The sequence below is a fragment of the Schistocerca americana genome, chromosome 11 (genome assembly GCF_021461395.2).
Source record: "Schistocerca americana isolate TAMUIC-IGC-003095 chromosome 11, iqSchAmer2.1, whole genome shotgun sequence".
Lineage (NCBI taxonomy): Eukaryota > Metazoa > Arthropoda > Insecta > Orthoptera > Acrididae > Schistocerca > Schistocerca americana.
This window is the reverse complement of record NC_060129.1, coordinates 163,382,561-163,526,739: the sequence shown is the minus strand read 5'-3', so window position 1 is coordinate 163,526,739 and position 144,179 is coordinate 163,382,561. Positions and strand designations below refer to the sequence as shown.

At 40.4% G+C, this 144,179-nt stretch overlaps 1 protein-coding gene across 1 annotated transcript; it reads left to right on the top strand.

Annotated features, from left to right (window-relative positions):
* The first annotated feature begins 29,551 nt into the window (after nucleotides 1-29,551).
* LOC124553432 lies at nucleotides 29,552-130,706 on the top strand. Its single transcript, XM_047127294.1, has 6 exons — nucleotides 29,552-29,615; nucleotides 31,542-31,620; nucleotides 38,402-38,464; nucleotides 47,519-47,611; nucleotides 119,982-120,053; nucleotides 130,635-130,706. The coding sequence occupies exons 1-6, from the start codon at nucleotides 29,611-29,613 to the stop codon at nucleotides 130,704-130,706; spliced, it is 384 nt and encodes a 127-aa protein (XP_046983250.1). The 5' UTR covers nucleotides 29,552-29,610.
* The last annotated feature ends 13,473 nt before the right edge of the window (nucleotides 130,707-144,179 follow it).

Below are 144,179 nucleotides of genomic sequence, written 5' to 3'. Positions count from 1 at the left end.
CCTCTATATACTCCTTCCACCTTTCTGCTTTCTTCTTTGCTTAGAACTGGGTTTCCATCTGAGCTCTTGATATTCATACAAGTGGTTCTCTTTTCTCCAAAGGTCTCTCTAATTTTCCTGTAGGCAGTATCTATCTTACCCCTAGTGAGACAAGCCTCTACATTCTTACATTTGTCCTCTAGCCATCCTTGCTTAGCCATTTTGCACTTCCTATCGATCTCATTTTTGAGACGTTTGTATTCATTTGTGCCTGCTTCATTTATTGCGTTTTTATATTTTCTCCTTTCATCAATTAAATTCAATATTTCCTCTGTTACCCAAGGATTTCTACTAGCCCTCGTCTTTTTACCTACTTGATCCTCTTCTGCCTTCACTACTTCATCCCTCAAAGCTGCCCATTCTTCTTCTACTGTATTTCTTTCCCCCAGTCCTACCATTTGTTCCCTTACGCTCTCCCTGAAACCCTGTACAACCTCTGGTTTAGTCAGTTTATCCAGGTCCCATCTCCTTAAATTCCCACCTGTTTGCAGTTTCTTCAGTTTTAATCTACAGTTCATAACCAATAGATTGTGGTCAGAGTCCACATCTGCCCCTGGAAATGTCTTACAATTTAAAACCTGGTTCCTAAATCTCTGTCTTACCATTATATAATCTATCTGAACCCTGTCAGTATCTCCAGGCTTCTTCCGTGTATACAATCTTCTTTTATGATTCTTGAACCAAGTGTTAGCTATGATTAAGTTGTGCTCTGTGCAAAATTCTACTAGGCGGCTTCCTCTTTCGTTTCTTACCCCCAATCCATATTCACCTACTACGTTTCCTTCTCTCCCTTTTTCTACTGACGAATTCCAGTCACCCATGACTATTAAATTTTCGTCTCTCTTCACTATCTGAATAATTTCTTTTGTTTCATCATACATTTCTTCAATTTCTTCGTCATCTGCAGAACTAGTAGGCATGTAAACTTGTACTACTGTGGTAGGCGTGGGCTTCGTATCTATCTTGGCCACAATAATGCGTGCACTATGCTGTTTGTAGTAGCTTACCCGTATTCCTATTTTCCTATTCATTATTAAACCTACTCCTGCATTACCCCTATTTGATTTTGATCTGTTTTTTTATGGAAGCGAAATTCAAACTCAGTACGAGAGAACCTGTTTTACTTCGGTGCAATGGATCTAACTGTTCACGTCCTGTTTCTACAAATTGCATTCGTTAAACGGTAACAGATAAAAACGATCTGTTAATTCACTGAAAAGGCGATGACAAGGAAAAAGCTCGTGTCTTAGATATTGTTGTGTCGTGTCGCTGGGCAGCGCCGATCGGCAGAACGCAGACCACCAACGCTTTAATTTACGGTGCCTGACTGGTTATACGCCGCTGGTTGGCGCATGTGAAACTGTGGACATACACCACCTATCATGTGTTCGACCGTAGAGATACACGGAGCATGCATCCATTCTTGCCGTGTTTAGGCTCGAAACCAAATTGATTAGACAGTTACATTGTCTATACATGGTATCAAGTACTGATTTCAACAACTGACTTTGTTGTATTAGTGTCACACATGTAGTAATTGAATTAACCTACTTTCCCCAAGAGTCGCAATGTTAATTCGATAACTATCCTTGTTACGTTTGGCCAGGTGGAACGCCAGCAAACTTTTCAAACAGTGCCTTGACAATTTTTTTTTTTCATAAACGACAGAATTGCAGCAATTCGATGGATACCTGTCGCTGTTGGACTGTGGCTCATTTAGCTGGCCGCTTCCGCAGAATAGGTTTGGCGGGAAGCACGTAGCCTTCTGGCCATTTCCTCAGGAGTGCGTGTCACGTGTGGCATTATGCTTTAAGAAGTGACATCCGCCATGTGCGATGTTTACACGGAATAAAGAGCTATGACTTGTGCTTAAGCCAGCACAGATACCGACAGAATATCGAGATAAGAAGCGTGATGTACCAGAAAACGCTACTTGGCTTTTCTTTCACGTGTGTTTGTGGCGGTCGGCAAGCACTTCCGTCATAAGACACAGCGGCAGCTCATCGCTGTCAGCCCAGCCCTGGAAACGCAGATGCAGATGTGGAGACCTGCTCTGGAAAATCTGCGTATGTTCTATACACATCGCGTTCCCTGACACACAACGGTGATGTTATAACATCTGCACTCGCGTCCTCTTTACTACGATGACTCTCAAACGTCACATGTGCAGCCCCTACCTTACGCTCTTATCACAGTATGATACGTTTAGTGTTCCAAAATATTCCTGTATTATCAAGTTTAAGCGTTTAAAAGGGGTACTCTTTGTTGAGCGAAGATTTCATGCACGTTTTTGAGATATTAATGCGGTATAAGTAAGACGTCGTTTTCAACATTGCGGGCTACAAGTGCCAAACGTACAAATTTGCATCGGTTCGATTTCTGTCTCGGCAATCGAATCGCGCAACTTCTCTCGACAAAGTGTTGCATCCTCCCCCGCAAAGCACTTCTGCAACATCTTACACATTCCAGCCACGTATCAAATCAGTATCAAAGTTGCCTTGATGACGACACAGAATATATTTGTCATCAATATCTGCCTCTACCAAATGCGTTGTGCGCTCTCCGTCGTGTTTGAAGAGTACTGACTGGAAAACTGTTGTAGAAACTGGCGCCAAACGTACACGTGCGTAATCTTTGAAAACCGTGACGCAGTTTCGGGAAACACTGTTGCTGTACTACAATCAATGTGTACTACTAGAATTTTTAATTTGTCATTGATACACCGACTTTTACGTAACATAGCGTCTATTGTACTCAGAAGATTTCCATGAATAATGCATAGAACGTCTCTTTTGCTTTGTTCACACAGATGCTTCGAAGTACACATCGAAACTTTCAGCCACTATTAAAGTTTTGGAGCCAGTACAGATATGGTTCTGGAGGCAGTATTTAGCTGCTTTCAGTTTAGTCAGAATTGGTAACATATTGGTAGTATACGAAGGTATGTACATAAACTGATGATGGTTTATGTGATCGCTGTAAGCTTATTGACACCAGTGCTTACCAATTTAAGTTATATATTACAGCACTGAAGATGGTCACTATGTGACCGAAAATCGATTTTACGGTAATAAAACAAAAATATACGACCAATGCTGTCTCTCCTTCCAAGTATACTCAATAAAGTATCTTCGAACGCTTTAACGGACGTGGATAAACCTTTTTGTGCAATGTCCTCCTCCTGCATATATTTTCACTGCCCCCCGTAACAAATCCGTACCCTCCACCATTTGCTAATGTCTCCTCTCGATATTAGCAAAGCACCGACAGGTTCGCTGTATCAAGGACAGTTGCACTGCAGACACCATACGCCTAAAAATTATGAAGCTCGCAACACGGAGGCTCCTTCAGACTAGCAGAACCTATTAAGGCTCAATTTGTGACGATGACTTGAAAAAAGCGATTTCCGAAATTTCCGTCTTCTGAATGTTGTGTCCCGTGTAAACGTCGTATCTGTCGTGCCGTTCACCTTGGCTGCTCAGTAAACAGGCCACATGGAAATACGCAGCAAGTACTAAATTCTGGTCTACGGCTGCGTGGTTCCATAGATCATTCATTGCCCATATATTGTAGGTACATACTGAGGTACAAAGAGAAGTTAATGTCACCGTATTCAACAGTTACCGAATCACAGACGATATAAAAGAGTACCGTCATTACTCACGGTGATACGAAGAATGTGACCAACGCAGCTAAAAATTTTGTTTCGTTTTCAATGCTATGACAATTGACCAACGGTGCATAATCTTTGCTTTCTGTAATACCGATTCTGTGGGGTCTCATGAGTTGCCCCATAATAACATGACTGACACTCTTGTCACGACACTTATACATTTACTACTTTACTAGAGGACTTTTTGTAACCAAGTAACGTATTTTACATCTATTTCCTTAGCGCCTTTTTTAAATGTATCACAGTTATCGTCTAATGAATTTTAAAGTTACAGGTCACTACCAACGCGTTCCGCCATTTTGCCTTTTTCATCACTTTCTGCCAGATATTAAGTGCACTGGACTCCTGAGAATTCGACCTACATTTCGTCACGCCTCGTCTGGCAAGTGCAGGGTGCGGATACACAATTTGACCAAAAGTGTAGGGCACAAAGACAGCATCAAATGAAGGAATCTCAGTATAGAACCTAGAGGTCGCAATTGAATACCTAACGCGCTACGCCAGCATGAAAACGGTGGTCAGTTTCAACATTTGTTACACATTATTTTGTGAATTAAGTGGAGGGTCATATTCCATTTACTTTGATCCTTTTAAGGAATATTCAAAAATGAAACGTGAACATGTTTTGTGTTGGCTGCTGAGGAAGTACTTTTTTGTGGTGCGTCAGCTCAGTCAGATATGCGTGTAAGTGATACTTGAAATTTATCTTGTTCTCATCGTGACGATTGGTCCCGTTTACGTATACACATTCTGTATATTACGCATCATGTTGAGTAAAGCCATCTGTATGTCAGATTTGAGTTATGTTCCTGAAGCGCTGCAAGTATGCAGTTGTTTGAAACCAAATGGATTAGACAGTCACAGTACCTGTAGCTGGAATCGAGCACTTATTTTTACAATTGAAGTCCTCGTTGTGCCAGTATCACACATGTTGTAATTCAGTTAACCTAACTTCCTCAAGACTCACATTGTTAATGCCATGACTACCCCCGTTCATTTGGCAAGGTGGAATGACAGCAAACGTTTCAAACACTGTCCCGAAAATTCCATATTTTGAAGAACGACAGAATTACAGTCATTCCCCTATATTCTATAAACGTCACGGCAGGCCTCGTTTCGTGACACACAAACACTGTCGTGACATGGACAATCGCGTCTCACTATTCAACGCCACATCATGCAGCTCCTACAATCTACAGAGCTTGGCCTTACGTACAGTATTCCAAAAGACTGGTTCTATTATCTAGTTTATCTTTTTAAGGGAGTGCCTTTTTGCTCTGCTACAGCTTTAAACACTCTTAAAACATCACTGGCGCAAAACTAACCAATCGTTTGGCACACAGCGGGTTCAAGTGCTAAACGCACAAATTTCCATCGCTTCATTTTCTGACCCCACAATCAAATTGTGCAACCTCTGTTGCCAACCTCTGTTGTGGTTCCATCCTCCTGCAGGAAGTAATGCTGTGATTTCTTACACATTCCGGCCAAGTATCAAGTCGGCATCATAGTTGCATGGATAATGAAAGAGAAGAAATTTATCATTAGTAGGTGCTAGTGCGACATTTGGTGTCCGCCCTCCGACGTGTCTGAATAGTCCATAATAGAAACCTGTATTTGAAATATGCGGAAATCGTTTATGCAGCTAATCTTTGAAAACCAGGTCCCAATTAGGGCAAAAAAAGTTGCTAAGCTAAAATTACTGCGTACTACTGGCGTCTTTAACTTGTCTTTGGTAGACTGACTTTACGTAGGAAAGCCTCTCCGGTACTCAGAACATTTCTGTGAACGACGCATACTACTTTTGTTTCGTTCAGACCTATCCTTCGATGTAAATATCGAATCTTGTAGCTGCTGTTTTAGAGATTATTCACATACGGTTCTGGAGGCAATATTTAGCAACTTTCAGTTTACTCAATATTGGTAACAAATGAACCTACGTTGTTGTCATGCCGTAAGGAACTGATAGCACCCATTTTTTCCGACACATTATGTTTAACCACTTCTCCACGTACACCACAACGTCATAGAGATTACGTTAGTCTTCTGCACTAGATATACACTGGGACCAGAAGAAAAATGACAGAATCACTGTAGTAACTTAGTCATATTTATTTTTGTGTTTATTATTCAGCTCTCGATGTGAGCACTGCTGTGTCTGGGAAGTAGGAGCGCGCCTCTAGTTAAGCAACGGCCGCAAACTTTTGCCCACGGCTGAATCTTTCTCTCCAAACCAGAGACGCTATCATACCGGGTCGCCCTTACTAACGAGGCGATGAAGTGATTGGACCAACTCGTCAAATGTTCTGCCTTTTACTTTCATTTCCTATGGGAACAGACTGAAAGTGCATAGTGATGTCTCCCTTAATCCACAGAAAGTTACGTTCTTCCGAATAAAATGGTTCAAATGGCACTGAGCACTATGGTACTCAACTTCTGAGGTCATCAGTCCCCTAAACTTAGAACTACTTAAACCTAACTCGTCGTCGTCGGCTGATACTCGTATCCGAGTTTTCATTTCTCTCCTGAGATTTCCTTTGTCACGGTTCACGCGTGGAAGTGTCGTTGACGGCTCAGCAATCCAACCGTAGCGTGGAACAGGCGGCCACAGACATTACAGCTGATGGAAGGTGGAGGACGTGGCTGAGCCTGGAGGAGTTTACGTCTCCGGCGTTTGTCATCCTCCATTCTTCGACGTTCCAGCTCACAGTTTTGAAGAGCATGTCCGACCCATCTGAGTTGATGCCCAATGATAAGAGCTTCCATGCTATACATATTTGGTTTCCCAAGAACAGCCATGTTGGATATGAAATCCCATTTCATGTTCATGATATATCTTAGCTTCTGTTGGTTGAAACATTCTAGTTTCTTCAGATCACAGCAATATAACGCCCAGGTTTCGCAACCATATAGCAGGGTGGAAATGACTACAGCTTTGTACACCATCAGTTTGGCGTACAGTGTTCCGTCTTTATTCAGGAAGACAAGCTTTGTAAGACGTCCAAATGCTACATGGGCAGCACGTAATCCATTCTCCACATCTTTTCCAGATGAGCAGTTAGATGACAGTACGTTTCCTAGGTAGAGGAAATGATCCACTTGTTCCAAGGGTGTATCATAAATGTATATGCTGAAATCAGGAACGGAGGAGCCAGGAGTTGGCTGCGCCATCACCTTTGTCTTTGGATTATTGATGGAGAGGCCAAATCGTTCTTATGCCCTGCTGAACGAATCAACTAACCTAAGGACATCACACACATCCATATTCGAACCTGCGACCGATGCGGTCGCGCGGTTCCAGACTGAAGCGCCTAGAACCGCTCGGTCAGAGCGGCTGGCTCTTCCGAATAAACTACAGGTAAGAAATGGCCTCCATCTCATCATCGTAATCACGTTTCTTTCCACTTCACCGCTCTGTAATTCGTTAGCATCAGATAGAGAGACAATTATAATGACACGGTGTTTATAAATTGCCGCTAAAAAAGCTGTAGGCCGAAAGTTCCGTTACAACCGGGAACGGAGTTGTTCGCGACGGCTTTCTTGCGTCAGACATTATCCGTATTCTTGCCCCCAGACTTGAGTAACAAATCAAGATAATTTCGAAAATGATCATCGCCTTTTTTTCCGGGACCCTATTAGTGGTGCCGTGCTACCACATAAGGTGTCGATGTCTGCGACGCTGTTTCCCCACATGGATACCTAATAAATTCTGCCAATTGCTCTGTGGTCACTCGACGTTAAGACAATAGCCGCTGTCCAGGTTGAATTTATTGTTGCGAAATATGATCCGTGAGGACTCTCAGATGACAGAAAATGTAAAGCCTTTTTACGATATAAAAAAATATCTGTATCCCTCGGTTTTGCGTTGATAACAGTACTGTAAATATTTTCGCCTAAAACACTAGTTTGAAATATTATAATTAGATAAAACAAGTAGAAAACGACGGAAAATGTTGGAAATATGGCGCGCCTCCCAGGATTAACTGTTCCCTTCGCTTCATTTCCGTTACGTATATTCTGGTCTCGGGGGACGCCTCTTGCTGATTCACTATGGTGACGTCATAACATCGACACTCGCGACTCATTCATTATTAACGATCCTGCACTGCCGCATAAGCTACCCATGTAATCGAGTGTGTCTGCCCTGACATTCTGCTCCTTAAAGTAATACAATAATTACTCTGAAAGTTCCGTGCGTTTATGGAAAAACTTTTTTTTTTAATTTTACTTTCCAGTGTGTCTCATTTTTGTTCTAATGTGGGCCCCGATACATCTTGAAAAAGCAAACGGCGGAAATGTTTCCGATCGGTTTTGTTAAAAAATGTTCAAATGTGTGTGAAAATTACCGGACTTAACTGCTAAGGCCATCAGTCCCTAAGCTCCCACACTACTTAACCTAAATTATCCTAAGGACGACCACACACATCCATGCCCGAGGGAGGACTCGAACCTCCGCCGGGGCCAGCCGCCCAGTCCATGACTACAGCTCCTGAGACCGCTCGGCTAATCCCGCGCGGCCCGATCGGTTTTAACTCTCCTGGTTACGGCTGCCAACTATACAGTTATCAATCGCTCTGTCTTCTGATTCAGCAAAAGGATCACGCGAGCCCTGTAGGCGACGTGTTTACACTGCTGTGACATTTATATTTCCTGTACGGAAATTGTGCCGCGATCTCATCAACAGTCCTGTCGTATGTAGCAACGGACCCAGACACGTCTTGTTGACATTCGGAAACAAGTAAAGTTATCATTTTTATAACCTCTTGTCAAGTATAATGTCGATACTCCATCGTGTTTGACAGTCGGTAGCACAAAACCGTAACAGAAAGAGGTCCGCAGCCTGTATCTGCAATTATTTCAAAACCATGTCCCAGTAAGAGCCAAACAAGTGTCTTATGCTAGAATTATTTGTTATCATTTGAATCCTTAACTTCTCAGGAAGACACTCACGTACCTAAGTCTATGTAATGCAGAAATCGTTTCTGTGAATGACGCACAGTACGGTTTGTTTAGTGCGTCCTACGAAGGGTCATCAAAGGCGGATCTATCTCACAAAACAGCTTCTCGTTGGTCATGTTGACACTGTTATATCGATTCTGGAAATGCGGTTACCGATAAAAGAGTTCCAGCTCCACAGTCGATATTTGCTCCCACGGAGACGCTCAACCGTTTTAAGAAATGCTCACATTGTCACATTCCCTCTTGCTTCCAAAAATGTTGGTTAATGTGGACAAAGTTATTTGATGCGGTGTGAAGATGTATGACTACGGCAACAGGCGAGAAGTTACGAGGGTTTGAAGTTAAATAGTGGCAACTGGTTATTCACAACCGATACAAAAGAGTTACATGTTTGCACCTGTTATTGTCCTTCAAAGTAGTCAGCACCGTTGTGTAGAAGCCGTTGCCAGCGATGTGGAAGGCGTAGTATACCGTTAGCAGAGCCTGCTCTGTTGATGGTGCGAATGGAGCGGTCTACTGCCTGTCGAATCTCTGGAACAGTTCTGAAGCGAATGCCACGAAGTGGTTCCTTCACCTTCGGAATCAAATCAAAGTCACAAGGAGTACGGTGGATGGTACAGTACTTCCCAGTCTCATGGACGGAACAGAGCAGCCGCAGCTTGCGCTGTATGCACCCGCGCATTGTCGTGCAAAGTGGTGGGTGGGTTGCGCAGAAAGTGTCGCCGCTTTTTTCGCAAAGCTGGTCGCAGGTGATGCTCCAAAAGCAAACAGTAATACCGTGCGTTGACGGTCTGCCGTGGAGGAACGTAATGCGTTAGGATAACACCGTCACAGTCGAACACGAGAATCACCATATCTTCAGTCCGCTCCATTTATACCATCAACAGAACAGGCTCTGCTACGCCTTGCACATTGCTGGCAACGGGTTCTACACAAGGCTGGTGACTATTTTGAAGGACAGTAACAGGTGAAAACATGTAACTCTTTTGTATCGGTTGTGAATAAATAGTTGCCTCAATTTGAGTTCAAACTCTCGTATTTATTGCATTTAACTGAAAATATTGCACTTAATTTTTATTTATTTGGAAGATACTGAAATTATATTTTTGCTGCACCACAGAAATCGTTCTGACACGTAGCAGTCCTGAGTCGTCCACCGCTGGATAATTTCTAACCTGCCGCGACCACAGCCAACGCCTCACTCAGTGGCGGAGGCTCTCGTACGGATCTGGTGGCTGGCGACATCGCAGATGCCAGCTGAACGTACAGGAGTGTTTATGTGCCTCTCCTCAGTCGGAGGTTTTGCAACGAGTCGTGGACTCGGAAACCTTGCGTCGAATAATCTTCCACCAGCGACCAGTTCATTTATTTACAGAACGGTCGTAATCAGGGTGCGGTGGTGCTGTGGGGGTTAATAAGGCGGCTTAGAATGCATAGACTGATGTATTTTTGAGTTTTGGACACCCCTCTTGTGCCGTATGCTCCACCTCCGTAAGATTCCACTGTTGTTCTACTCTCAAAAAAATTATTATGACATTACTGCAAAGTTCGATTCAACCAGGGTAAATGTCATTCAGAGACAAAGGGTGTAAAAGTAACACCAATATAAAAAAATCCATGCGTGTCTAACAAGTTTATAAAAATTTTCATCTTGCTAGTTTTGTGGATCATTTAAACGTTGTGTTTGTTTTATTGTTCACACTGGTGTCTAGTATGAACATGGAAATTTTCAGCAGGTACCTTATTAAATTCTTGTAGTTGACCTACGTTGAGACGTGAGGCAGTGTAGTTAAAACTGTAAATATATGTCATAAAGTTAGACTCTGGCCAGGAGAAATAGATGACGTGTGTTTGTTTCCGTATAGTATTATTCTTGTGCCGTAGGTATGTAAGAGGATAGCAAGAGGACTTCATGTCTCCGTAATTTTGTCTCTCTGACTCAAGATTCATCTACAGGGGCGTGCTGTAAAGTAATGCCTGCGATTTTTTTTTATGGAAGTTGTTAAAAGCCTGTAAATGAAACAAACGTTATTGATATTGCACGTCTGTATTCTTCGAGTCCACGCGGTGTGTGAGAAACTGTTCAGGAAACCGGAAGCTACGACCACAGCCACCCACCCACTCGGCGGCAGAGGCTGCCGCAAGCCAGCAGTGGCCGGCGACACGGCGTCCCACGACTCTGGGCACAGCGGTTTGGATGGGGCCTTACTCGATCAGATGTATTCTGGCCATCCCTAAACGCCTAAAGTCTTTGTTCTTACACCAGCGATCGCCACACTCTTCTTACCACAAAGAGCGTAAATTCGGTCGCTCAATAAAGCAGCTACCAACGCTTTAACGCACGTGGACAATACTTTTGTACATCCCCTTACTTGGAACCTCATCATCATCATCATCATTAGTACCAGGGCAAGGTTCGTTGCAGCCCACTCTCCATTGTTGCCACATTTATTCAAGATGGCGGCGCAGACGTCATCCAAGATGGTGGCATGTAGACTTGGCAACAGCCCATGACGTCATCCAAGATGGCGGATTTTGGTGGGAAAATAGGCCAATTGTGCTATGTCCACTAACCTAACCTCCAGAAAAAATGGCGGGAATTTTGAATTTTGGCGGGAAAATAGACCAATTGTGCTATGTCCACTAACCTAAGCCTCCAGAAGAAAAAAAACTGGCGGCAAGTTTGAATTCCAACAGGATAATGCATGCAAAACCGTACTTGTCTTTATTATTATTATTGATTATTATTTATTAACATTCATTATCATTTATTGTCATTTAAATAGACCAATTGTGCTACATCCACTAACCTAAGCCCCCCGAAAAAATAGGCCCCAAATTCAAATTCCAATAGGAAAATGCACGCAAAACTGTATTTGTCTTTATTATTATTCATTATTATTGATTGTCGTTCATTATCATTTATTATAACTCATTATCATTTATTATCATTCATTGTCATTTATTATCATTTATTGTCATTTATTACTATTTATTATTATTGACCTGCCTCCACTAGAAAATTCCCTCCAAATTCAAATTCCAACACGATAATGGCTGCAAAACCTTACTTTTGTTTATTACTATTCATTATTATTCATTATCATTTATTAACATTCATTATCATTCATTGTCATTGTTGTGGGTTGGCAGTAGAGCCAACACCGTGTTACTAGAGGAAGCCGAAAGGCACGCGTTTTAGCTCACGCAGGCTGGCGTGAGGTCTCGAACAGGACCAGGAAATTAGAATTTAGAAAAAACGGACATAGGTGGTGGAATACTTAACTTTAATCCATTAATGGTGAACGCCACTCTTGACGGTACATGATTCACAGTATCAATAATAACTGGTAATGGCGCCTTGCTAGGTCGTAGCAAATGACGTAGCTGAAGGCTATGCTAACTATCGTCTCGGCAAATGAGGGCGTATTTTGTCAGTGAACCACCGCTAGCAAAGTCGGTTGTACAACTGGGGCGAGTGCTAGGAAGTCTCTCTAGACCTGCCGTGTGGCGGCGCTCGGTCTGCAATCACTGATAGTGGCGACACGCGGGTCCGACGTATATCAACGGACCGCGGCCGATTTAAAGGCTACCACCCAGCAAGTGTGGTGTCTGGCGGTGACACCACAGTCATTTATTACCATTCATTATCATTTATCATCATTTATTATTATTATTATTATTTATTATTACAGGACTACCTCCACTAGAAAATTGCGCCAAATTCAAATTCCAACACGATAATGTAGAAACGGAACTTGTTGTACCGTTCCAATGTTTTATTAAATTGCTAGCATGCAGAAATTATTAGCAAGAGTTTCTTCTCTTGCAGGTAATATCTCAACTGGTGTTCAAAAGGAGAGAATGGACTAAACAGGGTTATTTATTTAAATTTTTCTGTTGTGTACCACGTTTCCAATTTTCCTTTCCCTTGTGCGATCTGGATGGTATAAATGAGTGAGTGGGTGAACTAGCAGAATGCTTTAGCCACAGATTGTAACACTGCATGAATGGTCGTCCTGCGGTAGGGTAGTACCAACCATCCAAAACGTGAACAAGTTTATCAGAGACCAAGTTTGCAGGTCAGGGCAAAGATGACACGCAGGCGCGCGTATTGGTTGTCAGGTTGGCGCGCCACCCCCACCACGTTTGTAAGCAGAACGGTTAGGCAAATTCGGTTGGAAGAGAACTTGTTCCTGGGTCGAGGTGCGGGACAGACATGGAGACGCAGCTCCCGTTTTGGTAATGTTAACATAGGTATTAGATTGTCTCAAATCTGCTGTGTAATGAAGTCCAGATGTTGAAATCGGGTGCGAGATTACCACCGAACACCATAAGGGAATTGATTTTCTTAATTTACTCGAATTTCAGTAGGCCTTGCGTTAGTGCCTTGTTCAGGCAACGCAGCATGTGCGTTAATCTCACGGTCACGTTACTGCTCTATGCTTAACGGAAATTCACTCATTCAATGAATTTTAATCTGCTCTTCCATTTACAGTAATATTTTTGGGGATTTTTATTTATTTTCCATATGTTTTCTTTGTGAACTGCTTTCGCGCCACGTGGTCGGTTGGAGCAACAGCAGCATTGATAAATTGTAGTTTCGGTCTGAGAATATATTGTACACAATGAATAATCATACGGTAGTGAGCGAGTGTAAAATAGGGAAGGAGTAATCGTGTGGGTCCATATTTTTCTGGGTTTCTGTTGGTTACTGAAACTTGGTCATGTGGGTTGAACAGTATTGAAGTAATGTTTCTTGTGCACCCCCATAACGAGTTGATTTGTTGGCGATGTCGTGCGTCAAGTAAAATACACGTGCCACTAGGAAAAGTATCGGATTTTAATGCCCACTGATTTGATAAAGATTTGCAAAATACTCTTCCACCCTGACCTAGTTCTGCTTGTATTGTCTTTGCGGAACTTGTTCTGAGTAATCTATAGTAACTGAATGTAATAACCGAGGGTATAGGTATGATTGAGCGGTTGTATAGAATTACATTGGAGGCAGGTCTGTGCTCCTCTGTCCCATTCCATAATTACGTGGCGAAACTGAACCATGTTAGCTAGAGACCGGTTATGACGATGCACATTGCAAGAGAAACACGACTAGTTGTTGAAATACCATCGGTACTTAATAAATATCAATTAATCTCTACCCTCGACTGATTATTTACTCCGTACATCATAAAGAATAGGTGGCAGTCAGTACCACAGTCGAATTCTGTGTCATGAAAGCAAATAAAAGCTATATAATGACTATTACGCCCTGTATAGGTGCCTTCTGTAGTGGTTCAAAAAATGCGTTATCCGTTGCGTTCAAATTTCTACCGGTTTGTTAAAACCTTCCGCTAGAAATTATTAATACCCAGCAATAATTCGCAGGGGCCTGTAATTTCGTGGACCACACGAATTTAAGAAACCATTTACTACAGACGGTAGCTTGCAGGAGTGGTAGGACATGTCAAAGCGACGGTAATCTACCTACTTAGGTGGACTTATACAACCACCAGTGCTGGAAGGTTACGTTGCAATTTGTACATACTTGTGTATTACTCGTACATAAACTCATACTGGCCATTACTATGTACTTGGTTTTCATTTTAGCAATCCACTATCACCAATAAAGCGATGCATAAAAATGAATAAAAATACACACGAATGAAGAAACATGAAAAGATGTACATAGAAACACATATGTGCTCATTAGAGAGCCGTCTTCCCACTGGAAATTCATTTTATTGAATAACTTTGCTTGTAAAAAGAAAAATAAATACCTTTGGTTTCAATAGTATGAACAATTTATAGTGCCTAAAACTGAAAAACTGTATGCTTTCGTAACATGAAATTTCATGTTCTACGACTTTGATTACGTTTTCAATTTGGAGTAGGTATTTTTGAGTTACAGGAGTTGAAGACGATTTTTTAGACAAGTTGCTAAAAATGAACGAACTTTGACAACTTATTGCACCCAGATGGCTACACCGATATTGGCATTTACGTAATAATTCGATGCAAAATTTAATGCTCCTTCATTTTGCTAGTAGTGAAATTCGGAGTAGGATGCATTGTGACAGAGTAATAGGTGAAAACCCGAGAAAAGTACCCAAATTTTGTGGTTTTCTGTCCACAAAAATTGTCCTGAGGGTTTTGGATTCTACATGCTCTCAACTATATGCAAAAGATGAAAAAAAATTAAATATTCTATCTCAGCTTTTGCAAGCAAACAAACCCCGTTACAGACTAATACAGTTAAAATTGCAGCAGAATAATGAACAATTGGATTATTCAACTAACAACTAAGTGCAAGTCAGGTCAATAGTTTGTGAAACAGCCGAGTCTCAGTATAGAAATAAACTTGTAAATACTTTACATGTACTGTTACAAAACCTACAGCAGTTCTCATTTCACAAGACATCTATGGTTCTCAATAATTACATTATTTCATTCAAAAAGCCTAGAGTCGCTTGAATGTGGAGGCAGACATTGAATTTTATATATTAATCATATGCCAAAACACTCTCGTGCTATCATTTGCCAAAATCTTGTTTCGATATCTCAGACCATTAATGACGTACGAGGAAATTTTGAATATGTCGTTCTAGTTTTTCACTGACACACGAGTTCGTGATGGAGCGCTTTACATACATTCTATTATCTCGAGATTGGAAACAGACACCGATATACTTCCAAGTTTAAAGAATGACTCAATATACACTCCTGGAAATTGAAATAAGAACACCGTGAATTCATTGTCCCAGGAAGGGGAAACTTTATTGACACATTTCTGGGGTCAGATACATCACATGATCACACTGACAGAACCACAGGCACATAGACACAGGCAACAGAGCATGCACAATGTCGGCACTAGTACAGTGTATATCCACCTTTCGCAGCAATGCAGGCTGCTATTCTCCCATGGAGACGATCGTAGAGATACTGGATGTAGTCCTGTGGAACGGCTTGCCATGCCATTTCCACCTGGCGCCTCAGTTGGACCAGCGTTCGTGCTGGACGTGCAGACCGCGTGAGACGACGCTTCATCCAGTCCCAAAAATGCTCAATGGGGGACAGATCCGGAGATCTTGCTGGCCAGGGTAGTTGACTTACACCTTCTAGAGCACGTTGGGTGGCACGGGATACATGCGGACGTGCATTGTCCTGTTGGAACAGCAAGTTCCCTTGCCGGTCTAGGAATGGTAGAACGATGGGTTCGATGACGGTTTGGATGTACCGTGCACTATTCAGTGTCCCCTCGACGATCACCAGTGGTGTACGGCCAGTGTAGGAGATCGCTCCCCACACCATGATGCCGGGTGTTGGCCCTGTGTGCCTCGGTCGTATGCAGTCCTGATTGTGGCGCTCACCTGCACGGCGCCAAACACGCATACGACCATCATTGGCACCAAGGCAGAAGCGACTCTCATCGCTGAAGACGACACGTCTCCATTCGTCCCTCCATTCACGCCTGTCGCGACACCACTGGAGGCGGGCTGCACGATGTTGGGGCGTGAGCGGAAGACGGCCTAACGGTGTGCGGGACCGTAGCCCAGCTTCATGGAGACGGTTGCGAATGGTCCTCGCCGATACCCCAGGAGCAACAGTGTCCCTAATTTGCTGGGAAGTGGCGGTGCGGTCCCCTACGGCACTGCGTAGGATCCTACGGTCTTGGCGTGCATCCGTGCGTCGCTGCGGTCCGGTCCCAGGTCGACGGGCACGTGCACCTTCCGCCGACCACTGGCGACAACATCGATGTACTGAGGAGACCTCACGCCCCACGTGTTGAGCAATTCGGCGGTACGTCCACCCGGCCTCCCGCATGCCCACTATACGCCCTCGCTCAAAGTCCGTCAACTGCACATACGGGTCACGTCCACGCTGTCGCGGCATGCTACCAGTGTTAAAGACTGCGATGGAGCTCCGTATGCCACGGCAAACTGGCTGACACTGACGGCGGCGGTGCACAAATGCTGCGCAGCTAGCGCCATTCGACGGCCAACACCGCGGTTCCTGGTGTGTCCGCTGTGCCATGCGTGTGATCGTTGCTTGTACAGCCCTCTCGCAGTGTCTGGAGCAAGTATGGTGGGTCTGACACACCGGTGTCAATGTGTTCCTTTTTCCATTTCCAGGAGTGTATTATCTACATTTAATACACAGCAACATGTAATCTGACATGAACCAAACACAGATTCATAGCGGTACCTATTTTTCACTGTAAACTAGGAATTTCTTGAATAGTTTACCTACTAGCGAAATATCACAATAAATATAACCATTAACGAAATGCTAGATGGTTCATCATGAAGCTGGCGAATTAAGCTATAAGATGCGCGAGAATGAGCATTTACTACCGAATAGTTTCTTTAAAATCGTTTCAGAAAGATCGCAGATTGGCCGGCTTGAGCGGCAGTTAAGCGAGCCTGACTGGTTCTGCGCTGAGTAGGTCTGTACTGGCATTACACTGTGGTCACCTGCCCACCCACCCAGCACACACTGGTAGACTGCACTTCCCTCCACTCGCTCTGTAGTGAAGTGTCGAGAGTCGACACTTATTTTAAACGCACTTAAACTTCAGGTTTCCATAGTGTAAATTTACCATAGTTTTCAGTGATTAAATTTTCATAAATGTAATAATTAAACAAAAGCGATATTTTGCCAACAAACTTTCTTTTAGACAAATTGTTACAGGACCTCAACTTTGTACTGATTGTTTCGTATCCTACAAATAGAAAGAAATAAACAAGCATTTAGCGGTATAAATCATGTGTTTGATGAAGAATCGTGTCTGTATGGTCATCACAACCCACTGTATCATATTAAAGTCGTCGGCAAACGTTTAGTTATGAGTAATTAAGTGTATAACATTATATCTGTACTTTAGATTTCTATATGTAGTGCCATAATTGCTGAAAGGTCACGTTTGATTTGATTTCATCTTTTGGTATATTTCAACATGCCAGGAAGGAGAAACTGCCAAGAGTAGGTGAGAGTGCTCGATTACAAAATGGGTAAAAAATTATTTACTGGTTTAAGTCTTACTTATGTCTAGATGAAAGAGTCCCTAACATTACTGTATCAGTTGAGTGAATTACTTCCTTCATCGACAGCCGCTTGTTGAAATAAGCCACCCCATTCTCACGAAATTCCAGAATTCCTGCAGATGTGCGTCAGTTCCTTCATCAATATGGAATACATGCCATCACCTTCCTCCCTTCTACCCAGCCTGGTTTGAACCCAAAAATATCTGGTTTGTGCTCTTCATTATACTCCCCTAATCCTAAGAGTGACAAACACTGCCTGTCCAGTAGCTCGAAAAACAACTGCATCCTCCATGTGCATAATGCTGTAACAGTGCAGTTCATACAAACATATTCTTGTGATTCCATATGTCATAATTTGAAACAAACAGTTAAGCCGATAATTCAGAACAGAAATAATATAGTTCGATGATAGTTACACAAGAGAACAACAATTACTTAATAAATAATAATAACAAGAAATGCAAACAATTACTTAATAAATAGAAACTTCGAGTTCTCAGACATTTTTAATTTGAATGAACACCTTTACAAGAAATCAGAGAGCCCACCTCAAGATTTGCACATAATTACCATCTAGTGTGAGTGCCTGGACTTACACTAGGACTATTCTGTCTGCATCATGTAATTAAGTGACGTTAACCAATGTGCAGTTCCAAACATGTACGCTTGGGGCTCTGCTGCATAGGGTTAGTACTACATGTTAGGTACATCATGTAATACAGGCTTAAAACCATACCACCTACAAGCGACGACTTCAAGTGATTACAAGTGGAAGACAGTTTCTGACAATGTTTATTTTCAGTGATGAAGCCAAGCTTTGTGTGTCTCAAAAGGTGAATCATCCAAATGACATTATAGAAGAATTTCGTGGTTCACCTAACATTAACGTCTTTTGAGCCATGTCCTCTTCAAAAGTTTACAGACTACTTTTCTTCCTGGAGAAAACTGTGGTTTCGTGTACCTACACACACTGCAGCTGTGGCTTATGCCAGAAGTACAGCAAGCAAGTGAAGAGTTCATTTTGCAACTAGACAACGCTCCACCTTACTTTCTTTCAGACATTTATGATTATCTCAATGCCAAACTGCCTCAGTGTCGAAATGCACATGGTTCCCATTGTGACCCTCTTCTCCAGTGGCCCCCCCACAGTCACGTGTCTTAGCTTCATATGATTTCTTCTTACGGGGTTAATTCAAAGATCACCACATTCCTGCTTCCATTGCCACTTAATTTGGAAGAGTTGAAAGGAAGGACTAATATGGTCGCTGACAATGTAATTGGTAATATACACTCCTGGAAATGGAAAAAAGAACACATTGACACCGGTGTGTCAGACCCACCATACTTGCTCCGGACACTGCGAGAGGGCTGTACAAGAAATGATCACACGCACGGCACAGCGGACACACCAGGAACCGCGGTGTTGGCCGTCGAATGGCGCTAGCTGCGCAGCATTTGTGCACCGCCGCCGTCGGTGTCAGCCAGTTTGCCGTGGCATACGGAGCTCCATCGCAGTCTTTAACACTGGTAGCATGCCGCGACAGCGTGGACGTGAACCGTATGTGCAGTTGACGGACTTTGAGCGAGGGCGTATAGTGGGCATGCGGGAGGCCGGGTGGACGTACCGCCGAATTGCTCAACACGTGGCGCGTGAGGTCTCCACAGTACATCGATGTTGTCGCCAGTGGTCGGCGGAAGGTGCACGTGCCCGTCGACCTGGGACCGGACCGCAGCGACGCACAGATGCACGCCAAGACCGTAGGATCCTACGCAGTGCCGTAGGGGACCGCACCGCCACTTCCCAGCAAATTAGGGACACTGTTGCTCCTGGGGTATCGGCGAGGACCATTCGCAACCGTCTCCATGAAGCTGGGCTACGGTCCCGCACACCGTTAGGCCGTCTTCCGCTCACGCCCCAACATCGTGCAGCCCGCGACAGGCGTGAATGGAGGGACGAATGGAGTCGTGTCGTCTTCAGCGATGAGAGTCGCTTCTGCCTTGGTGCCAATGATGGTCGTATGCGTGTTTGGCGCCGTGCAGGTGAGCGCCACAATCAGGACTGCATATGACCGAGGCACATAGGGCCAACACCCGGCATCATGGTGTGGGGAGCGATCTCCTACACTGGCCGTACACCACTGGTGATCGTCGAGGGGACACTGAATAGTGCACGGTACATCCAAACCGTCATCGAACCCATCGTTCTACCATTCCTAGACCGGCAAAGGAACTTGCTGTTCCAACAGGACAATGCACGTCCGCATGTATCCCGTGCCACCCAACGTGCTCTAGAAGGTGTAAGTCAACTACCCTGGCCAGCAAGATCTCCGGATCTGTCCCCCATTGAGCATTTTTGGGACTGGATGAAGCGTCGTCTCACGCGGTCTGCACGTCCAGCACGAACGCTGGTCCAACTGAGGCGCCAGGTGGAAATGGCATGGCAAGCCGTTCCACAGGACTACATCCAGCATCTCTACGATCGTCTCCATGGGAGAATAGCAGCCTGCATTGCTGCGAAAGGTGGATATACACTGTACTAGTGCCGACATTGTGCATGCTCTGTTGCCTGTGTCTATGTGCCTGTGGTTCTGTCAGTGTGATCATGTGATGTATCTGACCCCAGGAATGAGTCAATAAAGTTTCCCCTTCCTGGGACAATGAATTCACGGTGTTCTTATTTCAATTTCCAGGAGTGTAGATAGAAACTGCCTTGGACAGATTTAAAAGCACAGAGAACATAACATTGTGGCATAAAACAGAAAATTCAGTTTCCAGTTCTTCAGAAGGATGAGAAATGCACTGAACTCTTCCTGGGACTGACATGTAACAACACAAAAAACCGATTTAAAAAAAATGGTTTGGGCTTGTATGCCACACAGTGATAAAATTTCTCTGTATTCCTATCTGATAGTAAATACATAGCAGATGATATGTATATCTGACGCTGAAAAATTTCACATGAGTAATAGTCATGAGCAGCATGACACCAGTAAATGATGTACTTTAGAACTAGACAACCTTAGGGTACTGCTAATTATTTTGAGTAGCTTGAGCTAATATGAAGAGACTAACACATTTTTATTCTTTCATTTTTCTACAGTGCGTTTGTGGAGAAAGACGTGTTGCCCTGAATGGCATGTGACAGAGACCAAGTGAACTAATTGTGACATGTTTACCACAAGAAGCCAGAGATGCTATAACAGCACTATGAATTTTGAGTCAAAAGGTTCCAACATGTCCTTCACTCCTTATGTAAATGTAAACAGTGATATAAATGTGCACTCTTGCTATACATTGTGAATTTTAACAACTGAAAAGCATCAAAAGAGTGCTGTGTAGACAATTTTCACAAGGTGCATTTTAGCTGTGTATGTTTTTACTTGCGACAATTCTATTTGTAATGAACTTTTTGTCAAACCTGTGTGGAATGTGCAATCCGATCTCCACTCAAATGTGAACATCACATGAGTGATGAATGCACAATGGAACATGATGTAGACCCGAACAAGTTTTTAAAGATCTGAAGGTGACAATCTTAGCTGTTGAAACCAGTCAATAAGAAACTGTTTGGATCGAAATCATCTAGCCTATAGACTATTTCTTTAAAGTACATAGACATCGCTGATTCTCATTTCTCATTATAAAAAAAATCAGAGAAGTTATATGCCAGTTTGAGCTTAGGGAACAGATGGATAATGAGCAGGCTGGTGGAAATATGGGGTGAAATATCACAAAGGTGCCATTAGAAAACAAATTTTGTGAACAAACAAAACAAAAATTTTGTACAGCTGCTGGATGTGTATTTATGTAGTAATCTATAACTGGCTGTAGTACCTTTCCAATATAAGGAAACTTTTGAAAGTGGAGTCTTTTTAATTGACATTAGCAAATTAGAATAAAAAGTGATTGATGAACTTTTGTTATTGACTTTCTTCTACCAGTATGAAGCTTACAGTAGACGCTCAAGTTAACTAAACACACAGACTTGGAGAGGAACAAAGCACAAACTGAGTGTGACTTAACCTTCTGGATTCTTTTCTCGACTTTATTTCTAACATAATTTTTAGTAAAAATAGTTAAATATTCGTCTAATGCACTTCGCACATTTCTTTAACACAATTATTTTCTTACAACATTATAATGTTTTCTCTCATTGTTAGCACTTTTTTAAAGAGGACATTTAAGCTTCATTTGTCTTCTTATTTTTTTCCTGAGGATCGGAGTTCCATGTGACTTTTCAATATAAATACTACATTACTTGTAACAATTATTAACAAAAGGTTTGCATGAAGTAATTGTATTTTGAATGCTATTAATCGCTTCCTGAAGCAAAATAAAATCAATCCAAGAATAACAATAATTACCAACTGATGAAACTGTTTCTGTTATGCCACTTGCTGTGGCGTCACTTTGGTTGCAAGTCACTCCTGCACCCAACATCAGTTAAATAAGAGCAAATATTGAAGTTACTCTATAACGAATTAGGAATTATGCTTCGTGCAAGTGCACTTAAAGACATTCTAATACAATTCATTTGCATTATTAAAAACTACACTTAATCTCTGTAATCTTGTTCATTTCCTATATTAAAGAGTATACTTAATTTGAAGATATACTGTCACCAGAAACCTCCTTACTTCCTTCCTCAAATCCACTAGGTCAGTGTCTAACGCTTTGTACTCTGTAATGGTGACATAGGGCATCTGTGTACACTCATATTTAAATGACCACCACCTGGTGGCTAGCGTACCACAGGGAATTACACAAGCCTCTTTGTGGAAACAATAAGATCACTGACCAACAATTAGGATATACATTAAAACAAGAACTGCACTTCCATGCAAGCATATTTATATAACCATTACAAACCAAAACTTTTCATTGTTTGATATTTTTTGAATCTCTTCAGGGTGGTCTGTTCCCGCTGTCATTTTACTCGAATTGTTTACAAATGAATCACTGTCATTATAAAGACTATTGTCATGGAAATCGTTGTTGTTCTAGTTTTCACTTTAAGATTTCTGTACAACCTCTACACTGTCTACCTCAGAAAGGAATGTATATGAAGAATTAGCCATTTCACACCAATTTACTTGAACTTTTCTCTCAACATTATGGCTATAGTTCAACACTGAGTTAACACAGACTTCCCTAAATGGGAAGCAGTCAGGTTCGAGAATGGGGCATGTAAGAGCTACAAAAAGCAATATTTGGAATATCGATCGCCACTGGCCATTGGAGTGGGAAGGATTGAGAGCATTGAAGCTGCCAACCCTAAAATCCGAATATACTGCCAATACTGTATTTAGTTTCACCATTTGTAGAAATGAGTGAGCTAATGTGAAACTAGAAATCACCTTCCATTAACTATCCAATAATACTTGCTTACTCAGACAGAAATCTGAACTGTGCATCATATAATGGGACAGCATAAACAATATAAATTAACAATGATGTGCCCAAAACTGCAGTGGCCAAACGTTTCATTGCTTGCAACCCTAAATGTAGAAATTTAATATTATATTCCTGTTAATATACACATCATATAGTCACAGTCAGGGCACATGCTGTTGGAATAAAAACACACATGATGTTGTCAAAGTTACTTGGTGCTTACCAATAATGAAATCATGCTCCTCATCTTTTTCTTTTTTTTTGGCTTAAGTACGGTAACATTATTATTGTGATCAGACTTTCACAACTGTCTCTCTGCATTTCAAAGAATATATAGGATATTTTTCAACATGCACACAAAATTAACTAATAATTTCTTTTAGTAGGCTATAATATAACTTATTTACAACCATACAGTTGCAACATAATTTTTAGAAATAAGTCTGTATGGGTGCCAGTTGGATTGGCGACACACCACTTCCTGTGGCTGTAGCACAACAAACAGTACCAAAACCGACACTTTTTGTAGAGATCTTTGATATAGTCTAAAACTGAATCTGCATATTATCCTAATATACAGATATAAATATCAAAGCTACCAATACTGTATACTAGCTTCAGAAGCACTGAAACCACATTGGCAATTGCTCGATTTACTTCTGACACTAATTAGTGAGGGTGAATGAACGTGGTACCAAATAGTTAAAACGACTTTATCTTTTATGACATAACTAAAAGTGACTTCACTTGAGTGATGCCACAGTAATCGGGGTGCTGCAATTTCTGCATAGTTACACAGTTTTCTATATGGTGTCTGTGTCAACTGAAATTATTGAGGCAGGTATTATGTAGTAGTATAGAGCGTGGCATTCGAATAATTAATTACACATGAAAGAAAATGCGAAGGATACCAAAACGGATTTCAGGCAGGAATAAAATGGAAATCACACATTCATCTTTAAAAGAATTACCATTCAAACCTGAAAATTGTTTTATAAAACATTTCTGAATTACAAAAACAAATTTAGAGTACTTCTTGAATCATGTATCAAGCTCCATTTAAAGATGAGGAACACAAATTTTGCATGCAAACCCAGTTTGCCTGAAACTGCAGGTGATAGATACTGGCATGTCAGCGTTTTGGGGTACTTATATTCTGTCTGTAAACTCAAGAGCGAGCAGCGCTTTTGGTGGGGGAAGTGGTCTTTCCCGGAAGAACCCTGCCACCGGCCTACAGGGCAACCCAAAATCAGTTGCCCATTACCTATCTTGCGGTGTAGTTCCGCGTGCAGTGATATACGTTGTTTCTGTTCGTGGGATCTTAGTTGCCAATCTCAGTCAGTTGACTTTATGTACTCACCGATATACTTCAGTATCCGGAAGTGATGGGTAATCGCCCTGCATTACAAGAAACTGTGCAGAATACGAAGAAGATATATGCGCAGAACGAGCCTTCGATCGTCTCTAACGTTATTACATCTTGTGTTAAAGAGGCTACACAAAAAGAACTGTTGGCTAATATTACCAGTCCCAATCAAAGGGCTGCAGTTTATGTAAACGTCAGCCTCACCAAAATAGGACGCATAAGGAAGGAACACGAAAACAAGGCGCATGGTTTACTGGAATCGTCGCGAAGGAAAACTAATAATTTAGGGAGGAAACCCATCGTTATTAACAGTTTCACAAAATCGGTCATTCGACAAATGATGGAGGACTTTTACATAAACCAAAAAAATAATGCCCACATTACGGAAATTACTCACTGGCGTGAAACAAAAAATACATTTTCGTTGCAGAAAGATATTTTACACAAGACATTGAGTGAAATGGGATTTACCTGGAAATATTTTCAGACATGTTTACGAAGACAATGACAAAAAAAGCAGTGCGAATCGAACTAATACAACACACGTAATTATAATTATCTGGTTACTTTTTGAACACTCTTCGTGTTGCAAGAATTGTTAAGTTTTAATGCAGCCTTTCAAAGAAAACTTCTACCTTTTAGTAGAAATACAAAGTAAGAGCAAGCCTTACATTCTTCAGACTGATTGCACTAAATCTGGTTCGTCTTACGAATAGAGGAACATACATTCATATGAATAGGCATTCGGTTCTATGTTTGTAATAGAATCCTGATTTCCGTTCTTATGTTAATATTATTTACTCTATAATGTTTTGTTTCGAAGAAGCTATCCTCTTTTGTTTTCCTTATACTCTTAACGCATTTGTTTAAAAATAAACGCGGACGGGACGTATCTGAACACAGAGTCGCCACAGATTTAAAGCGCGCGCCGCGGCAGGGCCGGTACTACGTTGTGGAACAGCCTGTAGAAGCGCCCTGTGACGTAGCAGGGTAGGCAGAGTGGGGACTCGCGCCCTCGCTCATCAGTTTACCGACAGACTATACATGAGATGCTGGATGATGTTTACAGACGTAGCAATCATAATAAAATTTCTATCTGTGGACCACTTTCAAATAACAAGAACAAATGTTGCATAGTTGTAGAGCTGCATATTGGACACCATTTAAAAATCCGATACTCATATTAAAGATGCATTAGAAGTTCGAGTGAAACTGCAAATGACACTTCGATATCTGACATGTGGCATTTACCTGTCATCTCTCCAATATTTATATCATGTCCCCAAATACAAATTTTTAAATTCTGGCATGTTCTGTTCCATGTTGTGTACTATGACCAGAAGATACAATTGAGAGCTAATATTTTTTCATCCTTGCACCCAATGTCAGTTAAAAATGACAAAACAATAATGTTACTCTATAATACATTTTGTAGTTATGCTTTGTTCAAGTGCAATATAATATAATTGAACATTGAATATCCATGTTCCTGTATTAAAAGCTAGAGTCAAGTTGAAAGTATATTGCCAACAGTAACCTTCTTTACTTCCTTTCTGAAATTCACTGGATAGATGCTCAAATGTATGTCACCAGTACTATGATCTGAATACATTAGCCAATATTGTGTTGACGTTCCACATTTGTAGAATTCAGTGAGCTGCAGTAAAACTACAAATCCCCTTCCACTAATTACACAATGACACATGCTTACACACAACCAGAACCTACCCATGTGCCTGATAGCACAGATATGATACATTTCCACCACATAGATTAACCATTTTTACTCATATCTGCAATCTCAAAAAACTTAAGCTATGAACAACTTCGAAAGTAGGAAGTTGATATATGCTCCTACTGAAATAATTTAACTAAAAACATACATATCATGTTGTAAGAATTGCTTGATACTCACCTTGTACACAACCTACTGAATGATACCACACTTTATATCTTCTTGTTGTCTCACTGGCTAAGCAGTGTAATAACAGTATTTCCACCCAACTTTCTCAGATTATCACAACATATTTTAAAGAAAATACAGATTGTTTTTCGAACAAAAAAAAAAACAAAACAAGCAAACACCATCCAAACAGGCCTTGAAGGTTCAATAGTACTGACTGGCCGCCATGTCATCCTCAATCTTTAGGCATCATCAGAAGGGGATATGGAGGGGCACATGGTGAGTACACCACTCTCCCAGCCATTGTCAATTTCCGTGAGCAGCTTTTGTAGACACATAAAATAAAATAACAGGTTTCTAGAGTACAATTTTTTCATGTAGTGCCAAACATTTTCAGCAAACAATCTTTTTAGGTGCCAGATAAATCTGTACACACGCCACTCTTCGAAGATTTTAACAATTTGTTATGTTCATTGATTAGACATAGTGATTAATTCTTATTTTGGCTTTTGGCACAAATAGATGACAACTGTAGACAATTTCCCGTGTACCTACATCAACATCTATACTCTGTAGGTCAGCCTGAAGTCAATGGCACAGGGTATGTCCAAATACCAGTTATTAGTGTTTCTTCCCATTTCATTCCCTTGGAACATGGGAAGCATGACTGTTTGAACGCCTCTGCATGTGCTGAAATTATTCTAATCTTTCCCTCACTATACCTATGTTATTGCTACATAAGGGGCTATAATATATTCGCATAGTCATCATTCAAAGTCGGTTCTCGATACTTTGTTAGTAATCTTTCTTAGGATAGTTTATGTCTGTCTTCAAATTCTGCAGTTCAGCTTCTTCAGCATCTTTGTGACACTTTCACAAAGCTCAAACAAACCTGTGTCCATTTGTGCTGCCCTTCTCTGTATGCTTTCAATATCCCCTGTTAGCCCTTTCTGGGACAGGTCACACACACTTGAACAATATGCTAGAACCAATCACATTACTGATTTGTAAGCAATTTCCTTTGTAGACTGGTTGCACTTCCCCAGTATTCTACCAATAAACTGGAGTCTACCCTCTGCTTTTGCACCGACTGAGCCACCTCATATCCCTACAAAGGGTTATACCCAGGTATTTGTATAGCTCGCCTCATTGGTATTATAGTCATAGGATACTACACTTTTTCGTGTTGAAGTGCACAGTGTTATGTTTCTGATCATTTAAAGCAAGTTGTCAGTAATTACATGCCTTTGAAATCTTATCACGATCTGGATGAAAATTTACACAGCTTCTTTCAGACAGTACTTCATTATGGATGACTGCTTCATCTGCAAAAAGTCTGAAGTTACTGTTAATATTGTATGCAAGGCCATTAATATACGCTATGAACAGCAAGAGCCTAACACACTTCCCTGGGGCACATCTGAAGTTATTACTACATGTAACGACGACTCTCCATCCAAAATAACATGCTGCATCCTCCCTACCAAAATTCCTCAATCCAGTCGCAAGGTTCAATTAATACTCCATATGAATGTACTTTTGATAACAAGCACAGGTGTGGAACTGAGTCAGATGCTTTTCGAAAATCAATAAATACTGCATCTACCTGACTGCCTTGATCCAAAGATTTTAGTATGTCATGTGAGAAAAGAATGAGTTGGGTTTCACATGACTGATATTTTTGGAATCCTTGCTGGCTGGCATGGAGGAGGTAATTCTGTTCGAGATACCTCATCATGTTTGGGCTCAGAGTATGTTCTAAGATCCTAAAACAAATGGATGTCAATGATGCTGGACTGTAACTTTGTGGATTACTTCTACTACCATCTTATAGATGGACGCGACCTGTGCTTTCTTCAAACTGCTGGGCACCTTGTTTTGTTTTAGGCATCTGTGACAGATTTTCGTTAGAGGGGGGGCTAACTTACCGCAAATTCGGTGTAGAATCTGACAGGGATTTCATTGGGCCCTCGAGCTTTACTCAAGTATAACGATTTCAGTGGTTTATCAGCACCACTGACACTAGTACTTAGTTCCCTCATCTTTTCAGTGTTATGAGGACTAAATTGGGACATTTCTCCTGGGTTTTTCTTTGAAATGGAAAATCTGAAAACAGAGTTAAGCATTTTAGATTTTGCTTCACTACCCTCAGTTTCAGTTCCTGTTTCCTTCGCTAGGGACTGGACAGTAACTTTTGTGCCACTAACAGCCTTTACATACAACCAGAATTGCTTTGGGGTTCGTGAAATATCATTTGACAACAATGCCCGGCAATTCCTGCCCATCAGTACGTGAGGTCTGCCTGGTCTCGGTTTATCTATGTTTATTCCTTCATAGCTCCACGTCAGAGTCACAGCATCGATATTGGACGTGGGCAGCTGACAGAACATTTGACAATATTCTGCTGCGGCAGTCATTGAAAGCCTCACACATTGATCTCTTGACAGACAAATGCGTTTTATTCAGCAATTCTCTAGCTACAGCTCTATGCTTTGTTTTACATCTATGACACAGTACTCTATTTCTTTAGCTGTTTCTTTACAGTAACTGTATACTGTAGAGATTGCCTCCCATTATGAACTGTTCTACAGGGTACATATCTGTTCAGTGCATGCTCAACTATTCTTTTAAACTTGAGCCAGCATTCCTCTACATACTGCTGCCCTGTGCTTAAACTTTCAGTTCCTCATTGAGATACGACACTACTAATTTTTTTATCTGCTTTACTGAATACACACACACACACACACACACATATGTATATATATATATATATGCTTGTTTCAGTTACTCTTTGTACTTTGTTAGTCATTTGCTGCCACAACCATATCAAGTTCACTGATGTGGACATCCTCAAAGAGGTCAGGTCTCTTTGTTGCCGTTAGAAACAATATATTTTCATCATGAGTGAGGTTCCTAACTGTCTGTTCTAGTTAGTTTTCAGAGAAGGCAACGGGACCGATGACCTCACTGTTTGGTCTCCTCCCCCAAATTAACCAACAAACGACTTTAATTTTTTTCCTAGCAGATATGCAGCTCTGATTCCAAGAATGTTAGAACGACCTCTGTGGTAGGTTCTCTCTTCCGCATTTATTGACTTTGACCACAGCAGTGGATGGCTGTAGAGTTTAGTAGTTCATTGTCATGCGGTTGTACGGTATTATATTGCGTTTTCTGTGTAATATGTAAGTGATTTGATGGTGGAGACAGGAAATCACGGAAAGACGCATATTGAATGTGGTACTAAGTCAATTCTTAATTATCATTACAGCTAACTGCCTCGAATGAAGTAGTTTGCCAATGCCTTGTAATGATGCTATAGTAACTGTTCGTACAGTTATTACATCGGTTTAATTTCATTTATTGGGCACATTTGAACGATAAGTTTGTTCCACATTTAATTCTTGTATCATCTTTGGCGCCTCTGGTTATGGTTTGAGATAGCCGTAGAATTTCGTAAGTGATTATTTCAGGTTATGTGTATCAGAACCAAACACTTGTTATTTTCAGTGAACTTGTGTTTCCGCATTGCGAGCAGGAGGTGACTAGTGTTTAGACAAACATATTAGTGCACATTACGTACCTGTTCTGTTCGGCAATTACGAAAAATACCAGATCGACGTGTGGGTATGTAATATGCTTGCAGTTTTCGTTCTGTCCGATGAAATTGCTAAATGTTTCCCGTGATTTAGCTAAAGAACCACCAGAAATTTTGATATGTTGTCTGTAATTACCGGCAAAGTGTGTGTCTATGTGGTGGTTGGAGAAAGTGCAGGTCAATGTGAAATACTCGGTGATTGACGAAAAAAGGGCCTCACGAAGTTCCCAAGTCCGCTGCATTCATATTGTTATATTTACTTGTGCATGCGAAGTTCGGTAACAATATTTGTGAAGGAAGGAATAGGGACGGTAAGAGTTCACTGTAATCTGATCTGTAGTTCGCCCGGGTTGTAGCGCAAACAGTTGTACTGCCGATAGATCAGATTCGTTAGCACACGTTAATACAGAGCATCAGGGATTGGTTATGTTGGTATGAAAGAGAATGCTGTAGAGGGAATTCATTGTGTTGCGTTTTCCATGGATTATCAATGTGCCTATGTGCTCCATAGTTTAGTAAATAGTGTTAACTGCTGTTTGTAGTAATGTGCACGTTTGTCTATGGAAGGATATGGGAAATGTAATTGATTCTGTAAGGCGTAATGGGTATTTGTAATTGCCATCGACAAAAGCATCACAAAACCACAGAACATTGTCATGGGTACGCTTATGATAAAGTAATTTCACTAAGTCTTGTTAGAGGAATGTAATCGGTGTTAAATCTTGACAGTCAAGAATCATTTATTTTTCCATGCAACGTGCAGGCAGCAGTGTGTGTTTTTTAGTGACTGGGTAAAGATTGCAGCATTGCTCTATATTGAGTTGATAACGTTGAATATAGATGACTGTATAAGGAAACAGTTGTTAAAAATACATACGAAACTGACTGAAAAAAGAAAGTTCTGTCTGTATGGGTGGATTTTCATGTTCTGCTTTTCTGAATACCATGAACAAATATGGGTTTATAGATTGATTGAAAGTGCAGCCAGTATGATTGAGAAATAATTCTTTTCTGTCCTTGCATACATTGCTAAGAACATAATTATAAACCTCTTACATTATTCTATATATTAAGGAATTTGCATGATACATTGACAGGCTTAGATATACCTCGAGACACATTTTAATCTTTTATTCTTCATACGTAAAATTGTCTACAGTATATAGATTTGTCTGGTAAATTCACTTTATCTTAGTTGCTTCACATGACACTTAGAAATTTACGTGGAAAAAGCAAGATATGTCAGCTACCATATTCAGAATGGGAATGTATACCACAAGCAAATGCTACCAAGTAACTGTAAGCCATTTTTTTCCATTGTGTGTGGTTTTTGTTTTCTGTCAAATTGAGTTATGTTTTCCATTAATGACAGTGAGGCTTCAGAGTCCTTATAATCAGCAAGTTGTAAATCAGTTCTTTTTATGAGGTTCTTTGTTCCTCAGCCAGTTTTAAATTTTTAATATGCATTGACTCGTTTGCTGCAGCCAGAAAATGCTGCCTGTGCATTATGTTGAATAGTAACAATTTAAACAATATCACTTTTGCTTTCTTGTTTTTCCGTGGGTTAGGAGAGCACTCATGGACTCCAAGGGAACTAGTTGGCTGAAAAAAGAGAAGAATGAAGTATATGCTGAACCAGGCTCCTTGGTAAATAGCTTCTTGTATTTTTTACCATTGTTTCATTAATTTCTCTGTGCAATGTGGTGTGTAAACAAGTAGATTACCTTCCCTGTTGTTTGTCAGATGAAATATTTGGTACTGGCTGTTGGTTTTGATTCTTGACCAAATGAAGTTGTGACTCTTGGCTGTGCAACATATTTGCAATGGATTGGTATCTTGTAGTATATAATGCTGCTCTCCAATATTTAATTTGTTTTAAAATTTCTGTAGCTTATTGTTAGTGTGATGTTGGCATGCCAGTAGTTAATGATTACAGGTTTGTTGTCTACTAGGAAATTGTCACATGTTCTTGAACTACTGTGGTGTTTGCAATCACTTGTTACTAATTAATTTTCTACTTTGAGATTTAGTTTGGTGTGTTGTTAATGTCTAGATTTGTTCCTTTCTTAGAAAGTGGTATTATTAATGGATATGATAAAGTAATATATGAGTAGGACTTTACGTGCTAGAGTGCAGGTGATTCAGCTGCTACTGTAGATCAGTTGTACGGCTTGCTGGATGAATTGATCAGATGCTCTATTTGTGGTCAGTTTTTAGGTTGACCATAGTATATATTATTTTTGCTATTGCTCATCTAATTGGTTTTATGCACTCAATGTTCTTGTTAGCAATATTACTGTTCTTGATCAGTTTTTGATTCGGGGTTAGGTATTTAGAATCTATTAAATATAGGGAAGTGGTAGGTGACAAATAGCTGTTGTTGAAATCCTTTGAGGAGCTTAAATACTATTAAATGAATGAGCAGTTGGTAGTGTAATTTACAACCCTAAAAAGGAAATGGTGGTAATGCTGATACTAAGAGTAAAGGAGTGGGAAATACGGAAGCGTCCGATCCCGCCCGTCTGCTTTGACCCATTATGTCACAAATATGGCGGAAACAAAAACACACACACTTTCCACGAGAAGCCTAATGACACTAACGGGACAAGCGCGGGAAATGGGGTGTTTTGGGTGGGGGCAAACTAAATACAAACAAATTTAGACGCCTTGCGTAGCTACAACGTGTAAGTGAAGACAGCCATGCATGAATACCCCCCCACCTCCCCAGGGGTCGTAATCCCTGCAACCCATAGAAGATAAAGATGCTTCAGTAGCTGATTAGTGTTTTTTGTCTTTTTTTTTAAAAAATCTCACGAAATAGAACGAACAGATCAGAAAGATAAATATAATAAAGTAAAACAGAAATTGGAGGAAACAGATAATTAAAATAAGTATTAAGTGTTTTTAAATTTAAAAAAAATCTCAAGAGATAGAACGAACAGATCAGAAAAGTAAATAAAATAAAACAGAACTGGAAACAGCCACACTTAAACCAAACTCCGCGCTGTCATGACGTCGCACACAACACCCTTACGTCACGGGTCAAAGCCGACGCGTGGGATCGGACGCTTCTGTCGACCCAGGGAGTGTTACAGTTTTAACTATGGAATGTTTGCAATGCTCTTTAACCAGTAGATTTTCACATTACCACTCTAAATATTTGGTAACTCATAAATTACTTAAATGTTAGTATAATCACAGAGTTAAACTGTGTGGGCTCAAATATGACACTTCTGTAACAAACATATGCCTACGGATTTGGTGCTCTTAAAATAAGTAATTATAGCAGAATGTCACTGTCAGCTTCTGGCAAATTTAAACATGCTAAAGCTACTGTTAGAGCCCACTTCTTGATTCAGTATTTCTGAGAACAGCAGGATTTGAAGTTGCCAGTGTGTGGCCATCAACATTCTACGGATAATTCTCTCCTCATTGAACTTGTTTTGAAAATATATTGTTCATTTCTTTCTTCATCAAAGTGCTGTAATTAATTTGTGTTTTTGTAGCTAGATCAAAACACTTGTGACCCTGTAAAGATGTCTTTGCTCTGAATCATTCATCGTGAAAGTTTATCTAGAAGCAGTGAAAACACAAATGTATACCCATGCTAGACAATGTCACGTTATGAAAGTAGCCTTTACAGGTTTTTGTTAGTGTCAACTGCCAAAGTCTGGGTCAAGTAGGACCTTCCTCACCCCCCCACCCCCCCCCCCCCCCCACCCGAAGGAAGAAAACCTTTGTACTTTCAATGTCTCACTTACCTTTCTTTCTATGGTGTGTGTAGTGTCTTGCTCATATTCAGGATGTTAATTATTCTAGTGGTACTGTAGGTCTAGCATTGATCTCAAAATGTAAGCAGTTGGTAAAGGTAGGTCATCGTAGATTTAGCACACATGCCTTTGGTGTTCGTCGTCTTATCACTTCTTTTTGGAACAGCTACAGAAGTGACGACTACAATGTACTTTCATATCATGTGTTACATCTGTATTGTAAATGTATCTGTTTTCCCATTAGCTCAAAGCTGTGTGATTGAGCAGTTGCTGTTCCAGCTTTTCATGTGAGGTTGTATCTGAACTGGTCCAACGGTGAAAAGCAAAACTCAGTTGCCGACAACTCAGGTGCCTCAGTTACATTTTCCAAAGAATAGAGAAAGTAAAATCAAACACAGAAAATGTCAGGATAGAATAATGGTATACAAAGGGTACATTTGTACTCAACACATTGAGGGGGCCTTTGGTTGCAGGTAGGTAGAATCAATTGACTGCTAAATATTTAAGCTTTTGGACAAAGTCATTCATATGAAGTACAGAACACTAGAGCATGAATACATCTAATGCAAGCAGAAATCTGTTGGCGTGACTGGTGGTGTAAAGAGGTGCTGTGGGGTGGGAAGTGAGGGATAGCAGGGTAGGGGTGGAGGTGATGCTGTGCTGCCTGTGGGATTGGTCAAGGACATAGGGTGACAGAAAAGGGCTTCCAGGTGCAGTGTTGGCAGGCTTTATGGGGGGTGGGGGGAGTTGTGGGTTAGGTGTGTGCACTGCTCAGTGCTAGAATGAGAGCAGGGTAGGGAATAGGTGGGGCGGAGCATACAGACTAGTGAACATTGACGCTATGGGGGGTTATGGGGATGAGTGATATGTTGTAGGAAGAGTTTCCATTTTGCACAATTTAGGAAAGTGCTATCACCCTCTACGATCACATCCCCCAACACACATGACTTTGTCACTGAACAGTACCTTCCCCAGTGTCTGACTGTCTCCTAACCTACAGCCCATTCCTGGTCGTCATGTTCAACTACATTCTCACAGACAATTACTTCTCTATTGAAGGGATGGCCTACAAACAAATCTGCAGTACATCAAAGGCCAACTGTATGTCACCATGTTCTGCAAATTTATTCATAGCCCACCCCGAGGATTCCTTACTAACCACCCAGAATCACAAACCGTTCACCAGATCAAGATTCGTTGACATTTTGTGATCTTATTGGTTTGTTTATTGAACCTGATATGATTAAGTCCATCAGACCCTCTATTAAATTGGGCCATGGTTTCCCTTTTTACAGCATATTTTTCTGAAACTAAGTTTTAATATGGAAAATAGTATTACAATGATTTGAGTGTCTGAAGTAACAGTGTCAGTGAATAATACTATGAACTAAAAGTTAATACTGGCAGTATTTTTACTACTGGAGTTGCTGCCACTAGTGGTTCTGGTAGTGGTGGTGATGAAAGAATTTGTAGGTGTGCAAGGTAGACTTTTTTCTGATGCAGTGTGTTACGGGGAAGGGAAATTTAAGGAGACTACACCAGCTAAGAATATTGGGAAACAATGTGGTTTGAAGGAAATACTAAGGGTCACACTGAGGCGTGCACAGCCTAAAATTTCCTTTACAGCCTTCTCCCAGAAACTGAATCCCATGCCTTGCCTTGTCAGTCACAAATACAGAAGCGTCTGATTCCACCCATCTGCTTTGACCCATGCCGTCACCAATATGGCGGAAACGACCATACACTAAAACTCCAATATGGCGCGTATGATGTCATTACATAAACATGACCACTAACACGAAAATACAATTAAAAACCAACACACACGTTCCACAAAAACTTAAGGAAACTAACGGGACAAGTGTGGGAAATTGGGGGTTTTTGGGTGGGGACAAAGTAAATACAAACAAATTTAGACACACACCACCATACTAAGCCACACAAAACGACAAAAAAAGACGGCACAAAACTACTCAAATTCCACTAAACACAATATACAGTGGAAACGAACACTTCGCTTGATCTACATAGCTCAACAGCAGCTCCCGATCCCACGAATTGGAATCGAACATTTCCCTTCACCTCTTATCCTTAAGACGCCTCCACATACAGCCGTCCCTGATCAGAGATGCCAGAAGTTTAGTAAGCCGCGTTTCTTCACAACACACTGAACACTTAGACTTCATCCAAAAATCTGAATAGTTGAAGAAATTTTATTAGAGACAACGCACTGTCCCCCATCATCGCCGACAACCGAAAACTGTTGACCCTGCCAGTCATATCCATCCCTACCAAAGGCATAAAAAAGAAGTTTACCAAAATTCACACACACCAATAAAAAAAAGTAATATTGACATGACAAAACCAAAATTGTTAACTCCCTGATAAATATTCCGCTGAAAGCACAGTCACTACCAATACCACACACGTGCAATGCTACCATGCAAATGAACATCATACGCCATGTAACACGCTACCCATAAACACACCACCAGAGAGAACCACCAACCGCAACAATACACCACCTATAAACACGCCACACATGCAAACTAAACCAAAAACATCACCTAACAAACAACACATGAACACACCACCAGAGAGCACCACCGATCGCATCAAAACACCTACAAATGTGCCACTCTCATAAACTAAATTCCACACTGCCATGATATCACACACCACAATAGCCTTAAGTCACGGGTCAAAGCCGACGGGTGGAGTCGGAAGCTTTGGTCGACCCCCATCTCCCACATACTCCTAGAGTAGCACTCCCCTTGCAAGTCAGTACTACCCATGACTGAAGTACTGAATCACATTTTCTGCCGAGATTTACTCTACCTCTCATGCCTTGAAATGAGGAATAATCTCTCCACCCTTCCCACAGTTGTGTTTTGTCTCCAATTGGACTGATGAAATATTCTTGCCCATCGCTACTCCAGTCCTGCTTCCAACCTCTTGCCTCATGTCTCATATCCCTGAAACAGAGCTACATGCAGGACATGCATGTTTCCTTCAGCCCTGTCAGACATCTCCAACACAAAGGCAGCGCTACTTGTCAAAGGAACCTTATGATTGGCAACTACCCGCCTGCAGCCACTGTGCTGTATCCTACATAGGCATAACTAAATCGCTCTGTCTGCAGGAGTGACCACTGCCAAAGTATGGCCAAGAAAGCTGGACCACCCACTTGCTGAAAGTACCCCCAGCATGATGTGGTTCACTTCAGTGACTGCTTCACAGCTGGCTCCAACTGGATTCTATCTTCTAACACAACATATTATTTCCTGTAACCCCTCTAGACTCAGCCTATGCTAGTCCATGTCCTCTACACATATCCCTTTTCCCTGCTCTAACTTCACCCCCCCCCCCCCCCCCCACACACACACACTCTCACACTCTTTCCTCCCAGTGCAATTACTATTTTCCCGTTCTCAATTTCTCTCCTCCCCTTCCCCTCCCACAGTACAGCTTCCCAAAACTACCTTTAGCAACTCATACTGTCTCTGCCACATCCTTGCATGCTACACAGAGAACACATTATCTTCCCCCCACCCCTCCTCCCACTTTTACACTGCTATCCCTCTCATACCAAAAGCAGATGGTCATTCCCAGTTCCTGGAGACAGTGGCCATGTATGTGTTTGTTGTGGTCCTGTGAATGTGTTCTCTATTTCAGAAGGGCTTTGTCCAGAACCTCAATTTTTTAATACTGTTTCATTGTATTTGTCTGCAAGTCAGTATAGAAAGTATACATGCCAAATTTCATGTTAATGGGAAAGTGAACTGGAAAAAACACACCAACCAAATCTGCAAGAAAAGTCCTCAAGATTGTTCTACCTTGTGTGTAAACTGAGAGGAGTGTTTGGTTCAGATATGTGTTAATTCCCCTGATATCAGTAACATAAAAAAAGGTCCGTGTGATATGCTAGGTGGAACATATGGTGCTGTCTGTATTTTGTTTACCAGGCTTAGAATACTAATAGTTTTTGATATCTCTATGACTCTGCTGTTGGCATCAGGGAGAGTGTTAAAGAATGTGTTCCCAGAAAGCAGTTTACAAACAAGATACTGTAAGTAATGCAAAAATCCACATCCCAAGTCATAGGCTAGCAAGAACAGGAAACTCTCAGTAAGTGAATGGCCTCAAAAATCTTACTTATTATTCCCTCCCTGCTTCATCCACATCATTTTAATATTTCAAAATAAAACTGTGTGATTGGCTGATAGGAAATTCATGTTGCAATTAGTTGTACTATATGGGTATTGTTGATTTTAATATTAAAGATTCTAGTTGTACCCACGGATTTCATTACACTACTGTTTTTTTATATGATGCGCATTTCGTATAAAATAGTTAATGATAAGTAAATAAAGATTATGGAAGTAGAAAATATGATTGAAAATAGCAGCATAGGAAAATGAAGTGCAAGATGGTAATAAATTTTCAAATATGTTGTCACTGATCATTCATATAACTTTTCAATCATTACCATTGAAATGCACCTTACTGTCACTGAGAAGGCCACTCTCTGAAAAGAATGAGTCATTTATTCTTTAGAAGTGTCATAGACGTATAATATTTGATACTTTTTTGTAATATATCTAAAATTGTCTTGTTAAAAGAACTCCTTGCAGATATTTTTTTACTATTCACCACAGGTTCAGTTACACACATCCACCATGAAAGTAAAAGAAGAATTGGATGAGCAAGTGAACCAACAGGTAAGTCTAGAATTTGTGTGACTGTATGAAATTAAGCAGTGTTATGTTATGCCTCAGTTTTGGTGAATATAATATAGATTGACTTGATGCACTTGTCCACGTTAGTCTACCCTCTACAAACCTCATCATCTCTGATGACTGTCACCTACTACATCCATTCGAACTTTCTTCTTGTCTTCATGCCAGTCTCCCTTTACACTTTTTACCCTCACATATCCCTCCATTACCAAATTGACTATCCCTAGATGCCCCTGAATTTGTGCTATTAACAGGTCCCTTGTGTTAGTGAAATTGGTCCCTATGTTCCTCCCTCATTTGTTTCGTCCACCCATCAAATCTTCAGCATTCTTCTGTAGCACATTTCAGATGCTTCCATTCTCATCTTGTCTGAATTGCCTATCATTTATGTTTGACTTCCATGCAGGGCTGCACTGCAAATATCTTCTGAAAATACTTACTAACACTTAAATTTACATTAGATTTGAACAGTCCTCTTTATTAGGCACATGTTCCTTGATATTCCTAGTCTTCACTTTATTTCTTTCTTACTTCAGCCATTGTCAGTTACTTTGGTGCCCAAATAGCAAAAGTTGTCTGCTACTTTTAGTGTGTCATTTTCTAGTTGAAACTCGACATTGACTGATCTATTTCAGCTAGATTCTATTGCTTTTATTGATGTTTGTCGTACAATCTCTTCTAGCAATACTATACAATTTTACTCTTCCAGCTTACCTCCCACACATCCCTTCATAGACAATTTCAAGATGCTGGTTTTGTTGATAGAATTACATTGTCATTGGTAAACAAACAGTTTCCTTTACCTTCCAGATTTCCTTCATGTCTTCCTTGTACAGAGTACATATCAGATGTAGGCTACAAGCCTGTCTCATTTCCTACGCAATGCTTCCCTTTCATGTCTTTCAGCTCTTACAACTGGAGTCTGGTTTCTGTGGAAGTTGCAAACAAACTTGGGCTCCCTGTCTATTTATTCTGCTGCTGTCCAAATTCCAAAGAGTGCAGTCAACTCCACATTCTCAAAAGCATTTCAGTAAATCTGCAAAATCTGTAAACACAATTTTGTTTCTTTAACTCGTCTAAGGTAATCCATAGTATCAGTATTGCCTTGTGTTACGTGTTCCTGGTACCCAAAGTGATCTTATTTAGGGTTAACCCTCTAAAAGCTTTTCCATTCTTGCAAGCATGATATATTAATCTGATGGTCTGGTCCGATAGTATTCACACCTGTTAGCACCTGCCTTTCTTCGAATTTGAATGATTACATTCTGGTTGATGTATAACTTTGTCAGCTATCTCGTATCTTGCACAAAAGTGGAATAATTTTGTCATGGATGGCTTTCCCAAGTATCCCAATAATTCTGAGGGAATGTCATCAACTGCAATTGCCTTGTTAAGACTTTGCTCTTTCAGTGTTGTATCAAATTCTGGCCATATCATAATATCTCCAGTCTTGTCTACAACTACTTCCTTTCCCCAATCTGGAGCAAGTTTGTTCCCCTTTGCCTTACAACCATTCTTGTTTAGCCATATTGCATGTTCTGTTAACATCATTCCAGTAATGTCTGTATTCCCTTTTGTCTGCTTAAATAGCCACATGTTTGTATTTTCTCTTCTCATCAGTTAAATTCAGCATCTCATGAGTTGTTAAGGTATTCATACTGGGCCTTACTTTTTACCTACGTTTCCTCCTGCCTTCACTGTTTCATCTCAAAGCTGCCTATTCATCACCCAGTGTATAATTACCCTCTATTTATCACTTGTTGCCTAATGCTCATTTTCAAACTATCAATGATTTTTGGTTCATTCAACTTACCCAAATCCCATGTACTTAAATTCTACTTTTACCATTTCAACAACATTACTCTGCAGTTAATAAAAACAACTCTAGCCAGAGTCCACATCTATCACTGGAAATGTTTTGTAGTTTACAATCCTGTTTTGAAACCTTCGTTTTTGACATTACATAATTTGCTTGAAACCTTTTGATTTCTCCATGTTATTCCACATACACAAGCTTCTTTCATGATACTTGAAACAAGTGTTTGCAGTGACTAATTCATGCAGTGTGCAAAATTCTACCCGGCAGCATCCGTCTTTCAGTCATTTATGCCATTGGATGTTCTCTTAACTATTGTGCGTCTTGTTCCTACTATTGAATTTCATTACCTTCTAGAATTGGCTTTCTTCTTCCTTAGCTGTTGAATAATTACTCATCAAACTTTTTCCCATTCCATTCTTCTGCTGGTCTGGTTGCCATACAAATTTCTACCACTGTTGTATTTCCTTCGTGCCTATTTCAGCTATGGTAATTCATTTACATTGCTGTTGATAATAGCTTACTCGTGTTTCTATTTTCTTGCTAATTACTAAGGCTCTCCCTGCATGACTCCTGTTTGATTTTTTGTAGATAATCCTGTACTGACCTGACCGGAAGTCTTGTCCTTTCTGCCACTGCACTTCAGCTCTTACTACAATTGAATACAACCTATCAATTTTTCCTTTTTAAAGTCTCCAACCTTCCTAGGCTGTTGTTGTTGTCTTCGCCGTCATCAGTTCAGAGACTGGTTTCGTGCAGCTGTCCATACTACCCTATCCTCTGCAAGCTTCTTCATCTCAAAGTACGTACTGCACTCTACATCTTTCTGAATCTGCATAGTGTATTCATCTGTTGCTCTCTCTCTTTTTTACCCTCCACACAGCCCTCCTATACTAAATGGGGGATCCATTGATGCCGCAGAACATGTCCTACCAACAGATACTTTCTTCTAGTCAAGTTGCGCCACAAATTCCTCATCTCCCTGATTCTATTCAGTACCTCCTCATTAGTTACATGATATACCTATCTAATCTTCACCATTCTTCCGTAGCACCACATTTCAAAAGCTTCTGTTCACACACACACACACACACACACACACACACACACACACACACACAAATGCGCACGCGCGCGCAGGGAGCTGGGACCACACTGCCAAGCTGTGCTCTCAGCTCTCTGAGACTGTGTGCGAGTGAGTGTCTACTGCTGACAAAGGCCTTAATGGTCGAAAGCCTTAATTGTGTGAATCTTTTTATTGTGCCTATCGTGACTCAGCATCACTGCTGTATCATGAGTAGCAACTTTCCTTCTCTGGTATTGTTACATTCCATCCTGGATTTTCCATTGTTTGATGTTTGCTTCTATTCACTTTTTGTTTAAACTGTTTGTCATCCATTTTGTCCACTTCCATACAAGACTACACTCCAAACAAATACTTACAGAAAAGACTTCCCAACACTTAAATCTATACTCGATGTTAACAAATTTGTCTTCTCGAGAAAAGCTTTACTTGCCATTGCCACCCTACATTTTATATCCTGTGTACATTGACTATCATCAGTTATTTTGCTCCCCAAATAGGAAAACTCATATACTACTTTGTGTCTCATTTCCTAATATAAATCCCTCGGCATCACTGATTTAATTCGACTACATTCTATTATCCTCATTTTGGTTTTGTTGATGTTCATCTTATATTCTCCTTTCAAGACACAGTTCCTTCTGTTCAACTGTTCTTCCAGGTACTTTACTGTCTCTGACATAATTAAAATGTCGTCGGCAAACCTCAAAGTTCTTATTTCTTCTCCATGGATTTTAATTTCTGCTCTGAATTTTTCTTTTGTTTTCCTCACTGCTTGCTCAGTATACAGATTCAATACCATCAGGGATAGGCTACAACCCTGTATCACACCCTTCCCAACTGCTCTTTCCCTCTCATGCCCCTCGACTCTTTATAACTGCCATCTGGTTACTGTACAAATTGTTAATAGCCTTTTGTTCCCTGTGTTTGATCCCTACAACATTCAGTATTTGAGAGAGAGTAATCAAGTTAAAATTGTCAAAAGGTTTCTTCAAGTCTGCAAATGCTAGAAATATAGGTTTGCCTTTCCTTAATATGTGTTGTAAGACAAGTTGTAGGGTCAGTATTGCCTCACGTTTTCAAACATTTCTATGGAATCCAAACTGATTTTCCCAAGGTCAGCTTATACCAGTTTTCCATTCATCTGTAATGTATTCATGTTAGTATTTTGCACCCATGACTTACCTAACTAATAGTTCAGTTATTTTCATGTCTGTCAACACCTTCTTTATTTGTGATTGTAGTTATTATATTCTTCTTGAAGTCTGAGGGTATTTCACCTATCTCCCACATCATACTCACCACATGGTAGAGGTCTGTCAGGGCTGGCCTTTCGAAGGCTATCAGTAGTTGTAATGGAATGTTGTATACTTTCAGGGCCTTGTTTCGACTCGGGTCTCTCACTGCTTTGTCAAATTTATCATGCAGTGTCATTTCTCCCATTTCATCTTCATCTACGTCCTGTTCTATTTCCATGATATTGCCCTCCAGTATATCACCCTTCTATAGACACTCTATATAATTCTTCCACCTTTCTGCTTTCTCTTCTTCGCTTAGAACTGGTTTTCCATCTGAGCTCTTGATATTCATCCAAGTGCTCCTCTTTTCTCTAAAGATCTCTTTAATTTTCCTGTAGGCAATATCTATCTTACCCCTAGTGATATATGCTTATCCTACTAAGATAAGTAATACTCCACACTCAGACATATAGACTGCCTGGCCTGCTTTTCCTGATAATATCCTCCTGAGTGGACTCTGTCTGGAGATCTGAATGGGGGACTATTTTACCTCCTGAATATTTTGCCTAAGATAATTTCTTGCAGTAGAGCTGTATGCTCTCGAGAAGAAAAACGGAGAGCTACAGTTCGCTTTGCTTTCAGCCATTTGCATTATTGGCACAGGAAGTTGGTTAATGCTGCAAGACCAGGTCAGTTGATAATCTAGACCATTGCTCCTGCAACTACCGGAAAGTATTTTGCCCCTCTTGAGGATCCATGTCTAAGTTTGATATCTCCTCAGATAATACTTATTTGTGTTTGCACCTAACACTGTTTTCAGTGTTGTTGACATGCAAGCAACCCTGCCTTAGCAGTGTCCATGGTTCATTTGGGGTGGGGACTGTGAACTATTGTTTAAAGTGCTGTCTTTGAGCAGGAGCAATAGTTCTAGCATGTATATGTGTAGAATTACTTCATTATCTATATGAAGATAAATAACAATTCTGTGAGACTGCATTGATAGACATACAAACCAACAGATGAAAACTGTTGCTAGGTCTCAGATTTGAGGCTGTAACTCCTAGTTTCAGGATCAGTTACTTAAACAATTAGCCTAACCAAGCATGCCTCCACCAAGGGGATTTCACTTGTGTGTCCTCATAGATTTTTGTCTTAGGTTCAGGATTTGAAGGTCAGTGGCCAGTCAATTATTTGGTAAAGCAGTAAGATACCATTCTCCATAAAAGTAGAAACAAGAAATGCATTTGGCACTTGGGTGATTTGTGAGTGCTGGCAAGTGTAAAAAATGTATTGTATAGTTGTCTGTAGCTGAGTGCATAGGATAATATTATAATAATCATAAAATTGGTGGTTCAGATCTCACTAAGTGCTACCATTTCTTTCAGTTTTACTTAAATTCCATATGTAAAACATATGGTAATTTTAATTCATGCTGAGTCATACTTTTCTAATAGTTATTTTTAGTTAAGTTACAAAAAAATGCGAGTATTTTTAAAAAATTACATTTTGGTATAAAAATGGAGAGCATAAAATTGAAAATAAATAAATCTCGCATGAATGTATCAAAATTTTTGTTTTAATATGTCGAATGATGAAAAAATATGTAATTTTTACCAAACCATTACAATTCAGTACTTGTTAAATTTGCAGTTTGTTAGTAGACATGGAAGTTTTTAAAAAGTAGTAGTTCCTACTAGGAGATTTGAACCAGCAACTTTTTCATTAAGGCACTTTTATGCTATTCTTCCAATTACCAGAAATTGTGTTAATAAATAGGAAATGTTTTGTAGTAGGCAGCACTCGGAAGTCTTCTGATCTTCAAAGTCAAATTTTTTTAGTTTGGTTGCTGCCTAGTGCTGGTTTAGGAAATTGATGTTCCAGCACTAAACTCCAAATACTATAAATCTGAAGGAAATTGAAGAGGATGATCTGCAAGATACCCTTTTCAGTCAAGTTCTTATTGTCGCAGGGATGTGTCCATAATGGTTAAGGGGGCAGCCCATAAAATGCAAGAAATCCAGGTTTAACTTATCAGTGCCGCCAAAATAAATTTTTACATCTGTTGTTAGACAAATCACTAATATTAGACAGTCACTAGATCACTATGTGAATGTTTCTGATTAGCTTAAATCACCCGGTATTCAAAATTGTATTGGCTGATTGCTTTCAGCAGAACAGTTAGTGAATAGAGCAGTCAATTTTACTTGATCAATGACTGTAGGATTCATTTTCATTCATGCAGAGGAACTGTTTTCTTTCCAAAATCATATAGGAGAACAAAATTATCTGCTGTTTAGGTCTTTAGCTCCAAACATGTTTGCTGTGCCTCTTCTTACAACCTGAAATTACCTATGCATTTTTCTATTCCCATGAAACACCACTGTTCCATAAAATAAGTTCCATTGCCAGAGGTGATCCTGCAACATCCACTTGTTTTATTTCATCTGATGGCTGCCCCTTCAGGTCTAGTGGTCAATTGTGTAGAAAAAGTTTGGTTTTTCCCTCTCCCTCCTGTCCCCACTTTAGTCAATTATGTATGTCATTTTAGTATCTGTGCTGTAGTAAGAAATGTGAAATGCATTTTTATGTTCTTTAGTGGAGAAACTTTCTAAGGCAAAGCATTGTAATTACGTCTTTTCTGTTACTGTCTTCTGTTTTACTACCATCTGCATCATTGTCAACTATCAACTGTAGAGATGTCTTTGATCCCTTTTCTAACATTTTTGTTCAGAAGTTCTGGGGTTTTCGTTTTTTGTTTCATGTTTTGCAAGATATGATGTTGCTTATAAATTAATGGAAGGCTTCTTATATAAGCTGTCTTGGTGGTTCTCGTATGTTCAACTTTTGGTTGGCCATGGGGATTCAGGGGATTTAGCTTCATTTGAATTTGCTGTTCAGATATCTGCTGTCATGTAACTATGTAATGTTGTTAACATTTGCAGGTCCTCACTGTATTCCACAACATTCCCCATGCTGGGTGTATTGGCTGTTATGTCATGTCTGATCACTTTATCAGGTTTGTTAGGCAAAAGTATGTTCCTGTCTTCCAGAGTTTGTTTTTAACAGTAGCAATCTGTGATGCTTCAGTAGTCCAGTGCTCATGTTCCAGTCTCCGTATTTAGAGAATTTATTATTTTGGGCATGTCTATTACTAACAGAATAAATATTTTCCTGTTGTGTGGTTTTTCTAAACAGTTACACAGGCTAATTTTGGGAAAATATGTTTCATAGATTTTCACAGGAATTTTTGTTTTCACAGCTGTGCTAATGTCACAGGACATGGTTTTGAGATGAGAGTTCAGATTGTCCTCTCAAAATTTAGATCTACATTTTCCATGGATTCTCTAAATCTCTTCAATGAAATGGATGGACAGCATGGCTCATGTTATCTATATTTGGTCAACCTCATGTCATGTTGTACTTTTCTGATGTAATTTTCCTCCAAATCTTTTTCACTGTTTGAATTCATGCATCTTCAATTACGTAGCTAACAAGTATATATATCATGTCACTGCAGTATGATAGAGGATTTTGATTTGAATACAATATTTACCAGACTATTTCTTAAGCATTAATGTACTATGGTGGGTGGATGTTGGAACTCAAATAGTTACTTTTTCCACATCACATTTGACACTTCAAAATAAATTTTTCCTCACATTTGATACTTACCTGCATGCAGATTCCAAATTCCAGTAACATGCAATGAGATAAATGCAGATTTATCTCATTGTCCAATACTGATTTTTCATGATAATGTATTACTGCCTGTGTTCTGTGGTGCATCTTTCTAGTGGGTCCTCGGCATGGAATATCTGATTTTGTAGCTAATTATTTCAATTTTTCCTTCCAGTGTTGTGTACAATTCCACTGTTAGTTAATGAAACTCTGGATCTTGTCTTGAATGCATATACACTTTTCTAAGAGTAAGAGGATTGCTTATTGAATGGGTGTGAGACTACAAATTCAAGTGTTCTGGGTTCCATCCCAGGCATCATCTGTCATTTTTTCACATGGAAATTGTCTATGTGGAAAATGACAGTTTCCATTCCAGTGTGAAGCTCTAGGTCCTCATGTAACTTTTTACTGTGTCAGTGAGTTCAAAAGTTGGAGGAAGCCAGTGGTGTACCACATCCAGTAAGACAATGTCTAACAGAGCACTAAGGTGTCAATAACTAACTCCAGGTAGTTGAAAGCTTTACTTTTACTTCAGGTTTGCATTAGTTTTTGTGACATTAGACATGTATTTTCCTCAGTACCAAAATTTGGTGACCCACACTTAGAGCTGCATTTACCTGCTTATTGTCTTTACAGGTGGTTTTCTGACCTAAAAAAATGCATTCTGCATCTAACCTGCTAGTTGCTTAGTTTCTTCTTGACCATAGTGCCCTCATTGGCTTTGCAGAGGTACCCTATCATCTTCCACTGAATGACATAGGTCAGAAAATAGGGAGCTGAGATCATCATAAAATCAAAAAATGTTCTTATTGGAGCCTTCACCTTGGCACATTCATATGGGGGGGGGGGGGGGGGGGGGAGAGAGAGAGAGAGAGAGAGAGAGAGAGAGAGAGAGAGAGAGAGAGAGAGTAGTAGTAGTAGCTGCTTGGCATGGATGAAATAATTTCTGTTTGGTTGATATCTGATGTGTCTACCTCCAAAGTAAACAGAACTTTGATTTCAAATGTTCATCATGTTTTTCTGACATTTCCTACATCCTGTAGGACCTCCTCAGTATGAATCAATTGGAATGAAAGTAAATCTAATTTAATGTGACACATTTTCTTGTTGCCTAATGCCAGTAAGTGAATACATGTGACAAATAGCTTTTTAGCCCCACTTGATGTGTAACACAAGCACAAGAACAGAATCTTTGAATGTGCCATTCTTTCTTTCTTCAGTTTCTTCAAGATCCACCAAGGATTGTAATGCCTAGTCTTCGTATAAAGCAAGACCTAGAACTGAAACGGGATTTAGATGGCATTGAGCATGATGTAAGTTTTCACTTCGGTCATGCATTGTGCATGAAGTACTGTATGAATATCATGAAATGCATTGGGTGCAGTAAATTCCAGTGATCATAAATGATGAAACATTAAAACCAAGGATATTAGCACTTCTCCAGAATTTTTATAGTATTTCAATTGACTGTAGGTATATTGTTCTGTTGTGTGTAATGGTATTTGAATGAAACTTGTAGGAAACATAAGTTTATTAACTGTAACACATGGTAATTTTATTGTACATGTAAATAATAAATGTCTCAAATTTGTTCATGGAACAAATGTACCTAATAAGACATCTTTGCAGCAGCTGTCAATTTATTTGTCTCTGTCAGAGTTCTATAATAGAAAAGATGTAAGAGGTAAAGCAATCAACTGTAAGCAGTATGTTATCAGATAAGTATGGTATTTGTCACACTACACTGAAGTATTTGATGAAAAACATACTGCATTACTGGAATTATGTTTGCTCTGTGTAAAGACAATGGGTTTATCCAGTATGCATGACATAAATTTACAGTGTAATGGAACACTGCTTATCCCAAACTGCTTGCAAAGAGAAAACATTGTGATAGCAAGAATTCTTGTAAACAGCATTAAATTTAGCACGTTACAGTGGTAGTGTGTGAAATTCCGTATTCATTTAATTAACTATCACCATAGTGTACTAATTTTAATGCTGATGAAGGTTCTCAGGTCTTAAGCTTTATGGTAGTGTTGATATCTCACAACGTTTCAGGAATTGTCATACTACCCATCTCCTGGCGAAGTGTCGAGATTGGTGGAGAGCGGGTTATTTATATGTGCGGTCACCCCCCTCCACTAGACCTTGGGTAGCCGCGGTGGACCAGTGGCGTGCACATGGTGATGGTGATAAGTCGCCCTTGGCAGCTTTGTTTGGTTCTCGGTGTAAGCATCCTGTCTACGTCCCTGGCGGAGGACGTTGATGGGTAAGCTCCCGATGGACTGCCGCTATTGCAGAGTTCCATGCTGCTCCAAGTTGAGATCCCTCATCTCTGTTGACCAGATTGTTGTAAATCCTTATTTCTATGGATTCTTTGATAATGATTTCCCAGAAGCCAGATGCTCGGCACTGTACCTTTGTGTTTTCGAAGTTGAAGGTGAGTTTTTCATTTATGCTGTATTTTGCTTTGGCTGATTTTTCTGTGTGGCCTAGTCGCACACATCTGATACATTCTTCAGTGTTTAGATGTACAGTGCTATGTTTGCCCAATGTATTGTTTTACGCATTTGCATGGTATGCTCTATACTCATGGTGTGTTAAGGATCAGCGGGTCTTTGGCAGTACCTAGGAGCTCCCTGTCTTTGGTGGTGGTTGGAGAATGGTTTTGATATTATATTTGCCCAGAAATAGTACAATTTTGGCTGAGAGCGTAACTGTGTACGGAAGGAAAGCGAGTCATTTGTCTCCTTCTACTTCATCATAATCTGGGGTTCTCACTGCTTCCTTCTTCCTTTTAAGTGCTCTGTTGATCTGCGTTTCACTGTAGCAATTTTCGAGGAAGACTTACCTCAGGTGTTGCAGCTCGGATGGATGGCTGTCTTAGTTGCAGATGGCATGCACCCTGTGTACCAGCGTGGTAAGTACTGTTTGGCCGGCTGGAGTAGCCGAGTGTTCTAGGCGCTGCAGTATGGAACCGCATGACCGCTACAGTCGCAGGTTTGAATCCTGCCTCGGGCATGGATGTGTGTGATGTCCTTAGGTTAGTTAGGTTTAAGTAGTTCTAAGTTCTAGGGGACTGATGACCACAGCAGTTAAGTCCCATAGTGCTCAGAGCCATTTAAGTACTGTTTGTCTTTGTGCTGGATGGTGGCAGCTTGTTGCATGAAGTGTGTGTCTTCTTCTGATGTACTGCATGGCCGAGTGACCATCTGCCTTCCTCTTAATTAAAATATTAAGGAATGAGAGGCATCCATTTTCCTCCATTTCCATTATAAATTTGGTGTTCGAATGGATGCTGTTGAGGTGTTCCTGAAACTCATCTAGCACCTGTTTGCCATGTCCGCATATAACAAAAGTGTCATCGACATAGCAGAAGAAGTGCTTTTGTTTCTGTCTGGCCCTTTGAAGGGCCACCTCCTCGAAATGTTCGATATAGAGGTTTGAATTCACAGGAGCCAGTGGGAAGCCCATGGCTACATTGTCAATCTGTTCAATGAATTCCCTGTGGTGCTGAAAGTAGGTTGTTAGTGCTTGTTCGAAGAGGCTGACTTTGTGGTTCAAAGTGCTGGGCTAAAAGTGTCAAGGAGTCTTGAAGGACACTTTCGTGAAAAGCGGCGTCATGTTGAAGCTCACGAGTCGGTCCTCGATTTGTAGTAGCATGTCCTTGAGTATTTTTACGAATTTGGCTTAGTTTCTGACATGGTGGCTGCAGTGTCCCATAAGGGGTTGGAGCAGTGTTGCTAGGCATTTCACAAGTCCTTAACTGTGAGAGTTGGAGTCTGCAATCGGTTGAGAGGTACCCCTTCCTTATGGATCGTAGGGAGTCCATAGAGGTGTGGTATTGCTGGCACTCTATGGTACAGCCACTTCTTCATTGGCTCAGGTAAGCCAGATTTCTTCTCATCGTAGGGGTTGGATACTTCAGCCTCTTATAGGCCTCGTGCTGTGGCAGCAGGTTTATTTTCTACTGGTACTCAGCAGTCCTTAATAGCACTGTAGCGTTCCCTTTATCTGCTGGTAGGATCGTTATATCACGGTCATCTCTAAGGGACCAGAGAGCTGCTCGTTCTTCCGCAGATACATTATTTGAGGCACTGAGAGCACAAGCGGACTAACCCCGGAGAAGTCAATATGGAGGAAACAGGTCTCATAATACGGGCCCACAAATAATGTATGTTTGTGATACATTGCAGCCTTGTAACATGCATATGATGTAACTGTGGTTTTATTGAACAATATTTTGACATAGATAAATTACAAAAGTACTATATAGTAGAATATTAGCAGTTTTGTTGTGGCTTAGTCCATTTTCGCTCCAAGTAGTTGAACATTCTCAATGACAGGTCCGTTAGTACGCTGATGCATGTGACAATAGTATTCATTACTAGTATACATTGTACACATTACATGTACCATTTTACATTGGTTTCTGTAATGTTACGCATTGTGTTACATTTCAAAATCATCCACAGGCAATGTTTCTACAGCATTTGATGACGTTTGTAAAGTTTTGTAGAAATCATGATGAAGTGGAGGTACATACGGAAGCAAACTTAGCAGATCCTTCTTTTTTGCCTCTGTAATTACATTTCCATTAGGATAAAGCAGTTCGAGATTGCTGATGCATGTGGATGTTCGTTTGGCCACATCAATTTCCTGAAATGGCTCTTGGTTTTGGTTCGAGTATTTATACAATATTTTGAATCTGTTGGTTGCTTCATACCGCAGCCACTGTATGTTCAACCATTGTACTTTACAATTGCCAGAAGACATTTTTCGATTCGTGATGTTTCTTTCGAGTTGTTTTGTTGAAAAGAAACAGTCCGCATTCATATTAATTACCTTGAATGGATTCCTTTTTCTGGCACTCACTACCACATCATTCCAGTGTTTAGGACGGTAAATATTAGGAAAATACTTTTTTCGTTTCTGAACTAAGCCAAAATCCTGATCACAGGGCAGGTACGAGTGTCCGCTAACTAAAAATTTATGGTCTATTTCCTTCACAGAGAACTCTGAGCTGTTGACAATGTATTGGCACAGTACAGCAACCTTTATGTTTCTATTCTGGCCTCCGCACTGATCAGAGTACATAATTAGTTTTTCAGTCCTGACAAAATTGCGTATGAAGTACAGCAAACAAGAACCAATTTCTTGTGGCCCTCTCGACGCAATGGATTCATGCCACAGAAACATGTATACATCATCATTGTGCATATTGTGGATGCCAAAGCAATATGTCCACAACTGACGTTTGTAATAGCAATCTCCAGTTGAGATGATCGGTGTAGGCAAAGTTTTCATCAAATCAAATGTTATCACTGTAACGTTACCATCTGATTTGCTAAGCAATGTATCACTATGTAAACCTGCCCGTGCATACTCAGCTTTTTGCTGATGGAATTCACGTTCTGCAATTAACTCCGTCCTCTCCTTATCATTATCGGCAGCTGTTATTTTTACCTGCAAAGCATCACATGTTCGACAAGAGTCGGACACTGGTGGATGAAATGACAAATTGAAGTTTTCGTAAAAAATTTTGTGGAAAATAAAATGAGAAACGGGCATTTGCTCCTCTGCACAGTACAGTGAATACATGACTGATAAATTTAAATCTGGTCCTAAATACTTTCTACCGTTATTTTTATGATACGCATAATGGCTTTCATACGCCGGGAATTTTTCTATGAAACGTTTTACTACATCACCTTTGTGGCGAGGTGTTTTATTACCAGGTTCACCTTTACCTCTACCATCACGAGGAGGGGTGGCTTTTTCCCCTTTATTCTTGAGTACCCTATCGATTCTTCCAGCAGATACGGCTAAAGTATTCTGAAAGAATCTTTTGCACACCCTCGTTTCAGACCCATTTGAATTGAGCAAGTAATATAATCTCGTCTTCTCCCTACGTGAATGTTGCTGACCTACATAAGACCGTGCTTTATCAACGACTTTAATCATGGTAAACAGGAAAGCCGACTGCAGATCGTGGCTGCCTAAATTATAAAACTCATTGAACACTTGTTCCTGCTGTTCTTCGTTGATGTGTTTGTGGCACTCATACCGGCACGTACACTCGCTGATTTTCCGCAATTCCTTTCGAGGTACAAGGTTACCCTTACGGTTTACATACTCTTGACCTAGAGCTCTCCGTTCTTTCCTAACGTTACGAAGCCATTTATCTTCGTTTCTAAGGCGCTTCTTTCCTCGGCTCCGTACCACGGCATCGTCGTTCGTCTCTGGCACGTCCTCTGGAACAGTTGTTGCTGCAGCCGTGCTCGCTCTCGCGTCTCCTGGCACTTCCCCATCGGACGCAAACATCTCTGTAATAACAATATCCATCCCTCAATGTAATATTAACTACACTACAGTAATGGTCAACGTGTGCATTGGTATCCACAGGCGAAGCAATTGCTCAACACAACTCGGCGGGCGGTAAAACATTGTTGTACACATAACATTACAAGTGATCGTTACTTGATTACACAAAATAGCAATACATAAAGTATTGTTTGTATGTCATTCTGTTTTCGTATGGAAAACAACCTGCATTTTCTGAACAAAGTCACCATTCGAGATACGGTACATCTAGACGTGTTTGCATATGAACGCGTTAGTGTACAATCGACAATGTTATCCGCAAAAAAGGAATGGAACACAATACAAACTAACCTTCCAATTGCTCCTCCACGCTTTTCGCAGGGGCTGCCATGCTGATCAACTGAAATACACGTCCACGTGGTCACTGGTCCAATACGTTTTTCCACACTAAATACACAAGTCTTTCGTTCGCCGGCGTCACGCGCAATGGCAGTGGACGGAGAGCATAGAGCACAAATGGACTATGACGCATAGTCCACTCCTGCTCTCAACGGTATCCATCGGCGGTTGAGTGCAACAGCAATGTTTACGTTGCTACATTAGACAAACCTTCAGATAAACAAACAGATCAACATGCATTGCATAATACTCGTATACTGTTATCACAACATGTCAATACCTCAAATTCACAAAAAGTGTGGGTTAGTCCGCTTGTGCTCTCAGTGCCTCATTTGTAGGCAACTGAGATCTGTTGATTGTTCTGAAAGTTTCCCACCTGACTTCCTCTGCTTCCTCCTTTGGAAGCCCTTACTGCTTCTTCCACGCCACTATAATGTCTCGTTTCGGGTTTGTTCTGGGGATAGGGGCAAAATTCAGTTCTTTCTTGAGGACTGCGATTGTGGCAGCGTCCAGTTCTTTACCAGCCAAATTGATCATGGCTCTGATGTCATTCATCTCCTTCTTTGTCAAAAACGTCGCAAGATATCAATGCTACCACCCGGCTGGAGACCCAAGAAACCTTCAACAGTCTTTGCCGGGAAAGCAAACAGTCAAATTTAATGCTGTTTACAAAAATTTGTAACACTTAGTAGAAATCTATTCTTTGTAACGGTATCCAGCTCTGTGGACTAAGATCAGTTGTGTTGAATATTGGAATTTTTACTGGGTAGGTGTGATTGGAAAATGAAAAGAAGAGAACTGAAACATATCAGATGTGGGATTAGAGAATGCCACTGAAAATTAAGTGAACTTACAAGGAATATGGAGTTCTCAGTAGAACTGTTAAGGAAAGACATGTACAGAAAATGCTGACTAAAAGAAGGGACAAGATGATAGGATAAGTATTAAGACATCAGGTAGTGAACTAGTCAGATGTGTTTCCATCTCACTTGGGGAAAAATGCTATTATTACACATATCAAATAGGAACTTTAAATAGAGTGTAGTTAATTTTTGTGTTACTTACATAGTCAATAGTGGAACCTCATCACGCACTTGCAACTCTAAACTAGTAGATAAGGAAGTGCTTTTTTGAGGAGGATATAGTGTAATTCAGTACACAGCAAGATTTGGACAATGTACTATTTATTCCAATATATATCTTGCAAAATGAGTGTGGCAACAAAATAGGAGGCATTAGAGCTAATATAGATGCTTCCTGGCAATTGTTCTCCCCAAACACCACCTTGATATGGATTAGGAAAGAGTGAAGTAATGGATGTAGTGGTACCAGTTGTACCCTCTTCCATGCACCATTGGGTGACTAGTCTGGTGTAGATGTAGGTGTACAAAGAATTGGATATTAATAGGCAGGGTTATGGATTGTAATCTCACATTTATTATGAGAGAATAAGGAACCCATTTCTTAAAGATCACAATACTCAGACAATGATTGCACAGCACTGTGAGGGTGTTGAAAAACATCTTCATCATTGTTCAAGTGTGTTCAACATAATGCTTGATAAATTAACAGTGATACATTGAATGGGAAAATCTGTGCTTGGCAATGTCATAGTAAATTCCAGAGCTAAAGTGGTTGTCCATAGCATGCATGAAAGTTGGTCTGTAGAGCATTACCTGAGGAAACAGGTTGAGAACTGTTGACACATGAGTACAAGCTACAGCTGAATTCAAAGCACTAGAACATTAGTAGATCAATAACATTGAAATTATGAAAATGGTTGTGTGTAAAATCACAATCTACAGCAAAATTAAAACTGAGGCTTGTAACCTATACTGTCCTCAAAAGTACTTTGGTATTGACACTAGAGCAGGAACACATGGAGATGCAAAATGCAGTTGCCTCACTCTTCCTTGACTGTTTGTATGATCTGACATTTCATTGATCACACTCTAATTTGCATACTAATTAGTGTACAAAGGTGGAAGTGGGTTCTGGAGGAGTTGCACTACATTCTCATTTTAGATTTGTTTGTGGCAATAAATTTTTAGTTTTATATGCAGAATGTTTTCGAAAATCCATTATCTAATGTTCCTGAAAATTTGACTCATAGGGAAACTTTGTTACTGAATTTAAATGACCAAATTGTGTTAACAAAATACTTAGAATATGTCTTACTTTCAACAGCTCCAAACTGTCAGAGATGTCTAACATAAGATTAATTTAAATTAAACATTATGTGTGATGCTCTGGTCATGTCATAAGGTATCAGTCATCTGTTTTGTTGAGAGAAACACAGCACAGGATTTACGATTAACATGACATTACATTTTCTGATCAAACACTACAAATCCATGTAACAAGAAAGTTACCCATTTTGGTAGAGGTAAGGAAATTTAACAGTTTGAAAGTAAGAAGAGTAGTGATAACATCATTCACTACCTTCTAATTACAACAATGATGAGTCAAAAAATTAAGATTTTGTTAGTGTCAAAGTGCTGAATTCCTGAGTTGCACTTCATTTGATTGTAGTTGCCAATAAAAGCCTTCTTAGTAATGAAAATACAATCTGCTCTGCAGGTAAATACACCACACATTCTGTGGTAATTTTCTTAACAGCTTCATTACAGAGTTCCCCAACTGGACAGTGTACCTTTTTTACTTGTTTCATCAATGTCTTGCAACATAATCTTCAATTTAGGCCCATATCAATTCTGTTGGGTTGAAGTGCCAGTGAGAAGCTATCAGCCTAATTATTTTATGCCTGTATGTTTTTGTCAACCTGTAAGTTTTTGTATGTGGCCAACTGGTTTATTGAGAGGTATTCGATTTGTGCGCTCTATCTTTACAAATTTTTCACTTACTTCCACTTCCGGATGCTGAAGCCAATAACTTCCTCTTTTTATTTTAGCATAAGTTTCTCATCAACAATTGCACATTTGGGAGCACTATCAACAAAAGGTGTTGATGATGTAGGCAGATTATGCACAAATCATTTCTCTCAACTGATTTTATATCGCAATGCCTTGAACAAGAGTGATATTGATATGTTGTTGTTGTGGTCTTCAGTCGTGAGACTGGTTTGATGCAGCTTTCCATGCTACTCTATCCTGTGCAAGCTTCATCTCCCAGTACCTACTGCAGCCTACATCCTTCTGAATCTGCTTAGTGTATTCATCTCTTGGTCTCCCTTTATGATTTTTACCCTCCACGCTGCCCTCCAGTACTAAATTGGTGATCCCTTAATGCCTCAGAACATGCTCTACCAACCTTATCCCTTCTTCTGGTCAAGTTGTGCCACAGACTCCTTTTCTCCCCAATCGTATTCAACACCTCATTAGTTACGTGAGCTACCCATCTAATCTTCAGCATTCTTCTGTAGCACCAGATTTCGAAAGCTTCTATTCTCTTCTTGTCTAAACTATTTATTGTCCATGTTTCACTTCCATACATGGCTACACTCCATACAAATACTTTCAGAAACGACTTCCTGACACTTAAATCTATACTCGATTTTAACAAATTTCTCTTATTCAGAAACGCTTTCCTTGCTATTGCCAGTTTCATTTTATATCCTCTCTACTTCGACCATCATCAGTTATTTTGCTCCCCAAATAGCAAAACTCCTTTACTACTTTAACTGTCTCATTTCCTAATCTAATTCCCTCAGCATCACCTGACTTGATTCGACTACATTCCATTATCCTTGCTTTGCTTTTGTTGATGTTCATCTTATACCCTGCTTTCAAGACACTGTCCGTTTCATTCAACTGCTCTTACAGGTCATTTGCTTACAATGTCATCAGCGAACCACAAAGTTTTTATTTCTTCTCCATGGATTTTAATACCTACTCTGAACTTTTCTTTTGTTTCCTTTACTGCTTGCTCAATATACAGACTGAATAGCATTGGGAAGAGGCTACAACTCTGTCTCACTCCCTTCCCAACCACTGCTTCCCTTTTATGTCCCTCGTCTCTTATAACTGCCATCTGCTTTCTGTAAAAATTGTAAATAGACTTTCACTCCCTGTACCACCTTCAGAATTTGAAAGAGAGTATTCCAGTCAACATTGTCAAAAGCTTTCTCTACGTCTACAAATGCTAGAAATGTATTGATATATCCACTGAATAACGTTTGCTGAAGTGGTCCACAACTGCTAAGAGTAATTACAGGTAACATTGCAACTAGAAGTATACGAAATGAATGCAAACAAAATACCATAGTGCAGTGAATGCTTCCATAGGACAGCGAGCTGCCTAAAACTGAACTGTACTGCACTTGGGAAATGTATTGGCAGTGTGGTAAAGGTATATCCCTTGGGATAAACTGAATGTATGCTCTGAAGTCTTTGCATGTATCACCACACTATTTCATTTCTAGTTGCCAGTCCTAAAGTAATTCTGAATAGTGTTCAATTAAATTACCCTGTTGCTTTCTAGAACCAGGTCCTTGGTTGTCACACAGGCAGTCAATGCAAAATAATTTTGGCAGGCTGAAAATCTTGGATGTTATCTTGGGTCCAGTGCAAGACACTACTGTTGATTGGAGAGGAGGAGAAGTCAAAGATTACCGGAACAATAATACATTGCCCAGAAATGGGTGTCAAATGCCTGAACTCATTTGCACTAAAGCTATGAGTGTGAGAACAAGTTAAGTTGATAAATGCGGGCAACAATAGGCAGGTGAAGGCTGAAGACGAGTGAGAAAAGTTGTGTGGATAGGAAAAGCACAACACTGCAACGTGAGGCAAACTTTTGGGTCACCAGACGATGGTCAGTGTCAGTATGTGCTATGCTGTGCTGTGCTGGCTGTGCTGTGCTGTGAAGTAACAGTGTAGCAGAGAGCTGTTAGTGTCTCTGCAAAGAGCACAGTGAAATGTACCACAAGGTGGAATCATGGGAATGTGGGTTAGAAAAACTGATCAGCAAATTATATCTTTGTATTACAGATTTGCACAAGCTGTATTAATTCGAACATATTTGTCATTTTTTTGAAGTTCTGTTGGGAGTATCTTGTCACAGTGATTGTATCAGTGAGGATCCCAGACTACATTTGGTGTGGGATGATCTCGAGAATATTGCAAGCATTTACATCACTAATATTGCATGTAGATTGAGAAAAGTTATCGGCTAGTTGAAAGCTAATTGAAATAATCATAGATTGTGAGTTTTCTAGAGATCAACAGTATATTAGTAACCAGCTGAGTTCGTGGCATTGCCGGGGTAGGTATTTATTCCAATCTGTTAGTCCATCTTCTCCTCCCATGTTCATTCCATCTCCCCCTTTGCCACTCTTTTTGTCTCCCCCTCACCCACTATTTTTCCATCTTGTCACCTACTCTCTCTGCCTGTCTCATCTTTGCCCTTTCTCTCTGCCCCTCAACTTCTCCTCAAGGTGTCCAGTACACCTATGAGCTCCTTTGCAGGCAGAATGGCATACCTGTCTAATTACAGTGTCATGTAGCAATTGTATTCCAGCTACCACCTTGAAAAATAATGTATTAGTCAGCAATATGAAGCACATACCAAGCAGTAGTAGGAATAAACTATTTCTTATGAGTAGACACAGCCATGTTCCAGTTAAAGTTGTGCTCAATGCTATGGGATGTTGTTGTTAACAAAATTAAATTTTTTTGTTGATGAGAAAGCAATGACATTGCAGAGGCAAAGGGTGAGAGAATACACAAAAATATTAAATGTCCAATTTTCTGTTTGCAAGTTGTGGCAAGAAGTATGTAATACTGAGATGAGTGGAATCGGAATATCTATGCCAAAGGAAAAGCAGTAACATGTACACAGTATAAATGCCTGGGAAATGTGATAAATGTGTTGTATGGCAGAAATTCTGTGAGCTTATGAACAATGCAAAAAAGTACCAACTTCGCTAGAGGTTAACAGCTTATGTTGAAGAGAAATGGATAGCAGAGCTAGCAAACAGTCCAACGGGATAGGAAAACAGACTGCGGCTGCTGTTATTTAAAGTGCTCGGTATCCCATCCAGAAACCATTTGTCATGGTGGCATTTGTTGCACATGTATCGACAAATTTAAATCTGTTTAAAAGATTACACCTCATTTAGTATAACAGATGAGGTTTGTGGTTCAGATCCTACTACACAATGACTTTTCCTTCTCTTTTCCTCTAAGGAAAATCAGTAAGATACGTTTCATTGCACCATGAATGTTAGATGGACAGCTTGCCACAGGTGCATTTAATTTACAATAAATTTAATAAACAACTTACTAAGGACATTATGCGTCATTTGTTTTTTTTATATTAATTTTACAGCCATTAACCAGTATAAGATTTAAATTCAGCTTCCTTAACCATTATTTTCAGTCATATATGCCAACACATGTTGTTATCAACAAAAATATAAAAGTATGAAAGTAGCATCAAACCTACTAGCTGTGGAGCCCCATTGTGATATTACAGCACTCTTACCAATGTTAATGCATTTACTGTTCTAATAGGTGGTAGGTAATTTCATCTCATGTGGTTACCATGCATGAAGTTGGTGTACAACAGCTCAACACTGTGAACAGCTTCACTGTAAGATAGCTGACAGCTTAAGATAGGTTACCACTATTCTTCTTCAGCCCCAATATGATGTACATCCTCCACTTCTGACGAAATTTGTTCCCTGAATGAAATTCCTTTTTTCACTACACTTGTGTGAACAAATTATCATGCGTAAACAATGCAACACAATTTCCAAATCGACTTATCAAACAGATTTTTATGAAAATGAGGCATATCACTGAAGTGGCAAGTGGATTATTTTCACAAAGCATGGATTTACATATATTGTCGTATGATTTGGTACTGCCAGAGCAATCTTGTCTAAAGAACATTGCCACAGTGCCTGTCTTCATTTGTGTTCTACAGTGATTGACATGCAGATGTCTAGGGTGTTGCATGCTTTGCTTTTTACGGATACCACAGTTTTCATCATTATGTCCACACAATTCAGTTCCTAAAGCATAAACGTGGCAGTACTGTGGAATAGCCTATGACATAACTAGATCTCTTTTCTCAAAGGTACTAGTGCTGTAGACACAGTGCCTGAACAGTTGCTTGCATATTAATGAGTACAGAATATGGCACTGCGTTTCCAGGCGACCGACATTGAACTGAGGATGACAGTATTTCCAAAATGCAGTGCAACTGTGGCTGTGATTTGCTATGTGCTGCAGACAAATAAGAATTGAATATGGCAGTACACAGTAAGTGGACCAAACATTGAATGTAAGATTACAGTTATTGGAAGAACTGTCATCATCTGTTGGAGATTACACAAGATTTGGGGTTTTTGACATGAATCACATTTAGGGCAGATACTATTACAGAGAAATAAATGTAAAGGTGAGCTCAAGTGTTCAATGAAGAAATGGGACCTAGAAAAGGGCTATGTGGGGTGATAAACATACTACTGTGAGTCAGATGATCACCAGTTTGAATTTGAAGGCAGCAGGATCTGTTGCTATGAGAACTTTACTGAGACAATTGCAATGCATAAGACTTGGCACTTAACCACATCCAATGCCTACTCATGACTCTTAAGCTACTCAGCATATATGAAGATACCCATTTGGTAAAATCTGTAACAAGGTGTTCTTGTTAGTGTTCAATGTAAAATAATTGCCTTTCCTATATTGTTTGTGTTGCAGCCATCTGGTGCATGTACATACCCATGATTAATCTTCATTCTGTTTATACATCTGTATCTGTACTCTACTACATATGAGCGGCAGCCTTTAAAAAAGTTGGTTACATAATTAAATTTTGCTTTGTTTGCAGGTACATATCAGCCTTGCTGGTACCCTTTTTAATTTCTGAATCACAGTAGGCTGCTTTATGACGAAAAAAGAAAAATTATGGAAAAGCTCAGTGTAGAGTAATTCATTTCCGGCAGCAACAGGAACGGTTGAGCTATGTCCAGCTTATCTTGATGACTGACTTAGCTGTGTGATTTGGCTCCCTTAGTGAGGAGCCCCCCCCCCCCCCCCCCCACCCGGGTCTTGCCACTTGACCCCACTTGCCACTTGTGCTTGACTATGATTGGACCCTAGTCTATACAGCATCTTTTCCCTTTGGTGCTGCATGTCTATCCTCTTGGTATTCTTTTTCTGCTCCTGTGGGGAACAAGTCTGCTGTGTTTCTGGTAATGTTCCACACTATCCACAGCTGACACAATCTCACACTGTTTTTCATTCCCTTTTCCGTTCATCATTCACCTTCGCCTATCCTTCTCCACTTTGGCATTTGAGGCTCCTATTGTTATTTTTCTTCCCAGTGTGCTCCTGATGCTGGCCCATCTGTGTGACACGTAACAGGTGACTTGATAATGTGTAATTCCCAGCCCCGGTTCAACATGTAGGGTTCAGAAGTACAAGCCAGGCTCAGGGAGGGGAGATTGCCTGAGCTGCTAACTTTCCAAATTGCCAGTTGGTCCTATGTTTGGGAGGCGTGACCTGTTGGGAGGTGTGACCTGAGTGAGGTATGAACAATCACCTAAGGCGAGTGTGCCCACTTGTGAAGGGGACCTCTAGTTGAAAAGAGTGTTCCCTTGGAGGCACTTGCAGTCATGGTGGTGGCGATTTCCTCACAATGAGCCAATGATCTTCACAATAAATGTCTGTTGTTTGTTGTCGTCTTCACTCCAGAGACTGGTTTTGTGCAGCTCTCCATGCTAATCTATCCTGTGCAATCTTTTTCATCTCCCAGTACCTATTGCAACCTACATCCTTACAAATCTGCTTAGTGTATTCATCTCTTGGTCTTCCTCTGCGATTTTTACCCTCCACGCTACCCTCCAATATTAAATTGGTAAGCCCTTGATGCCTCAGAACATGTCCTGCCCACTGATGCCTTCTTCTAGTCAAGTTGTGCCACAAATTTCTCTTCTCCCCATTTCTATTCAGTACCTCCTCATTAGTTAGGTTCTCTACACCTCTAACCTTCAGCATTCTTTGTAGCACCACACTTCAAAAGTTTCTATTCTCTTCTTGTCTACATTGTTTATTGTCCATGTTTCACTTCCATACATGGCTACGCTCCATACAAATTCATCAGAAAGGACTTCCTGCCACTTAAATCTATACTTGATGTTAGCAAATTTCTCTTTTGCAGAAACGCTTTCCTTGCCATTGCCACCTTACATCTTATATTCTCCCTGCTTCGACCATCATCAGTTATTTTCCTCCCCAAATAGCAAAACTCACCTACTGCTTTGAGTGTCTCATTTACTAACCTAATTCCCTCAGCATCACCTGATTTAATTCGACTAAGTTCCATTATCCTCATTTTGCTTTTGTAGATGTTCATCTTATATCCTCCTTTCAAGACACTGTCCATTCCGTTCAGTTGGTCTTCCAGGTCCTTTGCTGTCTCTGACAGAATTACAATGTTATCGGCAGACATCGAAGTTTTTGTTTCTTATCCATGGATTTTAATTCCTACTCCAAATTTTTTTGTTTCCTTTCCTGCTTGCTTAATATGCTGATCGAATAGCATCAGGGATAGGCTACAACTCTGTCCCACTCCCTTCCCAACCATTGCTTCCCTTTCATGCCACTTGACTCATCACTGCCATCTGGTTTCTGTACAGATTGTAAATATCTTTTTGTTCCCTGTATTTGACCCCTGCCACCTTCAAAATTTGACAGACAGTGTTAGTCAACATTGTCAAAAGTTTTCTTTAAGTCTACAAATGCTGGTTTGCCTTTCGTAAATCTATCTTCTAAGTTCAATGAACTCTCTGCCAGGCACTTACACGTGATTTGCGGAGTATCCATGTAGATGCAGGTGATGCAGATTTGGATAAGTCGTAGGTTCAGTATTGCCTCACGTGTTCCAACATTTGTATGGAATCCAAACTGATCTTCCCTGAGGTCAGCTTCTACCAGCTTTTCCATTCATGTGTAAGGAATTCGTGTTAATATTTTGCAGCTGTGACTTATTAAACTGATAGCTTGGCAATTTTCAAACACCTGCTTTCTTTGTGATTGGAATTGCTGTATTCTTCTTGAAATCTGAGGGTATTTCGCCTGTCTATCAGGCTATCAGTAGTTCTAATGGAATGTTGTCTACTCTTCATGGTTTCACTTGCTGAAGACGGTCAGTCCTTCACAACAGTAAATCTGTTTCTAATTCAGAAAGGTGTTGATGCAATTGCAAGCCCTGTGATGTCCTGCTCTCATTTTACGGTATAGCACTTTGCTTTTGGAAACTGCTTCTGATTCTCAAGCATGACGACTGCTTGCTGCTTTGCTTCTCGATGACATCCTGTTTGTTTTGAGGTCCATAGAACTCTGGACTCTGTGTTGGAGTTTATAGTAGGCTGCGGGATGGTCTGATCAAGGCCGAAATCCAAACATACCACTCTGACCATTGCCGTCAATCTGGTGATGAAAAAGGTAGGTGCCTCCTTAGTGCGCACGCACGCGCGCACCCACATGCTCTCATGCTCTCTCTCTCTCTCTCTCTCTCTCTCTCTCTCTCTCTCTCTCTCTCTCTCACGAGTGATAGATTGGTGCTTCCATCAAAGATCAAAGGAGGCTATGAAGTTATCACAGTCCAACTATATATTCTGAATCTGATGTGCTGCTACCAGTGTCATTGTTTCAATCACTCGAATGTCTTGTTGACACCTGGCCAAATGTTTAACCTGTGGTGGGGATGCACACAAGGGCAATTGTTCTCTTCCTCCCCGCTGTATAAACAGAAATGGCCACCATGCTGCTCCTCTTGGATAGCCCCATGTATCTTGATGAGTGGGGTGTCCAGGAGATCTAGCTAAAAAAAAAAGTACCTTAGCTGGTCGCTCGAAAGTTACTGACTAGTCTCAAACCCTGCCTTCTGCTGTCTGGTACTTAGAGTACCGTTCTTGCTAAATCTCGCTCCATGCAAACCTGAGACCTTAAATTCTACTCTGAGGTTGTGAAATTGGTCAGTGTTATGGTAGCATGGCTATTCCTTCTTCCAGTTGGGCAACAAGCCATCCAACTCTGGCCACACGGGGTGAAGTCACCAGTTATACAACCGGATGGCCAGGAAGGACAGCAGGAATACTCCCGTGAAGAACTCGTATGTCTCTCCTGCCAACCACAGCCTGAGTCTTCATCTGCTAGCCAGAAAGGTCCGAAGAAGTCAAAGAAAGGCAAATGGTCTTCTCCTTCGCCAATTCAAAGAGCCTCTTTGGTGGTGTCACCACATTATACCTTGGCCTGGCTGGCCTTTGTGTCTCTGGTGTGCACCACTAACCATTTCTCTGTATTGAACTCTGCAAGCTGTCTGCACAACAAAGCCGACACATCTGAAGACTAAATGGAACACGATTGTCATGGCTCTGTGCTCTGTAGCAGTGAGTCTTGACAGGATGGCAATTGGCATCCTCTGAGGTGACATCCATTCATTGTTTCCTTATCATGACTCTCTGAATGGATGTTCATGGCCTTCAATCCAACAAAGAGGATTTAGGTCTGCTTTTAGAATTGCAGCATCCACTTGTATTCTGCTCTCAGGAAACAAAATTGTGTCCTCATAACTGCATTGAGATTTTGCATTTCTTCCTGGTCTGATTTGACTTTCCCCAAGCTCATCTATTGGGGAGTCAAGCTGCTCATACCAGATGATGTTCATAGTAAAGCCATCTCCCTGACTCCCCACCTTCAAGCTGTTCCAGTTCGCCTTTTCCTTCCTCATTTGACCTTCTCCCTTTGCACCACTTAAATCCCTCCATCATTCAATGTCACCAGGGAAGACTCTCGCAGCTTGTTCGGCAACTTCCTCACCCACTTCTGCTGCTCAGTGACTAAAGCACACCATCCCTTCTAACGCCCCCCCCCTCCCCCCCCAACTCTCAAAGTCTGGTGGTTAGAATATGCCAGAGGTATTGCGGCCTGTCGTAAGAGGCGACTAAAAGGATTCTCATATGTCTTGGCCTTTGTGATGGTCCCCTGTCTGGTTTGACCATCTTTCTAAATTTTCCTGAAGAGCGAGCCAAGTGGGGAAGGGTGCCTTACATGGTGCATCGTGTCCATCGTGCATTGAGATCTTTAACACACGTTTTCGTCATCACATTGCAGTCCTGCCCATTCTGCATATCTTGGGTGACACACCCTCCTGGGTGCATTTCCACCATGCACTATGCAGCGTCACTTTCTGTGCCTATGGTGACCATGGACTTCTTTGCACCTCATATCCAGCATGGTATCTAGTCCAGTGTGTGTGTACCCTGTTGGTTGCAGTGTCCCCCGACAACACAGGGATCACTCTGCTGATGTCTGCGCCATTAACTCCCCACATATGTCATGGAGTAGATGGCCATCTTCGTAGGGCATCAGGACTCCCAGCAATGGCCATCCTGCCAGGTGATCCTTGCTGAGGCTGGGTTTCACCTGTGGGGAGGCCCCCTGTCCGGAGTGGGTGGCATTGGGTTGGTGGCATCAGGGCAGATGACACACCATGATGTGTAGTATGTCATCTCATGCTGGTGGTCCGCTGCCAGCAGTCTTTCAGTGGGAAGAGTCTAACTTCAATGCTAAGAAATATGAGCCCAAATCGTCCCCCTACCAGGCCACATCATGGCAGGAATGCCAGGCTAAAGATGGCAGTGAAGCTTATTCGCCCCAGTACCTCGTGTGTACAAGAGTTCATGGGGAATCTGTGATGTCCATGAAACCTCAATTTTTCGTGGAGCATTTGGGTGACAAGTTCAGGAAGGTGGAGGGTTTGTCCAAAATGTGCTCTGGGTCAGTCCTTATAAAAACATCATCCTCTGCCCAATCACAGGTATAACTCGCTTGTGACAAATTGGGGGATGTTTCTGTTTCCATCACACTCCATAAGATCTTAAATCTGGTCCAGGGTATTACATTCCACAGGGACTGGAACAGAAAAGGGAGGTAATGACAGTGGCACGCAAAGTGCCCTCCGCCACACACCGTTGGGTGGCTTGTGGAGTATAAATGTAGATGTAGACCTAGTTTTGCAGTCTGACAACGAGCTGCATGCCAGTTTAGAGTGGCGATGTGTTCATTTCATCTGCCACATCCATCGGGGTCAGTGGAATAATCAGTTTGCCACTGGTGCTTTCATCTTGGCCTTCGAGGGTGATACATTGCCGGTGAAGGTGATGGTCTACCGCTTTGACGTCAAGCCATATATACATCCACCGATGAGGTGCTTTAAGTGCTGGAAGTGGCCATATGTCTGCCTGCTGTACTTCCAGTGTCACATGTCGATATTGTGAATGTCCATCACATCCCAATACTCCATGTGCCCTGCCTCCCATCTGTGTCAACTGTGGAGAGCATTAATCACGTTGATCGCAAGGATTTTACAGGAAGAGAGGAAATTCGTGGAATATAAGACCCTGGACCGACTGAGGCTAAGAGGAAATTCGAGCACCTACATCCTTCAGCTATGACCTCTTACACAGCCACTATGAGAACAGTTGTCGCCTCTCGGAACCAGAAGGCTACACCTGCCCCCTTGATGGTGCAGGGCACTTCCCTCCTGGTTGGTCCCGCACCACATACTATGGGAGCAAACACCCCCCCCCCCCCCCCCCCACACACACACACACACACACACACACACACACACACACACAACCATTCTGGATATCGGTACCCACTTCTGAGCTGGAGAAACATAAGTCTTCTTTGGATCCTCTTGCTAGGAAGGGGTCACTTGGGTCACTGCCTTCCCAGGTTTCTGCTAGTGGGAAAGATGACACTCACCATTGGCTGAAGAGCCCAAAAGCAGTTGGTCATAGGGCTTCACGCTCATCCTCAGTCCCGGAGACTGAATTAGTGAAGTTCTCCCTGCCATGGAAGCCAGTGAGAGAAATCCAAAGGCACCATGCTTACTGGCTGAGCCAGAGACGTTGAATCTTTACTGTCTCAGTTCGACCTCTGCCTCTTAAATACTGGGGCTGCCACACATTTCAGTGTGGCTCATGGTAGTTACTCGGCCATTGATTTATCAATTGGCAGCCCAGGACTTCTCCCATCTATCTACTGGAGAGCACATGATGACCTGTGCAGTAGTGACCACTTCCCAATCTTCCTGCCACTGCCCTGGCGTCAGGCCCATGGACACCTGCCCAGATGGGCTTTAAACAAGGTGGACTGGGAAACTTTCACCTCTGTCGCCATTGAATCTTCCCCATACAGCAACATCGATGTGATGGTTGAGCAGGTAATTACAACAATCGTTTCTGTGGCAGAAAACACGATCCCTCGCTCTTCAGGTTGTCCCAGCGAAGGGCAGTCCCTTGGTGGTCGCCGGAAGTCACTGAAGCAATTGAGAAGCGTTGGCTAGCTCTGCAGCGGCATAAGTGGCACCCTTCTCTGGTGCACCTCATAGCCTTTAAACTGCTCCATGCCTATGTTCACCTACTTATCAAACACCGGAAGCAGGAGTGTTTCGAGAGGTATGTTTTGACAATTGGGTGCAGTACATCATCTTCCCAAGTCTGGGCCAAAATCAGACTTGTTTTCAGGTACCTGACTCCAAAAGGTGTTGCCAGTGTTAACATAAATGGCATGTTATCTACCGACACAAAAGTGATTGCCAAGCGCTTTGCTGAACACTATGCTCAAGCCTTTCCATCGGAGAACTACCCAACAGGCTTTTGCACTTTCAAATGGCCTGTTGAAGGAAAAGTCCTCTCATTCACTACACCTCACAATGAATCCTATAACGCCCCATTTACAGAGTGCGAACTCCTCATTGCCTTGCACATCACCCTGATACAGCTACTGGGCCAGATCGGATCCACAGTCAGATGATTGAACATATCTAATCTGACTACAAGCGTCATCTCCTCATCGTCTGCAACAGGATCTGGTGTGATGGCATCTTTCCATTGCAATGGTGGGAGAGCACAATCAATCCAGTGCTCAAACCCAGTAAAAACACACTTGATGTGGATAGCTGTCCCCCCATCAGCCTCGCCAATGTTACTTGTAAGCTGCTGGAACGTATGGTGTGTCAGCAGTTGGGTTGGGTCTTGGAGTCAAGTGGCCTACTGATGCCATGTCGGCAGCTTCCACCAGGGTCGCTCTACCACTGATAATCTTGTCACTTGAGCCTACCATCTGAACAGTCTTTTCCAGCTGCCAACACCTGGTTGCCGACTTTTTTGATTTACGAAAAGTATACACCACCACCTGGCGACATCATATCCTTACCACATTATACGAGGGGGTCTCCAAGGGACGCTCTCGATTTTTATCCAGAATTTCCTATCACTTGGCACTTTCGGTGTCAGAGTTAGTGCCTCTCATAGTTCGCTCCATATCCATGAGAATTGGGCTCCCACAGGGCTATGTATTAAGTGTTTCTCTGCTTTTGGTGGCCATTAATTGTCTAGCAGCAGGTGTTGGGTCGTCCATCTCACCTTCTCTGAATGCAGACGACTTCTGCATTTCGTACTGCTCCGCCAGTACGGGTGTTGCTGAGTGGCGCCTACAGGGAGCAATTCAGAAGATGCAGTCATGGTCTCTAGCCCACAGTTTCCAGTTTTCGGCCGCTAAGTCGCGTGACATGCACTTCTGTCGGCATCATACCGCTCATCCGCAACCAGAACTTTACCTTCATGACGATCCAGTAACTGTAGTGGAGCCATATCGATTCTTAGAAGTGGTTTTCGACACCCGATCAACCTTTCATCCTCAATTTCATTAGCTTAAGTTAAAGTGCTGGCAGCACTTCAATGCTCTCCGCTGCCTGAGTAACACCAACTGGGGTGCTGATAGCTCTATGCTGCTGCAGCTCTACAGAGCCCTTATTCAATCCCACCCTGACTATTGGAGTCTGGTTTATGGTTTGGAGGCGCCCTCAGCGTTGCGTTTACTCGACCCGGTGCTCCACTGTGGCCTACACTTAGCGATAGGAGCTTTTATGATGGGTCCAGTGACCAATGTCCTTGTGGAGGTCAGAGTACCTCTATTTGAGATTAAGTATGCACAACTGGTGGCCTGTTACTTGCACACACTCATAGTTCTCCTGCACATCCAAATCACTGTCTCCTTTCCCCACCCATGGTGGTTCATCTCCTGCATCGGCAACCCAGGTCAGGGCTAATGATTGTGGTTCGTGTGTGGTCCCTTCTCTCCGAACTGGAATCCTTTCCTTTACCACCTCTACTTGCAGTCCATTCACGTACGCCTCCATGGTGTACGCATCGGCTGCAGCTTTGTCTGGACCTTTCAGGTGGCCATAAGGGCCCTGTTAACCCTGCAGCTTTCTGCTTTCACTTCCTCTCGATTGACATGTTCTGGGGCTTTGAAGTGGTTTACACCGATGGCTCGATGGTTGATGGTCGTGTTGGCTTTGTCTATGTTCAAGGCAGCCATATTGTGAACAGAATTCCTTACCTGATGGCAGCAATCTATTAACTGCAGAGCTGGTGGCCATTTATCGTGGACCTCAGTGTGTCTGTTCATGCCCTGGGGAGTCATTTCTTTTATGTACAGGCTCTTTGAGCAGCCTGAAAACTGTCGACCAGTGATACCCTCGTCATCCATTGGTAGCATCCATCCGGGATTCCATCTATGCCCTGTAACGGTGCATTCGTTCAGTGGTGTTTATCTGGACCCCTGGTCATGCCAGAATACCAGGAAATGAACTTACTGACAGGCTGGCCAAACAGGCTACACGGAAACCACTTCTGGAGATCAGCATCCCCGCAACTAACCTGCTTTCTTTACTACGTCACAAGGTTTTTCAGCTTTGGGAGACGGAATGGCAAAATCTCAGTATGCACAACAAACTGCGAGCCATTAAGGGGACCACGAATGGGTGAAAGTCCTTGATGAGAGCCTCTCACAGGGAATTGGTGGTTTTCCGCCGGCTCTGCATCGGCCATGCCTGGGCAGCCCATGGCTACCTCCTGTGCTGTGAAGACCCACCTCAGTGTCGGTGCAGCACCTGGTTGACAGTGACCTAAATTCTTCTGCTTTGTCCTTCTTTGGCTGCCCTGTGATTTCATCTTCGGTTGCCAGGCTTATCATTGATTTTAGCAGATGACGCCTCATCAGCTGATTCTGTTTCACATTTCATCCATGAGGGTGGGTATTATCATTCGATCTGAGTTTTAGTGCATGTCTGTGTCCTCCACCCTAGTGCTTTTAGGGTGGATGTTTTAATGTGTCGCAGAATGGCTGCTTTTTTCCTATTTATTCTCGTGGTCTGGCAGCCAGTTGTTCTTGATTGGAATTCAGGAATATTTACTACTTCTTCTTTGCTGAAGGAGTTTCGAAAAACCGTGTTTAATAACTCTGCTTTAGTGGCACTGTCATCAGTGACTTCACCGTTACCACGCAGTGAAGGTATTGTCTTGCCACTGGCGTGCTTTATGTATGACCAGAATCTATTTGGGTTTTCTACCAGATTTCGAGACTGAATTTCATTGTGGAAATTATTAAAATCATCTTGCATTGAAGAAAGCGCCATATTTCAAACTTCTGTAAAACTTTGCCGATCTTGGGGATTTTGCGTTCTTTTAAATTTGACATGCTTTTTTCGTTGCTTCTACAACGATCTGACCTGTTTTGTGTACCATGGGGGATCAGTACCCTCACTTAATAATTTGTGTGGTGTATATCTCTCTATTGCTGTCGATTCTATCTCTTTGAAATCATTCCACAACTTTCCTACACTTACATGATCAGATCAGGAGGAGTGAAGACTGTCTCTGAAAAAGGGTTTAAGAGCATTATCAGCTTTTTTAAATAGATATACTTTGCGTTTCTTTTTGATGATTGTAGGTGTTACGGTATTCAGCATAGCAGCAGCTGCTTTGTGATCGCTAATTACTGTATTCGTCACAATACTCACTATATGTCGACGATTGTTACTAAAAGGTTGAGTATGCTTTGGCAACCATTTACGGTTCGAGTGGGCTCATGAACTAATTACTCAAAATAATTTTCTGAGAAAGTATTCATTACAATTTCTGATGACGTTTTATGGCTGCCACCGGCTTTAAATGTATAATTTTTCCAGCATATTGAGGGTAGATTAAAGTAGCCACCGAATTTAATTGCATGAGTGGGATTCTTATTTGAAATGACTCAAGTTTTGTTTCAACTGTTCAGCTACTATATCGTCTGAGTCAGGGCGGGGGTCGGTAAAAAGATCCTATTAATATTCTAGTCCGATTGTCAGGTATAAGGTCTTTCCATACTATTTCACACGAACCATCTACTTCAACCTCGCTACAAGGCAAACTACCTCTGACAGCTATAAATACACCACAAACTGTATTTAATCTACCCTTTCTGAACACTGTTAGATCATTCGAAAAAATGTCGGCTGAACTTATTTCCGGCTTTAGCCACGTCTCTGTACCTACAAGTACTTGAGCTTCAGTGCTTTCTATTAGGTCTTGGAACTCTGGTTCTATCCGAACACAGCTACGACAATTTACAACTACAATACCTACAACTACCTTACAGTGTTTTACCTGCCTACTTTTAGATGGATGTCCCTTCTGTGGTTCCCTGAGACCCTCTAACCTAAAAATCCGCCCAGTCCATTCCACACAACTGCCAGTACCCGTCTAGCCACTTCCTGTGTGTAGTGGGCTCCTGACCTATTAAACAGAACCCGGAAAACCACCACCTGATGGCACAAGTCAAGGGATCTGCAGCCTACATGGTCACAGAATCGCCTGAGCCTCTGATTCAGACCCTCCACTCGGCTCTGCACCAAAGTACCACAGTTGGTTCTATCGGTGAGCTCCACCTTAATCTCAGAAGCAAGACTGGCAGTCTTTACCATTTCCGCTAGCCGCCTGAAACCAGACAGTCTCCTCCAATCCAGAGAGACAAACATCATTGGTACCGACATGAGCCGCCACCTGCAGCTGGCTGCACCCTGTACTCTCCATGGCCTCCAGAAGCACCCTTTCCATATCTGGAATGACTCCCCCGGATTACTCACTGGCTTTCTTCCCCTCCTTGGCCGCCATGTTCCTAAGGGGCCCCACTACACACCTAACGTTGGAGCTCCCAACTACAAGCAAACCCACCTTCTGTGAATGCCCAGTCCATGTGAGCCAAGAAGCTTCCTTCGGAACAGGGTGGATGACTGCATCCAGGTCAGACACATCATCAGCCACAGATAACACCTGAAACCTGTTCATCAAACAAACTGGGGAGGCACTACGATCGGGCCCCTTGGAAAGTTTTACACTGCATGCAAGACTTTAGAATGATCTCCCACTCGACCACAGGTAAGGGGTCAATCTCAGTGCAGGCAGTACATGGGGCAGCCACAGCAGTGGACCAATTGGAGGACATGTGGGATGTGCTCGACGACCCTTGCATCCCTGTGTTTGATCCCCTATAGTGACGCCCCTGGGCAGCAGCCTGAAGCTGTGTGATGGAAGCCAAAGCAGCCTGGAGCTGTGAGTGAAGGGTCGCCAACTCGGCTCACATCTGTACACAGCAATCACAGTTTCTATCCATTACTGCAGTCACTGCTGTTTGAAGTGGGTAAAATATGTAAGACGCAAGTGGTTTACTTGCATTATTAGTAGCAGGAACTAGTGGTGCTGCTGCTCTCACTGACTGTCTAACTGAACTTATGACCTGCCACTTGACCATGAAATGGAAGTATTCTCACCTCCCACCTAACTGGCGTGGTACATGAAGCGGATCCTGATGTAATTTGGAATTCCTGTGTGATTGTCTAGATAGGTGTTTGCCTATTACACATTATGACCCTCCTTAACTGTTGGCAGTCTGTGTCAGTCAACAGATGAGGTCGGCCTGTATGCTTTTGTGCTGTACACGTCCATTTACCTTTCCACATCATTATAACATCAGGAACAGTGGACCTAGGGATGTTTAGGAGTGTGGAAATCTCGTGTAAAGATGTATGACAAGTGACACCCTACCATCTGACGAAGTTCAAAGTCCATGAGTTCCATAGAGCACACCATTCAGATCTCTCAGGATGTCTGATGACTACTGAGGTCGCTGTTATGGAGTACCTGGCAGGACAATGCACCTAATATATAAAACGTATGTTTAGGGGGTGTAGGGATACTTTTGATCACATAGTGTACGTGTGGGATAGTCCAATATTTAACCAGTACCTCAAAATATAGAGTTGGAAAATAAAATTTTGGTTGTTCACAGGCACATTTGTTGGTATTTTGTGTCAGGGTGTAAAAACAACTAGGATCATACGCACCCATGTAACAACTGTGAAACATGGAGATAAAGAGAACAATTACCACACATTAATCCCAATCGACTGAAGAGAAGACAGCTGAACATGGGGACATGGAGAAATGTCTACAAAATTCATTAAAGAGAAACAGAGGTCCATAACTAAAAATGAACCGGGGTTTGACATATCGCTATGATGACTAAAAAGTATAATGCAGTTGACAGCCCGCACATCATTCACTAAGGAAAAACGGCCAAAAACTGACAGCAAATCCAAACAGGTACATATACAGTTAAAAAAGGGCATTCCTTGGGAAATTGCAGACAGTTAACAGTTGGGCGCAATGTGCACAAATTGGTGGGGGAGTGTCACTTACCAAATGCTGATGGCTAAAAAGGCAGCGCCCAATACAGAACGAAATTAAAATGACCTGTCTGCAGCAGGGGGAAGGTCGAGAGGAGATTGTCCAACCTCCAGCCAGAAAGCAACACACAGATCACCAGAGGGAATGTAAGAACTACTGGGCTGATGTACAAGGAATGCAGCCTTGGCAGCAGCATCAGCAGCCACATTTCCTGTCAGACCAACACGACTAGGAACCCAGAAACATCACAGTGACTCCATCAAGAGTGAGCAAATGAGTTTTCCTGGACCCACTGCATTAAGGCATGGGCGGTGTACAGTGCACAGAGACTTTGAAGGTCACTGATAGAGTGAGCAGATGACAATTGAAAAGGCTGTGTCACCAGATGTACTCCAGCATTGATACAGGGTGCGGAGCTCTGCTGTAGCTACTGAGCAGTGTGCTGGAAGCCGATACTGAAAAACATCGCCAATGAAGAAGGCATACAGACACCATTGTCAGTCTGAGAAACGTCAGTGTACACAAAGGTACTATCATGACGTTCCATATGCATGTCGTGCAACAATGGAATAGAGCAAGGCTGGAGTAGTGTCCCAAGGAAGCAAATGAAGGCCAAGATGAACGTGGGCCACCACATGAATCCGAGATTGTGAATGGTTCACACCTACAGGGAAAGTGGCAGATAGTGTGAAGTCAAGCTGCTGGAGCAAGAGCCATAAGTGTAGGTGCATGAACAAAGCACTGGTAGTCTAATTTCGAACTGACAAGGGATCAGTCCAAACTGAGGATGGTGGCGTACCATTGAGGACGTGTAGAACATTGAGGGATCACATACAGTGGGCTGCAGGTGAGACATGGGAGGGCCAAGAAACTTTCCTACCGAGCAAGAGACCTAGGTATTTCAGTTTCCATGAAGAGAAGAGCAACAGGGCCAAGATGTAAAGACAGTGGAAGGAATCGACTGCATGCTAGAAATTCATACCAACTGTTCTGTCAGTGGAAAAGCGAAAGCCATTGTCGATGCTCCATGAGAAAAGACGATCGAGACATCGCTGAAGATGTTACTCAATGAGAAAGGTCCGTGGATAACTGCAATGGATGGAAAACACAACAAAAAAAGAGCTGGAGGGAGACAGGGCATTATAGGATTAATGGCAATAGCAAAGAGGATGATGCTCAGGACAGAACCCTGAGGCACACCATTTTCCTGGATAAAGGTGTCAGACATGGCAGAACCCACACATACCTTGAGAAGTCTCCTTTAAAAATTCCTCACGGAAATTGGGCATGTAACCACAGAAGCCCCACATGTAGAGACTGCAGACGATAACAGTCCTCCAGCACATGATGTAGGCTTTCTCCAAATCGAGAGAGACAGCCACACCCTGGGGTTTGTGCAGAAAAGCATTCATGACATTGGTGGTCAAAATGACGAGATGGTTAACTACAGAATGGCACACTCGAAATCCGTAGTGTGCAGTCATAAGCAAACTGCGAGAGACTAGCCACCATACCAGCTGCCCATGAATCGTATGTTCCATTAACTTGCAAACACAGCTCGTGAGAGAGATGGGGTGGTAGCTAGAAGGAAGGTGATTGTCCTTCCCAGGCTTAGGTATGGGTATGACTGTCTTCACAGCAGTGCCTGGGAAACGTGCCCTCTGCCCAGGTGAGGTTGTACATATTAAGCAGAAAGTGCTTGCCTGCAAGACAAAGGAGCTAAAACATCTGAATGTGAACAGATCTGGCCCTGAGGTGGAGGTTTGGGATGAAGTGAGAGCATGAACTAGCTCCTTCATAGTATAATTGACATTGTAGCACACTCGATTTTGAGAAGGGTATTGCCCGAGCCTCCTCTGCTCGTTTCCGGTGGAGGAAAGGAGAGTGATATTGGGAAAAGTTCGAAATTTCCGCAAAATGGCGGCCCAAGGCGTTACGAGATCACAGTGGAGTCCACAACAGCATCATCTACTACTGTCAGACTGGAAACTGGAGAATGGATCTTGGCCCCAGAGAGCCATCAGAGGATGGACCACATGACAGTGGGAGTGGAACTGTTAAAAGAACTTGTAAACGAAATCCAGCAAGCTTTTTTTCTGTCCTGAAAAACACGACACTGTTCATTCATTGCTGTATAATGAATGCAATTTACCTTCGTAGGATGATGGTTGAAAATGCAGATAGTACATCTACATTCCCCAGGACATGGTGTGGTAAAGAGGAAGCATGAGGAATGGAATGTTCTGCAGCAGTAAGGATAACGTTTGTGAGATATTCCGCCCAGTCATCACAACTGGTGAAATCTTCTTTGTCAAAGGCCACCAGGGAGGAGTAAAGCCTCCAGTCAGCCTTAGTAACCTGCTAGGTGGGTGTGCATGCAGGTGTGGTAGGGGTCAGTATATGGATAGCACACAGGAAATGGTCGCTCAAGTAGGTGTCAGAAGTAATGGACCGCTTGAGACCATGGGCAACCTGGGTGATGCAGAAGTATATGTCCAAATAGGACTAGGTGTGTAAGGAGTGGGAAAGGAATGTCGGTGCTCCTGTATTAAGATAGAAGTGGTTAAGTTGGTCAAGGTCAGCTAAGTGGGCACCTGTCTGACAGTTTGTGGGAGAACCCCAAAATGGATGGTTTGTTGGTTTAAAAGAGGGGGAGGGGGAAGGGACCAATCTGCGAGGTCATCAGTAAAAGAAGGAAAAGGAGGCCTACAGCAAAATGACAGGAGAAAGGCAGAACCAAAATAACAAGCCGGACAACCAACACTACTATGAAGGAAACAGGAAAAGAAAACCACAGAGAGAAGCAAGAAACAGGTACAAGGGGTAAAAACAGGAGAGAAACATAGTAGATACCCTCAGAGTAACAAAGCAGTTTAAATCACTTAATAAAGGCAAGGACTCTGGTCCAGATTGTAAACCAGTCAGATTCCTCTCAGATAATCCTTATAAAATAGCTCCATATTTAGCAATTGTATACAACCACTCTCACAAAGATCTGTACCTAAAGACTGGAAAATTGCTGAAGTCACACAAACACTCGAAAAGGGAAGTAGGAGTAATCCGCTGAATTACACGCCTATATAACTAACATCGATATGCAGTAGGGTGTTGGAACATATTCCATGTTTGGACATTATGAAGTACCTCGAAGAAAACTTTATTGACACAGTCAGCACGGTTTCAGAAAATATCGTTCTTCTGAAACAACTAGCTCCGTATACTCATAAAATAAGTGCTACTGACGGGGGATGTCAAATAGATGCCATATTTTTAGATTTACAGAAGGCTTTCGACACCGTTTCTCACAAGCGTTTTCTAACCAAACTGTGTGCCTACGGAGTATCGACTCAGTTGTGCGACTGGATTCATGATTTCCTGTCAGAATGGTCACAGTTCGTAGTAATAGATGGAAAGTCATCGAGTAAAACAGAACTAATAACCGGCGTTCCCCAAGGAAGTGTTATAGGCCCTCTATTGTTCCTGATCCATGTTAATGACAGGAGACAATCTGAGTAGTTGGCTTAGATTGTTGGCAGATGATGCTGTCATTTACGTGTAAAGTCATCAGGTGATCAAAACGACTTGCAAAATGATTTAGATATCTGTATGGTGCGAAAATTGGCAATAGACACTGTATAAGGAAAAGTGTGGAGTTATTCACATGAGTACTAAAAGAAACTAGCTAAATTTCGGTTACGTGATAAGTCAGACAGATACGAAGGCTGTAAATTCAACTAAATACTTAGCGATTACAATTACAAATAACCTACATTGGAACGATCACATAGATAATATTGTGGATAGAACAAACCAAAGACTGCGATTCATTGGCAAAACACTTAGAAGGTGCAACAGGTCTACTAAAGAGACGGCTTACACCACACTTGTCCACCCCATTCTGGAGTACTGCTGTGCGGTGTGGGATCCGCATCAGGTGGGTGTGACGAATGACATCGAAAAAGTACAAAGAAGGAAGCTCGTTTTGTATTATCGCGAAATAGGGGAGATAGTGCCACAGACATGGTATGTGAATTGGGAGTGGCAATCATTAAAACAAAAGCGTTTTTCGTTGCGATGGGATCTTCTCATGAAATTTCAATCACCAGTTTTCTCCTCAGATTTCGAAAACATTCTGTTGGCATTCACCCACATAGGGGGAAATGATCATGACGATAAAATAAAGCAAATCATTGCCCGCACAGAAAAATTTAAGTTGTTCGTTTTTCCCGCATGCCGTTCTGGAGTGGAACGGTAGAGAGACAGCTTGAAGGTGGTTCATTGAACCCTCTCCCAGGCACATAATTGTGAATAGCAGAGTAATCACGTAGACGTAGGTAAGCTACACATCAAGCCAGTGAACGCCAAACGACGCCTTGCTTGGTGTAAGGAGCTTAAACATTGGACGATTGAACAGTGGAAAAACGTGTGGAGTGATGAATCTTGGTACTGGGTACACTATGTGGCGATCTGATGGCGGGGTGTGGGTACAGCAGATGCCCAGTGAAAGTCATCTGCCAGCATGTATAGTGCCAACAGTAAGATTCAGAGGTGGTGGCGTTACATTGTGGTCATGTTTTTCATGGAGGGGGCTTGCACCCATTGTTTTGCGTGGCACTATTACAGCACAGGTCTACATTTATATTCTAAGCACTATCTTGCTTCCCACTGTTGAAGGGCAATTCAGGAATGGCGATTTCATCTGTCTACACAATCGAGTACCTGTTCATGATGCATGGCCTGTCGTGGAGTGGTTACGCGACAATGACATCCCTGTAATGGTCTGGCCTGCACAGAGTCCTCACCAGAATTCTACAGAAAACATTCGGGTTGAAATTGCCTGGCAGATCAAAACTGTGTGCTGGACCGAGACTCGAACTCAGGACCTTTGCCTTTCGCAGGCAAGTGCTCTATCAGCTGAGCTACCCAAGCAGGACTCACGCCCCGTCCTCACAGCTTTATTTCTGCCAGTACCTCGTCTCCTACCTTCCAAACTTTACAGAAGCTCTCCTGCGAACCTTGCACAACTAGCACTCCTGAAAGAAAGGATATTGCGGAGACATGCCTTAGTCACAACCTGGGGGATGTTTCCAGAATGAGATTTCCACTCTGCAGCAGTGTGTGCGCTGATATGAAACTTCCTGGCAGATTAAAACTGTGTGCTGGACCGGTAGGTAGGAGACGAGGTACTGGCAGAAGTAAAGCTGTGAGGACGGGGTGAGTCGTGCTTGGGTGGCTCAGCTGGTAGAGCACTTGCCTGCAAAAGGCAAAGGTCCTGAGTTCGAGTCTAGGCCTGGCACACAGTTTTAATCTGCCAGGAAGTTTTATATCAGCACACACTCCGCTGCAGAGTGGAAATCTCATTCTGGAAACATTCGAGTTGTTTTGGAACACAGACTTCAAACCAGGCGTCACCAACCGACATGGATACCTCTCCTCAGTCCAGCACTCCATGAAGAATGAGCTGCCATTCCCCATGAAATCTCCCAGCACCTGACAACATATGCCTGCGAGAGTGGAAGCGGTTATCATGGCTAAGGGTAGGTGAACACCATATTGAATTCCAGCATTACTGATGGAGGGCGCCATGAACTGGTAAGACATTTTCAGTCAGGTCTCTGGATACTTCTGATCACATAGTGTATCTTTACTTCTGTTTTGATGTCATGTAGCTGGAGTCACTGTAAAAGTCTTCATGGCTTAGGTAGTTACTCACAAGCATGAGGTCATGTTCATATTGCAGCCCACATTTTGTCACTACATGCGAAATGTGGGGCCCAGCTACTGGAACAAATAGTGAGTTCCTACATTATGGAATACTTTAAAGAAAATGATCTATTGACACATAATCAGCAGAGATTCAGAATATGTCTTTGTGAAACATGACTGGTATCATACTCACATGTGGTGATAAATGCTAGTGATAGGGTATCTCAAGTTGATACCATAATTATAGATTTTTGAAGGCTGTTAACATCATTTGTCATAAGTGGCTTCCAGTCAAATTGTGCCTTCAGATTGTCATACTCATGGCACTAGATTCCTGATTTTCTGTCAGTAACGTCGCAGTTCATAGGAACTGACAGGAAGTCTTCTAATGGGATTGAAGTAATTAGTTGGTTCCCCAAGGAAATGTTTTAGGGCATCTTTCGTTCCTAATTTATGTAAATGATACAGGAGACAATCTCAGCAGCTTTGTTTACAGATCTTTATTTTTGTAGTAAACTCATCAGATGAAGACAAATCCAAAATGATTTAGAGAAGATAACTATATGGTGGAAAAATAGCAACTTCTGTAAACTATAAAGTTTGGTCCCCAACATGAGAGTAAGGAGCTTGCACAGAAAGATAGTGTTCATATTTCCCTCACATCGTTCTTGAGAGTAGAAGAGGAGAGAAATATTCTGGAAGTGGCTCTGTGAACTTTTGTCATACACTTGTGTGAATTGCAGAGCTTTGTAGATGTAGATTTAGATGTAGATTTAGATGTAGAAGCACTTACACTACTTGTTGCTGCACCATTGGTCAAGGAGTAGTTGCTAGCATGTCCATAATGCTGTCTCACGGTTCAAATTAACCAGTGTCCATTTGAGCTGCTCTTCATGGTGTATGTTCAGTATCTCCTGTCAGTCCTGTTTCATACAAGTGCTGAATGCTTCAGGTATGTACTAGAATGGGTCGTAAGAGTTAGTAAGCCATCTCCTTTGAGGCGCATAGTGTTTTTCCTGTAGTCTACCACTGAACTGATGTTTGCCATTGGCTTTACCTGTAGCTAAGCGTGTGTGATTGTTGACTTTCAAATTCCTAAAAATTGCTACATTCAAGATATTTGTGTGAGTGGACCATTTCCAGCTGTGACTCATTGATACTGTAGTAGTGGGATCCTACATTTTTTGTGAAGTGTAAAATTTTACATTCTGAACACTTACTGCAAGTTACCCATCTTAGCACTACGAAATCCGATCAAGATGTGACTACTTGTGCAGAACATTTCTTGTATAGATTGGCAAAATACAGACAATGTTCTACTTGTAGTAGATGAGAACCCTTAAGCAACAAAGTAATTAGAAATTCCTACACTCGAGGTATGAATTAAAAAACGCCTTTAGTCATAATTTGTCGTGTTTTATTCAGTACACGCTGCGTTTCGGATCCTGTGGTCGATCTTCAGGTGTAATTCGTATTAATCCATGTTGTATTTGTTCTCTTGAATGTGAAGAAGTGCATATCCCTGTGAAGAAAAGGTTTGATGTTAGGTTACGAATTTCATAAGTCAGATGCGGAAAATATGTGCGAAATAGTGGTAAAGATGGTGTACACTTGCAAATAATCCAAGAAAATCGTTTTTAACTATTTAGTAATGGCATAAGTTGTCTCCTACATCGTTTTCAAGCACGTCATTTCATTCCATAGACACCTTCACAAACAGATGTTTGTAAACACTGCAGACTTTTTTACAAGGTGTGGTTAAAGATGCATTTTTCATAGTGCTAAAGATTTAATAATTAAAGAATTAACACATGCAGGAATAACTTTAGAACAGATCTTTAAAATTATAGAAAAAGCTGTGGCTTGCGAAATCTCTTTGTTCATTTAATATTGATTATGGTTTTTTGATTTTGTGGAGGTGTATCTCCAGTTGTTCTAACAGATCCCGGGTCATACCATTGGCTTCATTATGTGATACTACCAAATTATTTTCTAGATTGTTGATGACATACTTCGTCTCCAATGTATGTTGTGCAATGACTGATTTTTCAAAGTGGTTGAGCCTGAAAGCATTTACATGCTCTAGGAAACAGGTTTTGAAGTTTCTGCTTGTTTTCCATGCATAGTAGGCAGGACAATTAGGGCATGATCCTTCATGCACTCCACTGTTGTATGTTTCATTATTTGATTTTGTTTTATGGATAAGTTTCCTAATTTATTATTAATGAGAATGAAACTGTTACATTTCTTTCTTTTTAAAGGTCAGCTATTTTTGTGAGATGGGGTCAGGTACAGGTGACTGGCGAATATATTCTATTCTTTAATAGTGTTGTCATTTGTTGTTGCGGTTTTGTGTATTTGTCTAAGTTGTCAATTGATATTGTTGTGTAGCCATTCCTTATGGCAATGCTCCTTATTGTATCCATCTAATTCTTGAGGGTGTTTCCTTCTAGAGCAAGGTAGTGTACTCTGTGAAGCATGGACCTAAATGCAGCTTGTTTCTGTGTGGTGGATGACATGAGGAGTTGTTCAGTGTAATGTGTGTGTGTGTGTGTGTGTGTGTGTGTGTGTTTTCTATGTATGCTAAAGTTTGTTGATGGTTGGTAATTTTAAGGTCCAGGAAATTTATGCTTTTGTTGTCCTCATGTTCTACTGTGAATTTTGTGTGTTTGTGGAAATAATTGAATACTGCTACTAGTTTTTTGAACTCATTTTTTGTTCCATCAAATAGAAGCAAGGTATCAACAACATATCTCCAGTAATATCTTATTTTACTTTTGAATCTATTGTTTTCATTAAAGAACTTACTTTCCAGGTGATTGAGAAATATATCTGCAAGAACACTTGATGGGGTGCTCCCATGGCAAGACCTTCATTCTGTTGATGAACTTTGCCATTGAATGTAAAGTAATTGTGAGACAATATTAGCTGCAACTTGTCCTTAATTTCTGATATTTCTGCAGTTAACATTTTTTATATGATGCTAAGTTTTCAAAAATTATGTCTATTGTTTCTTCAGTTGGTACATTTGTAAAAATAGGTTAGTTACATCAAAACAAGCAAACTTGACACCTGCAGGAATATTTATGTCTTTAAGGAATTACAAAGTAAAATTAATGTTCTTAACTGAGTGTGATTTATCAAATGTATAGTACTGCTTCAGAATTTTGTTTAGTAATTGGGAGACTTTGAAAGCAGGTGCATTCCCAGAATTAACAGTAGACCTCAATGGAACTTGAGATTTAGGTTGAGGAGGAGGAAAGCAGTGTTTAATGTCGTGTCAACAATGAGGTCATTAGAGAAGGAACTTAAGCTCGGATTAGGGAAGGATTTGGAAGGAAATCGACCATGCCGTTTCTAAGGAACCATCCCAGCATTATCCTAAAATGATTTACGGAAATCACAGAAATCTAAATCAGGATGGCTGGAGATGTGTTAGAACTGTTTTCCTGAATGCGAGTCGAGTGTGCTAACCATTGCGCCACCCTGCTCGGTTCCTCAGGTTGAGCTCTGTCTTTGGGCTGTGGGATTCATTAAAATGCACGTTTTTGCTTCTTTTTCTCTGTAGGAGAAATTTGATTTTGTCTTGGAAATTTATAATTGGATCTTGCTTGAGCTCTGTTACGTTATTTTCAGAAAAGAAAGTGCTTTAGAGATGTATTCATCGTTTTTCATAATTACTACAGAATTGCTTTCGTCAACTTTCAGAACCATGCCATTGTTATTGAGTTTCATGATAATGCTGTTTAATAGCTTTCTCCCTTGATGCACTGCTTCGGGGGTTTCATAAAGGTTACTTAAGCTTTCCTGAATAATTGTATTTATGTTGTATGCTAGGACGGTCTGTTCACTGTTATTAAGATCAGCTAAATCAGCTGCTTTTTTAATGTCTGTGATGGGGTTATAAGGCTGTTAGTACTTAATCTGGGTCCTATGTTGTACTTTAGCACTTTCCTGAGTAAATGTTGTCCTTTTTCACTAAATGTGATATGAATTTGGTTAGTGACTCTCTTGTAAAACTGTTTTGTTGCATGGTTGGTTGTCCTGCTGCTGATGCAGCACCAGATCACCATTCAAGTGTGGGTTTGATCCAAAAAGATCAGCATGAATGCAGTTCTCCCTTCTATTTTTCCTAATCGCAGTAATTTTTCTAATCTTTGATGTAGAAATGTCATTATTTGTCCAATTGTAATTACTTTCAAAACCTCAGACATTATAATTTGAACAGTATCAACAGTATTTTTTATTATATTCCTATTACGCGAACTATACCACAAATGAAATACAGGAGCCTTACAATGAGCAATATAAAGGGTTGTAGTTAACTATAACATTTGAGTTGCATTCAAAAACTATTGATATCATCAATCAACCTTAAATAGAATAAGAAGCGAAATATTGCAGTCATTTTCGATATGAAAGATTGGTAAATAAAATACCCTTATTCTTATTAATTGAAGCCAAAAACAGGTGTATTACTGTTAATAATATAATTTTAACTATAAAGTTCCAATTAAGGAGATGTTAAGACAGTATGAAAGCTGCTAACTTTTTATATTAGCAGTTAAACTCTGTTAACATTCCTAAAATTTATATAGTTTAAATAAAACACATTTTCACTGTAAAAATAATATTCATATTTGTAAATACCTAAAAGTAAAAATACTTCCTTAACATCTTCAGTGTCACACTCTAATTATAAGCTATTTAAGTATAAGAAAAATAACATTCTTAAAATTAACATTCAAAAAATAAAAGTTAAAAGATAAATATTAGTTACAATCATATCAACCTTGCTTATAACCAATTAACTAAATAAATAATCTATATAAACCTTGACCAACAAATAACTCACCCCAGCCATATCAAATGATTTTCATGAATAATAACCCGACTTTAAAGGAACATATCTAACAAACTTAGTTCAAAGAAAAGGTTCAAATCATATAGAACCAGCAAATCTAACAAAATAAAGCATACTTACAGAAAATAAATTATGAGTACAATCAAACTTAGAAATAACCCAAATTAGCATTTAAAACAACTATAATCGTCAAAACTTTAAATAAGGCAAAGCAATCACATGAGGAGTAGGGAAAATCAATCAAGATAAGACTACAACCAAAAACAGCAACAAATAATAAACAAATCATACCAAATGAAATATAGTAACCCTCATCATCAAAAGAAAACCTAGAATAAAAATTATCCCCAGATATTGAATAATAAACGAAAGAATAAGCAGCTGTTAAACCAGTAGAAAAATAAAAAATTAAACAATTAATTCAACTTAAACAAACCATTTCAAGAATCAAGTCCTTTGAATAAAATCCTGCCAAAAGAGGTATACCACACAGATACAAACTAGAAACATTAAAACAAACAGAAGTTGAAGGCATAAAATTAACAATTGAGCCCATAAAACGAATATTTTGAAAATCCTTAAAATTAAGAATTGTTGAACCTGCACACACAAATAATAATGCCTTAAACAAAGCATGAGCCAATAAATGAAAGAAATCTAACTTTGGATAACCTATAGCCAAAATTCTTATTATTAAACGAAGTTTTCTTTAAGTAGAAAGCGCAATAATCTTCCTTAAATCAAATTCAAAATTAGCACCCAATCCAGCTGTAAATATAGTTATACAACAAATTAAAAGTAAAAACCGACAACAATTATAAGTATCTAATATTGGTCTAAAACGAATCGATAAATAAACTCCAGTAGTAACAAGAGTAGAAAAATGAACTAAAGCAGAAACAGGAGTAGGAGCAAACATAGCAGCAGGAAGTCAAGAAGAAAAAGGAATCTGAGCTCATTTAGTTATAGCTGCCAAAACAATTAATATAGTAATAACTTTTATTTCAAAACAATTAGAAATAAAATCATAATTTCAACCATCAACATTTAATATTCAAGCAATAGAATTAAAATAGCAACATCACCAATACTATTAGAGAGAGCAGTTAATATACCAGCACTATAAGATTTTACATTTTGATAATAATTAACTAAACAATAAAAAACTAAACCATCCCATCCTAAAAAATTCTAATCAAAGTAGGACTCTTAATTAAAAACGGTATAGAAGGAATAAATATTAAAGCAATAATAATAAAACGATTTATATTTGCTTCTCCTGATATATAATCCTCCCTATAATAAATCACGAAAGAGGAAATACACATAATAAGACATTAAAATAATAAATATTCAATCCAAAATTAGTTATAACAACTGTAGAACCATTCAAATTAAAAAGTGCTCATTCAACAAAAACTCTATAATCAATTATTAAATAATAAATACCTAAAATAAAAATTACAGTTCCAGAAAAGAACAAAGAAAAAACTCAAAGAACAAATAGATCATAAATTCACGGCCTAAGATGAAAAACTTCGTATCATTGATTCCACAAAACAATATTTTAAATTGAAATACTTGAGCAATGTATACAAAGATATACTCACCTTTTAAAGAAAGAATATTCAAAGTCAATCAATACAGAAGTAAAAGATGATATTCACGAAAATAACCAGGAGAACAAGTATAAACCCCAGAATAATAATTTCCATACTGAGCATAAGAATATATATACAAAGTATAAACAGCTCCAAAAAAGATAAAAAGATGAAAGCAAAAAATCTAAAAGAAGATAAAGACAATTCTATTTAATAATCTAAGTTCACCTACCAAATTCAGTGATGGAGGATCAGCCATATTTGATGATCTTAAAAGGAATCACCATTAAGACATTCTAGGTATTAAATTAATTAAACCCTTGTTAATTAATAATCTTTGTGTACCTAAATGTTCATAAATAATATTAAACAAAATAATCTAGTAGAATATAAACCATGACCAACCATTAAAGAAAGTGAGCCCATACAACCATATCAATTTATAGTTACCAATCCACCAATAACCATTCTTACGAGCAACAGAAGAATATTCAGTTAAAGACCCCAAATCAACCTGATGAAAACAAATAAATCTAATAACTCCACCAGATAAACCTAAAGATAATCAAAAATAATTAAACCTTGAACCCAAATAAATAACTTTAATGAACCAAAAATGTAGGCATCTTAACTAAAAAAGTCAAAATTAGAAATACATAAAAAAATGATAAGAACCAAAATCAACCAATAAAGAGAAATACAAAGTGTTAGAAAAATCATAAATCTTAAATAAAACCAACAACAAAGGTAATCTAGCAACCAAAGTATAAAAAATTAAACACCAGGCTGCAAACACTCAGGCTGATAACCTCAACCTAAAATCAAAAGCAAAGTAGGAACTAATATAGCCTAAAAAAATATGTAAAAACAAAGAAGATGCAACCTAGCAAATGAACAATAAAGCATAATTATTCAAATTAAAACCATGAAAGCAAAAAATTAGAATGATAATAACTCAAATAAACTGAATCTCTAGCAGTAATTATTAAAGAAAAAAATTCAAAAATTCAACAAAATTAAACTGAAAGAAAAATAATCAATACAAAAATAATATCTAATTATATTTAAATCAGCATATGAATACACACAAATTATAAAAACAAAACTTGACAGAAACATTAAAGAATTACTTAATAAACAAAGTGGGATCAAAAATAGTTACAAATAAATACTTTAACATGAAGATAACCCAAAAGAACTAAAAAAATCATTACTATGAGACCGAATCATTTAAACCAAAATAGAAAGACCCAAAGCACCTTCACAAACAGAAAAAACTAAAACAATAACAGGAAAGAAATAATTGTAAATTAATATAAAGAAAGAAAGAAAGAACAATATACTCCAATCTCAAAAGAACCATTAATAAATGCTTACATTTAGAAGAAAAAACATAAACACCAGCAAAATGTACCAACAAAGAAGTAAAAACAGAGAATATAAACATTAGTTTAAATAGTTTGAAAAAAAAAAAAACCACACCGGTATTGTAAACCGGATATAATTCTAGCCCCCACTTTTAAAACTTCAGAGGTGGAAAGCTTCCATCGTCGGTCCCCAAAACCGATATTTTAAATAAACCAACCCCTGAAATGATAAAAATAATAATTTTAACACTATCAAACATAATAAATATTAATTTTATTAAATTAAGACACCCGATATCAATAATACTTTTCATTAGCATTCAAGCTTAGTTGGATTAGTAACAGGAACAATAATGGAAAGCTATTGACTATCATATATTTTATTCTTAACATTTCTTGGTTGCATATTAGTTGTATTTATTTATATTACAAAAATTGCATCAAACGAAATACTTCAATCTAAATCAGTTACTGTAATTATCATCCTAACAATATGAGTATTTATTATGTCAATATTAATTATCCTAGACATAACAATATTTATAGACTTCTTCAAAAATACTGAAACTATAAATACTGATAATTCAAGCAATTATCAAGAAATAACAATATCCAGGGAAAATTATATAACAGACAAACATATTCTTTCTACATACTACTTAGCAGCGTTTAGTTCTAATGGTGTAGAGTATTAAGTAATTGTAAATCCGTATTACAAAAGCACTTAATAATATCTTCTTTCTTCTTATACTACGATTTTATTTCTGACTACTTCCATGTTATCTCACATTTCATTTTGACACGCTGGGCTGTAACATACTTCTCTTTGATCTTCACTTTGACATAATTAGGACGAAATCCACATGGTAGACATTCTTTCGTGAACTTTATTTTGTAATTAGTGTATGAGTATACTGCTGTCAGTGCCTGGCTGGTCAAATTCACTTTAATCTTATTCATATTTTGTAGCTTCAAACGTGACTGTAGTCAACACACTTGAGGTATGAATTAAAAAACGCCTTCTGTCACAATGTTTGTGGTTTTTCAGTACATTATGCATATCTGACCGTGTGGAACCATCTTCAGGTGTAATTAGTCTTAAGACCTGCTTTATTTGTCCTCTTGCATGAGATCAAATGCACATTCCTGTCATGGAAATGTTTGATGTTAAGATCCAAATTTTCGTAAGCAAAACGCAGAAAAATGTGCGAAATAGTGGAAAAGTTGAATAGTGTAAATTTATCCAAGTAATCCAAGAAAAGCGTTTTTAACACTTTAGTAATAGCGTAAGTTTTCTGCTCCATCGTTTCGAAGCATACCATTCCATTTGAGGCACCTCTCCGAACACATGTTTGGGAACACTACACAGATGTTTTGTACATGGAGTGGTCAAAGGTGCGTTTTTCATAGTGCTGAAGATATAATTATTAAACAATTGATACACGTAGGATATAACTTCATAACATATCTTCAAAATTATAAAAGTAACTGTGGCTTGCGAAATCAGTTTGTTCATTTAACATCAGCTCTGGTATTTGATTTTCTGGAGGTGTATCCTCAGTTGTTCAGATTTCGGGTCTTACCGTTGGCTACATGATGCAGTACTACCACATTGTTTTCTGGATTGTTGATGACATGCTTCGTTTCCAACATATGTTGTGAAATGACTGATTTTTTAGAGTGATTGAGCATGAAAGCATTTACATGTTCTTGAGAACTGGTTTTGAAGTTTCTGCTTGTTTCCTAAATTATTATTAGTTGAGAATTAAACTGTTACATTTTTCTTTTTCACTTTTCGCACGTATTTTCTGAGTCTGACTTTGCAAATTCATGTACTAATATCAAACCTTTTCATGACAAGAATAAGCACTTCATCCCTTTCAAGAGAACAAATAAAGCATGTATTAAGACGAACTACACCTGAAGATGGACGAACACGATCAGATATGCATAATGTACTGAATGAAACACGAAAAATTGTGACAGAAGACGTTTTTTAATTCGTACCTTGTGCATGTGTAGTACAGTCACGTTTGAAGCTCCAAAATACGGATAAAATTAAATTGAATTTGCCCAGCCGGGCACTGAAAGCAGCATACTCGTACAGGAATTACAAGCTAGTGTTAAATTCACCAATGAATGTCTAGTGTGTGTTTTTCGTCCCAATTACGTGAAGCTGAAGATCAAAAACAAGTCTGCTGGAACCCAGATTGCCAAAAGGATATGAGAGATAATATGGATGAAGTGAGAAGTAAAATCTCAGTCTATGAAGAAAGAATATATTGTTAAGTGCTGTTATATCATGTATTTACAATTAGCTAATACACTATACCATTAGAACTAAAAGCCGCTGAGGAGCATGTAGAAAGTGTTGTAAACAAAATGCAAACTGAAATCACACACAGGCACCAAAAGAAATTAGAAGCCGTGCAACTTAAACTGCATCAGCAGCAGGGCAACCAACCTTCCAACAAAACACAGGTTTATGAAAGTCGTTAACCAAACTGATATCACATTGGGTGAACAAGAACATCTACTAAAGAAAGCTCTAAGGCACAATGTATAACCCAGATTAAGTAAGAATACCCTAAAAAACCTCAGCATACACACCAAAAAAGGAGCTGATTTAGCTGACCTAAACAACAATGAACAAACTGTCCTAGCACACAACAAAAATAAAGTTTCCAGAATGAGATTTTCACTCTGCAGCGGAGTGTGAGCTGATATGAAACTTCCTGGCAGATTAAAACTGTGTGCCCGACGGAGACTCGAATGTGGGACCTTTGCCTTTCACAGGCAAGTGCTCTACCATCTGAGCTACCGAAGCACGACTCACGCCTGGTACTCACAGCTTTACTTCTGCCAGTATCTCGTCTCCTTGTGCTTCGGTAGCTCAGATGGTAGAGCACTTATCCACAAAAGGCAAAGGTCCCGAGTTCGAGTCTCCGTCGGGCACACAGTTTTAATCTGCCAGGAAGTTTCAAAAATAAAGTTACTCTGAAAAGCATAAGTAACCATAATGAAATCCCAAAGCAGTTTATCAAGAGAGAAAGCTATTAAACAGCATAAACATCAAACTCAATAACGAGGCCACGTTTCTGAAAGCTGGCAGAAGCAATTCTGTAGTAATTATGAACAAAGATGAATACATCACTAAAACATAAAGTTTCTTTTTTGGAAATAAAATAAGAGCTCAAACAAGATACAACTATAAAATTCCTAAAAAAGCAGAAAAATGGTTAAATAAATGCAATTTCTCCTTCACAGAAAAAGAAGCAAAAACTTGGACTTGAATGAGTCCCACAGACCAAAGACTGAGCTCAACCCAAGACCCATTAATACCAAGTTACATTGAGGTCTACTGTTAATTCTGGGAATACACCTGTCAAAGTCTCCCAATTACTAAACAAAATTCTGAAGCAGTACTATACATTTGATAAATCACATTCAGTTAAGAACATTAATTTTAGCTCCCAATTCCTTAAAGATATAAATATTCGTGCAGGTGTCAGGTTTGCCTCTTTTGATGTAACTAACACATTTACAAATGTACCAACTGTAGAAACAATAGACATAATTTTTGAAAACTCAATCACATAAAAGAATTGTCCACTGCAGAAATATCAGAAGTCAAGGACATGTTGCAGCTAATATTGTCTCACAATTACTTTACGTTCAATGGCAAAGTTCACCAACAGAATGAAGGTCTTGCCATGGGCCTATGAATTGTTCTTGCAGACATATTTCTCAATCATCTGGAAAGTAAGTTCTTTAATGAAAACAATAGATTCAAAAGTAAAATAAGATATTACTGGAGATATGTTGTTGATACCTTGCTTCTATTTGATGGAACAAAAAATGAGTTCAAAGAACTACTAGCAGTATTCAATTCTTTTCACAAACACATAAAATTCACAGCAGAACATGAGGACAACAAAAGCATAAATTTCCTGGATCTTAAAATCACCAACCATCAACAAAAACATAACTTAAGCATACACAGAAAACACACATACGCAGATATTACACTGGACAACTCATCATGTCATCCACCACACATAAACAAGCCGCATTTAGGTCCATGCTACACAGAGTACACTACCTTGCTCTAGAGGGAAACACCCTCAAGAATTAGATGGATACAATAAAGAGCATTGCCATAAGCAATGGCTACACAACCAAATCAATTGACAATTGAGACAGACAAATACACAAAAGCAAGACAACAAATGACAACACTATTAAAGAAGAGAATATATTCGCCAGTCTCCTGTACCTGGTCCTCCACCTCACAAAAATAGCTAACCTTTTTAAAAAAACGACAATGTAACAGTTTAATTCTCAACTAATAATAAATTAGGAAACTTACTCATCCATAACATAAAATGAAATATGCATACAAACAACAAAAACAGTTGGGTGTACAAAGTATCACGCCCCAGTAGCCCTGCCCACTACGTAAGGAAAACAAGCAGGAACTTAAAAACCCATTTTCAAGAACATGCATTTACATGCTTTAAAGTACAACCACTTTGAACAAATCACTCATTGCACAACATACGTTGGAGACGAACTATGTCATAAACAATCTAGAAAAGAATTTAGACGACAATTTGGTATTATTACATAATGAAGCCAATGGTAAGACCCTAAATCTGTTAGAACAATTGGAGATACTCCTCCACTGAATCAAAAAGCCAGAGTCGGTGTTAAATGAACACAAATTTCGCAAGCTACAGTTATCTTTGTAATTTTAAATACCTGTTCTCAAGTTATTTCCTGCGTATGTCAGTTTTTTCCTGCATATGTCAATTGCTTAATATTTGTACCTTTAGCACTATGAAAAATGTACCTTGGACCACACCATGTACAAAAACATCTGCGAAGTGTTTACAGACGTTGTTTGCAGAGGTGCCTCTTGAATAAAATGTGCATGAAAACGAAGGAGCAGAAAACTTGAGGTGTTACTAAAGCGTTAAAAACGCTTTCTTACATTATTTGGTAAGTTTAACTATCCATCTTTTCTACTATTTCGCACATTTTTCTGTGTGTGGCTTTCTGAATTCTTAACCGAACATCACACTTTTCTATGATAGGAATATGCATTTAATCCCATTCAAGAAGACGAATAAAGTATGTATTAAGACGTAATACTCCTGGAGATGGACCCACAGGGACCGAAATGCATCGTGTACGGAATAAAACACGACAAATTGTGACTAAAGGCGTTTTTTAATTCATAACTCGAGTGTATTGAGTACGCATTTGAAGCTGCAAAATATCGATAAAATCAAATTCCTAGCTTTTTTGTTGAACAATTAAATTGTGCCACACTGAGTTTTCTCTGGTGTGGTTCTTTCTTTCTTAACACAGCATAATATAAACATGAGAACTAAATGAGAACAGCTTTGTGTTGCTCTAAGATAAGAAAATGTTTGATACCCACAGCAAGTGTAGATTTAATATTAGAACAAAATTAAATTGTAAGTACTACCATTTTTCCTTCCATGTGGGCTAGAGTATGAGCTTGCTCCTAGAGTGACAGGCAGAAAAATGAGTAAATTAAATCTTAAACAGCTTGAATGCTTATGCTTAGTTAAAGATTTAAAGCAATCAACCACACAATAATGAAGGCACACTATTCTGGATCAATAATTAGAGGAAGGTTTCATATTCAGCAGTTGAGTAGTGGGTGAAAACGTCCTGTCTATGCAAGGTTAATGTAAAATATTTATTATGTAACAAAAGAAACCTTTAATATGCTTATAAATCAGACCATTCATAAAAAAGTGGCTAAATCTATGCTAAAAGAACTTTTATCCACATGTTAAGCAGAGGAAGAACCGTAAATGGATGTGCATTTAAAATGTAACCATATAAATTCAGTATTGAAAATTTGTTCATTTGTCTTTACAAAAAACCCACATGATTCCTGGAAGTGCTGCAGTCACTGGCAACTGGCATGGCAAGTCATGTGGAAATGCGTGCAGGTGGACTGGTTACACTTCATAATTGCCACCATGTGTCCGGAAAGAACTACCTCCATTGGTATAATGTATGGTAGTCACCACGTGGATCCCCCCCAGGGGGTCCACAACTTTTTTGTGGATATGTGCGTGCTGAGCACGGGACCCCGAGCTAATGTGGCCCTCTTTCCTTTCTGGACTGCATACCTTCCTTTTCCACATCCCTCCCCATCCCCCATGTCCCTCACCACGCTTCTGCCTCTGACTCTTCCCTTCCCCTTCTCCCCCTCTGGGAGTATGGATTGTGCCTATGTCCGGAGACGGACGCTCGTAACTGTAAGACAGTCTCTCTTCTTCACTTTCTATGCTGGAAAGTCTGTACTTCCTTTGTCCTTCTCTTCCCCTTGCCTCTTCTCTTTGCCCTCATATCCGCTTGGCGTTTGAGACCTTCCTTTCCTTTCCTTTCCTTTCCGTTGTTCCTCCCTTCTCTTTTTTCCTCCCCGTGCATGTCTGAAGACCGACCCATGCATTCCCACGTGTAGCCGGTGACGGGGTAACGCGTAACTCCCCGCCCCAGGTAGACAGGTAGGACACGTACGTACCACCTGGTAACGGCCAGGCCCTGGGATGGGTGATTACCCGAGCTGGTACCTTCCGAACGTGCCGATTGATCCTTCCGTCCGTTTCTCGGGAGTTGTGACCTGAGGTGTGGACCATCACCTAAGGCGGGAAAGCCCTCAGAGAGGACCCCCACAAGGAAGGAGCGCGTCATCGGAGACGCTGGTAATTATGGGGGATACTTCCGCAATGGTTTCCTCTACGACTACAGTTTCTGCTCACAAGCGAAAGTTAAATGAATCTCGGTCACAGACAATTCTTCCATCAGTGCCACAGTTCCTTATTGTTTCTCGGTTGGACGGAGGTCACGACTTCTCCACAGTAAACCTTTTCATCATTCAGAAAGGTGTCGACGCAGTTGCAAGTCCTGAGTCTTTTTCCTGAAAACGAAATAGCACCTTATAGTTAGAAGCAGTCAGTGCCCTCCTGGCACAAAAATTGCTGTGAACTTCCCTGTCCAGGTAGAAGTGCACTGCAGACTAAATTCAGCTCCCTCCACATATTGTCTGACGAGGAAATTCAAAACTACCTGTGTGACGAGGGTGTAACGGCTGTTCGAGTCTTGAAAAGGGTTGACGAGGACTTGGTTCCAACCCTTAATATCTTCTTGACATTTGACAGAGTTCAACTCCCATCGAACATAAAAGCGGTCTATGAGATAATTTCAGTTTGCCCTTACATCCCCCAACCCTATGTGTTGCTATCGGTGTCAGCGGTTCAATCATACCAGCCAGTCGTGTTCCAATCTGGTCAAATGCATTACATGTGGCAAGCATGCCCATAAGGGTGCTTGTCCACCTCCATCCCCTTGTTGCATTAACTGTTTGGGTGACCACGCTGCTGCCTCTAGATTGCCCCATTTTCAAAGGTGAACGGTTTATTCAGGAAATCAGAGTGAAGGAAAAGGTGTCGACATTTGCTGCTCGTAAGTTATTCGCCAGTAAAAAGCCCACTGTGCCTCTCACAGGTAAATATAGCACTGCCCTTGCATCTCCTCGGCCCACTAAGGTGGCCTGAGCTCCCAGTTGGTGCACATATACACCGCAGAAAGACATGTATACAGATTCTTTTCTGTGTTTACGTCGTAGATTCTTACTTACATTTCGTGTGACTTTCGTATAGGAGGTGCAATTTCGAGTTTTAGTTACTGTAATCGTAAATTCAGGCAGATTGTAGCGCAGTCGTTAGGCATTTGTTTTGTAATGGAGCCCCTTAGGGATATGGCGGCTAAGGAGGGGAAGAAATCCAGCGTGCACTCGGCGTGCATTCCGGGTGGAGTCATTCCTGGTGTGGAAAGGGTCCTTCCGGATGCCATGAAGAGCACAGGGTGCAGGCAGCTGCAGATGTCGCCACTAATGATGAGTGTCGCTATGGATCTGAGGAAACACTCTCTGGATTCCAGCGGCTATCTGATTTGATGAAGGCTGCCAGTCTTGCTTAAGAGATGAAGGCAGAGCTCACCACTGCAGCATCGTTGACAGAACCGACTGCGGACCTTTGGTGCAGAGCCGGGTGGTCTGAATCAGAGGCTCAGACGGTTTTGCGACCGTGTTGGCTGCAGATTCCTTGACTTGCGCCATATGGTGGTGGGGTTTCGGGCTCCGCTGAATAGGTCAGGAGTTCACTACACTCAGCTGGCGGCTGCACGTGTAGCGGAGGCTGTGTGGCGTGGACTGGGCGGTTTTTTATGTTAGAAGGCCTCGGGAAAATACGGGGTGGGTTGCAATCTCAAAGGGTGCATGGCAAATACAGGACGTGCTTGGATCAAGGAACAGTCGGAATTGTAGTTGTAAATTGTTGTAGTTGTGTTGGGAAAGTCCCTGAGCTTCAAGTGCTAATAGAATGCACAGAAGCTGAAATCGTTATAGGTACAGAAAGCTGGGTAAAGCCTGAAATAAGTTCTGCAGAAATTTTTACGGTCTCACACGGTGTTCAGGAAAGACAGATTAGGCAGAATTGGTGGTGGAGTGTTTGTGTCTGTCAGTAGTGGTTTATCTTGTAGTGAAGTCGAAGTAAATACTCCGTGCGAATTGGTAGGGCTGGAGGTTATACTTAACAGTCAAACTAAGTTAATAATTGGCTCCTTCTACCGCCCCCCAGACTCCGATGATATAGTTGCTGAACAGTTCAGAGAAAATTTGAGTCTCGTAACAAATAAATACCCCACTCATACGGTTATAGTTGCTGGGGACTTCAACCTTCCCTCGATATGTTGGCAGAAATACTTGTTCAAAAGCGGTGGTAGGCAGAAAACATCTTCCGAGATTGTCCTAAATGCTTTCTCCGAAAATTATTTCGAGCAGTTAGTCCACAAACCCACGCGAATTGTAAATGGTTGCGAAAACACACTTGACCTCTTAGCCACAAACAATCCAGAGCTAATACAGAGCATAATCACTGATACAGGGATTAGTGATCACAAGGTCGTTGTAGCTAGGCTCAATACCGTTTCTTCCAAATCCACCAGAAAAAACGCAAAATAATGTTATTTAAAAAAGCGGATAAAGTGTCACTAGAAGCCTTCCTAAGAGACAATCCCCATTCCTTCCGAACTGACTATGCAGATGTAGACGAGATGTGGCTCAAATTCAAAGATATAGTAGCAACCGCAATTGAGAGATTGATACCTAATAAATTGGTATGAGATGGAACTGATCCCCCATGGTACACAAAACAGGTCAGAACGCTGTTACAGAGGCAACGGAAAAAGCAATGGAAGTTCAGAAGAACGCGAAATCCCGAAGATTGGCTAAAATTTTCAGACGAGCGAAATTTGGCCCGGACTTCAATGTGAGATGCCTTTAATAGGTTCCACAGCGAAACATTGTCTCAAAATTTGGTAGAAAATCCGAGGAAATTCTGGTCGTATGTAAAGTACACAAGCGGCAAGACGCAGTCAATACCTTCGCTGCGCAGTGCCGATGGTACTGTTACCGACGACTGTGCCGCTAAAGCGGAGTTACTAAACGCAGTTTTCCGAAATTCCTTCACCAGGGAAGACGAATGGAATATTCCAGAATTTGAAACATGAACAGCTGCTAGCATGAGTTTCTTAGAAGTAGATACCGTAGTGGTTGTGAAGCAACTCAAATCGCTTGATACGGGCAATTCTTCAGGTCCAGATTGTATACCGATTAGGTGGTTCCTTTCAGATTACGCTGATACAATAGCTCCCTACTTAGCAATCATATACATCCGATCACTCACCGATAGATCTGTACCTACAGATTGGAAAATTGCGCAGGTCGCACCAGTGTTCAAGGAGGGTAGCAGGAGTAATCCATCGAACTACAGACCTATATCATTGACGTCGGTTTGCAGTAAGGTTTTGGAGCATATACTGTATTCAAACATTATGAATCACCTCGAAGGGAACGATCTATTGATACGTAATCAGCATGGTTTCAGAAAACATCGTTCTTGTGCAACGCAGCTAGCTCTTTATTCGCACGAAGTAATGGAAGCTATCGACAGGGGATCTCAAGTTGGTTCCGTATTTCTTGATTTCCGGAAAGCTTTTGACACCGTTCCTCACAAGCGACTCCTAATCGAGCTGCAGGCCTATGGGGTATCGTCTCAGTTGTGCGACTGGATACGTGATTTCCTGTCAGGAAGGTCGCAGTTCGTAGTAACAGACAGCAAATCATAGAGTAAAACTGAAGTGATATCAGGTGTTCCCCACGGAAGCGTCCTGGGACCTCTGCTGTTCCTGGTCTATATAAATGACCTGGGTGACAATCTGTGCAGTTCTCTTAGGTTGTTCGCAGATGATGCTGTAATTTACCGTCTAGTAAGGTCATCCGAAGACCAGTATCAGTTGCAAAGTGATTTAGAAAAGATTGCTGTATGGTGTGGCAGGTGGCAGTTGACGCTAAATAACGAAAAGTGTGAGGTGATCCACATGAGTTCCAAAAGAAATCCGTTAGAATTCGATTACTCAATAAATAGTACAATTTTCAAGGCTGTCAATTCAACTAAGTACCTGGGTGTTAACTCTGTTAGAACATTGCTGTGCGGTGTGGGATCCTTACCAGGTGGGACTGACGGAGGACATCGAAAGGGTGCAAAAAAGGGCAGCTCGTTTTGTATTTTCACGTAATAGGGGAGAGAGTGTGGCAGATATGATACGCGAGTTGGGATGGAAGTCATTAAAGCAAAGACGTTTTTCGTCACGGCGAGATCTATTTACGAAATTTCAGTCTCCAACTTTCTCTTCCGAATGCGAAAATATTTTGTTGAGCCCAACCTACATAGGTAGGAATGATCATCAAAATAAAATAAGAGAAATCAGAGCTCGAACAGAAAGGTTTAGGTGCTCGTTTTTCCCGCGCGCTGTTCGGGAGTGGAATGGTAGAGAGATAGTATGATTGTGGTTCGATGAACCCTCTGCCAAGCACTTAAATGTGAATTGCAGAGTAGTCATGTAGATGTACATGGTGGAAAAACAATAAAAAAGTGTGGTCCCCTACATGAGTACTAAAAACACTCAAATTATGACTGCACGAAATTCGCCCAAATTTAAGGACTTACAGCTTGACAAAATATGTGTGCACTGTATGCATTATATGCATTATAACCATAATATGCAAACTGTTTGGAAGAAGGCAAACCAAAGATCACATTTCATTGGCAGAGATTTAGGAGGAGTAACATTTGTGGAGGACTACTTACACTGTCCTCATTATGGGAACGCTCAAGGAATGGCAGCAAGCTTTGTTTTATCACAAAGTATGGGAGCTGGAAATCAAAACAAAACAGTTTTTATTTGTAGCATGGTCTCTTCCTATTATTTCAATCACCAACTTCCTCTTCCAAATTCCAAAATATGATAAGAGAATTAAGAACTTGCACAGAAAGGTAGTGTTTGTATTTCCCCCACATCATTGTTGAGAGTAGAAGAGTAGAGAAATATTCTGGAAGTGGTTATATGAACTTTTGTCAAACACTTACGTGAATTGCAGACATATCATGTAGATGCAGATTTAGATGTAGAAGCACTTAAGCTACTTGCTTGCTGCACCATTGGTCAAGGACTAGTTGTTAGCATGTCTATAATGCTGTCGCATGGCTCAATTTAACCAGTGTCCATTTGAGCTTCTCTTCATAGTGTATGTTCAAAATCTTCTGTCAGTCCTGTTTCATACAAGTGCTGCATGGTTCAGATTTGTACTAGGATGGGTTGTAAGAGTTAGTAAGCAATTTCCTTTGAGGCTCAGTATTTTTCCTGTAGTCCGCCACTGAACTGATGTCTGCCATTGGCTTTACCTATAGCTAAGCCTGTGTAATTGTTGAATTTCAAATTCCTAAAAGTTGCTACATCCAAATAATAGTTTGAGTGGACCATTTCCAGCTGTGACTCATTGATACTGTAGTAGTGGGGTCCTACATATTTTGTGAAGTGTAAAATTTTACATTCTGAACACTCACTGCAAGTTACCCATCTTAGCACTACGAAATCCGGTCAAGATGTGAATACTTGCACAGCACTTTTCTTGTATAGATTGACAAAATGTAAACTATGTTCTATTTGTAGTAGATAAGAACCCTCGAGCAACAAAGAAATTAGAGAGTCCTACACTCGTGTTATATTCAGTACACGCTTCATTTCGGATCCTGTGGTCCATCTTCAGGTGTAATTCGTCTTAATACATGCTTTATTTGTTCTATTGAATGAGGGGAAATGCATAATCCTGTCACAAAAAGGTTTGATGTTAGGTTACAAATTCGTAAGTCAGATGTGGAAAATATGTGCGAAATAGTGGTAAAGATGAACAGTGTACACTTATCAAATAATCCAAGAAAACCGTTTTTAACGTTTCAGTAACGTCATAAGTTTTTTCCTCCATCGTTTTCAAGCAAATAATTTCATTCAAGAGACACATTCACAAACACATGTTTGTTAACACTTGACAGACGTTTTTGTACATGGTTTGGTTCAAGATGCAGTTTTCATAGTGCTAAATATTTAATTATTAAACAATTGACACATACAGGAAATAACTTCAGAACAGATATTTAAAATTATAGAAATAGCTGTGGCTTGTGAAATCTTTTCATTTAACATTGATTCTGTTTTTTTTTTATTTTATTTTGTGAAGGTGTATCTCCAGTTGTTCTGGCAGATCTAGGGTCATACTATTGGCTTTATTATGTAATACTATCAAATTGTTTTCTAGATTGTTGATGACATGGTTCGTTTCCAACATATTTGTGCAATGACTGATTCTTCAAATTGGTTAAGCCTGAAAGCATTTACATGTTCTTGAATACAGGTTTTGAAGTTTGTGCTTGTTTTCCGTACATAGTTGGCAGGACAACTAGGGCATGATACTTCATGCACTCTACTGTTGTATGTTTGTATATCTGAATTTATGTTACGGATGTGTAAGTTAAGTAATTTATTATTAGTTGAGAATGAAACTTTCATTTGTTGTTTTTAAAGGTTAGCTATTTTTTGTGAGATTGGGCCCAAGTATGGGATACTGGTGAATATTTTCTCTTCTTTCATAGTGTTGACATTCATTGTCTTGCTTTTGTATGTTTGTCTGAATTGTTAATTGTTTTGGCTGTGTAGTCATTGCTTATGGCAATGCTCTTTATTGTAACTATCTCATTCTTGAGAATGTTGCCTTTTAGATCAAGAGTGTGTACTCAGTGTAGCATGGATCTAAATGGAGCATGTTTCTGTGTGGTGGGATGACATGAGTTGTCTAGTGTTACATCTGTGTTTGTGTGTTTTCTGTGTATGCTGAACTTATGTTTTTGTTTATGGTTGGTGATTTTAAGATACAGGAAATTTATGCATTTGTTGTCCTCATGTTCTATTGTGAATTTCACGTTTATGTGGAAAGAATTGAATACTTCTAGTAGTTCCTCAACCTCATTTTTTGTTCCATGAAATAGAAGCAAGGTATCATCAACTTATCTCCAGTAATATCTTACTTTACTTTTGAATCTATTGTTTCCATTAAAGAACTTACTTTCCAGATGATTGAGAATTATGTCTGCAAGAGCACTTGATAGGCTACTGCCCATGGCAAGACCCTAATTCTGTTGGTGAACTTTCCCATCGAATGTCAGTAATTGTAAGACAGTATTAACTGCAATGTGTCCTTGACTTCTGATATTTCTACAATTGACGATTTTTATGTGTTATTAAGTTTTCAAAAATTATCTATTGTTTCTTCAGTTGGTACTTTTGTAAATAGGTTAGTTACATCAAAAGAGGCAAAATTTTAGTTGCTAATCCCTTTGTGTTCTTAAGTAACTATGTTTTATCAAAGGTATAGTACTGCTTCAGAATTTTGTTCAGTAATTGGGAGACACTGAAAGCAGGTGTATTCCCAGAATTAACAATAGGCCTCAATAGAACTTCAGGTTTATGGGTCTTAGGTTGAGCTATAAGTCTTGGAGCTGAGAGATTCATTAAAAGGCATGTTTTTGATTCTTTTTCTGTGAAGAGGAAATTGTATTTATCAATCATTTTTCTGATTTTGTTTTGGAATTTTAGAGTCAGATCTGTGTTTTAGTGAGTTACTCATCTTTGTTCATAATTACTACAGAATTGCTTTTGTCAGCTTTCAGAAACGTGGCATTGGTGTTATTGAGCTTCATGTTTATGCTGTTTAATAACTTTCTCTCCTGGTAAACTGTTTTGGGGGTTTCATTATGGTTAGTTATGCTTTCCTGAATAACTTTATGTTGTGTGCTACGACAGTCTGTTCAGTGTTATCAAGATCAGCTAAATCAGTTGGTTTTTTAGTGTGTATGATGAGATGTTTTAGGTTATTAGTACTTAATCAGGGTTCTACATTGTGATTTAGCCCTTCCTTAAGTAGACGTTGTTCTTCTTCATGAAGGTGATACCAGTTTGGTTAATGACTCTTTATGAAACTGTTTTGTTGGATGGTTGGTTGTCCTGCTGCTGATTTAGTTTTAGCTACATGGCTTCCAATTTCTTTTGGTGCCTGTGTGTGATTTTAGTTCACATTTTATTTACAGTTCTTTCTACATACTCCTCAGTGGCTCTTAGTTCTAATGGTGTAGTGTATTAGCTAATTGTAAATACGTGTTGCAACAGCATATAACAATATCTTCTTTCGTTTTGTACTGAGATTTTACTTGAGACTTCATCTACATTATCTCACATTTCCTCTTGGCAATCTGGGCTGCAGCAGACTTGTTTCATCTTCGCTTTGACATAATTAGGACGAAAGTCACACGCTAGACGTTCTTTGATGAACTTAATACTGGCACTGGCTTTCACGAACCTTATTTTGTAATTACTCTGTGGGTATGAGTATACTGCTTTCAGTGCCTGGCTGGTCAAGTTAAAGCTTCAAACGTGGTATGCTTTATTTCTCCTCTTGAATGAGATTAACTGCATATTCCTGTAATGAAAAGGTTTGATGTTAGGTTCCGAATTTCGTAAGCCACACGTGGAAAAATGTGTGACATAGTGGAAAAGATGAATATTGTAGACTTATCCAAATAATCCAAGAAAAGCGTTTTTAACCCTTTAGTAACAGCATTTGTATTCTGCTCTATCGTTTTCAAGCATACCATTTCATTGAAGAGGCACCTCCATAAACACATGTTTGTGAACACTTCACGGATGTTTTGTACATGGTGAGATCAAAGGTGCATTTTCATAGTGCTAAAGATATAATTATTAAATAATTGACATGTGCAGGAAATAACTTTAGAATAGATCTTCAAAATTACAAAAGTAACTGTGGCTTGCGAAATCTTTTTGTTCATGTAACATCAACTCTGGTTTCTTGATTTTGTGGAGGTGTATCTCCAGTTGTTCAACAGATTTAGGGTCTTGCCATTGGCTACATTTTGCAGTACTACGAAATTGTTTTCTATGTTGTTGTTGACATGTTTCTTTTCCAACATGTGTTGTGCAATGACTGATTTTTCAAAGTTGCTGAGCCTGAAAGAATTTACATCTTCTTGAAAACGGGTTTTGAAGTTTCTGCTTGTTTTCCATACTTAGTAGGCAGGACAACTGGGTCATGATACTTTGTACACTCAACTGTTTTTGTATGTTTCCGTATTTGATTTTATGTAATGGATGAGTAAGTTTCCTACTTTAATAATAGTTAAGAATGAAACTGTTACATTTGTTTTTTCCAGTATTTCGCACATATTTTCCGCGTCTGGCTTACAAAATTTGTATCCTAACATCAAACCTTTTTGTGATAGGAATATGCATTTCATCTCATTCAAGAGAACAAGTAAGTCATGTATTAAGACGATTTACACCAGAAGATGGACCCACAGGGTTGATATGCATAATGTACTGTATAAAACATGACAAATTGTGAGTGAAGGCGTTTTTTAATTCATATCTCGAGTGTGTTGAGTACAGTCACGTTTGAAGCTGCTGAATATGGATAAAATTAAATTGAATTTACCCAGCCAGGCACTAAAGGCTGTATACTCATACAGGAATCACAAACCAGTGCTAGGGTTAAGTTCACTGACGAATGTCTACCATGTGATTGTCGTGCCAATTATGTCAAACTGAAGACCAAAAACAAGCCTGATGCAGTCTATTGCCAGAAAGAAATGTGAGATAATGTGGATGAAGTCACCAGTACAATCTCAGTGTATGAAGAAAGAAGGTATTGTTGAGTGCTGGTATAACATGTATTTACAATTAGCTAATACACAACACCCATTAGAACTAAAAGCTGCTGATGAGTATGTAGAAAGTATTGTAAACAAAATGCAAACGGAAATGACACACAGGTGCCAAAAGAAATTAGAAGCCATGCATCTAAAACTGCATCAGCAGCAGGACAACCAACCATCCAACACAACACTTTTATGAAAGAGTCATTAACCAAACTGGTATCACCTTCATGAAGAAGAACAACGTCTACTTAAGGAAGGGCTAAATCACAATGTAGAACCCTGATTAAGTGCTAATAACCTAAAACATCTCATTGTACACACTAAATACCAACTGATTTAGCTGATCTTAATAACACTGAACAGACTGTCGTAGCACACAACATAAAGTTATTCAGGAAAGCATAACTAACCATAATGAAACCCCCAAAACAGTTTACCAGGAGAGAAAGTTATTAAACAGCATAAAAATGAAACTCAGTAACACCAATGCCACGTTTCTGGAAGCTGACAAAAGCAATTCTGTAGTAATCATGAACAAAGATGAATAACTCACTAAAACACGAAGTTTCTTTTCTGAAAATAACGTAACAGAGCTCAAGCAAGATCGGACTCTAAAATTCCAAAACAAAATCAGAAAAATGATTGATAAATGCAATTTCCTCTTCACAGAAAAAGACTCAAAAACATGCCTTTTAATGAATCTCTCAGCTCCAAGACTTACAGCTCAACCTAAGACCCATAAACCTCTAAGTTACATTGAGGCCTATTGTTAATTCTGGGAATACACCTGCTTTCAGTGTCTCCCAATTACTGAACAAAATTCTGAAGCAGTACTATACCTTTGATAAAACATAGTTACTTAAGAACACAAAGGGATTAGCAACTAAAATTTTGCCTCTTTTGATGTAACTAACCTATTTACAAAAGTACCAACTGAAGAAACAATAGACAATTTTTGAAAACTTAATAACACATAAAAATTGTCAATTGTAGAAATATCAGAAGTCAAGGACACATTGCAGTTAATATTGTCTTACAATTACTGACATTCGATGGGAAAGTTCACCAACAGAATTAGGGTCTTGCCATGGGCAGTAGCCTATCAAGTGCTCTTGCAGACATAATTCTCAATCATCTGGAAAGTAAGTTCTTTAATGGAAACAATAGATTCAAAAGTAAAGTAAGATATTACTGGAGATAAGTTGATGATACCTTGCTTCTATTTCATGGAACAAAAAATGAGGTTGAGGAACTACTAGAAGTATTCAATTCTTTCCACATAAACGTGAAATTCACAATAGAACATGAGGACAACAAATGCTTAAATTTCCTGTATCTTAAAATCACCAACCATCAACAAAAACATAAGTTTAGAGCACACACACACACACACACACACACACACACACACACACACACACACACACACACACACACACACACACACACACACACAGAGATGTAACACTGGACAACTCATCATTTCATCCCACCACACAGAAACACACCTCATTTAGATCCATTGTATACAGAGTACACTACCTTGCCGTAGAAGGAAACACCATTAAGAATGAGATAGTTACAATAAAGAGCATTGCCATCAGCAATGGCTACACAACCAAAACTATCGACAATTTAGACAGATAAATACACAAAACCAAGTCAATGAATGTCAACACTATGAAAGAAGAGAAAATATTCGCTGGTATCCCATACCTGTTTTCCATCTCACAAAAAATAGCTAACCTTATCAAAGAAACAAATGTAAGTTTCATTTTCAACTAATAATAAATTAGGAAACTTACTCATCCATAACATAAAATGAAATATGCAAACAAACAGTACAATGTACAAGGTATCACGCCCCAGTTCTGTCTATTATGTAAGGAAAACAAGCACGAACTTTAAAACCCGATTTCAAGAAGATCTAAACGCTTTCAGGCTCAACCAATTTGAAGAATCAGTCATTGCACAAATATGTTGGAAACGAACAATGTCATCAACAATCTAGAAAACAATTTGGTAGTATTACATAATAAAGCCAATAGTAAGACCCTAGATCTGTCAGAACAACTGGAGATACACCTCCACAAAATCAAAAAACCAGATTTGGTGTTAAATGAACAACCAGATATGGCAAGCAACAGTTTCTTTTGTAATTTTAAATATCTGTTCTGAAGTTACTTCCTGCATATGTCGATTTTTCCTGCATATGTCAATTGTTTAATAATTGTATCTATAGCACTATGATAAATGCATCTTGGTCCACATCATGTACAAAAACATCTGCGAAGTGTTTACAAACATTGTTTGCGGATCTGCCTCTTGAATGAAATGATATGCTTCAAAACGATGGAGAAGAAATGCTGTTCCTAAAGCGTTAAAAACGTTTTTCGTATATTATTTGGTAAGTTTGCACTATTCATCTTTTCCACTATTTTTTCCGTATGTGGCCTACAAAATTCGGAACGTAACATCAAAACTTTTCATTACAGGAATATGCATTCAATCTCTTTCAAGAGGACAAATAAACCATGGATTAAGACGACATACACCTGAAGATAGACCCACAGGGTCCGAAATGCTTCGTGTATTGAATAAAAGGCGATAAATTGTGACTAAATGCGTATTAGGTACATACTTCGAGTGTATTGAGTACAATCACGTTTGAAGCTGCAAAAATCGGTGAAATTAAAAAGAAGTTCCTAGCTTTATAATTGGATGATTAAACTGTGCCATACAGATTTTTCTCTGGTGGTGGTTTTTTTTCTGCCTTAACACAGCATAATATAAACACGAGAACTAAGTGGGAACAGCCTTGTGTTTCTCTGGGATAAGAAAATGTTTTATCCTACAACAAGTGCAGATTTAATGTTCTGAACAAACTGAGTTTGTAAGTACTACCATTTTTCCTTGCATATGGGCTAAATTATGTGCTTACTCCTAGAGTGGCAGACAGAAAAATGAGTGAATTACATCTTAAACAGTTTGTAGGCTTAGGTTTATTTCAAGATTTAAACCAATCAACCACACCATAATGAAGGCACAGTATTCTGGATCAATAATTAGAGGTAAATTTCATATTCAGCAGCTGAGCACTTGATGAAAACGTCATATCCCATCAAGATTAATGTAAAATATTTGTTATTTTGTAACAAATGGAACCTTTAATATGCTTATAAATTAGACCATTCATAAAAAATATAGGCAAAAATCTATGCAAAAAGAATTTTTATCCACATGTTAAGCACAGGAAGAACAGTAAATGGATGTGCATTTAAAATGTAATCATAAATGTTCAGTATTGAAAATTTGTTAGTTTGTTGTTACAAAAACCCACATGATCTCCTGGAAGTCGGGAACTGCAGTCACTGACAACTGGCATGGCAAGTCATGTGGAAATGCCTGTACGTGGACTGGTGACACTTTGTAATTGCCACCATGTGTCAGGAAAGAATTACCGCCATTGGTATAATGAATGGGAAACACCACCTGGATCACCATTTTCAAAATTATTGAGATGTTTTGATCTGACCAGCAGATCATTTTCAGATCTAACTTGGGAAAAGGAAAAATGAGGCCTAACAACACAAGTTAAGAGTGTGACACTACAAATAATACAAACAGCAGTACTGCAAATTTCGTAAATATTTCATATACTCATTCATATTCTCTGGTTTAGTTTGTTATTAGTGGCAAGAATGAACATAAACTATGAAAACAGGACAGAGGATGGATGGGGAAAAGTTACTTAGTCATGTGATGTATATACACGTCAGAGCCCAGAACATTAATAGTGTCAAGAAGATTTTTATAAAGAGAAAGTATGTTGATTGTGTACAATGGATTACATGATTCTTCCTTTCGTTCTTCTCCCATCATGTGTTAGGTGATTTCACCTCTGCTGGTCAACATGTTCTAGCAGACCCTTCTGTCGTCTCTACCTCTTTCTTGTCCCTTGTGGTTTGTAATGAAGTATTAATTTTGGAAGTTGTTTTCAGGCATTCTATCTACATGTTCCCACAATCTGTTTCTATTTTTTGTGCATTGAATCAACTTGCAATTCATTCATAACGTCTTCATTTCTGGACATATGTTCCCTGCTTATATCCATATGATTCAATAATAATTCAAGAAAATGAAGAGAATCTTCAGAAAGATGTCTATCATCTTGAGTTGTTGGCTTCTGAATGTCACATGAAAATCTCCATTAATAAAATAAGTGTTAAGGTAATCAAGGGAAAATCATCTATCAGATCAAAAATTGTTATAAATAATGTAATACTGGAGCAGGTAACTCGCTTCCAATGTCATAGTTGTGGAATAAGACAAGATTTTTGCAGTGATACTGATAACAAGATTATGAAATTTGAAACAATGTGTCTCCCATGATAAAGATTAAACCACACATGTGAGAAACACACTTCCTGTAAACGGTATGTTTTTGTGTATGTTTATATATGTAGTGAGATATATAAATCTGATATGCATGTGAATAGTACAATATCTTTTTTGGATGCTTCATTTCTTAAAACACAACTGGAAGAACTTACAATTTGCAGAATAAAGGAGTCTTACTTGAAAATCTGATTTAAGTAGGAAACAGAATCTGGTTATAAAAACAGCCATGTTTTAGAAAATTATTATACTATGTACTCTTATAGTTGGAAGATAATAGTGAGGGGAAACACAATGGCCACAGGGGTGTACCACATGCCACAGCAGGTTGTGTGCCAAGCGATACACCTGTGTGTTTACACAGACCAGTCTGCACCAACCACCATCTTTCCATGGCTGGCACACATGAAAAAACATTCACATTGATGGGAGTAGTGAGCCGCTGGAGATTGTATGTTTACTGGAGAACATTGTCATAAATATAAATTGTAATAGTTCTGACACTAAATGTAACTGGGTTTTCTCTTTCGATGAGCATTACTGCAAAGGGCCTTTGATTCTAAAGCATTATGCCAGGGTAAAAATACTAAATAAATTAATTTTTCTCTCTTAACAACATGTGGGCAGGGTGGGTTCTTTCTTGTCTCGGGTATTTGATAGAATGAAACAGCATTTTTACATAAGACAACTTTCAATAAAAGTTTTGTACAACTGTTTGCTTACTGGATGTTCTGGCTCGGAGAGTGGCAGCTGTGTCGTTTGTGAAGCCTTCTGGCGGTGTGTATCTCGTGTCGCCGCCTCGCCCGATTGACTGGAGACGCGCACCGCGAGGTGGCCTGTTTAATTATTAAGAGCGAAGTCATGCATCAGACGGTGATACCTTGGATGTGGTGTCCCAGTGTTTCTCTTCTCTAAGCCGCCGCGTATGTTGTGCATCGGCCAGTGGAGTGGCACGGCGGGGAAGGCCAGTGTCCCGGACTTGAAAAATGGACTCCCGCTTGCCAGTCTTCGGCTGTCAGATCTTCATCCCAGCTCACAGGTGACTGCTGATGTGAGGCCGTCTCCTTCCCGTCCTCACGAGTCACCCGGGTACATAAAAATCGGACTTCAAATACCTTCTAACTCCTGTCTTCTGGCGCCGAGGCTGCTGCTTGCTATTCTATTGCAGCGTCGGACTTGGTGCGTCTGTGTACGATGTAGTCTCTTCTTGCATGACGGTCTTCAGCACCGAAACTGACTAAAAACTACTGCTACTTTCTTTGTCAGGCCCACTGCGTCTCACGTATTTATTCACTTCACTTCACTTCATTTCACTGGAGGTGAACGACTTCACGGTCATTGCCTCTTCAGTCACGTTGGAAAGCTTCTCAAAGAATCTTCTTAACGTCAGGCATTGGCTCTTGGAATGTAGGCAAGGGCCTTTGCTCACATATGACAACTGAGAAACACATGAGCCAGTCGGGCGATGCCCTGACGGCTGAATCGACAGCATCCGCTTATGTGGGGAAGGCGATGGCTTATGAATTTGCTGACTTCACGGTCATCGTCTCTTCTGCTCTGCCCGCTGTTTGCCAGTATGTAACTCTCTAAACTAAACCAAATTTTACATTTATTTTCTAATTTCTACTTCACTTTGATTTCACTAATTTATTTACTTAAGTACCACTCAACAAAATAAGTGGTGTAGGAAAATTATTTTGTTCATTAATATTCTTTTCTTTTGGAAGTATAAAGTTGCTGCTCTTCAAGCAATGAAGATATCCCCTCCTGCCAACTACGTAAAATCATCTTGTTAGGCAAGTTATTAATAGAAACCTAACTGGTTGCACCATGTGTGGTGACTTCTGAGCAAGTCGATGCCAACTCGTGTCAAAAGTGATTTCCTTTTGAGTAATCTGAGGAGCAGACCCATTGAGTTTGTTTTGAGAGGGTTACAAGCCATCCTAGCTTCAATCCTGCTAGCCAATATATGATGCCTTTAGTCACTATTTGATACAGCCCCCAAGTCTTCACATTTATCTAGAACTGGATATATATTTCTTCAGCCAACATATAGTGCATGATGGAGGATACCTTATGTCACCAGTGATCATTGTGTCCCACTTGCAACTGGAATGATGGAGAATTGACTGGCTATATGGTTCCATAGGAGACCTGATCTTTTTATCCTGTCTCCTTAAACCTTCTGAGATATATGTTGGTGGCAATATATCGTTCTACAGTCTGTTCCATATGCTGGTTATGTGAACTTTCTCACTAGCAATTTGCAAGAACATGTTCCTTCCACAGGAACCTAAAAATACTGCCCAGTTCCCTTCACACAGGTCCCACTACCTGTGTAGCCACTTCCTGTGTATAGTGGACCTCTGACCTATTAAGCAGAACCCAGAAACCCACCACTTCATGGTGCAAGTCAAGGAATCTTCAGCCTACATGATGCAGAACCACGTGGACCTCTGATTGAAGCCATCCACTGGTCTCTGTATCCAAGGACCACAGTCAGTTATGTATACGATGCTACAGTTGGCGATCTCTGCCTTCATCTTGCAACCAAGACTTGGTCTTTACTGCTTCAGCTACCCACTCAAAACCATAGAGAATCTCTTCCAATCCAATGCAACACATGTTTTTAGTTCCAACATGAGCCACTACCTGCACTTGGCAGCACCCTTTGTTCTTAATGGTATCTGGACGCATCCATTCCCCATCTAGGATAATGCCTTCCAAAATTCCTCCTTGTATGTGCACAGTGCACAATGGATTCCTTCCCATCCTCGGCAGCCATATCCCCTAATGTTGGAACTCCCAACTACCGGTAAACCCACTCTCTGTGAATGCCCAGACCTTGTGGGCTGAGTGGCTTGCTCTGGAAAAGAGTGCCTTCATCTGGCTCAGGGATTTTATCAGCCACAAACAGCACCCAGAACTTGTTTGTCGTGCTATCTAGGGTGGAACTCTGATCAGCCCCTCAGCAATTCTTTTGCTGGAGCTACCTACCACTCGACTGTAGGTGATGGGTCACCTCCAGTGCAGGCAGTTCAGAGGAGGGCCACAGTAGTGGACCAATTGGGTGGATGTGTGGGACATAGTAGACATCTAGTCTTCCATAGTGATGCCCATTGGCAACAGCCTCAAGCTGTTTGACCAAAGCCAACACCACCTGGAGCTGTTTGCTAGGAGTCACCAACTAGGCTCAAATCTGGACAGAGCAGTCAGTCCCTATTCATATCAAAGATGGAAAAACTGTACACTACACAGTTATTAGGATACTAGACTATGCCTGGTAAGTATTCAGACATGCAATAAATTAGGAAGTAAATTAGGAAGTAAATTAGGAAGTAAATTAGGAAGTAAATTAGGAAGTAAATTAGGAAGTAAATTAGGAAGTAAATTAGGAAGTAAACTGAAAATAAGTCGCTCATGTTTGAGGCTTGTAAATATAATTTGCAAACAAATGATGTACTCACCTTATCTGCAGCAGCACATCAAATGAGTGCTCTGGTAGTCCAGCCAAACTGACCCAATCAAAGCAAAGCAAAAACAAAACAAAAAATGCCTGTATGATACAGTGATTGAGAAAAATGTCAGTACAGTTACCTCACACCACACTGTGGAATGAACAGTTCTCATAACACAACACTAATGCTAGCCCTGTCTGGGACATGTGCCACATGGTCAGTTATAGCAATCAACTACTCCATCCAGATAGGATGCCTCCCTCTTCCAGATGCTGCACCAAGCTCACTCACATTTTATAATTTCATTATCATATCCTTTAAACCATTTAATGAAATTGGTCCTCTCCTCAGACCTTACTGTGTCAGTGTGGCACTGTAATTCCTGCTCATCACAGAAAACTGTTTCACTAACAGCCCACAGTCTCACTTGATTTCACTAACAGCCCACAGTCTCACTTGATTTCACTAACAGCCCACAGTCTCACTTGATTTCACTAACAGCCCACAGTCTCACTTGATTTCACTAACAGCCTACAGTCTCACTTGATTTCACTAACAGCCCACAGTCTCACTTGATTTCACTAACAGCCCACAGTCTCACTTGATAGCCACACTGTTCACTCATGTTATGGCTTGTCAAATGACAGCATGTATGTCATAGTGACAGACAAACAGTGTACAGTGTCAAATTTTGCACTGGGGTGTCCAAAGTTGGAACTGATTTTTTCCAGTGTAAACCAATTCCCCATTAATGCAGCTACCAAGTTTTGCTTTGATATGATGATCAAATTACACATTGAACGTGTGCGAGTAGCTGCTCATTAATTACAGCCACTTGGTGCTGAAGTCCCGTATGTATAGCTCCAATATGTGTCTTGTCAAAATTAGATTTATTACAGCTTTCATGAACACATTTAAACAGTCGTTCGTTCTGCGCTCCATATGCGAATAGAATGGGGAAAAGCCAGTGGGATGTTACCTCTGCCATGCACATCACATTGGTTTGCAGAATTAAGATGTTCATGTAGACAGACCTCTCTGATTTATATAATACTGTAACTACAAGTTCATTATTTTTACCATGAAGTGCCCCCAATACCTGTCAATTCAAATGTACATAATAAACATGCTTCATACTTAGTATTAAATGCCATCATAGATTTCTTTAACAATCCTTGTGGATCACAAAATGATTTGCTTATATCTTGTGTTATTTCCTCACTGCTTAAACCAACATTATTGATTGGCATTATCACTAATTACATTACATTGCTACACATTTTCCAAAAAAAGATGCTTAACTTTGATTGGCTTCTGTTCCCCCAGTATGTATGGTTGTATAGCTGTCTTGGCACATTCTTCATTCCCATATCAAAATATTGCTTTATTTTCTCCCTTTTATGTACATTGACATTTCCAATCCGTTAAAGCTCATATATTGACAAAAGTCTCATTTTTAGGTAAATACACATTTATTATTTTTACCATTATATTTCCACTGAAAACCTATTTCTTTCTACCTATGTAATGTCAATTCTTCATACTTGTTAAAAAATAAAATTATTGGTTTCTGTATGAATCCTTGATCATAAAATGCTTTGTTTCTATCCTATGTTGTTTCCTTAATATATAATTTAATGGTAGTGATGTATACCATCATATTTGGAATAAAAAAGACCTGACAAGGAGTCTGTAATCACTTAATTTCAATTGTCAGTTAACAGCTCTGTGCCGATTGTTGCCATGAAGTCTGTGGAAAGCGGTAGTTGACACTGAACAGCAGAAAGTGAGAGGTTCCCCCACAGCAGAACTGTAGAATTCCACTAAATTTTGGTTTACATGATAAATCATACAGATTTAATGATTGTAGATTCAACAAAACACCCAGAGGCTAAAATTACAAAAACCCTAACTTCACATAAAAAATGTTGTGGGGAACTTGAACTGAAGTGTTTTGTTGGCATTCCACTTAGAAGGTGCAACAAATCTAGTAGAGTACCTACACCATGCTTGCCTGCTGTCTCCTGGAGTATTGCTGTACAGTATGGGATCCTTCGTAGATAGGACTATGGAAGGGACTGAGAAAGTTCAAAGGAGGAAAGCTTGTTTTGTATTACTGCAAAATGGGAGGAAAGTGTAATGTGTACGTTATGAGATGACGTGGCAAACAGAAGAAAGGCGTTTGTCTTTGTATTGAATTCTTTCCTCAAAATTTCAGTCACCAACTTTTTTCCTCTGAATGCTAAAGTATGTTTTGACACCAAACTACGTCAGGAGAAATAATGATAAAATAAGAGGAAGCAGGGTATACACAAAGGGAATTGTTAACTGATGTGCCTAGATAATCTCAGCACTGCTAGATTAGTCTCTGGCCATCCATACACACACAAGTAGTCTCAAGGGGTAGAATTAGACTTTCATCTGTATCTCCTAACTGTTACTGACTACTGGCGAAGCAGTTCTTCACATGCCACTACTCTGAAGGAACGGGAAGAGAGAGAGAGAGAGAGAGAGTGTGTGTGTGTGTGTGTGTGTGTGTGTGTGTGTGTGTGTGTGTGTGTGTGTGTGTGTGTGTGTGTTTCGCTGAAGTGAGAGCAAGGAAGGGGATGTGGATAGAGGACATGGACTAGCATAGGCTGAGTCTAGAGGTGTTGCAGGGGTGGTGGGCGAGCAGTGCAGTCTACTGATTGCAAGTAAAACAAACATCCTTTCAGTATACTCGATGGGTAGATTGTAACACAGCTGGTGATGTTGTATTATTATAGTTCAATGGAAGAGAAAATGGAAAAAGAGTGAAGGGCATCTACATCCATGTCCTCATAAAAATCCATTCTCCAGAATCTGCTGAGAGTTATATGGCAGACAATACATCCTACTACACCAGTAAGTTGGACTTCTTCAATTACATTCACGTATTGAGTGCAGGATAATTGCTGTCAAAATTACTCTGTGCATGCTGTAATTAGTAAAGTCTTGTCCTTACACTCCCTGGGAAAGTGATAGGCAATAGGATGTAGTATATTTCTAGATTCATCACTTACAGCTGGTTCTTAAATCTCTGTAAATAGGCTTTTATAGGATAGTTGGCATCTATCTTCAAGCATCTGTGTGTCTCATTTCTTAGCAGTTGCATGACACTGTCACATGGTCAAACAAACTTGTGAACATTGTGCTGCTCATCTTTGTATATGTTAAGTTTTCTGTGATAATCATATGTGGTGCAGGTGCCACACACCTCAGCAAGCTTGTAGTATGGATTTTAAAAATGTTTTATAAGCAGTCTCCTTTGTGTACTGGTTGCATTTATCCAGTATTTTACCAGCGATTCAAAGTGTGCTATATAAGTGCAGTTTTAAATTTCTGAACAGACCAATGACCTCAGCAGTTTGGTCACTTAGGAATTCACCCTCCCCCCCCCACACACACACAAACACAAATATTTTTCTGAACATTTACAGCAAGTTGACAATCTCTGCACAACTTTGAATTCTTATCCAGATGTGACTGACCATTCATGCAGCTTTTTCTGGTGTAGGGTGACAAAATATAAACAGCATTACAAATGACTTGCAAGCAACAATTTCGAATTCCTGGCTTTTATACAATAATTAATTAAATCTGTATTTGATACCTTATTAGATAGGAAAATTCCGATTTGTTTTATATGTACAGGAATGTTGTGTGGCTTTCATTTTCTGAACAAAATGATTTCTTAATTGATTTAATTTTTCTTTGCATTTGGATGAAAACACCATCAAGAAAAGTTATTTTATAACAAATGGCGCATTATTTTTAACACAGTGAGACCTTTAATTAATGTGAGAGAGGGAGAAACACTTGGTTATTTGAAAACAATTTTTAACAACACATTAATGAGAGGAAGAACAATGGGATGTGTTAGGAATGTCATAAGACATATTTAATATTGGAATATTTTTTCAGTTCTGACAAAAATCTCAACTGATCTCCTGGAAGTGAGAAACTTAAGGCACTGGGCAGTGGTTGCAGATCAATCAAATACTTTCTTCATAATTATTTGCACCTCATGAATGCATTATCATCATTGGTATAATGAATGGAAACCACCATCTGCATCACTATTTTCTGTGATAAAGATGGTCAGTTCTCATGGGAATTGCAGATCAGCCCCATATAAAAGTTGGAAAAGAAAAAATGAAAGAAGGCAATATAAATATTATGTGAGTGTAACGCTATAAAACTAGTGATAATGTTACAACAAATACCTTCAAATCATGGACTCACTCATATCCAGGGCTGTAAGCTTTAGATTGTCGGTAATGACAATATTTTACAGAAAACCCTAAAAAGTACAGAGGATGCAATACTTGGACTGAACAGGTGTCTTGACAGAGCGAGAAACTGTGAAAACAGTGCGGAATTCTGTAAATTATAGTGACACACTAAGGAATGCTGTGTTCATTTGTGTAATGACTACTGAACTCTCTTTTCATAGCCCTGTCTGTGACGCCCAAAGAAGTTCCATTAGGGGAAAAAATCGTGTAGCCACTAATTTTTGCACAGTGCCAAGATGGAGTGCCCTGATCAATATGCTAAAAATCCTGAGTGGTAGGGTGTGTGTCTTGGGATGGGGCAGTGGTGTTTAAAGGTCACATTTTACGATTTATTTTGAGTAACTGAAAAATTGAGTTTCGACTGCCCCATACAGAATCAAACTACATGAAATTTGTTAAAAATGTTCTTTATGTATCTATGACTAATAGCTTCCGCATTTCAGGGAATGCAAAAACAAGATTATTAACAATATTACTTTAACTATACGAAATTAATTATCATTAAATGGAGGGCTTAAAAACAAATTTGTGTACCGCATGTAAGTGTAGTACAGCCATATTACAGGATAAATCGTGTTCTGGGAGAACAACAGGATGATGGCGAGGTATTTGGAGTAGAAGCAAAGGACAGATAGATAGCCAGATTATGTTCATGCTCTTTCTTCCTTCACAGGTCTGCAAACTGAAGATAAAGGTGGTGATTCCCCATTCCATCTACCCCAGTACGTCACAATCAGCAAAGTTATTACAGCTGTCCACGATGTGCCTATGAAGAGCGCAGTACCACAATCTGCAGACATGCCTGGAGGCCATTTATTTCCCACACAATGCGTCAAGACTTACTGAAAAGCTGATATCAGTTACTAATGACAGTAACACACACAGAGTCTCTGAAAATCTTTCCAGTCTGTTCTATGCTGTCAGAGGAGAACTTCATTCTGTCGTCCTGTATGGAAGTTGTAGCCTTCTTGAGGGAAGTGGAAATTCCATCAGCATGAGTGCTGCTTGCTTTTCAATTTACACAAACTATACCTCACCAGCATTTATTGTCTAGTTCTCTTATGTGAGTGGACACAATAACCTCCCCCCTTACAACTCCCCACCTCACGACTCCCCACCTCACGACTCCCCACCTCACGACTCCCCACCTCACGACTCCCCACCTCACGACTCCCCACCTCACGACTCCCCACCTCACGACTCCCCACCTCACGACTCCCCACCTCACGACTCCCCACCTCACGACTCCCCACCTCACGACTCCCCACCTCACGACTCCCCACCTCACGACTCCCCACCTCACGACTCCCCCCACCTCACGACTCCCCCCACCTCACGACTCCCCCCACCTCACGACTCCCCCCACCTCACGACTCCCCCCACCTCACGACTCCCCCCACCTCACGACTCCCCCCACCTCACGACTCCCCCCACCTCACGACTCCCCCCACCTCACGACTCCCCCCACCTCACGACTCCCCCCACCTCACGACTCCCCCCACCTCACGACTCCCCCCACCTCACGACTCCCCCCACCTCACGACTCCCCCCACCTCACGACTCCCCCCACCTCACGACTCCCCCCACCTCACGACTCCCCCCACCTCACGACTCCCCCCACCTCACGACTCCCCCCACCTCACGACTCCCCCCACCTCACGACTCCCCCCACCTCACGACTCCCCCCACCTCACGACTCCCCCCACCTCACGACTCCCCCCACCTCACGACTCCCCCCACCTCACGACTCCCCCCACCTCACGACTCCCCCCACCTCACGACTCCCCCCACCTCACGACTCCCCCCACCTCACGACTCCCCCCACCTCACGACTCCCCCCACCTCACGACTCCCCCCACCTCACGACTCCCCCCACCTCACGACTCCCCCCACCTCACGACTCCCCCCACCTCACGACTCCCCCCACCTCACGACTCCCCCCACCTCACGACTCCCCCCACCTCACGACTCCCCCCACCTCACGACTCCCCCCACCTCACGACTCCCCCCACCTCACGACTCCCCCCACCTCACGACTCCCCCCACCTCACGACTCCCCCCACCTCACGACTCCCCCCACCTCACGACTCCCCCCACCTCACGACTCCCCCCACCTCACGACTCCCCCCACCTCACGACTCCCCCCACCTCACGACTCCCCCCACCTCACGACTCCCCCCACCTCACGACTCCCCCCACCTCACGACTCCCCCCACCTCACGACTCCCCCCACCTCACGACTCCCCCCACCTCACGACTCCCCCCACCTCACGACTCCCCCCACCTCACGACTCCCCCCACCTCACGACTCCCCCCACCTCACGACTCCCCCCACCTCACGACTCCCCCCACCTCACGACTCCCCCCACCTCACGACTCCCCCCACCTCACGACTCCCCCCACCTCACGACTCCCCCCACCTCACGACTCCCCCCACCTCACGACTCCCCCCACCTCACGACTCCCCCCACCTCACGACTCCCCCCCACCTCACGACTCCCCCCCACCTCACGACTCCCCCCCACCTCACGACTCCCCCCCACCTCACGACTCCCCCCCACCTCACGACTCCCCCCCACCTCACGACTCCCCCCCACCTCACGACTCCCCCCCACCTCACGACTCCCCCCCACCTCACGACTCCCCCCCACCTCACGACTCCCCCCCACCTCACGACTCCCCCCCACCTCACGACTCCCCCCCACCTCACGACTCCCCCCCACCTCACGACTCCCCCCCACCTCACGACTCCCCCCCACCTCACGACTCCCCCCCACCTCACGACTCCCCCCCACCTCACGACTCCCCCCCACCTCACGACTCCCCCCCACCTCACGACTCCCCCCCACCTCACGACTCCCCCCCACCTCACGACTCCCCCCCACCTCACGACTCCCCCCCACCTCACGACTCCCCCCCACCTCACGACTCCCCCCCACCTCACGACTCCCCCCCACCTCACGACTCCCCCCCACCTCACGACTCCCCCCCACCTCACGACTCCCCCCCACCTCACGACTCCCCCCCACCTCACGACTCCCCCCCACCTCACGACTCCCCCCCACCTCACGACTCCCCCCCACCTCACGACTCCCCCCCACCTCACGACTCCCCCCCACCTCACGACTCCCCCCCACCTCACGACTCCCCCCCACCTCACGACTCCCCCCCACCTCACGACTCCCCCCCACCTCACGACTCCCCCCCACCTCACGACTCCCCCCCACCTCACGACTCCCCCCCACCTCACGACTCCCCCCCACCTCACGACTCCCCCCCACCTCACGACTCCCCCCCACCTCACGACTCCCCCCCACCTCACGACTCCCCCCCACCTCACGACTCCCCCCCACCTCACGACTCCCCCCCACCTCACGACTCCCCCCCACCTCACGACTCCCCCCCACCTCACGACTCCCCCCCACCTCACGACTCCCCCCCACCTCACGACTCCCCCCCACCTCACGACTCCCCCCCCCCCCCCCCCACGACTCCCCCCCCCCCCCCCCCCACGACTCCCCCCCCCCCCCCCACGACTCCCCCCCCCCCCCCCCCCCCCCACGACTCCCCCCCCCCCCCCCACGACTCCCCCCCCCACGACTCCCCCCCCCCCCCACGACTCCCCCCCCCCCCCCCCCCCCACGACTCCCCCCCGACTCCCTCCCCCTCACGACTCCCCCCCCTCACGACTCACGACTCCCCCCCCCTCACGACTCCCCCCTCACAACCTGCCCCCCGACAACTCCCTCCCCCCTCACGACTCGCCGCCGCCGCCGCCCCCCCCGACGACTACGGCTCGCCCACCGCTCCCCCAGATGGCAAAAAGCCGAGTAGTGAGTATAGTGGGTAGGGGCACTATAAATATAGTGTGGGACAATAGGTTGGGAGCGTGAGTCTCGTGGTAGGCATGCCAGAGATAAGTCCCTGCAGTCACACTATCATCTGTGTCCTTGGTGGCACAGATGGATAGAGCATCTACCATGTATGCAGCAGATTCTAGGTTCAAGTCCTGATCGGGGCACATATTTTCAGCTCTCCCTGTTGACATATCAATGCCTGTATGGAGCTAGGGGTATTCATTTCATTGTAGTTCTCAGGCTCGCCGCCTTTCCAATCCTACTATGTTAATGCACAGGGAGTAAGCACACTCTCTCTTCTTCTTGCTACGGGCAAACTATCAGGTTACCAAAGGAAGGATAGGGCTCAGTAAGCATCGTGAAGTACGCTATGTAATGACTGATTATGTGTAAAATTAGTGCAGTAAGGCACAGTGTGAAATTACGGAGATGCATGTTGGCAGAACAGCTGCTCATTAAAATATATATTTTTAAAATTTTTGTGTATACATGATACAAAGCTCTGAAAACTTGTACCATATTTATAAAAAAAAGTATTGAGAGCCATGTCATAAGTACAGAAGGGTATAAGCATTTTTAACTGAGAGTTTTTTCTTTCTTTCAGTGTCTTGAAGATAACTTGGGAATCTCTCATCCAAATGATTTTATCAAGGAGGATCCTGAACTAAATTTGGAGGTGTGTAAAACTGAGAATACTGTAAGCATTTGCATCTCTGATTTATTGCATGTGGGGTGGTAAAAATGTATTTGTGTAATTGCTTAATGTAAAGAATGCAATACTGTGAGACAGGCACAGGTTAAGAGTTTTCTTGAGATAAATGCAATTAAAAATTTTACACTACTCTTGTGCTGTTCCACTTGATGTGGATTAGCAACTGTTATTTGATTATTGTTCTGAATAGAATCTGAACAGAATTTGTAACAATGTTTTTAACCATATTTTCAGTGACCCTTCTGGATGTTAAACATTTTGTATAAGTTTAAACCACGAGAGGGCAGATAATTTGAAAAATATTCTTCCTTTCAGTAACTTACGATGCATGGATTGCAGAAGAATACATTGCACATCATTCATCTTTTCAGTGAATCATTGACATTTGTCAGTTTGAACCAAAAATTTTCAAAGGTGCCAAAGGTATGAAGTGTGATACTATTTGTATGTGATACTATTTGTATGTGATACTATTTGTATGTGATAGATCACCCTTGCTACATTGATCTTAGAATAGTTACAGTATGGCTACCTCAGTGGTACATGCTGAATTACTTATAGATTTGTCAGTCACGGAAAAACTCTAGAACCTACGCAGATAAATCCGTGTATTACCTCACCGTAGAAGTCATAGCAGATCCAAATAAATTATCTTCTTGGCGCAACCTACAGCTTTGATAAGGTCTGCTTGTATGAAGCATAAAATTTAATCCAGTAAAATAGAATGTTGTGGTATTAATTTTGTCCACTTTGCGTAAGAGAAAGTGGATGGTTAGATTCTTAAACTTCTCACAGGAATAAGACATAACTAATATTGGGGAATATAAGGTAGAGTACTGAAAAACCTAAATCCAAAGACTTACTATGCAAGACACTGTACGGTGCATGACAGTTGGTATGTTCCACCACTGTTAGTCATTGCCTTCCCTTTCCTGCTTACGAGCAGAGTGAGGGAAAGGCAACTGTCTGTTGCCTCCATACAAGCCCAAATTTCTCTTGTCTTTGTGGTGTCTGTGAAGGACCCTCAGGCTCATTGAAGTCTGGTGATTGTGCAAGCATACCAGTAAAGGAAAAGAATTTTCATGCCAGGGACAGTGCGTATATAAAAAAAGAGTGAATCTGGCATAACTGGTTCCTGCATCACATGTTCTCTTCCCAAATTAAGCATTTGTTTGTTAGGCTTCATTCTGTTGTATATGCATGGTGTACTAATAATTTTCTATGGGGCACAGCATACTATTTTGTGCATATGGTATTCACTTTGGAGGATGTGTTCAATATTGAAATCAATTCATTTAGCAAATGTGTTCCTTTACTGTCACTGCTCTGATATTTTCCCACATTACGTCAGTTCACAATAAGAGGTAGATCGACACCTTGGACTAGTAACTCAGTTGTTGGCATTGTGCTTCATAAAATCTTCCATTAGTAAACGTGCCTCTGCATCAATTCCATGTTGCTGCCTTCATGCTATTGTGGGGAAAATTAATCTGGAATGCATAAATTTTAATTCCATTTCGTCCTATATCTTTACAACCCACAGTACACCAGGAAAAAGAATTTGTCTATGTTTACAAGTTCACCATCCATGACTGTATACTACCCAACAGCAACCTTACATAATTGATCTCCTCCCATTGTTATGTCAAAACTCACAATTTATTGGTACACATCTAAACTCTGACTTCTAGAATATTATAATCACTAAATCCTATTAATAGTTTTCTGTTTCAGTATACACAAACAGATGATTTCAGAAGTAACAAAAGATACTAGATGAAAAAACAGTAAACAGAAAAATAAAGCTGTGTCTATCTCTGACAGTTACGGAGGATACACAAAGTTTGATGCATTATATTATAGGCAAATATTAGTGTATGAATCAGACACACAAACTTTCATTATGTTTCCTTTACAATACACACTAATGTCATCTGCCCTGCAAGGATTCCTGTTTGAGTATCTGAACCATATCCATAACATATGTATGCTAATCAAAGCTAATAGTAGCAAATCTAGAAGCATGCCACTGAAATTCTTCAATGTCTGACTGGTGGGATATCACATTGTCAAGCATGCGTATATTCCAACAAAAAAAGTTTTGGAAAACCGGAGTTCAAAAGAGAATATATGAAAATGGTGAGATAAAGCTGGGAAAATTAGATCAAAATCACTACTACACAATTTAAACCTGTGAAGAAGCTACAGAAATCTAATTTTCTGAACTTCGCTTTACATGAGTTTCAGATAGACCCTGTTGTTATAACCAGTAAGGATACAAAAATTCTCAGTGTAAGAACTAGAGAGGAATTTTTTAGTCATTTCAATGTCTCTTGCATATAAACACTAGATTTCAACCTGTCAGGAAAGAAACACACATGAATAAATCACTCATCATTAATCCATTTTTCAACAAATTGTTCATTCATATACCATGAGTTGTAAGAAACTTGCAGACCTACTGAAAACCAGATTATGCTAACCACAAAGGAAGAGAGAACACAGGTAGTGGAACATTGCCTATGGTCAGGGCCTAGTAGATGCGAGGGAAAAAGCGTTGGAAACTTCAAATGGTAAAAAACCCCAGAAAATGCCAGGAATTCTTAAAAGTATACAAAAGAATGTTCAAGGCTATAAAAGTGTAAACTGGGTCACTTGAAACCAACATAAAAATAACAATTTTTGTCTATTACTTTCGCTCAGTTCTCGACTGTGTGCCTCTGAAAGAACAATGAGTTTTGGAAGCAAAACAATTCTGATTAAAAATCATCTGTTGAGGAACTGAAGGAAATCCGTACTTTGCAAAATAACAAGTCATGTGCAGAAGACAGAAACTCATAGTAGAAGTATGGAGATATGGATACTGAGCAACAGTAATCTCATACAAACAACTGGCAGAATTGTGTTAAACATTCGTAAAAGTGAAAAAATTACTGAAGAGTGGAAATGTGCATTAATTGATCCTCTTCATAAAAATGAGATAAAACCAGTCCGAATAATTACAGGGAATTTCACTGCACCCACTTATATCCAAAATCCCTTAAAAAGCCCTGTGAAGGCAACTGCATGAACAAGTAGGCCCATTAATAGGAGAGTATAAGGCACGATTTTGCAAACGCAATCTTGTAGAGAACAGATATGGGAACCAAAGTCAATTTTGCAAAGATGACGATGTGTAAATACTGTGGCAACTTATGCCAAGTGTCAGAAGGGCTTATGATTTGACAGAAAAAGACTTGATTCAGTATGTCAGAGGAATTCAAAATTGACAGGAAAACAGTGGCAGTTATCCAATAGACATACATGGGTACAACACTAGACATTAAACTGATTGGAGAAATTTCAGAAGCATTTGAAATGCACAACAGTGTGCAGCCAGAGATTCACGATCCACTCCAATTTAAAATAATTCTGAATAAGTTATGAAGACATAGGGGAAGGAGATAAGGGAATCCAAATCGAAATTAAAAAAGAGCAGAGAATTAACATGAGGTGTATGGCTTTTGTAGACACTCACTATTCTAAGATACTGTATAGAAGCCAAACTTGTCCTGGAGAAGCTTCACAAAATGTCAATGATAACTAGTCTACAAATCATCTGTGAGAAAACTCAGTAATGGACATGAAGCCTGCAGATAATCTCTCCATTATAACTTGGTATGAGGAAGTGTCACAAGATACATACAATAAATATCCAGGAGAGATCATCCAATCACAAAGACATATTTATTTATTTATCCTATTCTGACAAGGGCCATCAGGTTCTCTTTTGCATTGGACCATGGTATCCCACATACATCATAGTTACCTAAGAAACAATTATTAAAATTATGACAAATAGTATTGAAATGATATGAGTGTCTGAAGTGGCAATGTAAGTAATGACAGTACTAGTAGTATTACAGCTGTTGCCACTAATGTGGTGGTGGTAACAGTAGGAATGACAACAATAATAGTGGCAGGTATAAAAAGGATTTATAAATGTACAAGATAGCTTTCTGCTGTAGTGAGTTCCATGGAAAGCCTTCACCTTGTAAGAATTCTGAGAAAAGAGGAAGATCTGGGTGGGGAGTAATTACACTCCTGGAAATTGAAATAAGAACACCGTGAATTCATTGTCCCAGGAAGGGGAAACTTTATTGACACATTCCTGGGGTCAGATACATCACATGATCACACTGACAGAACCACAGGCACATAGACACAGGCAACAGAGCATGCACAATGTCGGCACTAGTACAGTGTATATCCACCTTTCGCAGCAATGCAGGCTGCTATTCTCCCATGGAGACGATCGTAGAGATGCTGGATGTAGTCCTGTGGAACGGCTTGCCATGCCATTTCCACCTGGCGCCTCAGATGGACCAGCGTTCGTGCTGGACGTGCAGACCGCGTGAGACAACGCTTCATCCAGTCCCAAACATGCTCAATGGGGGACAGATCCGGAGATCTTGCTGGCCAGGGTAGTTTACTTACACCTTCTAGAGCATGTTGGGTGGCACTGGATACATGCGGACGTGCATTGTCCTGTTGGAACAGCAAGTTCCCTTGCCGGTCTAGGAATGGTAGAACGATGGGTTCGATGATGGTTTGGATGTACCGTGCACTATTCAGTGTCCCCTCGACGATCACCAGTGGTGTACGGCCAGTGTAGGAGATCGCTCCCCACACCATGATGCCGGGTGTTGGCCCTGTGTGCCTCGGTCGTATGCAGTCCTGATTGTGGCGCTCACCTGCACGGCGCCAAACACGCATACGACCATCATTGGCACCAATGCAGAAGTGACTCTCATCGCTGAAGACGACACGTCTCCATTCGTCCCTCCATTCACGCCTGTCGCGACACCACTGGAGGCGGGCTGCACGATGTTGGGGCGTGAGCGGAAGACGGCCTAACGATGTGCGGGACCGTAGCCCAGCTTCATGGAGACGGTTGCGAATGGTCCTCGCCGATACCCCAGGAGCAACAGTGTCCCTAATTTGCTAGGAAGTGGCGGTGCGGTCCCCTATGGCACTGCGTAGGATCCTACGGTCTTGGCGTGCATCCGTGCGTCGCTGCGGTCTGGTCCCAGGTCGACGGGCACGTGCACCTTCTGCCGACCACTGGCGACAACATTGATGTACTGTGGAGACCTCACGCCCCACTTGTTGAGCAATTCGGCGGTACATCCACCCGGCCTCCCACGTGCCCACTATACGCCCTCGCTCAAAGTCCATCAACTGCACATACGGTTCACGTCCACGCTGTCGCGGCATGCTACCAGTGTTAAAGACTGCAATGGAGCTCTGTATGCCACGGCAAACTGGCTGACACTGACGGCGGCAGTGCACAAATGCTGTGCAGCTAGCGCCATTCGACGGCCAACACCGCGGTTCCTGGTGTGTCCGCTGTGCCGTGCGTGTGATCATTGCTTGTACAGCCCTCTCGCAGTGTCCGGAGCAAGTATGGTGGGTCTGACACACTGGTGTCAATGTGTTCTTTTTTCCATTTCTAGGAGTGTATATGCTCCCATGTCAGTTCAAAGAGTAAGTTAAAAGCAGCCAAACCTGGGTACTTGAGGACGTTTGTAGAGGACACACATTGGTGACTTCCTGTTAATGGATGTGATCACTATGAACACATTCCTCTTGTTTATCTTCATGATTGTTGGATGTGTGTAAGTATATTATATGATAAATCAGAGTATGTGTATGCCCCTACTCCACCCAGTTGTCAGTTACATCTGTTGTGTCTTAAAAATATGTAGTCTTCTCAATTTGCAGAACTTATGGACATACTGGGTTGGAGCCACATCTATGACGGAAGTATCAGATGTAGGTCCGTGTCTTGAAATATGTGACAGACTTTATGATGAGGTGGCAGAGATCGAACATTTGCGTGTGCAGTATGAAGTTTAGTGCATTTAGCTACAAGGCTCATGAATATACTAGATAGTAGTGACTTTAGGCCAGTGAGGTTATGAGAACAAGGCATACCAGAGTGCATTATAGTAGGGGATCAAGGTTCCTTGAAGTGAAAGTGGGAGATATCTCCAGGAGGAGGGAGGTTTTGTGGCCAAGGCCACCGTGCTTTGCACTGGTCAGTGAATGGTCAACTGAAGACGGGAAGAGAAAGTTCCTGAACAGTGCTGGAATAATCTATGCACAACAATACTGAAAGCAAGATAAATGGAATGACAGATTGCTGTCTTATTGTTGGTCCTAATGATGAGTAACCACAGTAATATGATGATAAATTATTAAAGTAGAAATAAGACTGTAAATTATCATCTGAAGCAGAGCCTTGTGAGCATATTGAAGTAATAGTGAATTAATGAATAGTATTGGTATTGGAGTTATGCAGTTTTGCAGCTGAAGTCTTGGATCACACTGCTCAAAATCTTCAGTCTTTCTAAAGTGAGAACCTCGCTTATTGTCAAACCTAACTTCAGGAGTTTCTGGCTCAAAAGCTTGTCACCTGATATGGAGTCATTAAAACAAAAAATCTATTTGAGAACTATTACTGGAATAACTCTTTGCTGCAGAAAGTACTGTGATTCATGGTCAAACAAAAGTGACTGATTGGGAAGCAGGAAAGAAAAACTCTCAGGAAAATATTTGGACCAGTTTTCTGTGAACGAATTTGGATATGGAGTCCGTTTAGAGAGATTTATAGACAGACAGAAACAATAAGAGACAGCTTTAGATAGAAAGCGATAAAATTTTGGGGATGCATCACAGGATGACTGTCGACAGGCTCACAAGGCAGATCTCTGAGGTAGCAAGCACTAGCAAAAGCAATTCAAAATTGGTCATAGGTATAGAAGAAGTAGGACTCTCACAAGATAACATAATAAATCGAAAAGAGTCAAGAAATACCATGAAACATACTTAAACAGCAACACATGGAAAACAGAAATGGATATAAATATTTGGAAGACCACAAGAGAGACCACAGAGGACATACACTATGTGATCAAAAGTATCCAGACAGCTGCCTGAAAAATGGCTTAAAAATTCGTGGTGCCCTCCATCAGTAATGCTGGAATTGAATACGGTGTTGGCCCATCCTTATCCATGGTGACAGATTTCATTCTCACAAGCATATGTTGAATCAGGTGCTGGAATGTTTCTTGGGGAATGGCAGCCGATTCTTAACAGGTGTTGCACGGAGGAGAGGTATCGATGTCAATCAGTGATGCCTGGCACGAAGTCAGCATTCCAAAACATCCCACAGGTATTCTAAAGGATTCAGGTCAGGTCTCTGTGCAGGCCAGTCCATTACAGGGATGTTATTGTCATGTAACCACTCCGCCATTAGCCGTGCAAGCCGTGCATTATGAACAGGTGCTCAATTGTGTTGACAGCTGCAATTGCAATCCCCAAATTGGTCTTCAACAGTGGGAAGCAAGAAGGTGCTTAAAACATCCATGTAGGCCTGTGCTGTAATAGCGCCACACAAAACAACAAGGGGCGCAAACCCCCTCCATGAAAAACATTGACACCATAACACCAGAATCACCTCCAAATTTTACTGTTGGCACTACACACACTGGCAGATGATGTTCACCAGTTATTTGCCGTACCCACATCCTGCCATTAGGTCACCACATCGTGTACTGTGATTCTTCATTCCACAGAACAATTTTCCACTGTTAAATTGTGCAATGGTTTCGCTCCTTCCACCAGGCGAAGCATCATTTGGAATTTACCTGTGTCATGTGTGACTTATGAGCAGGTGCTCGACGGTGAAATATAGGTTTTTATCACCTCCCACCTAACAATCATAATACCTGCAGTGAATAATGATGAAGTTTGGAATTCCTGTGTGATGGTCTGTATAGATGTCTGCCTGTTACACATTACGGCCCCCTCCAACTGTCAGCAGTTTCTGTAAGTCAACAAACGAGATCAGCCTGTACTCTTGTGTGCTGTATGTGTCCCTCCACGTTTCCACTTTACTATCACGTCGGAAACAGTGGACCTAAGTACGTTTTGGAGTGTGGAAATCTGGCATACAGACATATGAAATAAGTGATACCCAATCACCTGACCAAGTTTGAAGTCTGTGGGTTCTGCAGAGTGCCCCATTCTGCTCTCTCATGATGTCTGATGACTACAGAGTTCACTGATATGGAGTACCTGGCAGTAGGTAACAGCACAATGCACCTCATATGAAAAACCAATGTTTTTGGGGGTGTTTGATCAAAAGTATCCACATTGTGTATGTAAAGAAATTGGGAAGGATGTAGGAATAGGAAAAAAATATTAAATTTAGACACTATCTCTTAAAAGTTCATGTATGAAATAGTAATAATGATGATGATGTAATCTGGAAACATCTCCCATAATTATCAGTGTGAGGAGATTAGCAATAGTCATAGGTATCTGATTGTCAGTAGACTTCACAGAAGTAATCTTCGGTAACAGCTTCTGCTTTTTAATATGCTATGTGTCACATTCTGCAACCCTCTAGAGAATATGATTTGTGGAATACAATGTGTAGATCCAAGAGTGAGTGAATGAGTGAGTGAGTGAGTGAGTGAATGAATGAATGAATGAATGAATGAATGAATAACCTTCCCACCCTCTCTCTGACCAGGATATAGGCTACAGTATGATTTCACACTAAAAGAGAAATTTATGAATGAAATAAAAAATGAAGAAATAAATTCAGCTCAAGAAAACAGAGTAAGATTACCCTATTTTACTGAAAGGGAAATGATAGCTGTGTAACCTGATCCTGTGTAGGTTCCAAAAAGGTTATATCCTGGACACAAATAAAGATACAAATGTAGGATAACTTTATGTTCAGTAGTATAGCTATAAAGCTTTTATTTGCAGAAGAACCATTCAATTTATCATGAGTACATCTTCTATATGCATGCATGTGTAATGGGGTACTTTTCACAATTTGGTTTAAGTTCAGTGTTTTCATTCACCTATGACAAAAGTTCACTATTCCCTCAACTGGACACGCAACAAACATTGAGGCAATAGACTTGTCCCATACTTATTGGAACACATTTGGAGTTCTTTTGCTCAAAGTTGTTTTTTTTTTATTTAGTGAACCTTAAGTTACTGCATGGCAAGGCAAATAGATGGAGCCTTCCACAAACCCTGACAAAAAAATGACATACTGTGAGATCAGACAAAATTCAAGGTCGGCAGGTGAATGTGAGATGTGTATGCCCCTTGTGGCTGATAAATAAATAAGGCAGCTTATTGTTAAGAAGTGCTCTTTCATTCAGGTGCCAGTGTGGTGATGCTCCATCCTGGTGAAAAATGATTTTTTTTTTCTCTGGATAGTTTCCTTTGCATCTATCTCGAAACCTTTTTGTTATTTCTATTTATGTCAAAATTTCATGTGTTGTGAAGTTCCTTGCTGTACTGATTATATTCCTCATTAATAACATGAATGTGTCACTTCATTGAACTACATAATTTGAATAACAAATCATGACCACCACCAAGAAATGGTTTCTTTTTCCAATTCACAATACATTATCCTTGTCTTCGTTATTACTCATTTTCAATGCAGTTGTTATTTTTAAAAAATCAATTAATTGATTTAGTTACCTTAATTCAGCTTACTGTCAGAGATGACTCAGTCTTTCTTGTTATTGTGAAATTGTTTGTTTAATCTGATACGTTTCTCATTAGGTGATCATCTTCGGGTTTGCTGACTGAATTTCTGGATTATCCTTGATGTTAAAGGTTTTCTACTAGTCTCCAGTAACAAACTTGTTTTAGTGCTATTGTAACTGTCCACATTCTGATTGCTTCTTCATATTTATTCATTGCATACTGGCCCTTTATAATTGGCCACCTGAATTTATTGGCAGTTGTATTAATCTCTCCCCTGCTGTGAAATGTATGAAAGCACATTCATTAATTTGGAGGGAACACTGCCCTCATGTTGACCATTTGTTTATTTCCTATTTATGATACTACACAAATCTTTGTCATTTATATGCCTATAAAATAAAACCACTTCATGTAATAATTCCTATAGCTATCGTGTCAAGCTGTACTCCTGAATTTCCTCTGTGGATGAAACTGATGCGACATTTAATGACTTTGATGTTCCATGCAGTGAGCTATCTCAAGAGAATGGCATAATATTGAATGCTGCAGTTGTGAAAAAAATACGTTTAATAGCTGTTCAGATAGATATTTCTTCAGTTCTTTCCTTTGCCAGTTTCATCAATAAAAATCGGACGATTTTTTACATTTTTCTCTGGTACTTTGCCTAACTGTATGTCCCCGAGAGGTGAAAGGTATTTCAGGCATTTAATTTTGAAGTATCAAGTAGAAAATTTGTTTTCAAATTAATCAATGTTTCTATAGTTACTTATACAGCTAAAAACAAAGTGCTGAAATGAAGTGTTAATTTTTACCAATAATTTTCTTCAATAGCTGCTACATTTATGTAGTGTCTCTTTTTGATAATACTATTTCGAAGTATTGTTTGGAACATTCAGATGTTAGTGGGTGTTAATACAATTTTATTTATTTACTGTTTCATCAGTTTTAAATAACCAGTAATTCTTTGTACTATTTCAGGTGACAGCCTCAGTAAGAAAAGCATCTGATAGTTTAAGGTACGTTTTTATTATGCACCACAGAATTTTTTGAGCAGTATAAATTTTTAGTTACTCTATGTGAAAGGAAAACAAACAATAACTGCTAGGGACCAAAATGTCATAAGTTATTTTTAAAAAGTTCTGTTTTTGGAGTTCTATTTTTTCTGTATATTAACTATTTGCAGTATATACATACGGTATATACTGACTACAGCAACACTATGCATGTTATCAGAGGAAACACTACTATATCTACTATTCTGTTATTGCAGAAGATTAAAAAGATGCTGTAAAATATTACAAGGTATATCAGTCCAATTTATAACAGTGGTTTGCAATAACTGCACAAACAGAACAAAAAATCCATTTATGATTAACTGTCAATCCAAGCTTTCCAATAATGAGAGTAGAAGCAAGGTGAAGCATTAATTTTATGTTCTTAAGACATATCAGTTTCTCAGATTTACAGATCACCCAAGAATGTTGTTTACTACTGGCCCCACGATGCCACATGTCACCTTTTGTTTTGTGGGTTTGACTTGGCAGCAGTTGTAAATAAATACTAGTTTTGTCCACATTGCTGGCATAAGATACAGCAACCTTTTCTCTCACTTGGTCAAATTCATGCAACCAATGCTTGCCCATTCTTCGTCAACTTTATTCATTTCATTGCCTGTCACTGAGCATGAAATTAGGACTCTATTTTGGAACTTACACAGCCAACAAACAAAACAATTGAAGTCTGTTTTGAATGTCTAAATTTTCTGCAGTCTCATTTGTTGTCCACTGAATTATATTTCCACTTATAGGTACATTGGAAGTCCACATATAGCTGAAGCACTGTAAAAGTAAACACTGTGAAGTCACTTCAGCATGCACCTGGAACACAGAGCAGCAGAATTAAGAACATTTCATTTAAGTAGTGTGGATAATGTAGATTTGCTGAGTCTAAACCTTCTTCCAATTGTGCTGTTTTTCAATACACCATATTCTGCTTCCTGCAGAATTTTTAGTTTCACTTGCTTATCTATGCTTTGTGCTTCCTACAGCATGACAACCCTTTCACTTCTTGGAACTCAATGTTACTACTACTGGCTCTGTTGAAAGAATATAAAAGCACATCTCACCATGGAATTGCACTTGTTGATGGAATCTAGTTTTTCACACTGTTTGTGTCACAATTGTTTTCCTTGTTGATGGTGATTGTTGAGCAATGTTATGCACAAAGGTCAGCTAGAGAAACATTAGGAAAAAAGAAAAACATTGACAATTCAGGTTTAATGAAAAATGTAATGATGCTACAGACTAAAATACAGTTTGTAATTCATGCTTACTGAAATTTATTAACCAGTAAAACATTGTACAATATCATGTCCATTACTGCGAGTACTGATATTCTGCTGGTGTTAACCAAGTGTTCACCTTAAGTGAGTTCATGTTAAGCCTGATGTTTGAAATATACATGATGGTTCATTATTATTGATAAGTAAAAATATTACAAAGCAGTTATGTTAGTAACACATTCTATAAAACGGCTGGTTTGTGTGCCTGTTCTTTAATAAAAGAGTGTACTTGCTTTATACAAAATTGCAGGTGAGTTGTCAGCAGCTGTATAGTGATAAATATTCTAATTGAAAATGACATGGAAGTCATACAAATTCAATGTGATGGGTACAGGCTAATGTCCTACCATGTAGAACAAGTAAGAGGAAAGGGTGAATGGTTATATATCCAAAACCTGGAGTCAAGTTTCAGTCCCTTCAGATTAATGAATGTTGGGGTGAACAACTCTTTGATTACTGTGTCAGCAATGTGGATTGGGAAACAAGCTTCTTGTATTCACAGTTTACAGGCCACCATCATGTTCTTAAATTTCATAAAGCAGCTGTAGTCAGCTTTAGTAAGGCCATGAAGACTTAACTGGTGAGTCATCTTTTGTGACTTGTGAGAAGCTACTAACCAAGGACACCTAGAATCCCCTATGTCTGAATATGGGAAATCTAACATAGTACAATGCCCCAAAAGGACTTGGTGCACACATTGCAAATTTGGCTGATTTGGGAGCAAAACTGATAGCGATTTATCTGGCCATGACAGTAAAATGAATATTGATCAGTTGTGCTCAGATCATTGAAGGAAACTATTGTCATCACAGAATTACAGGGAAATTACAGGACAAATGTTATCAGTAGGTATATAAGGGGGCACAGTCTGGATGGACAGTTAAACTTTGTGTTAATAATTTCCCTAGTATTCTTATTCTGTAAACCACCACAATACTGACTGGAAGTAAGAGCACGGGATGAATAACTCCTTGGACTTAATTATCTTGTGCAAGGTAGAGAGAGCTCTACCTACTTCCGAAGACAACAGACTGTGATAGTGACATATTCTGCTATACTGTCTGTAGTGCAAAATCAGATCTTCCTTTGTGCTCAGTAAAGCTCTTTTTTCCTGTCACAAGATATTCTCATCCCAAATTGTAGCTATGCCTTTTTGGTGTTTGAACTGTAGTAGCCACTTGACCTGTTGTGTAGGAAGGCTGGACTGATGAGGTTGCAAAATCATTTTTAGGAAAAAATTCAATTCTGCATTTACTGTGTATATCCATGGTAAACATTTACCATTTTTCACCTAGTAAATGCTCACAGATGAGTGTGACTGCTGTGTCTAGATCTAAACCTGTTGCTTGTGAAGCACTGTGAAATAAGAGATTAATATCTCTGGTTAGGGCTATATCGTAAGCATCACACACCCTTCAGCAATGTTCTGAGGTGAGTCACACAGTTGTTTTGGAAGCTTTGGATTTCTGCGGTATCCTAGCAATGGATTCTCTGGTATCGTAGCAATGGACCGACTGCTGTACCTACAATTGAACCAATGTGATGATTCCATTTGGTATCTCCACATATTGCTACACTCAAGAATATGTGAGAGTAGTGATAGGATACTATGTTTCTCCTTTTTGTGAAATACACTATTTTTAGTCGTAATGTTTGAAGCTAGTGGGCAATCCTTGCACCAATTCAAAATTTTATCTAGGTAAAGGCTGATACATTCTTTTAAGTTCTTTATAATTGACAGAGCTAGTAATTATATGTGCCTGTACAGTTGTGGATAGTTTTGCCTTTTATCTGTCTTGGCTATGAAACTGAGTCAACAATATTGTTCATTATAGTTTACCTACATTTCTATATTCTTATATATAATAACTTCTACTGGTGCATTACCTTTCTTTTCTCCGTATTCACCTGACCAGAAATGTTGTTCTTCCTCCCATGCACCACACGAATTCCCACCATATCAAACTTCAACTTATCCATTTCTCATTTCATGTTCTCTGACTCACCTAATCAATCAAGGGACTTCACATTCCACACTCTGACTTGTAGCGGTATTGTTTCTTTCACCTGATGATATCCACGAGTGTAGCCCCCTCCCAGAGTTCTTATTGGGAGGCTATATTGCTAATGGAATATTTTACCTAATTGGATGTCTTGATCATTAAACTATACAGCAGAGCAGCATGTGGTTACAACAGGTGTAGTCCCCCTTGCTTTTAGCTGTTCACAGTACTAACATAGCCAGGTCATGTTGGCTAATGGTACAAGACCAAATTGTATAATCATCCAAACCATTCTGCATTTACATCTACATAGATACTCTGCAAGCTAGCATATGGTATGGGAGTGGCTGGTACCTTTACTACTAGAAAGACCTGCCATCCATCTTCATTTACCACATGTTAGTGTGTGGCCCCTCCCTAGATATCCTTCCATTGAAGTTTTATGTACTTCGTGTGTGTGTCTGTTTTGTTAAGGCATGCATGTCACTTCACTTTGCCAAGATAAATGTTTCATGTGGTAACTGGGTGCCACACAACTGAAACATGTGAAATAATTTAGCTATTACCAAAAAGTCACAAAATTAGGAAATCATGACATTGTGCCGTGGAGATGCTGATAGACTTTTTAATTGTACACTTAATATCATATATTCTCACTACATACTTTAGTAAGTTATTGTTTATCATAAGTTATTGTTTATCATAAGTTATTGTTTATCATAAGTTATTGTTTATCATAAGTTATTGTTTATCATAAGTTATTGTTTATCATAAGTTATTGTTTATCATAAGTTATTGTTTATCATAAGTTATTGTTTATCATAAGTTATTGTTTATCATAAGTTATTGTTTATCATAAGTTATTGTTTATCATAAGTTATTGTTTATCATAAGTTATTGTTTATCATAAGTTATTGTTTATCATAAGTTATTGTTTATCATAAGTTATTGTTTATCATAAGTTATTGTTTATCATAAGTTATTGTTTATCATAAGTTATTGTTTATCATAAGTTATTGTTTATCATAAGTTATTGTTTATCATAAGTTATTGTTTATCATAAGTTATTGTTTGGAAGTTACACAGGAATTAGGATTGGCTGGTAGAAATGAGGCAACACATACTTGAGGAAAATTATGAATAACTAAAATGGTAAACTGCAGTTAAAAGATCTAATATTAAACTCAAGTTCATAAGGGTTAACAGTATGTGTAACTGCTCATGTAATCAGCTTTGAGATGATGCTGTAAGTCCCAAATATCACAAGCTTTGTTGTACTGTGTCATTTAAGGGACAAGAACTCCATGAGAAATACCAGAAAGCTGCATATGAATCAGGAACATAAGTGTTGCAACAGTTGTACCAACTTGAACCATGATTGTCCAGCAATAGACTAGGATAGCTGCGTGTCACTCACTTTTGTTATGGGAAGGTTGTTCCAATGAGACATCTTGGTATATTCAGTGTTGGAACTTTCACTAGCAAAGTCTTCAAGAACACATTTGATGGTAACTTGGGGGTTGTGGCAGCTGATGGGGGTGTTACTTGATGTTCTACTCTATGCCAACAGAACAAGATAGAAAATACTTGAAACCTAAAGCCACCACCATACTCATTTGAGAAAAAACATAAATGAAATAACAACTGTCAAAATAATGAGACTTGATGTTTCCAGAGCATCAGGTACAAATACCCTATCCCATGAATCACAAGTGGACTCAGCCCCTAGATGCAAACATTGATGGTTTTGTGTTGGAACCACCAAGTTCCACAGTGAAAACCCTAAAATTGTCATCTCCCTAATCAATTGTAGTAACGACACAAAAGCTTATCATTGATTTAATTACTCCTATACTGCAATGGAACATTCATAGTTTGATAGCACATGTGAAGTAAATGAAACTTTTTATTTGTAGACGGTCACAGTATTCCACATGAGTCACTCTGTAAATGTTCCAATACTCCCATGCTGTCAGGGCACAGTATCTGACTGGTTGCCACCGTGGGTAAGGATTGCTGAGTGGACAACCTGTGTTTTTGCTGTGTGTGAGGCATAAATGAGGACTGAGATCAGACACTAGCTGTATGAATTCTTAGGGGGGTTGCTCAGTGATAACAATAGATTTTGTTTTGATTTGCCAAGATCCTCTTTGCAAGAAGCATTGCTAATATTATCCTAAAATTTTGCCAGCCATTTCATTTGTAGGAGATATTAATGTCAGTAATATGCAGGTGTAATGCCAGCATCTCCTGGTGGGTTGTGAGATGAGCTATGTCTTCTAAATACGAGTGCTAGAATTTACTTCAGCTCAGTTAATTGTTTTCTCACAACTAATCTCTAATCCTGCTTAATTATAATTGTAACCTACACACATACGCATGTCAAAAGGAGGTCACTGAGGTGGGTACCACATAGAGCAAACGGAGGGTTGTTTTACCATCTGCTGATATTCAAAAATGCTTACATCTTGCCAGACTATGATTATTGCAAGGTAGATTCACCACACTGGTGGTGCACTTGCCCTGTTGTGGAAGTAAGTGTCAACCCACAGTATTCACCATCTGCAAAGCTTGGTGATAGTTCCAATGTTGTTCTTCTACAGTGAATATTTAGCACAGAACAGCTGTCTACATCGTTTCTTTTGTGATCTGGGTCAACAAAAATATGAGTTGCAATGAGGAGGATAGCCCATAAAACTCCTGTATCAGGCAGGAAGAAACCTAAACACTAGAGGGGAGAAAAGGAGGTTGCTCAGACAGTGTTGCCGTAATGCCACAAGAAACGTAGATATGACTTATTATTTTCAAGTAGTGCTACATAACAGCTGAACTAGTAGGAAAATTTCAGCTTTATGTGAGAAAGTAATCGTGCCTCTTCTGCTGAACCCAGGGGAAAACGATACATTGCACAATAATTACTGTAAGGTGGCTCTCACCAACAGTAAGCCAAATGACAAGAAAAATTCTATCAGCATGTGCCATACCTGGTCTGTAGAATCCAAGAAACTGAGCACTCACATCCAGTGTACATTTGAAGGATATTGCTCCATCCTGAGAATGTGAATGGCTGGAATATGCTGCTTTTCCCTAATCAAATAATATGTTGGAACAGTGTGTAATGGTGGCTGTGTCCTCCTTGTATATGTATTGATAGGAGTGCTTGGGCAAAGGCAGTGCCTGCCATCTATGTCATCTGCAAGCTCTGAAAGTGGGAAGTGTTTCCAGCCACTTTGATAATGAGCACACCAGGCATCTACTCTTCTAATATGGCCTATGTGGAAGCAACTGTGTAAGTAATATACCTACATAGGACATACCAAAAAGGTGTTTTTTTTAAAATGCAGCATACAGTACTGTAGTCAGTGGGATATAATATTCTACATTAACTTAGTGTCTGGAGATTTTAGAGAGAAGCCCATTTTACTGAGAGCTTCTCTTAAAGAAAGTTTTTTGGTGTATGCCATTATTGACACAGTGTATAACTGTTCTACGCAATGTGGTGATTAACTGCAAAGGTTTTTATTAATCACATAGAAAATAGCTTTTACTGTAGTCTGGTTAAGATTACTTGATAGCTGATGTGTGTCACTTGCCACTGCAATATTGCTACATCCACTAGCAGCTACATTGCTTGGTTATAGGCAACACACAAACACAGCTGATTTTAAGTGACCTATGACTAAAATGTGGCAGATGACAGGTTTTGTAGCATTGAAACAAACTCGTGTCCTAACCTTACCACAACTATGTGATCTGCAGTATATCTGAGAAAACAGCAATCAACAATCAGCAGCACAATTGAGATCATGATCATTTTGTTCAGAGCTTTTAAGGCTAACCTGTATGACCGAACTGATGACTGAAATATTTCTTAGTATGATTCTTTGCACAGCCATCTTCTGCAGCAAAGTTTCAGTTTTTGATGAAAGCAAACTGTAATTTGTCACTGTCATTGGTTACTTGAAACCATATATCCATCAAAAAGCAAAACAGTCAAAAGTAGCAATCAGGATAGAGTAATAGCACAGAAGTATGTGCATGCTCCTACCCACCCACAGCCATATCCACACTCAAATGACCTCATTGGGAAGCTCAAAGATGTCCATTTTCATTGTGATGGAATGGGGTAGCTGCAGGTGGAATGATTGGACCCAGATATCACACGGATGGACGATGCACCTACTGCAATTACTTGCTCTCAAAAGACTATGGTAGGATTCGCTGTACATGATTCGTGCTGATGTCACCATTGATACGTTTGTTTGATTCAGTCAAGGATGTTTTGGAACTCCAGGGGACCAGATATTGAGTAGTTCTAAAGATAATTTTGAATGGGAGGCTGTAACTGCATTGGCATCCTCCCTGCCAGACAGTACGTCAATTAGAAAGGGCTACACGTAAGCTGTGCTCCTAACAATACATATGTAATGTTGGAATAATTTGTGTGTGTCATTCACATTTGTTCATCAGTCTGGAAATTTATGTATGTGTTCATTCATTTATTGACCTGACATTATTTCTTATATATGTACAGGTGTTGTCCACATGGTTGATGGTCATACCGCCTAGCCAATAAGAAATGTGATGTTGGTGGTAGTTGGTGATTAATTTGGAGTCAAATAAAGTGCCATGCTTTATAGCTTTCAGAAATAAATTGATCATTGGTGGTTTTAAGAATTTCTACCCAAAGCCTAAAGTGTCCTCCAAAACAAAGAAAAATCCACATGGAAAGAGTGATTGGTTTTTATTTTAAAATCATAATTACTCTTACTTTTTTGCCTTTATCTTTTGGTGGATATTTTTATGTCAAAAGCTAGAGGATATTATTTCTAATAAATGTAATAATTTGGTGTAAAAGATTGTATTTTAAAAATACTGCAGGACTTTTAATAATAGAATCTACTAGAGAATAAGGGAACCTAGTCATCACTGAATGAGACTGGGCATTATTCAATTTCCTGTGATGATTTGCTTTATAAAAACATTTCATATTAGGATAATTCTATCATTCGGGTAGAATGCCATGACAATTTTAAATCACTTACATTTACTGAATAAGTTATCTATGATGGCCATACATTTTTATCTTTTGGTTTACAAGCCCCAATTTTGTGGATGGTGAACTATTGTTTTGTATTGTGTAAATCAACATTTCACATGTCTTTCCTCCTTCCTCAGTTTCATTCAAAGTGCTGATGAGAGCTGTGACATTTCATATCAAGAAACATTACATCACGGAGTAGTCAATGACAAGCTGGAGATATATGCAGAGAAGTCAACAGATTTCAGTGTGTCCCACAACTATACCAAAATTCAGACTTCACAAGAAGACGGCTTATGTGGCACAAGATTAAGTTGTAGCATCAGGGAAAAGGAATTCCATAAGTTTAACTGTAGTTTCTGCCTACAGAGCTTCCCTTCAAAATACAGACTCATAATGCATATCTTCATCCACATTGACGGTGTGCAGGCACCTGCATTTGTGTGTAAGTCATGTGGTGAGGTATTGCCCACTGATGACTGCTTGAAAGAACATTTGAGAATTAGGGAGTGTGACCAAGCATTATCTGCTACCAACAGTGAGAAACTTCAATGCAGTGATGATCATGAAAACAATATCTCCTTCGAGTGTGTACAAGAAGGAATCGTGGAACAGACTGAGGAGCCCCCTTCGTACAAGGTACCCAGGAAAACTGTTAAAAAATCCTTTAATGACATATGTAATACACTTACTGTGAAAGAAGCTGAAGAGGAACTCGAAAGATGTAATGACTGTGGAATTTTATGTTCAAGTGACCATGTACATGTCCACACTGTGCTAAGTGCAAAGAGACATCACAAATGTGATGTTTGTGGTAAAATGTTCACGCAGTTATGCAATCTTAAGAAACACAGATTAATACACACTGGAGAGAGACCCCACGAATGCGATGTTTGTGGAAAATCGTTTACTGAAAGGGGCAATCTCAAGAAACATGAATTAATACACACTGGACAGAGACCACACAAATGCGATGTCTGTGGAAAATCGTTTGCTCACTCGGGCCATCTGAAGACCCACAAGTTAATACACACTGGACAGAGACCACATAATTGCGATGTCTGTGGAAAATCATTTACTCAGTCGGGCCATCTCAAGACCCACAAGTTAATACACACTGGACAGAGACCACATAATTGCGATGTCTGTGGAAAATCATTTACTCATTCGAGCAATCTCAAGACCCATTCATTAATACACACAGGTGAGAAACCCCACAAATGTGATACTTGTGGTAAATTATTTAATGTATTGAGTTATCTCAAGGCCCACATATTAATTCACAGTGGAAAGAGACCCTACAAATGTAGTATTTGTGGAAAATCTTTTACTCAGTGGGGCAGTCTCAGGAGACACAAATTAATACACACTACATAGAGACCATTCAAAGTATTGTTGAAGTCTGTAGACCTGCACATGTTCATAGAAGACCACACGTGTTTTATGAAAATTGTTCACATATGCTACAGAGAGGTCACAAAAAATATAACAAATCCATTTCCGCAGCTTCACATTCGAAGAAGTTAGATACTAAATACAACATATGAAGTGCACAATTGTGATTTTTTGTTGCAAATGCTCCATGCTTTAATGATCGGGCTACCCGAAATTTGTGCATTGAGAGATATCTTTTACTCGTTTGAGAAGAAGTTCTGTGCAGTTATCAGGACCCCATATCCTTCAAGAGAATGTACCAGTATGCTGCTAATTATTTGAAAGAAACTACCATTTCAGTCTTCATGAAGCTGTATCCACTACCCAGGCGACAGCAGAAAAGTGTTTATTACACATTCATAATGTAGGATATTTATCTCAAGAATGGACAAAAATACAAAAATCTCTTGATTATGCAAACATATTATTGAGGTATGCCTCTTTAATAGTAATGCTATTTGTGTGATCAATAATCTGCATTCATTAGGAAATAACTGATGGTTGCAAGTATGCAGAGATAAGGGAAAAAGTATAATCATCTGCCTAGTAGCGTTTTGATTCGCCTACAGACCGCAATACAACAGTGCATCTCTATGGTATGGACTCATTAGTTCTTCGTTAGTTTTTCAGTTGTAAATTGGACTATAAGTCTACACATATCTCACACCTTTCCCATTAACTGTAGGCTATCGGTTTGTTGCTGTCTAGTTGGTGTGCAATAGCATCCCAGATTCATTTCCTCATGATCTAATGAGGTGAGCTGGGTGGGAAAGACAACAGTGTGAGCCATCATGCTGCTCAAACCATTGCAGTGTGATTCTTACCTTGTAATTTGGACAGTTATCCTGCTGTTAGTTGTTGTCACTCTCTGTAAATACATCAAGCATTAAGTGATAAGTTTGCAATAATGTTCATGTTCTCCACATCTGTCATGGTGCTTTCAGTTATGACCAGCTGTTTTCGTGCCACCTTATATGAATATCCCCCATAGCATGACACTGCCTCCATCTTCCTGCACCTGTTGTGTGGTGCATGTATGAAACAACTATTAATCTGGATAATGACATATCTGAGCACAACCATTGACCTCGTCTGAAAGAAATGTCGTTTACCCCAACATGTGACACTTCCTTATAGGTATGCAGTCCAATCTCGATTATCCTGTTTGTACAGGGCTATTACAAATGATTGAAACGATTGCATAAATTCACTGTAGCTCCATTCATTGACATATGGTCACGACACACTACAGATACGTAGAAAAACTCATAAAGTTTTGTTCGGCAGAAGCCGCACTTCAGGTTTCTGCCGCCAGAGCGCTCGAGAGCGCAGAGAGACAAAATGGCGACAGAAGCCGAGAAAGCGTATGTCGTGCTTGAAATGCACTCACATCAGTCAGTCATAACAGTGCAACGACACTTCAGGATGAAGTTCAACAAAGATCAACCAACTGCTAACTCCATTCGGCGATGGTATGCGCAGTTTAAAGCTTCTGGATGCCTCTGTAAGGGGAATCAACGGGTCGGCCTGCAGTGAGCGAAGAAACGGTTGAACGCATGCAGGCAAGTTTCACGCGTAGCCCGTGGAAGTCGACGAATAAAGCAAGCAGGGAGCTAAACGTACCACAGCCGACGGTTTGGAAAATCTTGCAGAAAAGGCTAAAGCTGAAGCCTTACCGTTTACAATTGCTACAAGCCCTGACACCCGATGACAAAGTAAAATGTTTTGACTTTTCGGCGCGGTTGCAACAGCTCATGGAAGAGGACGCGTTCAGTGCGAAACATGTTTTCAGTGATGAAGCAACATTTTTACTTAATGGTGAAGTGAACAGACACAATGTGCGAATCTGGGCGGTAGAGAATCCTCACCCATTCATGCAGCAAATGCGCAGTTCACCAAAAGTTAACGTGTTTTGTGCAATCTCACGGTTTAAAGTTTACAGCCCCTTTTTCTTCTGCGAAAAAAACGTTACAGGACACATGTATCTGGACATGCTGGAAAATTGGCTCATGCCACACTGGAGACCGACAGCGCCGACTTCATCTTTCAACAGGATGGTGCTCCACCGCACTTCCATCATGATGTTCGGCATTTCTTGGAAAACCGATGGATCGGTCGTGGTGGAGATCATGATCAGCAATTCATGTCATGGCCTCCACGCTCCCCCGACTTAACCACATGCGATTTCTTTCTGTGGGGTTATGTGAAAGATTCAGTGTTTAAACCACCTCTACCAAGAAACGTGCCAGAACTGCGAGCTCGCATCAACGATGCTTTCGAACTAATTGATGGGGACATGCTGCGCCGAGTGTGGGAGGAACTTGATTATCGGCTTGATGTATGCCGAATCACTAAAGGGGCACATATCTAACATTTGTGAATGCCTAAAAAAACTTTTTGAATTTTTGTTTGTGTGTGCAAAGCATTGTCAAAATATCTCAAATAATAAAGTTATTGTAGAGCTGTGAAATCGCTTCAATCATTTGTAATAACCCTGTATTACTATTGTAACTGACAACATTGTTAGATCAACATGGGAATACAAAGCTGTTATATAACTTGAGGCCTCATGTTCAACAGTGTCTGCTTGATAGCTTGAAACTCTCGAGCCTGCTAAAGCATTTTCTCCTGTCTCCACATATTGACATCTGTCCCACTTTACAGAGCAGCTAGGTTCTGATCTGCTTGTTCTAGATAATGCATGGGCATCCTACAACCTTTGTCAACTTGTGGTTTCACCATCTTTCAACAATGTTCCATAGAGGCTCACGATAGAAGCATCTGCACAGCCAACCACATTCGCTGCTTCTGAGATGCACTTACCCAGCACCAGGCAAAACCATCTGCTCTTTGACAAAGTTATTTATGACATTTTTTCACATACTGTCACTAGAATGATAACCACTCATTTCTGATTGTATAGTTTCATTACTACATGACGTAACCACAGTGCCGCTGGGTAGCAAACACTCCTCCTACGGAAGTGGGTATAATGATTTGGATCAACAGTGTATCTTCACAAAAAGGGTCTTTTGGTAAATTGTATAGTAATTAAATTTTTCTGCTTTGTTAAATTTTATGTCGATACGCTATTGCCAGTTCAAGTGCCGTATTTCTTATGAAAAATTATTGTATTACGAAGCTCTGTACAGAATTCTGAGTTAATGAAGATTCATTTTATGCATCAAATCTTTTAATTATTTGTCTGTTTTTAAATATCATGTAACTACTGTACAAACATCACATTATAATTCCAATTGTTTGTAGAAACACAAGGACAGTTGAATGAGCTTAGTGTGATTTCTAGGTTATGAATTTAATCCAAATGCATAATTTTTATTGTTATAAGTTAATTTATCAAATGTACTTTCTTTCTAATTGCTTTGTTTTAATTTGATTTTTTAATTGTCTTTTATCTGCTTTAAACATGATTTCATAGTGTGTATTTTCCATAATTTCTCTGAGTAAATGTGAGGTTTTCAGAAATCTTTACTAAAGCTTTGTCTTACACTTCATAATGTTTGTTTTTGGTCCGTTTTTTTTCCATTTACTACCAATTTCTTATTGGTGTAAGGTAGTTCGTTTATTAAGTTTTGTCATACTTTTAATAACTTGAGACAGTTGTTTTTAAGTGATAGGCATTTTTGAGTTTTGCAACACTTTAAGCTGTGTGGCTTTTTACCGAAATGTGTATGTATCTGTCA

Excerpts from the sequence above, each read along its gene's own strand:
- LOC124553432 (XM_047127294.1), top strand. Across the intron at positions 38,465-47,518 it reads ATGAGCAAGTGAACCAACAG|TTTCTTCAAGATCCACCAAG; the intron begins GTAAGTCTAGAA and ends TTCTTTCTTCAG. Across the intron at positions 120,054-130,634 it reads ATCCTGAACTAAATTTGGAG|GTGACAGCCTCAGTAAGAAA; the intron begins GTGTGTAAAACT and ends GTACTATTTCAG.